Source organism: Vipera ursinii (genome assembly GCF_947247035.1).
Source record: "Vipera ursinii genome assembly, chromosome: 1".
NCBI classification, from domain to species: Eukaryota; Metazoa; Chordata; class Lepidosauria; order Squamata; family Viperidae; genus Vipera; species Vipera ursinii.
In genome coordinates, this window is record NC_139512.1 from 169,402,971 (window position 1) to 169,547,149 (window position 144,179).

Consider the following 144,179-nt stretch of genomic DNA (forward strand, 5'->3'; position numbering starts at 1 on the left):
TGTTTACTTTGAAACCCTTCTTTGCTCATCTTTGAAAATATGCTGATAGACAGAAGAGTTTCTAATGGGTCTACACTTGTTGAGGACCTACAGTATTTACAGTAAATCTGAATCCTACAGAAGAGACCATGAATCACATTAAAACACACCGGGTGTCTTCTAAAGGGGTTACTTGATAGACATTCTTTTTTTAGTGCATTAGTGTAATAATATTTAATAATGTTTTTATTTAAATTGATTAGCTCTGCTCCTTGGTTTTTATTAGTTAATCCTATTTTAATAGTGTAGGATTGATTTTTTTTAAAAAAATATTGCAAGCTGATTTAAAAAGGCTTTTTGTCTGATTAGCACAGTTTGCCCACATTGTAAAATAAAAAGTAAATAAGCTTTATATTTTGAAGTTGGGAATAGACATCTCCCTTTGGATTGCGTGGGTTTTTCTTTTTTTTTCTTTTGCTGCACCAATCTTCTGAGCCCCCAGTGTAATGGAATAATTATGTAGCAGTGTCAATGATTAATCAGGTCAAGCCTGACTCTTTTTCCTTGCTATAGCTTGGTCAATGTCATAAACATTCAGTCATTGACAGAAGTGCTCACGCTTAGGCACAAATTGAAAGATCAGAATCTTGTTCAAACATAAATGACCTTATAGTGTAATGGAGCAGTGGGGGATGCTGCTGGTCGCAAACTAAAAACACTAAAAAATAGCAGGTTTTTTTTTCTCTACAGAGAAGAAAGTATATTTTACAGCATCTCTTGGTTATTATTGGCTGTAGGTATAGTTTTCCAAACAAAAATAAGACACTGGAAAGAAAAACAAGATTCATACTCACAGTTTGTAAATGTTAACATTTAAAGCCTGTAGTATATTTTATTCTGATTTCCAAGGATTATCTACATATCTCACTGACTGAAATAAAGTCCCTCCCTCCCTCCCGCCCTCCCTTCCTTCCTTCCTTCCTTCCTTCCTTCCACCAGCCTTCTCATATGATTTGACTTTTTAAAATGTCCAGCAAGATGCAAAATATAGCTCCAAAATTATGCAAAAGAGATATTCAAGTCATGCAAATGTTGTATTACATTAACCGATGCAAAAATTATTGCTTAATTATTTAAACATTATATCACACATTAATTTTTTTTCTAAGGCAAAAATGCCTTTAAGGTCATAAAATCCTAGAGTTCAAAGAGACCAAAGAAGTTATCAGTTCTCTGCATGCCATAGGATTCACTACACCATCCCTGATAGATGACTATCCAACCTCTTATTAAAAACCTCCAGTAAAGGAGAAAGGAACCACTCCGTGCAGAAACCTAGTCTACTGTCAAGATGTTCTTCCTAATGTCTAATCTGTAACCACATCTTTGAAATTTCATCCCACTAGTTTTAGTATTACCCTCTGGAGCACGTGAGAATAAGCTGAACCCATCAGGAGCGAAGGAAGAGGACCACATGTTGAGTTCCACTTAAGATTTATTACTTAAGAATAAACTAAAAATCAGTACTAAATTGGCACTAGAAAAGAGTTAACAGATTTCAGGAAGGACTGATCTTGGATCACTTGTAGGAACATAATGATTCCAGATTAATTCCTCTCTTAACTCTATCTCCAGGCTAAGCCTCCTCTTCTCCTACAGAACCATCTACCATGTGACTGCCCTTCAGATATTTGAAGAGTGATGTCACATCTCCTCTCAACCTTCTTTTTTGCATGCTAAACTCGCCTTTTAACTGTTTCTCATGCAATTTGGTTTCCTGACCTTTCACTATCTTGGCATCCCTTCTCTTGATTTGCTCCAGTTTATCGATGTATTTTTAAACTGGGCTCTGCAGAACTGAGCACAATACTCCAGGGGAGGCCTGATCAATGCAGCATACAGTGGGATAATTACTTCTTCCCACTCCTCTGGCTCAGGAATTCTGGGAGTTGAAGTCCACGAGTCATAAAAGAGCCAAGGTTGCCTACCCCTGCTTTAGGCTGTAACTGTTGAGTCATACCTTGGACATAACTATTCATGTACTTATTTTTGTATTAGGACACAGGCAGTGGCTGATCTCAGAGATATGTAAACACAATGTTCTTATCAGACAACTTATTAAAACAAAACAAAATATTTGAATCTGAAAGTATCATTATTATGGAACAGGCAGTCAATCAAAACATTCTTCCAAAGAAATGTTATAATGGGAAGGGCTTTTAAGCCCTAGGAATATCAGTATTGCAATTTCAAGTGGAATTATATTTTTAATATATCTGTCCACATTACAGGTGAACGCTTCCTGTATGCATACGTATATCTGACTGCACGGATTCCATCATGATCTCCCCAGTGATATGAACATGACACAATCAATTTTCATGTACTAAAATATGTAATAAGCAAAATTATCATTGAACTATGCTGCTGTTTCTCAACTACAATACATATGCGCACCTAAGCAATGGCAGCCTGTCAGGTGTGGAAATAGTTGTAGAAATAGCTACTTGCCCATAATTAATTGCCTTTCCTGCACTATTCATGCCCCTTGCTTCCAACCTGATTTTAATAGAAGGGATTTTTTTCTTTTCAGTTTGGAGGCAATTGTGAAAACCTCACTGCCCAATAACTAAAATTGTTTTATCCTTTTGCTAACCGCTCATATTTTTTTCTGGCTAGGAAATAGCTGCAAGCTAGCACAATTGGCTGGTGGAAACTGTTACAATAATATATTTTTCCCGTAAGCTTGTTGTACTTCCTTTGTAGCAAGCAAATACATCCGTAGCGCTATTGTAATTTGCTGGAACATTGCCACACCTGAGTATTAATAAGAGAGAGAGAGAGATGGAGAGAAAATAAGAACCAAATACAGTTTGGATGGGAAACCAAGTCTGCCAAACAGCCTATAAAATTCAATAAGTTGAATAAAGGCATCAGTGCCAAGCATCTATCTAAAAACAGTACTTTTTCATCAGCTTTCTAAAGAGGCCAAGAAACTGTATTGCCATTATTATTGAAATATTTTGGCAGAGACTTGAAATTGCTTGAAACATTTTGACTAAGGGATGAATATATTTTAGACACAAAGATTATTGCTATATTTGTGTAAACAGCCACAGCAGTTAGGAAAAGTTTACCAGCTTAGCAATAGTGGATATTGGTGTCACTAACATGACAATTCTTCCTACAAATCTTTACTTAGCCATGAAAATCCTTCAATAACCTTGGGTCAACTCTTCATTTTCAATCCTACATAGTAGTGGGGAAGGAGAACCATACATGTTCTTAAAACCTCTGGGGGGGAAACATCTGGATATATATGCAATTAAAAAATACCTACTTAAAGAATATATTTTGCATTGGAGTAAAGGATAGCTTGCTTTTCTGGTGAATCAGAGGTCAACCCAAATTCCATGATGCTGCCCTGTGCTGAATGGTATCCTACTAAGCTTTGGAGAAAATGATGCCCAATGAACCACAAATTCTCTGATTGTCTAAAAAGTACAAAATTGAAATGCAATATAAAACAACATAATGTTTTTATTTTAGGTATAGGAAACTTGAGACCTTCAGATGTCTTTCAACTATAATGAGCTCATCGTGGCCAAGGATGAGGATCACCAGTTTATGGAAGGCAACAGGTTTAGTACCTTTGTCTTAAAATGGGCTTTCTGCCCTATAATTCTAAGTTTCATTTGATTTACGTCAGGGCTTTTTTTGTCATAGAACGCTCAGAATGGAGTTCCGGCACCATTTTTGGATGGAACCTTGTAGGGTAGGCAAGGCGGGTTGTATGACATGTGTGAGTTCCGGCACCTTTTTCTTTTACAAAAATAGCACTGATTTACGTTATTCTGAAATGAAGCAATGCACCAGTAATTTTCCCGATGGCTGTAAGCAGAGTATTTATTTACCATTAAATATTATAGCTACATAGTCACATCAGCAAATTTTGAGGCAAAATGAGAGCTTTGAAAGGAGCGTCAAAAGATTACATTGCACGCTTAGTCTACACAGAGCCGCATTTTGCAGGCCAATTCATCTAGAATCAATGTTTGCTTACCAGATGTAATCTACTTTTATATACACATTTAAATCAGTCTAGGAGTACAGGGTATCAGGGAAGGTCAAGTCGATAAGATAAATTTATCAATGTTAAACGAGAACTTTCCCAATGAATGGACTGTGTGACTGTCTCGTGTGCGGAAGTGTTGCTACAAGTGTTCCCTGCCATCGTTGTTTAATACTTTCTCAAAGAGATTTCATTGGATAGGATGTACTTGGGATGATGATTAGGGTTTGTTTGTTTTTACTCATATCGGTTAATATTTCTAGAGTTTTGCAATGTTGGAACTAATAGGATAAGCTATTAAGTTAAAGTATTCTTCCAAGGATTGGACCTTCCTTATAGGTAAGATGGCCTCTCAGATTTTAACTCCTTGTTAGCTGGTTATGTCATCAAGATTCTGAATGCAGGAGAAAAAAAACCAGCATAATTTTAGCTTGTCAGATGAAATTAGACAGCTAACTTAGCACCATTAGCTAATGCAAAGTATTCATGTTTTTTGTCCCTCGTGCACTTGACGCTATTTTTATTTATTAGCCTAGGCAGGACCAAAGCAATTCCCTTGCTTAAAAATGTAAAACAAATCTTTCACTGCTTTGTCCCCAACTAAAATGGCATGATCTTACCCTGAATAGCTACATAATTCATGGTGACCACTAGCAGACATCTGACAAGGATTGTTCAATTAAAATTATAGTTGAAGAAAAGGTAAACAAGATGTTTCCAGAGAAGTTCTTTATTATGAAAATGTTATGGCTCCTTTATGGAACTTGGGGCTGGGGTGTGTGTGTGTAAAAAGAGATCATGACCTTCTACCAATTTCTCTGTTCCTTTTCTTGCCATAAAAATGGATTAAGGAGAGAAGATCAGCATATCCAATCATGGTTTGATTGGTGGGGTTCCAGTTGAAAACACCCTAAGCCAAGCCAGCAGAACTATCTGTACCAAAGCCAGAAACAGAAAATCAATCACTGATTTTTCTCCTTCTCTTTGCCCAGCTTATAACAGTGTGATAAATGCAGAAAGCTATCTTTTTCTAAGACATTTATATGTTTACAGGAAATCTGTTATTATAGTTACAATTTAGAAAGTTCTGTTAAAGTTTAATGACTTACACTGTGATCCTCCTAAGATACTGTTTAATCTCTGCTATACTATGCATGCCCTCACTTGAGAACCACTGATTTGACTTAGAATATGGCTGTTTGACCACCCAGTCAAACTCCAACAAAGTTTTCACAGACAAGTTAATATGGCAATTATTAATGTGTCCACAAATATTATCCAAGAGTGATTTTTTTCACTGAAGTAACTGTCTTGGAAGCAACAAGTTTTTAACAATAAGATTGCTGGAAAGCCAAAGAACGGAATATGAGTATGGACATGAAGAAAATTCTTAAGTGTAATTGAAGTAATGACACAAAATATTATATCTGCAGAAAGGGTAATTTAGAAAAAGTTCATGACTCAGGATTGAAGAAATAAATAATGGCATAAGGAACAAGGATTGTACTTCTAAGTTCTTATTAATTAATTAATAAACATAAAAATAATATAGTTTGTTGAATAGTCAACCATATGTTTATACTGGATTTGGCATTTTTATCTTCCTATTGAGTCCTTCCCAAGGACCTGGGATAGGCAGGTGTTGATGTTTGATTTGTTTTAGAAATATCCTTGTAGGATTTAAGCTGTTCTGAATATTGCCTTTTGCAATTGACTGATGGTGTGCAAAACTGTATGAAATATTGATGAAAAATTATCAAATGAATCAAAGTTAAATATTGCAAAGAAGCAGAAGAAACAATAGATCATATATTCAGCTTATGCAAGAAGTTCACACAAATTGATTATAAACAATAGTGTAACACAGTTGCCAAAATTATTCACTGGACCATCTGTAAAAATGATCATGTATCAGTAATGAAAAATTGGTGGAAGCATAGAATAGAAAAACTAGTAAAAAATGAGGAGGTGAAAATATTTGGGTATTTTTGAATGCAGACTGCTAATGTCTTGACTCACAACACACTGAAAGATATATTTCGGAAGAACTCTAAAATTAAATAATGGACTCAGGGATTTTTAGTTTGTAATCAATAATTACATTTTTAGAAAGCAGTTCTATAGATTCTTTTATAGTCTTAACTCTTACATTTTACTGGAAAATCAGTATGTATGTCAATAAGACAGAAAATGATACCTGCATTATCATTATAATTAGCACATTATCTAAATTATAACACAAGAAAGAAATCTAGATGGCTATGGATTGTCTAGTACAGGGGTGTCAAACTCAATTTCCTTGAGGGCCGCATCAGCACTGCGGTTGCCCTCAAGGGGCCGGGTGGGTATGGCCAGGGTGGGCGTGGCCTACTGGGTGGGCATGGCTAGAGTGTGTATGGCCTACTGGGTGGGCGTGGCCAGCTCTACATCGTTCGCATCAAGGGTGCCTATGGGGGCCTGGGCAGGAGTGGGACAGATCTGAGGGTCTCTGGCAGAAGGAGGGTCTCTGGGCCAGGGCCAAGGCAGTGGGGGCCGTTCCCTCACTGTTTCCAGGATGGTTTTGCGGGCCACATGAAACCACTTTGCAGGCCGCATCCGGCCCTTGTGTTTGACATGTCTGGTCTAGTATCACATACAATTATCTAATCAGATATTTGTATTTGATACTAGACAATCCATGTCCCTTGGTTCTCCACCTAAACAGAGAAAGAGAATGACCAAGGGCAAGGAAAAAAGAAGCAGGAGCAACTTCTGACTTCCTGTCAGTTTTCCCATTGAGTTTCCTTCTGGGAATCTGGCAGACATCATCGGAAACCTTCTTCATGCCTTTCATACCTCCATCCCTCCCTCCACCCTTCCCTTTCCAGCAGGCACATACGTGGGTCTGCTGGGTAGGGAAAGGAGCAAGGGATTACAAGACCGGCTGGGAAACTGTCACAGAACATTGAAAATGAAGATTATGTGACTCCAACAGCAACAGCAATAGTGTAGTAGAAACCAATGTCACTGAAGCAGCCACAACTAGCCTAAATCTTGTTCCCTTGGAAATCATACGGCCGGGATTTTGGATGCATTCTCTAAGTTAGCACATTTGAGATACCTTGGTTCAAAAAACGTTGCCTTATGATGCCCTGTTTCACACAGTTAAAGGTCATGACAATAGAATTTTAGTAATACATAGATAACAAGATGGAGAACCTTTGGCTGTCTAGATGGGACCACAAATCCTATCATGCTTAAAAATTGGTTATGCTGTCGGAAGCTGATGACAGTTGGAATCAAACAATATCTAATTCCCTATTCCTGCTGGAAATGATTTCTAGAAATCCTTACTTCTGTGCTATAGGGAATTAACTACCAAACTAAATTTTAAACCAATCGGTCAAAACGTAGAACTAAGGAGAATTTTCCTGACAGTTAGAACAATTAAACAATTAACTTGCCTCCAGAAGTTGTAAATGCTCCAACACTGGAAGTTTTTATAAAGAGACTGGACAACAATTTGTCTTAAATGGTATAGGCAGGGTTTCCTGCCTGAGCAGGGGGTTGGACTAGAAGACCTCCAAGAACCCTTCCAACTTTATTATTATTATTATTATTATTATTATTATTATTATTATTATTATTATTATTATTATTATTGTTGTTGTTATTATTGTTATTGTTATTTTATTATTATTATTGTTGTTGTTGTTGTTGTTGTTGTTGTTGTTACTGTTGTTGTTGTTGTTAAAGATACACCAGAAAGAACATTTTTCTGCAGACACTGCAGTTTTCTTGCCTGCAATCCTACTTAATCAGAATTATGCCATAAGTTGGGCATTTCAACATCTGGGGGCTGGTGGATGCACTGGATTTATAAATCATGTTGTACTCTAGTAGGCATAATCAGTGACTCAATATCTATTCACTTGAAGACAACTGATACATTTGCTCCCTGTCACCATAGCCAAATTCCTACTAGACTATTATTTTGGAATAATGTTATTGTCTATACAATCCCAATAAACCTTTGGACATCAGGGTGCCTGGGGGGGGGGGCACCAGGTTGGTTATAGAGGCAATAGGGCTGATTTGTATTCCATGGGGCTGGCTTCTCAAAAATAATCATGCATGGAATAAGCAACTTTGCTCTGTGTGGTTGTATCTGAATTGAAGGCAATGTTAAATGATACAAATATTTTTCTTCTTTGTCAAAATATTTTTTAATGTAAGCTTTTAACAAAATTTAAAGCTAACCACCCCAGAATAAAGATATCAAAAAAGAAGAAACAATGTCTAAAACACACAAGTTAAAACATCATAGAAAAAGTTTTAGGGCACATTATCCCCTTTCCTTCCATTTGTTTTCCTGACTATTAACCACAATCTAAATATGTGTACTTTACATTCAACATTGAAGGCTATTGCTAATATCTGCTTAAGTCATTTCATCACTTATTTTTGTTGTGTCTCTTGGCTATTTTCCAAGAAAACATCTTCCAAGCTGTGTGATTGATGGTATATACCAGAGCTATTCTTGCTGAAATTTCATTAGACTTTTATTGTGGATATATACTGTTCTTGCACTTTTATGTGTTGTGGAAGGACTCCTCATTCTTTCCTTCCTATATCCTGTTTCATTCTAATTAACAGATTACCTTTCAAAATGTTTGCTTCTGATATGTTTTTGAGGTTAAAATTGCCATGGTTACTGTTGAGACTTCTGTTCTCTTTTCTCTGAGGAATCTGTTGAAAGGCACTATTCCCAGAAGAACTGGAATAATCCTGTCAGATAATTGTAATTAGTACCAGTACTGTGTGTAAGTGTCTCTCTCTCTCTCTCTCTATGGCTGTATGTTTTTCACCATGCGGAGTTAAAAGTAACTTCGAATATTATTTGAATATACCCAATTGTTTACTGTTGAAATCCACCTTGATAAATTGGATTTGACTGATGGATTCACGTTTTGAAAGCTACCCTGAATATGAGGCAGACTACTTAAAATAGTAAAACCAAATGTGTATGCCCTTTTCAAGTTAGTTACTAGTTTCTGTAACTTTCTGAAGATTCATCAAGTACATCTGATGAGAAGATTTCTATTTTTTTTCTATTTACTATTATTGACTATGCTAGAACAACCTCTTTCATTTTTCTTCCAGATACATTTTCTACTAATGGATTAACTTTTTTCTTGCACTGCAAAAGTAAAATGAAACTCAACAAAGGATAATTTGGATTGCGTGGGTCACTCTATGGATTGGATCTGTAAAATCTTTCCCGGTCAGAAAAACTCCTTTCATTGTTCAGAAGTTTTGATCAAGTGGAATTCCATTATTGGATCAGAGGATATTCCTTATTTTTTATGGCAGGTTCTTTAGTTGCTGGCTGATGGACTCTCTTAAATATTATTGGATGCTAGTATGGTGATGCTGACCATGCAAAAGGAAGACAGACCTTGTCTTGCAAATTTTATGCAAACTCCATTCAGGATCTGCTTCTGACGGGAGAAAAAAAATATAGGACCAACTTAGAGTGAAGGATAAATGTACAATTCATAGTTTATAGGCGATGTGGAATTGTCCTATTGATATTAAAGCTTGTGACTCTTATTAACATATAGGGGAATCCACACAAAGTAGAATCATGACAAGCTGAATAAACAGAGACCAAGGTAGTGCAACAGATAGAAAGTCATGGATTTTATACATTTGCCTCATAGAACAGAGGATATTAAATCATACCTCAGAAATAGTTGAGCCACTTCCATACTACCCAGAGTGGAAATCTGCTGTACATTTAAGGTGAGCTGTCAGTTGACCAATGGCTGAATCCTCTGGGGGCACCTCTTTTCTTTCTGTTCTGCTTATTTGTCAGTTGGCACATCCAAGTCCAGATGCAGCATCTAGAATCTCGCTATCTATGAAGAAATGTCAAAGTTGCCAGTGAAGGGGTGAAGGGACAAATGGAACACTATCAGGAGCTCCGCCTCCTTCTCCTGCCCCTGGTTGTCTTCCATATTTAAAGATAAACACATACATTGTCATTGTTTTTCATGCTCCACTTCTTAAGGTAATAATCATTTTCCTGACTAGATTTCCCTGCTTGTTTGACCTACCCTGGCTTACTAGATTGGAACTTTGGCAAACTTTGAGAAACTTCAGTATTCGAAGAAATATGCACTCTGGTCTTCTGCCTAGTGGCACCTTCTATTTCCCCCTGATATTTCTGTTTCATACCATTTAATTTGCATTCAGGGGGGCATTTTTTGTCATTATTCTTCTGTCTTGACCATGCATTGGAGATTATGGCTGCCCATCTGGCGCAGTGGCAATGTGTTTTAATTCTTGGGACAATATTATAGGATAGCTAAATAAAGTACTGTAGCTATCACAACTACTGTTTCAGTTTACATAAAAGTGCTCAATATCTTTCTAGCAAAAAGGAAGTTCAATAGGGACAAACATGACAACATTTAGTTAAACATTAACCTATCTGATGTAGCACATTATATTTGTATTAAAGTTTCAATTGCCGTAGGTGCATAAAGCTAATGTAAACTATGCTCAAGGGACTGGAACATGTGTTTATTCTTCCATGACTATGTGGTCTGCCCATGCGGTGAGTATAAAGTACAAATGGTTTCCTCTTAACAAACAATAATCTGTGGTAAAGAGCACTGTTTATTTCACATATGTTATATTATTCAGTATTTCTCAATAATATTCTCCTAATATTAATTAAATGATGATTATATTTTCCTAATAGCATTGCCTGTTTTGTAACAGACAAGATAAATTTGCTGGATTAGAATTCTACAAGGTCAATACATTTCCTGTCATATTCTTACTGCTGTATTATAAGGCCAAGCCTATGTAAGGAAAATGTTTATCCCACAACCACAAATAATACATATAATAACATTTGTATGTGTGTAGGGGTATTATGAAGTAATGCTGACAAATTATTTTACAGAAGATTACCGGTGTGAGGATTTTAAAAAGTAATACTCAAAAATAAAAAGTTTTCAGGTAACTTTAAAAGCATTACCACGTAGCACCTTGCATTGAAGCAATTAAAAGATAAAGTTTTATCTGAATTTTGCAGTCTAATTTTTAGGATCCATTCTTGACTTTTTCCTGATTAAGGAAATACCTTCATTGCATCTTTTATGATTCATATACACATCTTTTACAATATGAACCTGTTAACAATCTGCTGATAAACTATGACTTTGTAACTGTTGGTTTTTAATCTTTGTATGCCACCCACAAGGGACGTGGTGGCTCAGTGGGTTAGGACGCTGAGCTTGTCAATCAGAAGGTCAGCAGTTTGGCGGGTCGAATCCCGAGTGCCGCGTAACAGAGTGAGCGCCTGTTACTTGTCCCAGCTTCTGCCAACCTAGCAGTTCGAAAGCACGTAAAAATGCAAGTAGAAAAATAGGGACCATTACGGTGGGAAGGTAACAGCGTTCCGTGTGCCTTTGGTGTCTAGTCATGCCGGCCACATGACCACGGAGACATCCTCGGACAAGCACTGGCTCTTCGGCTTTGAAACGGAGATGAGCACCAGCTCCTAGAGTTGGAAACGACTTTACCTTTACCTTTATGCCACCCACAGTTACTGTTGTGAAATGGGTGACCATAGCAATTACTTAAATCAATCAATCAATGGTACTTAGCATCTGGAATCCCTGCAGATTTTAATCCACTAGTCATTGCCGACTATAGGGGGCAATGCTCATCTCTATTTCAAAGCCAATGAGCCAGTGCTGTCCAAAGACATTTCCATGGTCACGTGGCCAACATGAGGTCATGGAGTCCTATTACCTTCCTACCATAGTGATACCTATTTATCTATTCGCATTTGCATGCTTTCAAACTGCTAGGTTGGCAGGACCCATGGCGAGGACGGGAGCTTACCGGTAACTTGGTGCTTGGGTCTCGAACCTGGGCTGCCGGCTTTCTACTTAGCATAGGATACACTCAGAATTTATAATAGGTCCTTCCTATAGAAATACCAATGTAAACCTCTCCCAGACTTTCCCTGGTAAGTAGCGCTGGGTTTTGTAAAAATGTTTAACTGGTAGAACCACTTTATTCAGAATTCTATATTATTGAGCTCAAAAAGGGAAATGGTAGATCTGAGTATTTGACTCTGAAGATCAGATAGCAATTTCTATTAAGTTAATTCTTGCTCTGACACTGTGATCTTTAAAAAGATTCTCCCCTTTTCAACCTAATTTGAGAAATTTTCAATAAATACAAGTTGGTATTAAGCACTGGATATTTATTTGATCAATTTCTCAGTCTAAAGAACAGTCCTGGAATTTCTCAGTAGTCCATTATCCAAATTCTGACCATGTGTAGCTTCTAAGATCAGCCAACATTGTTCAGATGTCTCAGTTGCATATCATAATTATTTTGTGTTTCGATTGAAAAACAAGTCTTATATATAAACATGGGTGAATATCTCATACATTCCTTGACCTATAACCACAACTGGGACTGGAATTTCCATCATAAGTAATTGTGGTCATAAGTTGGGTCAGAGCAAATTTTATGACAACTTTGATGGCAGCCATTAAGTGACCACAGTCATTAAGCAAATCATGCTGTCATTAAGCAAATCACACAGTTGTTAAACAAACCCAGTTTACCCAAAGGGTTTTTTTCTTATCAAAATCAGCTAAAGAGGTTGCAAATTGCAATCACATAACTGCAAGATGCTGCAACCAGTCAATATGAATTGGTTGCCAAGAGCCCAAATTGTCATCATGTAATCTCAAGGTGGTGCAATGGTCGTAAGTGTAAAAACAAGTTGTAACTCATTTTTTCCAAGGCCGTCATAACTTGAACCATTGTTAAATAAATAAGTTAATACTACTTGTAATCGTTCCCACTGTTTTTGTCTGAGCAAGCTAGAGAATAGATTTTATTACATGGTTTTGTTAATTATTGAACGACATCAATTACTGTTGTCAATTATGAATCTACAGTGTTATTTCAAATATAGCTCAACTTATCAAAAGTTTCTCCTTATCCCCAGAAGGTGGCAGCATATTGAAAGTCAAACTGTAACCATGGTAACTGTAGGGTGACATTACAGCTGTTCTTTCGATAACACATTTGAAATCAGAAATAGAAAGTGCTATATATGCAATATGTGTTCAGATTAACACCTGCAGAAAAAACATTAACTGTTTCAAGATGTCACTTCCACTCAGTAGACCAGATCAGAAAATCAACTCTGGTGGAAGATTCAAATCATACCTTATTGAGATAAGTATAATAACAGAATACAGTCTACTGCAAATCTGCTTGTGTTTTACTTTCTCTTATATCCTGGTCAGTCAAGGAGGTACCTGCCTAAGTGTCTTTGAATACTAACTTTCCAAAAATGTTTCAGCCCTCCTGATTTATATAATATTTCTTGCCAATTTCCCTCAAGGTCATCTCCCTGACTTTCTACACCAGGTGACAAATCATCATGTGATTATGGTCATGCTTATTTTCAGTTTGTCTCAACCTTTTTGCTGAGTCTTCTTCTCCATTTGTGCAACAGAATATTTTAACATACCTTATGACTGCAAATTTAATAAACTTTGCCCCAAAATTATATTTTTTAAAAAAAGGTGAAATCCAACACCTGCATCCTGCTTCTAAATGACTTTTCCAACTTTTTTTCCATTCCAGCCCAAATCTCATCATCAAAAAGGGGAAGATGGAGTTTTAGCTAAAAAGAGAGAGAATAAAGTGTTGCATTACCTTTTTCCACTCAGTAACTCATAATATGGAATATTACACTTTTGAGCAATATTGACTAATATGCCCCAATTTTGCTTTTATCCTTTATAGGATTTAGGGTCTTTATAAGGACTTAGAATCTGTAAAGACTATAATCAGGACACATTAATCAATTACTATAACAGTAATTTGACTTTGCAGTTGCAAGTGCCTCCAACCTTTTGGGCACCAAAGACTAGTTTTTTCACAGACTGGAGGTGGCATGGTTTCTTGTGCTGCCTGCATCCCGCAAGTAGGAATTTGGTTGTTTGTGTGGCCCAGTTTCTGGCATGCTGCGGCACGGGGGGACCCCTGTTCTAGTGTGTCTGTTTGCCTGCAGTTCTCTAGCTGGTCTAGTCTGCTGGTCTGACTGACTTTCTTGATATATTTCTTTCTAGCAAACGTGGGAGTCTTCTCGAGTGCTGGTCAGGACTTTGACCATCACTCTGATCTGTCACAATTTTCCCCCAAGCTGATGCTCTCCAGGCATTTTGCAGTACAATTCCATTATCCCCCATCAGCTCAGTTTTATGGCTCGATAGCACGCGTGGAGATCTTTTACCTGCAGCCGAAAATTTAAGTTTACGGAAGGCAGTCTGCAGGGAGAAAGTCTCAAGTGGCCTCTTGATGACTAATTTATTAGGGCATCAGCTTTCGTGGATTGTAGAAAAGCTGATGTCATAATAAATCAGTCTTGGAGGCGCCACAAGATTTTTCCTAGCTTTAACAGCAATAGGCATAATTACTTATCATGGTAATCAAGAAAGGAAAGGAATGCACATCAGGGACAGCAGGGGCCAGGTATTTTCCTCCAGAGTCCAGACTCTGAAGCTATTGCCAGCCCTTCTCTTAACTATTTCAGCATATAATACTATACATACGACCGACAATCTTTGCTGGCATGGCGAGTTTCTAGTTGTTTTGGAACTGCTGGTGAGACCGTTAAAAGTCGTTGGCACTGTTTGAATTTGTTCTACCACCAGCAAGATCTGACTGCTGGCCTAGTGATGGATTGTATTGCAAATCAGGGCTGTTTCCAGAGGAGGCAGAGGAGGAGAGGACCTGGAGCTTATGGAGCAAAGGAACTGGATGAGGCTGTCGGCAGGCCCAAAGGAAGAGAGAGACGCTTTTGGAGGAGTTGGTGGCGGTGGCAGCAGCGTGCTCCAGGGGCGAAAGGAAGCAAGGCCTCTTTAAGGAAAGGGTGGAAGAGTCAGGATCAGAAAAAGGAAAGAAGGCGAGGTTGTCAGAATACAAGCTAACTTGAGGACTAATCCACATGAAGCCCCATTTCCATCTGTCCTGTTTGCCATCGTTCACTCCCTAGAGCAGGGATCTTCAAACTTGGCCCTTTTATGACCTGTGGACTTCAACTCCCAGAATTCCTCAGCCAGCAAAGCTGGCTGAGGAATTCTGGGAGTTGAAGTCCACAAATCATAAAAGGGCCAAGTTTGAAGACCCCTGCCCTAGAGACTAAAATGGACAATGTGAAATTTGAGCGGGCCCCAAACAAGGAGTATATATCGGAGGTGGTGACCCTTTGAGAGCTGTATGCAACGAAATTTCATTTTGATGTTTGCCGACTGGTGTACATTCAAAGTGACAATAAAGTTATCATCACTTTCCCCCGCTTTCTCCTATCCCAGAGACTTATTTTGTACATCCCAAAGGTGCTTTTTCAAGAGGCAACCGGACTTCCGTTTTTTCTTTGAAGCCGTTTGGCTTCTCATCCCAGACGCTTCTCCGGCACTTGTACACCTTCTCGTGGACGTAGTAGTATTCCTGGTTTTAGACTGCACGTAACTTGACCAGGTATTCACCGCCACCTCTTCAGAGTACGATATTAAAACAACGATTCCCTGCACTATATATCCCCGCCGCAGGGCTGAGCAGGAGCGAAGAGCAGCCCCGCCCCCCCAATTCGCTGGACGAGTCCCTCGGCTCCCCCCTCCCCTCCCGCTAGCTCAGCAGGCCCAACTCCAAGTGCGCCACATCTTCCAGTCTCTGGGATGGGCGGGGGGAGGGGAGGGGAGGGGAGGGGAAAAAAAACCGCTTCTCTTAAACGGACGTGCCGACTAGCCAATCGCCTCGGAAAGCGCCCGACGATTCCAGGAGCCGCCGCCCAATGGGGGTGGGCTCTGAGGCGGAGTCCGCGGGGCGTGAGAGCAAAGCGCGGTCGGCTGGCGGCGGCCGAGCCATTTCCCTTCTTCCTCGCCGAGCGGCCGGACTCCGCTCCAGGGAAAGGCGGAGAAAGCGAAAGGCTATCATGATGCGGCTCCGCAGCCCTGCGCTGCTGAGGGATCTGCTGGGGCTCAGCCAGGGCGGCGGCGGCGGCGGCCGGCTCAGCTGTTGCCGTCGCTCGGCGCTGAGGTGGCTCCGTCCCGCTTGGACCGGCGTGGCCGGTGGCCGCTTGCCTCCGCGGCTCACGCCCGCCGCCGCCGCCGCCGCCGCCTCCTCCCGCTCCTTGTGCACCAGCTCCGAAGGCATCCTGGAGCAGCCCGGCAAGGGCCCTCCGGCCCAGAAGCCGGCGGCCACGACGTCCGCCGAGGTGCCCGTTTCGGCCGCCGGCCAGAATAGCCACAACGCGGTGGCCGGCAAGGAAGCAGACGGCTCGGGGGAAAAGTGAGTGGCGGCAGCGAGGGGGCGGGCCCGGGTGGTTGGCGCCAGCCAGCGCCAGCCTTCGCTGACGGCAGGAAAGATGCTCCGGCTGCCGGCTGGTAGCGGGCGCGTGCCTGCTGGCGCTGGCTTCTTCCTTCCCTCGCCAGACATGTGACAGGATGCTGCTCGGTCAATGTCAGGACGGGACAGGGTTACCCCGCACGTGCGAGGGGATTTCGAGGGAGGCAGAGCCGAAGATGGGACTGGGAGGTTGCCACGGCAACCGTCCCTGGCCAAGAGGAGCGGTGGGAGGGGGGGGAGTTTCTTGGCCATTTCCCCCCCCCTTTCTTTCAATGCGTTTATTTTCCTGGAGATTAAAGTCGCTTTCAACTCTCTATTCAAAGTAACTTGTTAGGGCAGGGGTAGGCAACCTCGGCTCTTTTATGACTCATGGACTTCAACTCCCAGAATTCCCGAGTCAGCATAGCTGACTCGGGAATTCTGGGAGTTGAAGTCCATGAGTCATAAAAGAGCCGAGGTTGCCTACCCCTGTGTTAGGGGGAGGTGCGGGGGGGAGGGGAGTGTTTTGGGCCTCATGGCAGAAAAATGACCATTGGAAAGAGACCCTCTGGGCCTCGATTTGGGTGGGTTTCGCTTCTCGCTGGGGTTGGGTTTTTATTACTTTTAATGTGTTTTAACCTATTGTAAGAGTTGTGGGCATTTTGTTTAATCTCTTTTAATTTTTGTATTTTGTCTTTTAACATGTATTGCCCTGTTCACCGCCCTGAGTCCTTCTGGAGAAGGGCGGTATACGAATATTTATTTTTATTTTATTTTTATTTTAATTCCATTTATATCCCGCCCTTCTCCAAAGACTCAGGGCGGCTTACAAGCTTAGCAGTAGCCTTCATTCTATTTATCTGCCTGCTTATTAGGGCTTTCACCGCCCCCCCCAGCAGCATTATTACAAAGTCAGCTTAATTGCCCCCAACAATCTGGGTCCTCATTTTACCTACCTGGGAAGGATGGACGGCTGAGTCAACCTTGAGCCTGGTGGGATGCGAACCTGCACTAATTGCAGGCAGCTGGTGTTACTTAAGGAGGCATTAGCCCACTGCTCCACCAAGGCTCTATAAAATTATTATTATTATTATTATTAATAATAATAATAATAATTAATAATAATAATTCAAATTAATTTATCTCTTGAAGTTAGCGGGCGATGAAATTGGGAGTTTGGGAAACTGGCAACCATGCTTTTAGTCTTGCTAGTTTTCGTTTTTAAAATTCAGTGCTACTACTTAAGGAAGAATTAAATGCTACTGCTTATGTAAGAATTTATATTCGAAATGTGACTTTTATGTGGGATTTTACGTTTTTCAGCTAAGGGTCGTAAGCTGATCCACAAAATGGGCCTGTACGAGGCGTTCTTATTGTTTTCCGTTGCCCTTATTTCACTAGAAGTAGAGATAGAAATTCCTCACTTTATTAAATGATGTACAATCTCCTTTTTTTTTTTGATACATATTTATGAAATGAGATCTGGGAAGGGGAAAACCATTTCCACCGTGCAATGTGTAAAAAGCAATTCAGGAAACTTTCACCTAAAATACTGTGTCGTTGAGGTTTTTTTTTAGAATTTTCCTGCCCAGCATTTATATCTAAGAATTAAAATCTAGAGCACAATTGTATCTGAAATATTGAATGTAGCTTCAGAAACATTTTTAGTTGAATTACTCATTTATTAACCATCTCATTTACAAAAGAGATAAGTAGTGGAATAGACTTAGGTGAATAGAGTCATGTTAAAAGTGCTCAGATTTTCTATTTTTCTTCCCAGGAAAGCATTTTATTTCAGTCAATGTTTCTGAACAGAGGAATGTGCATTTTAATTATTCATCCCTTCAAATAAAACCACTGACAATTGATAACATAAGTACTTGTGTATTAATCAGAATTTGCTAGGTAGTACAGTTTTAAATTTAAAAGCAGAATTGCTTTTAGTAAACTACTGAATTATGATTGCAGCTGTCTATAGGTATTTCTACGATTCATCTTTAAAATGGTTTTCAGGCCAACCAATGAACAATGTTATATCTGAGGGTGGTGGGGAGGAAGCTATAGTCTGTTTCTTCAGTGAAATTAATGATAGAAAATGGCTTGCCTGCTTAAGGAATTATGGTCTTTGATTTGATTTGGTAATTGGATATAAAATCCTGGCAGGGAAACTTAGAATTACAGAGTTGGAAGAGGCCATTTAGGCTATTGAGTCCAATTGTGTGCTTGGTATGGGAATCCAAGTTACCATATATACTTGGGGATAAACCTATCCTTAAAAAATTTTGTGCTTTAATTTTCATAGTTGGTTTATCTGTGGGTAATTCATGAATTATTCATTTTTCATGGTATTTTGGTCAAAGTCCACAGATGGGCTTATCCATGAGTATATACGGATATTTTTTTTAAAAAACATTATAGTATTTACGTTTTTGCAGATAAGCCCATAGGAATAAACTCAATCCATTTATTGTATGTACTGTGGCACCTAACATTCTTAGCTGATTTGCAAGTATATATGGTAAAAGGCCTGTCTATCCTTCTCTGAACACATAAAATAAAAGAGAGCATCACATCTCTGTTTTTATTATTTTACTTTAATAGAGAATGTGTGTGTGTGTGTGTGTGTGTGTGTATACACATATATATGTACATATGTATACCTGTTAATAATATTTCAGAGGCTTCAGTTTGCCACTTATATTATGGATTGTGACTTTGTTCAGTTATCTGCCATTTAGAGTGAAGCTCACCCTTATGTGCCTTCAAATCAGTGTTGACCTGTTTTACTAATCTAGATGAAATGTTAATATATATTACTGGTCCATGTATGATATTTGTTGTTGTTAGTTGAGAAGTCGTGTCCGACCCATTGGGACCCCATGGACAACGTTCCTCCAGGCTTTCCTGTCCTCTACCATCTTCTGGAGTCCATTTAGGCTCACGCCTACTGCTTCAGTGACTCCATCCATCCACCTCATTCTCTGTCCTCCCCTTCTTCTCTTGCCCTCAACCTTTCCCAGCATTCGGCTCTTCTCCAGTGAGTCCTTCCTTCTCATTAGGTGGCCAAAGTATTTGAGTTTCATCTTCAGGATCTGGCCTTCTAAAGAGCAGTCAGGGTTGATTTCCTCTAGGACTGCAGTCCAAGGGACTCGCCGGAGTCTTCTCTAGCACCATAGTTCAAAGGCTTCAATTCTTTGGCGCTCAGCCTTTCTTATGGTCCAACTTTCACTGCCATACATTGCAACTGGGAAGACCATTGCCTTGACTATAAGCACTTTTGTTGGCAGTGTGATGTCTCTGCTTTTTAGTGTGCTGTCTAGATTTGCCATGGCTTTCCTCCCCAGGAGCAAGCGTCTTTTAATTTCTTGGCTGCAGTCCCCGTCTGCGGTGATCTTGGAGCCCAGGAAAATAAAATCTGTCACTACCTCCATTTCTTCCCCATCTATTTGCCAGGAATTGAGAGGGCCGGATGCCATGATCTTGGTTTTCTTAATGTTTAGTTTCAACCCAACTTTTGCACTCTCCTTCACTTGCAACAAGAGGCTCTTTAGTTCCTCTTCACTTTCTATGTATGATATGCCATATGCAAAATAGGTGTTGACACCTAGCAATTGCCTGGATTACTCCAGCACTTTTCTTGGCAAGATGATTTGGAAGTAATTTGCTATTGTTTCATTCCTAGGGCTGAGAGAGAGTGAGTGGCTCAAGGTTACCTAGTAGGCTTTGTGCCTAAGGCAGGGTTAAAACTCACTAGAACCCCAAAACCCTAGGCAAAATAATAAAGAAAGATCACAGAAAAAAAGAAAAAATATCTATATATATTAATAAAATTAATTCAGACACTAAGCTGATAAAATCTGGACCATATTGAAACATTTTGCTTCATCTTATTTTTAGAATCCAGTGACACTTCAAAAGCAGATTTTATATTTATTTAAACTTATATGCCGCCCTTCTCCCTGAGGACTCAGGGCGGCTCACAACAATAAAAATTAAAAAACATAGGATGAAAAGTTTTAAAAAAGAATTAAACAATAAATACAGTAATTACGTGACAATTTTAAAAACCCGATTAAAAACCGTAGTCAGTCCAGACCCACTTGTTGGAACAACCAAGTCTTCAGGTCATGGCGGAAGGACTGAAGGTCAGGGGTCATCCGCAGCTCCGGGGGTAATTCGTTCCAGAGGGTCGGCGCACCCACAGAGAAGGCTCTCCCCCTGGGGGTCGCCAGCCGGCATTGCCTGGCCGACGGCACCCTGAGGAGGCTGACTCTGTGGGAGCAAACCGGGCGATGGGATGTTGACAATGACAGCAGGTGGTCTTGCAAGTACCCCAGGCCTAAGCCATGCAGGGCTTTAAAGGTTATTACCAGCACCTTGAATTGCACCCGGAGGGCAACCGGAAGCCAATGCAGCTCGTGCAGGAATGCTGTAACATTGGAGTACCGAGCTACTCCCATGAGCACCCGCGCGGCCGCATTTTGCACCAGTTGAAGCCTCCGGGTGCTCTTCAAGGGCAGCCCCATGTAAAGATAATAAGCTCTTATCCAGAATCCATTCCTTAAAATCAGGAGGACAGATTTCATTTATGTTAATTTATCCTTTTTGCCCATGCTCCAGACTGGATAAGCCAAACCTCTTTGTGAAACAATAAAGTTCAGCATTGCATTAAGGTGCTTAACTATAATCTTTCTTTCCAAAATTATGCTGATATATGTAATAATTTGAAACCAAAGTTTCAAATTATAGACCAAGTTATATGACTTAAAGAGCTTTCAAATTTCATACAACAGACACCACATATAATGTCCAAATTTTTAAAAACATTTTTGAAGGGCTTAATAAAAATATTTTCTGATAAATTGAGTTCTTTTTAAATCATGCAGTTTCTTTTCTCCTGGACCTATTTATCCTCCAAAGTTGGATATTCTAATTCTTTATTCCATAATTCAGATGTAAAACTGATACAATCATTACTTTTACTTTTTAATTCCTTATAAAATTAGATTGTTAGTTTCTGATCATGTCTTGCATCTCTTGAACATTTTAAAATTGTTAGTACCTAGCAGCTGCGTTCTGTTTAATACATTTCAGTTATATATATTGCTCAGCAAATCTTGTAAAGAAGTTATATGCAAAATACAACTCATTAGTAATCAATTGATTGAGAGTACTGATGTATATTATTTGGCCCAAGCATTCCAATAAAAATTTTCCCTCCTATTTTCAGATTTGGGTTATTCCACAATGTTAGTTTCTCATGGTATTTGGGATCAAAATGTACCCAGTAAGCAATTAATGACCAGATGAGTTTGATAGTTTTCAAGGCTGGAAATGAAGGTACTTGTTTGATAACCTTAGATCTAAAATTTCAAAAGTGCTTTGCCACTCTAATCATAAGGCAATCTCATATTGTCCAAGGATATTAGCATACCAGTAGAGGAGAATATTTGTAGCTCAGCATTGAAGTGAGGGGTCCTTAATGCTCTTTGAGCTTCGTTATTTTTTTGCAGACATTTCATTACCCAACAGTCAACACCCAGATGACCAGAGATTAACATCAAGATTATCGCTAGATCAACAGTCAAGAAGCAAACAATACCCCAATCAAGAAATTATCAAACAAGCTAACAGCAAAGAGCCTAACCAAAGAACCTTCAAGACCACTCCCACCAACACTGATAGGGTTAGCCACTAGAATATAAAATGAGAGTAAACTCCACCACCTACTAGGGACAAATTTCATGGATATTTTTTTTTGGCTTGAACGAAAACAAAACACAAACACTGCACTCCAGCATAAGAACTTGATGCCATCTGTGCAACATGGCGGTGGTACAGTGGTATCATGGTTTGGGCCTACTTTGCTGCCTCCGTCCCAGGATGGCTTTGCCATCCTCAGTGGAACTATGAATTCTAAACTGTCCCAGCAAATTCTACAAGAAAATGTTAGGGTATTTCTTTGTGAACATATGGATCATGTAGCACAATGACAACAACAAAATACACAAGTCTTTCAACCAAAGAGTGATCAGCGGTTAAGAAGAAAGTTAATGTTTTGGATTGGCCAAGTCAAACCTCTAACTTTTATCCTATTAAAATATATTAGTACCTGAAGTAGGCAGTTCATGTGAAGAAGCCCAACCAACATCCCTGAGTTAAAGCTGTTTATTAAGGAGAAACAGGCTTAATTTCTTCCCAAGTTTATGTGCAGGGCCTGATCAACCATTATCAGAAGATTTAGTTGCAATTATTGCTGCCCAAGGGGAGCCGGAGCACACCAGCAAAGATTACTTTTGTAACCTTTAGATGTAACTTTAGATCATTTCCCTCAATGAATAAATGAACAAGTATAATGTTTTTGACTCGTTCGTTGAATAGGGTTCTCTTTATCTAGTCTCAGAGGTTGTACAGAAAAGAGATAACGTTTTAGATTACATTTATGCAGAAATATTGAAAATTCAAAAGGGCTCACAATTTTTTAAGCACTACTGTATCTGTCTAAACTAATCTCGGTATCTAATAGGTAATGCTTCCTAAAACAATCTGAATGTAATACTCATTTTGATAATTTTATACTTTCCCCAGAGTCTTAATGGAAGCTTTAAACATTGACTTATATCTATTGAAATTGCTTCTATAAATTTAAGCATTTTTTGTTCAAACTATTAAGGTATTTTTGAGAAAGTATAAATCCAATTAATTTATACAATTTCTAAAAAAAACATAAATGCCAATCTCTTGCAGTTGTTTAAAAATATACTGTGAGCTAAAGAGAGTTGTTTCCCCAGTTAATAGTATAATCGGTATAAATCATGTTGCTGTATAACATAAATAAGTTTTGGTAATGGCATGAAAAATATCCAAAATAACCCTAATACCAAATAATAATTTATATCCACTGCATGTGTCACTCACCCTTAATAACTTTAGAGTCACTAATAGAAGAAAATCAGGGAGGCAAGGGGTATAATTGGCAGGTCCCAATATAAGTTGATAGATTAAGAGATAAATCTACTGAGTGAAGATAAAAATTTGAAATCCAGTGAACAAAAGATGCCCATATTTCTTGAATGGCTGTAGTATAAGCCTCATAAAATGATAAAGGAAATATGAAAAGAAAATGATTGATTGTTGACCTGTAACAAGTCCTAGAAAGTTTATGAAAATTCTGTAGTATTCAACTGGAAATTTGTACCAGCTTTTTAACATTGCTGTTAAATATAATACTGAGTATCTCTAATGTAGTTTTCAGCAATTCAGTTCTTCGGTCACACAAAAAGCTGTTTATTTGAGTACAACAGGTTTCTTACAACATGATACCAGGCTGCAATTTTTACAACTTTTTGCACATTTGTCTCTTTTTAAAAATCTTGAGTCAATTTACATACTATCTTATTACAAGTACTGTGCCTCCTTGCAGGCAAAATATTTTTTCAAGGATAGTTTCCCAGGGTTAGAGATGTCTGGCACCATAATAAGCTTACTAAATAGGAAATGCACAAAGAGAAAACCTCTAAAGCAGGGGTGTTAAACTGCTGGCCTACGGGCCGGATGCGTCACGCCGAAACTGCACCTACCCCATTGCCGGCAATGAGGGAAAAGTCGTGATACATCGCGACACATCATGTGACATTGTGAGTTTGATACCCCTGCTCTATGAAGAGTGAATATAGATCTAAACTGAAATAAGCTAAATGTCCAAAAAGGGAACTACTCAACCCAATTGTGCTAAGGTCAAAATACAAGTATAACTGTTTTGAATGTCCAGTTAGGCTTGGGTGACTGCCCTCTACTTTTCCCCTTCCAAGCCTGGGAAGAATTAGATAAAATAGAAATGCCCCTATACTAGGATTCATTATTAGAGGAAAAAGTTAAGATCCCGAAAAATCATTATTTTGAATCTGTAGTATTTTCAACTTGATAGCTTTCCTAAAAGTTGTAAAAATGGTCTATGATACTGAACTTCAATAATTTAACACACCCACCCACACAGAAACATCCTTGGGAAGAACTGCCTCTTGATTTTAATCTGCAAGTAGCCATTATCTCAAGTTTAAAATCAAGAATGCAGCCGCACGGGTTGTGATGGGGGTTTCCCGATACTCCCATGTAACACCTCTATTCCGCGAGCTGCATTGGCTTCCGGTTGCCCTCCGGGTGAGATTCAAGGTGCTGGTGATGACCTATAAAGCCCTAAATGGCAAGGGTCTGGGATATCTGAGGGAACACCTGCTGCCGGCATCAAGCTCCCTTCGTCCTGTGCGCTCCCACAGGGAGGGTCTCCTCAGGGTACTGCCGGTAAAAGATTGCCGGCGGACAATACCCAGGGGGAGGGCCTTCTCTGTGGGTGCGCCGGCCCTTTGGAACCAGCTGCCTGCAGAGCTTAGGACTGCCCCTGACCTTCGCTCATTCCACCGGGACCTGAAGACCTGGCTCTTCGAGCTTTCTGGCCTAGACTGAGAGTATTAACTGGGGTTTTAATTGTATTTTTAATTGTAATTGGGTTATATTTCAAGGTTAGTGTAATTATTTTAATTGTTTTTAATTTTTGTAACTTGTTGCATTGTTTTAAAAAACCTTGTGAACTGCCCTGAGTCCTACGGGAGAAGGGCGGTATGTAAGTTTAATAGAATAAATAAATAAATAAACTTGCAATAAGAAGACTTCCTGAATGCATTATTCCTTATAGTTGTAACAAAACCTTCTGCCACTCAGCAATCTGAAAGTAAGCTAATTTTTAAATTATTTCTGATCAGTTGCTCATGTATTTTAAGTAGCTCAGATTGTAGAGTAAAATAAATTTATCTTCTAAGATCTTAATTCTGGTTTCATGAAAAATAACAAGGAGTCTCTTAAGTGTTTTCAGATCTTTATCAAATGTAAGGCCTGGAGCTTATCATGGATTCCAGATATGCCAGTTTTTAAAATTTCAAATTTACTGTTCTTTAGAAATAAGACTTGTAGTTTCAATATTAATTCAATGTTAGTTAATTGTTGTTACTCGGAAAGTAATACATTGGAGTTAATACAGTTTTATCCAATCCATTGGATGCTGGAGCAGTTGCAGAAGGAGTCTTTAGCTCTTCTTGTTCGTGTGGAATTATCCAGTTTTTTCCCCTCTCCATTTTATCTGGAGGGAATCTCTTGCCTTGAGGTGATTTAGAGAGAGCCATTCTCTTCATTTTAAGAGACACATTGCTAAAATATTATATCAAAAGTTATTTAAAGCAACCTGAAAGTGTTTGAGCATAAACAATTTACTATTCAGCTATTTATACGAGTAACTCCAGCCACAGGATCAGAGTGGGATAAAGAAAATAACTAACTAGATTGCCATGAAAGCTGGAAGTCCCCTGTTTCTCTGGGTAGTTAGTTCCATTGCCAAAATCCTCTGGTTAGGGTCCCCCCCCCCATAATGGTTGCAATCTGGCTTCTTGTATGTAGCATCCTTTTTTCTATGCTGTGCAACAAGAGAGAATCCTGTTGGTTTTGACCTTCTATATGACAGTTCTCATCCTCCTACACCCAGTTGCCTTTTGCCGAAGCTAAATATTCCCAGCTCCTTTAATCTGTCTTCATAGGACTTCGTTTCTAGCCCCTAATCCTTAAAGTGTTGTGCCCATGTTATATTGTTGTTATTGCCTGTTGTCCCCATGAATACAACTGCCATGTTATATTCCGTTTACATAAAAATATTAATCTGAGTATTTTTTTACAAGTACTGTGACTATCCCATATTTCCCATCCTCTACCTATGCTTTTTTTTACTAAATGAAAAAAAATGGGATTCATATTCATTAAATTTAATTCAGTTATTTTTAGCAGGTTTATCTAACTTGTCAAGATTATTTTGAATATTGTTTCTCCCCTCTAATACATTCAGTTTCCAATCTAATTTTGTGGTACATGGCAAATTTAATAAGCATTCTCCATCTGTTCATTTGTGACAGTAAGAAAATATTAAAGTGTGTTGATATGTTCCCCAATGCAAAGAAAAAACGACTGATGAGCATTTTTTGAGTATAATTTGAGCCAGCTAGAATTGTCATGCTATTAAACCTAAATGGCATTTTTGCTGAAGTCAAGATATATTATTTCTGTACAGGGGTGTCAAACTCAATTTCACTGAGGGCCGCATCAGCATTGCGGTTGCCCTCAAGGGGCCGGGTGGGTATGGCCAGGGTGGGCGTGGCTAGAGTGCATATGGCTTACTGGGTGGGTGTGGCCAGTTCTACATCGTTCGCAACAAGGGTGCCTATGGGGGCCTGGGCAGGAGTGGGGCAGATCTGAGGGTCTCTGGCAGAAGGAGGGTCTCTGGGCCAGGGCCAAGGCAGTGGGGGCCGTTCCCTCACTGTTTCCAGGATGGCTTTGCGGGCCACATGAAACTACTTCGCGGGCCGGATCCGGCCCCCGGGCCTTGTGTTTGACATGTCTGCTGTAGTACATTATTCCCACATTTGTTAAGGAAATTAACTAATCAAACATTGAAATACGATTTAGACAAGATTCGTTCTTCATGATGACTCCTTTTATTATTATCTAATTGATTAGGATCTGCTCTAGAATCTTTCCAAATACTGCTTAGATGACAGACTGGCTGACTGATGAGTAGTTTGCTGTTTCCTATTTTTAAAGATTCGTTCTTCAGTCAGTTAATGGCACTCATCAATTCTCTGGGATTAAATTCTCAAGGATTAAATTGCATAAGAATTTGGCCACACCATTAGTTAGTTTCTTTACTACTCTACCCTGAGGTTCAATATTGACTCTCAGTTAGGTTTAATTATCTATACATCTGTATACATTGAGAATTCTTAAGATCAGTTAATAAATATAGTATGCATATACTATATCAATAAATATAGATATGTAAAGGCCTGACATCTTGCCCCTAAAGTGTTTTGGAAAGTAATTGATGATGCCCAAATAACGTGAACATTGATGTTCTAATATCTCAGGGTGGAATAGTTTATTGTTATACATCAAACTAGGTTATACTTCAGCTTAACTTTGTTTCCTTATCAACTTGAGAGCCTATTAAAATATCTTTATCTTTAAATCTATCTTGCTGCCCTCTCATTTTATGGTATTTTTTTCTGTTTATATTTTTCATGGAGTTGAATTTAGTATACTCTCTGTGTAGGGGTTATTCTCTAGGGCACAGGTCTGCCACCCGTGGCTCCGGAGCCGCATGCGGCTCTTTCAGCCGTCTCCTGCGGCTCCCTGTCCTCTGCCATGTGCAGTCCTCCCAAAAAAAGTGGGAGTAAAAAAGTTCAACCAATCAATTCAAATATGCAGGGTAGGTGCATATCTCGCCTTGGCTCCACTCTTCAGTCAAACCCTGTTTTGCGCATGTGCACACATTTTTTGCGGCTCCCAGTTTTTCCTTTTGTGAGGGAACCGGTTCCGAGTGGCTCTTTTACTGTTTCAGGTTGCTGACCCCTGGGCTAGGGAATATAACACTTGCTTTAAAAATAATCTTTTTATGTAGCTTTAATTGCATAGCATGCAACCTAGTTCTAATCCTGGAAGAATGCTGCTGGATAGCTCTTTGAATGTTACATTGATGCATTTTATTACCGCCACATGCATAGAATATTTTGAAGTGTGTAACTTTCTTATAAGGTTTCTTTTCTACAGATTTCTTATATTTGACAACGATATGTAGTTCTAAATCTAAATCTTACTAAAGGCAAGTATTGTAAATTATAGGGTTGTAGTTCCTTCACTGTGATACTGTATATGGTGAAGTGGTACCTGCCCTGGATTGGTATAATGTTGCTTTATTCTTGTTGCTTTGGCTCTGTTTTCTTCTAAATATCTTGGAGCTAGCAGCCCCATTAGTTTCACTTATTTTTCGTGTATTGAAATAGAAGCAATACTATCATAATCCTGATTCACAATGCTTAATTTACATTCCGAATGTTATTCAAATGAAAGAATCATATGTTTACAAAAATATTTCTATATTAGATATTTCTAGCTTTTTAAATTCATTAAGATTTGATGTTTAAAAATGCATTTTGATTACATATTTCTAAGAGGTTTTTGCTGAAATACAGTATTAAGAAAATAATTCAAAATAATATATTCTAATTTTAAATTGGAGTCAGTTTCACTGGATTGACTTCCAACGATTAAAAACAGGATTCCACAGAGAGCATCTAATTTGCATTTTAAAAGCATTAGTAAAAAAATTGTGTTTTAGATGCACAGATACTTTCAAAAATTGAATTTTTGAATTTTTCCAGTTTAAAATTGTATCCATATATTGTTAACTAATTTTTTTTGAATAAGTGCACTTTTGGAAATGGACAGATCTCAATAGAATTTAATAGTAGAACCTTTTCAATGTCTGTCAGTTCCCTAATTTCCTTTTCCATATGGATGTAGATGTAACTGTGCCTACATTCCATTGTATCTTTTGCAAGTTTATATTATGTAACCCAGTGGCAGCATGTAAGTGTGAATAATCTTTGCTGAGGTTTGTGGAAATCTCATTCACAAGTTCTCTAGAAAAGATCCTTTACACTTCTATTTTGCTTTATCAGGCTCTTACATGTGCATGGGCCCAATTTAATGGATTTTATGTAGAATGGATCAAATTTGCAATGCATGATTCTGTCTGTGGATTAGTGTTTTTTCTTCTATGTAATCCCGTGCTACTGATCATCTTCCTCTTGAAGACAGATTGAGAGAAGGGACCCTGAATTGTCTTCTAGTGTTTCCTTTGTTCACATGCTGTGCTACCTCCATGTCATTTTCCAAAGGCAAAAGTCTGATTCCTTCCATTCATTTCGTTTGACTCAAGTAAGAATGAAAAAAAGAAAAGAAAACCCACTATCTTCCTTCTTCCTCATCCCACATATTTTTCCTGTTATTTTTCCATCTCTCGATTTAATGGACTTATTGCTTCAACAGCTGTCCCATTTCTTCCAGATAATCTGTTGGATTGTGGTTTCACTATAGCAAGTTTCAGAATTAGCCTGGATTGATATTTGCATTAGACTTAGAAGGTTGTATAATAAATTTTGTAATGTAGCAGGTGTTTATGATGCCAGATGTTTATTTAGCATGTTTACTGCAAATATTTTGCATGAAATTGTACATAGATTAAAAAATATTCCAGTACAAATTATTCTAAAGCTTAAATGTGATTCCACCACCAGCAGCCCTACTTGGTTACCTGACTATTAGGTGGCATTAGGAAGGGAAATTTTATTAAAAAAATGCTAAATTAATCCAAGTAAAAAGTTGGTGTCAATATTTGAAAGAATATGTTCCCTCGTATTGAATATGATTCAGGATTCTTTAATTTTTTTCACCTATTCTCTGCTTCCCTCAGCACATCGCCAATAGTTACTAATCTGGGAATATATCTGAGCTGCATGTGCTTTGAAAGTGGTAGGTAAGGTTGTTGTAGATCGCACATAAGAACAGTGTCTCTCTTATCTATTATTTAGTATTTAGTATTTATTATATTTGTATACTGCCCTTCTCCCGAAGGACTCAGGGCGGTGAACAGGGCACATATAAAAATACAGAATACAAAAATTAAAAAAGAATTAAATAGGAGCCCGAGCTAAAACAATAGATGGTAATAAAAAATCCCCAACACATCCCCCATCAGGCCTGGCCGGCTTGTTCAAATAGATAGGTCTTCAGACCGCGTCGGAAGGAGCGAAGGTCAGGTGCCATCCGGAGCTCAACCGGCAGCTGATTCCATAAAGCCGCCCACAGAGAAGGCCCTCCCCCTGGGGGCCACCAGCCAACATTCTCTGACCGGTGGCACCCTGAGGAGGCCCTCTCTGTGGGAACGCACAGGGCGGAGGGAAGTTGACGCCGGCAGCAGATTATTATTAAACCAGTCTGCTTTTTTTTTTCAGATTCTGTGTGAAACTTAAAATGACATAACTTCTGTAACAAGTTGATTCGGATTTTTTCTCAGAAAAAAAAGACTGGCAGCTTTAATGAATCTTATCAGTCTATGCCCTAAGATTGGATAGGGTTGGCCTGTGTGAGGGACATCGATAGAGCATTGCCCTCTTATGGGACCCAGCAGTTATGTTTTCTCAGTAGCTTAAGCTGTTTTTGGAACAGTATCTTCCACGAGGCCTATATGGCCTCTGTTGAGACCTACCAGAGTTGTTGGGTTAAAGATGAAATACAAACCTGCTAATTGTAACAAAACTGTAAGGTGGTGGAGTTTGTTCTGGTCCTTTGCTGCATTGCTTTTATTGTTATTCTGTTTTTTTTCCTTGCACTTTTTTCCCCCAAACCTCAGTAAGTCAGCCAAGAAAGAACGAGTCCCATATTGGACACAAAGCCAGTTGGGTATCTTTGGGCCAGTCACTTTCTTTCAGCTCTAGGAAAGAGGCAATAGCAAATCACTTCAAAAAAACAACAACACCCTTGCCAAGAAAACTGCAGGGACTTTTAATGGCTGTATGGTGGTTTCAAAACCAGAGGCAGCATGTTTTAAATATTAGTTGCTAGGGTGAATCATTGGAAGTACGCAGTTTTCATGTTCTGCTTGTGAGCTTTCTTGCTGCATCTCACTACCGTACCAACGGTTTGGCTCAGAATGATCAACTGATCCTGCAGGATTGTTGTGAGGCATAACCTTTCTCTGTTTCTCAGCTAGGGCCTTTGTCTGATGATTCTGCTTTGCCACTCTTAAAAGGAAAGCTGATTAAGATATGCGTTTTAAAAAATAGGACTCTGAGTGACAGTTGTTGCAGAAAATTTAGTAAATGCATTATTTATTTAGCAAATGGCAATGTTATACTAGCCAGAAGACTATAGTGTTAATAGAGAATAGTTGTTTGGCTACCTGTCTGGCACCAGTTGAAATCATACTACCTTTTGAAGCTCCACCAAAGTGGTACTATTTATCTACTCACATGTAACACGCTTTCAAACTCCTAGGTTGGCAGAAGCTGAGGCAAGTGACGGGAGCTCACCCGTCACCCGTTGCTAAGACTCAAACCCCTTCTCCAGTATTATTAAGCCACTGAGCCACCGCATCTCACTAAAGTAAAGGCACAATTTATTTCTTTGAGAGGGAGAAAAAAGAAACTACGATTTTTAATTTGGATTAAATGATGTGCATATAAGGTTCTGTATCTTAACAGAGATACAAGCATAGTTTCAGTTCTCAGAAATTATCCTAAAAGGGAATCAGGGTGTTAAACAATTCCATTTACATTATTAGTATTAATCCTTCTTAATTCTTTGCCAAAAAACAATGGGAAGAGAATATACATCTTTAAAGATACTTTTCTTACATTCTTGGTGTATAGTTATAGTTATATTTTTAAGTTACAAAATATAGCCATAATTTTATGGGACTATAGTGAAGTGTGCTGAATTTCTAAAACATGTGTGTGTGTGTGTGTGTGTGTGTGTGTGTGTGTGTGTGTGTGTGTAATTAGTGAATTACAGCAATAGGTTATATATATATAACCTATTGCTGTAATTCACTAATTCTTTCAGTTTTTCATCATAAACAGTCTTTCTTTCTTTCTTTCTTTCTTTCTTTCTTTCTTTCTTTCTTTCTTTCTTTCTTTCTTTCTTTTTTATTACATTTCTACACCTCCCATCACCTCACTATAGGTGGTTTACAACAGCACAATAAAAACAGTGTAAAAGCATAACTTAAAACAGAATTAAAACTTACAGGTAAAATTAAATTGGGTTAAAAATTCAAAAGCAAAGATGTTAACAAGGCAATGGGAATATCCTCAACCATCCCTTGGGCTGTTGCAATATATTTTATACCCCCATGCAAATAATAATAGGGTGTCACCAAATGGCTCTGTTGAGCTGTTATTCATTTCATCCTTTTGTCTCCTCCAACCCATCCATTTATGTCACCTAACATCATTTTTTTTCTCCAACTTGCATACATTCTGAATGTTGCATATTTTTTCTAAAACTTGACTGTGGCTGTTTCATTATCATCACTCAACTATTACATATGTGTAGATATGTTATTTTATATGCATTCACTGCAGCATTCTTTCTCTATTTCCTATAATGTTACATTTGGTTTTTAATTTTCTTACTTTGTCCAATAGAAAACAGGAAGTGAGTAACAGCTGTTGTCATCAGTAAAATTGGAGAAGATGGGAGGGTAGAAGGATATAAATTGAGAAAAGACATTTGTCTTTAATTACATTAATTGCAGTGTATATGCTGGTGAATAACTGTAATAAAGATTTGACTTGATATGTATTTTATTAAAACATTAATAAGGTTGCTATCCTATGTAGCCTTTTGAGATTGTAGCCAGATGTCTCCTTAGAATCCCCAATTATTTATAAGCCAGTGCAACTGTGTAAAAGCACTCAATGTGCATTTTGTTCAATTGCTAAGTCGTGTTTGACTCTTCTTCGCCCTATGGACCATAGCATGACAGACCTCTGTCCTTCACTGTCTCTTGGAATTTGTCCAAACTCATGTTCATTGTGTCAATGACACTATCTAACCATCTCATCCTCTGCTTCTCTTTCTCCTTTTGCCTTTCCCAACGTTGGGTTTTTTTCAATTCAGTGTGCATATTGTTTTCAAAATACAAGACAATATAAGTTCCTGAATTTTGTAGTCTTTGCTTTTGGCTAACACTGCCAGCTTACTTACAGATCTTGCTGTCTCGGTATTAGTTTAATCAGTCTTCTGATGCAACCTTTTGTCATAGGGCACAAAAGTGTTACTTCTTTTTCTAGCTAATGCCATACTTCAAATGCTCTCAACTTTTAGGAAAAAAGGTGTAAGCTTTTTTATTTCTTTCAAGTCAAATTTGATATTTTGGAACTTGGTTTTAATATGACATGTTAGGTCACAAACCTCATTCTGTAAATTAAGAACTGAGATTCAGAACTTAAAATTCACTTTATGGCCTTGTAATGGATGTTTGAAGGCCAATATTATCTTTGTTGTACCAAAGTAACTTGCCATGTCTTATGGTTTCAAATGAGCTTCTCTTTATTTTTTCAGTATAGACTTTGCAGTGAATAAACACTCACTTCCATATAGTAAAGATAATGGTAACAACTCCATGTCCACTTTCTGTCTTAGTTCTTTTTACTTATGCTGAATATGTATTTTTCTAAGTATTTAATGATGCTAAAACGCTGCTCTTAGGCTAAACAAATATTACATAACATTATTGAGCAATGAAATAGAGGGAGAAAAAGCTTATACTGCAGTTTAAACTGATAAGCTTTATCCAAGAATAGTCCATTTGAAGTATTTTCTGAAAGTAAATTGAATGTTTGCCATGCTTTCTGTATCAGCCTGTTCGGGTGCCATAGCTAAATACTGGGCTAATGTGGTTGATTTAACTGCAACAGATGTCAGTGATACATAATCTATAAAGTTAGTTAAAAAGTACTTTAAGAAGTTAAACTAAACCTCAGTGTTTGAATACTGGAGATTTTAAACTTACACATTTCTTAAAGTATATGATTTATATCTATATTAAATGTTCCATGGAATTTAAAGTTTGTAAATTAATCTTACATTTTTCTGATTTTAATTACAAATTACCTTTTGAATTATTTTTTCATATATATATGAAAATACATATGAATCTCTCTTTCTCTCTCTCTCTCTCTCTCTCTCTCTGTCACTCACACACACACACACACACACACACACACACACACACACACTGGAAAAGTAGTCAGACTTCAGAAACATTTTCCAACTTCAGAAAACATAAGGCTAAAACTAGACTAAGCTAAAAATTTAACAAACTTTCCCCAAAAAAGTTTATATATGTATTTAAATTAAGAAATATTAACATCAAAAAAAGCTTTGCATAATGTTTAGTTGTATTTTTTAATTATCTGGTAAGGAGGCACTGATTGAAAGGTTGAACTCGTGTATTAATTGGAAATTTATGATATAGCAAAATGTTGCATTCGCATATATAGTTACTTGTGTCCTAATTTGATAGCAAGAATAAATAATGTCCATGGAAGAACAAATACAGTGCTTAAATAACAATAAATGACATTCTGTGTGTATGTGAAACTCACTATAGGATTTATATTTCATTGTGTGTGTATATATGAAACTTATGTTTCACTGTAAGATTTAATTAAGAATAGCTTTTCATAGGAGTATATTTCAAAGAATTGCATTGATTTAAGAGCGTGACCAGCTAATACTTGGTTTCTTCCCATATTTGTGTTTTCTTCTTAGTAAAACAAAACAAGGTCTGTTGCCTAGTTTGGAAGATTTGCTCTTCTATACTATTGCAGAAGGACAAGAAAAAATACCAGTTCATAAGTTCATCACAGTAAGTTTTTTAATATGTTTCTAATAAATCATATACTAAGTAAATTAAATGTCATGGTTCCGATAGATGAAACCAATTAAAAAAACTTCAAGGCAAGAACATTTTATTCAGGAAACAAAGTATCGGCACTTACATAGTCGAACCCAAGACTAAAGTTCCCTCCCTCTGATACAGAGTAACAAGTTGCAATTACCACTCCAGAAAGGCCATCATAAATCACATTCACCAATTAATCTAAAATCCTCCCCACTTTGCTGTCCCGCAAACTTTATCTAGAATTGACCTTGAAGCTTACCCAGCTGCAATTGTTTAGGGCTAACTTAAAAAGCTCAAGCATTCCTCCCTCCCCCTCTTCTACATCTGAGAACCCAAGCAACAGAAAAAGCACAAGTAAAGCAAAATGTAAAATGGCTGCAATTTCTTAATTGTCACAGCGTTGACATTAGCCATATTTTTTATTTTTGAAAAAACAGTATATATCATATAGGTTTGGTAATGATCAAGTAATGGGAAGGTTACTAAAACTGAGCGTCACATAAGTTTTACATTTTACATTTACATTTTACTCACGTCAAATTTAGGGAGTGTGAATATATGCATTTTAAAACAAATTCACTGAAAACAAATGTCTGTGAACTCTCTATTGCAGTCTAATGGAAAAGAAGACCAGATGGGAATAAGAATATTATGTGAATTAGTGTTCTGAATAAGAAATATCTGTGATGCTTTTTTATTTTATTTTACAGGCTTTAAAATCTACAGGTTTACGAACATCTGATCCAAGACTGAAAGAATGCATGGATATGTTAAGATTGACGCTTCAGACAACATCAGATGGTGTCATGCTAGATAAAGATCTCTTTAAAAAGTAAGTACATTAATTGATTTGCTACAGCTTGTCTTTAGCATGTAATAAGGAGGGCAGTAGGAAATGATTACAAATGAGCACAAATATTTTTCAGTATGCAATTCCTCCACATCTGATTTCAGGGAAGGAGGAAGAGCATTGAGGAGAACAAAAGTATGTATTATATCAGTAGTGGATACCTTACCTTCAGTAAATTATATCTTGGGATACAAATATAGTCTTTAGATTTTAGAAGCACTTTTAGTATCTCTGTAATGAGAGACAGTATATGGTATTATGATATGGTTATTTTCACTCATGTAATAATAATTTTTCATATTTCACAGATGTGTCCAAAGCAACATTGTGTTACTAACACAGGCTTTTAGGCGAAAATTTGTCATTCCTGATTTTATGTCTTTTGCCTCTCATATTGATGAGTTATATGAAAATGCTAAAAAACACTCCGGAGGGAAGGTAAGTGTCTTATTAAAAAATAATTGGTGGCAATTACAGATGGGTAAGCTGCAGTTTAAAGTTATTTGTGCCCTTCAAAACATCCTGAGATCATGCCATCAGTCTTTGTGGAAAGGTACAGAATATTCTTCATGTGATTTTCATTGATCTGTGGACATAAGGAAAAGGCAACAAAATGATTTGGGGAGGGGGAATAATACCCCTGTGCTCCATTAAAATAATGACATAGAACTTGATTTCTTTTTTTTTTCCTTTGTCCTTTCTCACAAGATTCCTCAAAACTTTAACAAATCTCTTTTGTCAATGCAATACAGGAAAGTTATCCCGGTCACTTTGCAATTTTTATATCATTTTTAATTATTAGGACATCAGCTGGTTTCTTTTGTATGGCTAGTGTAACATCTTTTTTATGTCATTCTTGTAGCCTATATTTTAAAATATACTTTCAAATCAATTGCAATTGTGTCAGATAATATGTCCACAGCATGTTTAAATACAATCTGTTTACAGAGGCAGACACTCTTAGGATTAACTTTTGGGTCCATTGTTCAAAAATATTGTTCAATATGTCCATAGTTAAAATATTTTGCTTCATTCTATATTAGTCAAGTTTGATCATTGATCAATTCTTTGATTAATTAATTAGGGGTTTTTAATTCTTTAATTAAACCCTTCCAGTTACCTCTGCTATCCAAGTTTTAAAGTCTTATCTTACTATTTTTTTTAAAGAATTCAAAATAAAAGCAGTATCTCAAGAAAAGGATTCTTTATAATTAATTTCAAAATCTTATTTCAAATTTATCTGGACCCTTAGTCCATTTTTAAATTTCAAAATCAAAGTTTTAATCACCCTTTTGCTGTTTATTCCAGGAAAAAAATTAAGTCCTTAAACTTGTATTTAAAATTTATTTTACTAAGGATTGAAAGAAATTCACCCATGATATAAAACTTGATGATCCAAAAGTACCTGATAGCTAGCAATTTCCAAAAGTGATTAGGAAAGAAAGTATGCAAACGTCTGCTTGTCACTATAGTCTTGTTTTGCCTGGATTGTCTGCATGATACCTGTGCAGCTGATATGCGTGCTTAGTGTGGTTTGGAATTAACAAGCTACATTTTGTACTATGCTTTTAGGAAGCCATTTTGGTTCTATTCACATACAGTTAAACTATAAATCATGCTGTAAAAAACATACTAGTTGGGATCAAATATTGACAGTGCCAGTATCAAAAAACATTATGGCTTACTGTGATGTGTAGGGTAAAACTAGCCCTAGAGTGGCACACCTAGTTGGGCTGATAATAGAGACACCAGAGATTTGACCATTTGCAAATTATTCATTTATATACTTATGAAGGGACGCGGTGGCTCAGTGGGTTAGGACGCTGAGCTTGTTGATCAGAAGGTCCGCAGTTTGGCAGGTCGAATCCCAAGTGCCGCATAACAGAGTGAGCGCCTGTTACTCATCCCAGCTTCTGCCAACCTAGCAGTTCGAAAGCACGTAAAAATGCAAGTAGAAAAATAGGACCACTATGGTGGGAAGGTAACAGCATTCCGTGCGCCTTTGGTGTCTAGTCATGCTGGCCACATGACCACGGAGACGTCCTCGGACAAGCGCTGGCTCTTTGGCTTTGAAACGGAGATGAGCACCGGCCCCTAGAGTTGGAAACGACTAGCACGCATGTGCGGGGGAACCTTTACCTTTACCTTTTATACTTATGAAAGAAAAAGTGCAGGTAACCTTGAGTGAATTCTTAAAATTAGTTTCTATAAGGTTTACCATTTTTCATATAAAGTGGACAAGAACTATAGCGAACCTGTTTTTTTGCTTTTGTTCATTTGTTAGATCTTGCTTTATAAAATTGGGATAGTTTGGGGGAGAGGTTAGGTGTTTGTGCCTTTTATTATTTTAATAGTTTTTTTAATAGCTGAATTTCATGTATTCATTATTTGTAGCCATATAATCTAATTATTTTATATTGGACTTGTTTTGTGTAGGTTGCAGACTATATCCCACAACTGGCTAAATTCAGTCCTGACTTATGGGCAGTATCTGTTTGCACAGTCGATGGGCAGAGGTATTGTAGCTTAAATATCTGAACTGATGAAATAATTTCAGTTGTAGAAACAGAACCAGAGACATCCTTTGAGGGGTTAAATTACAAATATAAGGTAGTTCTGCATAATTCATGATGTATGTTTCTTATGGTACTAGAGAAAAGATAGGATTTTTAGTTCTGCTTAAGGCATTCTAATTTTTAGTAGAAAATAGAATGATGCTTCAGAAGTTGAGAGTTCCTTTTTTGAAACAATGGTTTTACATCTGTTCCTCAAAACAACATCACTGCTGATAACTTGATTGTATGCTTTTTGTGCATTGAATAATCCTAATTTAATTACTCATTCTATGTTACAATATTAATATAAATTACCGTTTTATAATCCATTCCTGGTTACACAAAACATTCCAGTTTTTTCACACATCCATATATATGGATTGCCATGATTCCTTGGTCCCCTTTTTGATTTAGTGATATTCTAGATACTGCCGGATTTTTTTGACGTGCCCTGCTTTTCCAGGGCTAGCAAGTGTAAAGTTACACTTTCACAAGGTAAAATCCAGTTTTGGATAAGAAATGGATTGTTGCAAATAATAATCTTTGGAAAATGTAATTCTAAAAAATACAAGATGCATAGTATTAGAAAGTACTCGTTAATGAAGAGTTATGGCAGGCTTCTGAGAGTTATGAGAAATTAAAATTTATCTTGTCCTTTTAATATTTCTAGATATGACCTGATTCACAGGTTCTAAGCCATGTTATCTTGGCTCATCAGAACAGGTCTTGAAAATGAAATGGGCATCAAATATATAAGAATGTTTAAAGGAGAAATTAAAGTAGGAATTAACATGAATCTATATAAATTGTAATATTCTGCAACTGAAACTATTCAGCATATATTATGCAATTATGAAATAGCACAAGCTAAATATGTTCTTTTTAGTTTGAGCAGATAATTTGTACAATTGGGAGAAAAGAATTCATTTTTTCTATAGTTTTTAATTATACAAACTGTCATTTGCTTATATTTTATCTTATTTACACAATCTATTTTAAATGTTGATGTATGCTGCTCTATATAATATTAACATGCATGCTTAGCAAATATAAACAAAAGCCAATTTCCTCTATGGATATCAAAAAATTCAGTGCCATCAGAATTAAATAGGATATAGCTAAAATTTGTAAAGTGTTATTCAAATAGCTTTTGAAGTAAGTCAGTTTTGGAAAGTTTAAATCTGTTGTAGATTTATTTAAAAAAATAGCTCATTTGCATTTATACATAGGATTAGATACATGCATGGGAAAAATTAAATAACAGATTTGAGAATTATAATTTCACTGATGGATGCTTACACATCACGCTTCTTGAACAATAATTTAGGAGTCTTATTTCCAAAAGTGGCATTGACAAAAAAAATGAAATTTATTTAATTTTAAAGTAATATTAATGCAATTAGCTAAAATATTACATTAACATTATGCTATTATATTATAATATAGTTAACTCCTGATATATTTAATAAATACTACTATCACAGGGAAATGACAATTTGACTGCAACTTATAGGGGAGGTCTGGGAACCTATTTTGAAGACTAGACTGAAAATGGTATAATCCTGCCTTATATACATAAAAGCATATTTGTATTTTATCCGACCAAATAACTGTCTAATCTAGCAGGATGTAATCATCATAACGTTTCCCATGGTTCAAGTTAGAGTGGTTGATGCTCCTTGTAAGGGGTATGCATGTTGCTATAACCAGATTTACCATCTTTTATTATTCATTTTATCTGGGTTTGCATATTATTTTGTGTTTTTATGCTGTGAGTTGCCCAGAGTTAACTGGAGTCCAATATGGTGCAAGTTGAATTAAATAAATAAATAACTGGTGTATGTGTGTGTGTGTATGTATATATGTATATATATATATACAGTCATAGTTTCTGATAATATGATAAAGAACAAGGACAATAATGTTTCTTTCTCTACATTATGCACGCTTCCATTGAGTGATACAAATTCCTTATTCTTTTTACTAACATTTTATTTTTTGTTTTATTTTATTACTGGATGTATACCCTGCCTTTCTGTTTATAGCATCCAAATACTTTGGATGTTGAAATAGTTCCATATCAATTCCTTGATCAATTAGTTTTTGTAGCTATTTCATATTAAGAAGATAAATTATTTATTTCTAAACTTGTTTGCTTATGTTTACTCTGAGTATTGCAAGTCTCTCAAATAATTGTTCAGAATTTGCTAAGGAGTTTCGCTTTTATTTTTAATACAGTAGAATGTATTTTCTACCATGTTAAAGATGAAATAGACTCTCTTAGATGATCTTTTGTATAGTAGTGGTTCATTATAGAATCTTCCCAAAGCCTGTGCCTTAAGATGTACATTTTTTATTTCTCAGGAAAAATGTGAGTGAATGTAATAAATCATGTAGTATTTATTTTACAGGCATTCTATCGGAGATACCAAAGTCCCATTTTGTCTTCAGTCCTGTGTAAAGCCTTTGAAGTATGCTATTGCTGTTAATGATCTTGGCACTGAGTATGTACACAGATATGTTGGTAAAGAACCTAGTGGATTAAGATTCAACAAACTGTTCCTCAATGAAGATGGTAAGTTATATGTACAATTATCATTTCTTAATATGGTATCTATGAAATAGATTTGCATGACAGAGAAGGTTAGTAGGTCTGGACATCACATGTTGAGCTGTTATTTTGTGCCTTACAAGTCAATATTGACTCTTGGTCATTACCAGGACAAGTCTCTGCAGTTTTCTTGGTGAGATTTCAGAAGTAGTTTGCCGTTGCCTGCTGTCTAGGACTGAAACAGATTGATCAGTCCAAGATCACCTAATTGGCTTTGCCTAAGGTGGGACTAGACTTCACAGTCTCTTGGTTTCTAGTCTGGTATCTTATCCAAATTCGCTCTCTACACCTTAAGAAGAATTTAGCAAATTGAAACAAGTTCAGGAAGGACCTGATTAAAAATATAGTCCTATAAGGAGAGATGGAAGCAATGGGGAATGCTTAATATTTACCAGAGAAGACTTGAGGGAGTGACAACATTTTTAAGTTGCTGAAGGATGCTGCGCAAAAGAAGGTGAAGGCACATTGGATCCTGAACATGACTACAGGTTATAGGAGGGCAGATTCTGATTGAACGCTAGAAAAAAATCTTGAACAGTAAGAGCACTTACTGAGCAGGTACTAGTGGAATTTAGTACCCAGAGAAGTAGTCAGTTCTCCTTTGCTGGATGTGTTCAGCTAGAAGCTAAATGGACTTCTGTCAGAAATGTTTAATATAGATTTCAGCACCGACCAAGGTTTTGGACTCGGTGGTCTAAATGGCTCATTTCAGTTCTCATTCATATTTATTGATTATGACAACACAGTATTTCAAACAAAGGATGGGGAGTCTGTGGGTGGTCATATGTTCCTAACTACCTCCCTTAGAAACCCAGGCCAGAAGGGCAAATGGTCGGTTTTGCTAGGTTATTTTGTTTATAACATGTGGGGGGGCAGACATTAATTATTCCAAATAAGATACAAACATAGATTTATGCTAATGAGAAATAGCACCTGAGAATGTATTGCCACGTAGCAGGTTATGTTGCTGTTCTAAAATCAATAGTTATTGTGTATGGTATACCTTATGGTGCTGACTTATATGGTCAGTACAAGATATATATTTTTTCCTTTTTATGAGGGTCCATTTTCTCTATTGTAAGACGTGATTAATTGTAATGCATAAACCAAGAATTAAAGCTAGTAAGGAACTGTTTAGATTAGTAAGAAAATAAACCAGGAAGTAAAATTTTGGTAAATAGAACTGTATCTAACCATACCTGTGATGGATCAGTCACAAATTTTTATATATGTATGTATGTATGTATGTATGTATGTATGTATGTTTGTTCTTAAAAAGAGTATTAGAGATGGTGTGAAGAAAATCTCATTTCTTTTGAATTCTATTGTCATCACTTTTTCCCACTAATTCATCCACTGCAGATAACAGTACCAAATTAAAGCATTGTAAGTGTTTCTGCAGTTGTTTGGAAACTGGTTCTGCTGTTCTGTGATTATTTCATAAAGTTAATTTGTGATCTCATTTGGTTCTGTCCAGTATAGTTCTGAACAGTATATTGAATATATGGTGAAAAAGTGTGCATATTTCCAATAATTTTAATAGGATAAAATTAAGAGATTTCATTGGAAAACACAGTGTTCCACTGTGCAGTGATTTTTTTTGTATATTTAACAGGAAATACTGCTGATTCGGAACATGAAAACGACTCTTATATTACGTATTTTATCTAATAACATAATTAAATGAGCTGCTATCTGCATTTTACATCAATTTTATTTATGCACTATAAATACTGTAAAGGCTCAAGCAATGTTTTTGGGTTTTAATGGATGTGTAGTATTAGAAATATTTTCTTCCTTTTCTGATTATTTGTGCTGTTTCTGTGTGTTTCTTTTACTTTTAAATATATATCCATCTATATATGGATATAAAGATTTAACAGAACACAGGAATACAATATCTCTGTATTGGCTTTCAGAGATATCCCCATAATTCTGAAATGAATCTGACACTTCTTTTTTTTTGTAACACTATATATATTCCTGGCACATATTTGCTATTCTATATATTTTTTTCTTTTCCTTTACCCCATGCCTCCTCTAAGGGTATATTAGCTGTTGAATATAAACAATTGTTCTAAGCCTTGAGTTCCAAGTCATTAGCTTCATATAACTAACTCAGCTTTTGAAAGCTAGGATACAGTGACACCCTTGGCAAGATTCCATGTGTGCAAAGGTTTGCAGTCTGTTCCAAAAGACATATGCCTCAAATGTTATGTCTAAAAATTACTGTCACATGCTAGCTCATAATTTCATTTGGACTAGTGTGCATACACCTTTATTGACCAATGCTAAATAAAATATACTGGTATTTCTATATCTATATTAGTTTTCAAAATGCAATCTTGAAAGCAGCTGAAATTCAATTTCCCTGCATTTGAAACCCTTTTGAATATTTTTGAACCCTTTGGTATTTTTTCAAAGATCCTTGAACCCATTTTGTACATGCTCTCATCTTAACCATTTATTACTAATGTTTTTATGGGAAACTAGATGGCAGTACGTTTTGTTCTTGATATTGTGTTCTATGTCAGTAGGACCTTCTTTTTGCATACAGAATAATGTCTAATTGATAATTAAAGCCCCTTCACATTGTACCTTAACTGATCCTTAGCAGACATTCCCTAGTTGACTGGGTAGGGACAGGCAGAAACTGTTGGGAAAACTATTGATTCCCGAGATACATATAAATAGTGAAACCACTTTGGATTACATTTGGAAATCTACTCATAGCCAGTGCAGTTCCTGCAGCAGAGTTCTGACATGGCAGTTCTATGATTAATCAGTGAGCATTCATGTCACTGCATTATGGATAAACTACCATTTCCAGGTGGTCTTCAAGGGTAGAGTCATGAAATGCAAATTGTACTAATCGTATCGAAAGTTAGCAGAGGTATTTTGTACCACGAAAGCCTATAGTTTGCACACCGGCCAAAAGTATGCACAACTTTTGAGGGACTTGTGACTGAACAGCCATTCCACCTTATTTGGGCTGAGTTTGTGTAAAAGATAAGCCAGGAAATCTATTTAGTTTTCTGAAATCTGATTTCATTTTTTAAATGAGCCTATAGAATCCTGAGCTTATGTATTTGCAGATGACATGGAGGTGCCTAAGACTGCAGATAATTGCAGATAAGTGAAGCATTATTAAATTGAAGTGTATCTGCAAGAAAATGTACATCTGGGAAGGGGATGAACTGTTTCCTCTTCACCATTTGTGATTCCAATTTCTTTTTAAATGAAAACCTTATAAAATACAGGACAGTATGTAATGTTGGTTTAGGGTACCTTTACCATGACCTGAGTTTGGTAAGATATCTCCAATTTTAACCAAATGATAAAATTAAAAGGATAATAACGTACAAATTTGAAACACTGAGTTGGGTTGAAGTAGTCCAAGCAATAGTTATTGAAAAATCATAGTTGCTATTTCATGTTGGGATTGGATATGCAGTCGTGTGTGTGTGTGTGTGTGTGTGTGTGTGTGTAGATAGAGATAGAGATAGATATAGATAGATATAGATATGAGAGAGAATAAAACTGGAAGATGATATAAAGAATGGGCACAAGTTCATGTGATACTGGAAATCAGATTAGTATTAAAAAGCAAAGAAAGAAAACATCAGGATTCATCCTCCTAATTAGATGGAATACATGGCTCACCATAAGAAAGATAGCTATGAATACTTTGACTAATTTGTGCTGAAGTTTTTTGTTCATTTCATTTTTTTGGAAGGTACATTTCTGTGATTGCATCCTTTTTATTATTTTACAGACAAACCTCATAATCCTATGGTGAATGCTGGAGCAATTGTGATCACCTCTTTGATCAAGGTAAAATATGTACGGTGAATATTTCTGACAGCTGCACTCTAAATAGTTTGTAAGAAATTATAAGCAGAATTAGATTCCATATAGACATGGAAATTTTCCTATACTGCTTCTTTCAGACCATAGAAGCATGTAGTCATTATCACTTGTGTGCCTCTGAAATTCTTTTCAGTGCTTGTTTTTCAGCTGCCTGTTGCTCCCCAAATTCAAAAAGGAGTTTTGGGATACGGAGCAAGATAATGTTTAAGGGGGAATGTTGCTGGTATGTTTCTATTTCTCTTTCCCCACCTCCCTCCCTTTTACGTTACAGTTTAAAAGACTTTCATAAAATCCTCAGCTGCTTTTGAAACTGGGTTTGATAAAATTTTCTTTCTTTGAACAAATTAATATAAATATACCTTTTTAGATTGTGGAATGAAATACTTTGATGTACAAATATTGTATTAGACAAACTTGGGGAATTTTTCTATAAAGAAAGCCACTCATAAAGTTACAAATTAAACCTTTTAGCAGTTTTAATATGGAGTTTCATGTTTTTGTAAATTTATTTTATGAATGAGTTAGAGAGTTATGCTTCCATTGAGAGAACTACATTTTCATTAAATAATTCATTTTATATTTAAATTTATACATTCACCAGATATAAAGTTAAATCCCCTGGCACTTTCTTAATATTAAATATTGGTACTTTTGGAAGTAATATCATTTTTAAAATGTTTGGCTTAATAATTAACAGTTTTGGGACAGATTTCCACAATTAAAGTATACATACTTTGAATTGCAGGTTATTGTTAATCTTTAAAAGTATATATATATATATTTATCTATCACTAAGATATCTCAAAAAGAGTTTTAAAGAACATTGTCCCTTCTCTTTAATTTTGTAGCAGAGTAATTAAAATGGAGATTTTAAATATTTGATTACATGATATCCTTATAGCTTTAATTTTGAAAGGCTATTTTAGTTTTGGCTCATGGTTTTCTGCTTCTGTGTAAAACAATTCCTGCTTTAAACATTTATCTTTAATAGCTGTAGGTGAAGGAAAATGGCCTTAAATTCGACAGGTAAATTTATTCATGATTTTTTTTTCTGGAGGTTTAAATAACTTAAAATTCATCTTGACAATGAGATTTTAAAATAAGTGGTAGACAGTTCATCAGACAGCTCAGTGCATTTCTTGTTCACACAATAGTCTTTTATACAGTAATCCAATATATCCTCTGAAATGCATATATGTTTGGAAGTTAATTTTATTAAAATTAATGAATTGCCAATCAAATTCATATTTTATTGGCAAGCAAAAACCCACTTTAGGTTTCAGGCCATTACAGTATATTGCAGTTTTCTTTTTTACTGCATGCAGTTGTAATATAAAAACACAGCAACAATGTTATAAGTCAGTATTGAGTGCATTGAAACTTTGCATGTAGTATCTGCATGTCTAGCAGACATAAACCACCATATTGCATTGTTATTTGTTTATAGTGATTGTAAGACATTTATGTGTTCCATCTTCTGGGAAGTTATTTTATAAAAGTAGTCTACGAATTGGGAAATTCAAGGGATTAAATTAAAATTAACCTTTCTCATCTTCCCCCAAAGTTGATTTAAATCTTACTCTCACAAACTAGATCTATTTTGATGTGCTGTAATGATGTGTGACATTTCAACAGTCTCACAAATAAAGTTATAGAACCTAGTAGTCCATTTTCACAGGAAACACCTTTGTAAATCTTCTCCTTTTAATTAATTAGCTGAAAGTATTTCTGTCGTGTTCAAGTATTGGACAAATAAATATTTTTGTGCATTTTGCATCTTCAGTTGAAGATTAAATCCTAGAAATCCAGTAATTTACCTAGAAGAAAGGCAATCCCGAATTTATAACAAACCTTCCCAAAAGAAAGACTAGACTGTGTATGTGCACACATATACATACACATACATAAATTCTGTGCAATACCCTGTTTTCCCATTGTATCAACCTAAGGTTCATTTTGTGTGCCCCTCCCTCCCTAAAGCCTTTTTTCCAAAAAAGGGCCTACATCAGGAGAAAACAAAATGAAACTCCCCTACCAATTAAAATTAATTATTTGTAAAAATATTGGTCATGTATAAAATTGACTTACTGCCATCTGTATATACAATTTCCTCTCACACACTGAAATTGATATTATACATGCAGACATAGGTGAGGTGAATCTGTGCCAGAAAGCAAAGAGAGAAGCCCTATTTATTTGTTAAGGTTAAATCCAAGCCCTCCCTCTCCCCCCCAGCAAGCAGTGGGACAAACTTTAGGCTAATCTTTCCAAAGGCATTAATGTTTTTCAGCAGGAATTTCTGCTATCATTTATATCTTCTGCTTTTCATATTTTATTCTATTCTTATCACTAGAAAGTGGGAAAATCCCCTCACTTTACAAATTTGCAAGTCTAATAAGAAATCTGCGAGTTAGCTACAGATGAAATTCCTAGGTGTGCACAAATATTTGATAATAATTCTTACCATATTAGTGCAACTTCTTATTTTTATTTCATGTTACCTTGTTCAAGCAACTGATATTTGAAAATAGGCAAAACAAGATCCTGTTTATTTCCACTCATTTTGAATCGCAATCCAAGTAGTTATGCAAAGACTTTGAATGTGAAGAGCTAAATCATACCCACCTATCTCTGGCTCTTTTATTTGTGGTCCATAGCATCAATAAAGACAAAAATAAAAGTTGAGTTATTTTTTAGAGCATAAGTGAGGAATCTTGTGGTTTCTCACTTTGGGATTATGCTGTCATCAACTTCCATGGCAACCAACACTAATAAGAGATGGAGAACCCCAGGTTAACCCCACTGTTCTATAACATTTTTCTTAAAGTGGGGTTTACATGCAGAGACACATCTTCTCCCTTACGTGTTTCTTGCTACTATTCTGGAAAAGGGAGTTTAAGATTTCTTCCTGGAAGCTTGCCAACCAGCTGTTTGGTGGTCTTTTCATGAATGAATTAAATGGGGAATGATATCACCAGGATAGTGGTACTACTCGTTAAGGGTGCAGCAGAAACATTCTTTCCCAATGCAATTTAATCCAAATACCAATTGCAGTTGGCATGTGGAGGAGGTCTCATTGGTGCCAATAGCATTGCTTCTGTTTAGGATTGTAGTTGAGAAAGGCATTAAAGTCCCTCTTTTCCTATGTGCGATAGTATGAGTGAGATTTGTGTTCCCTGCCTTGCAGTCAATAGTAAATAAAAAATTAACAAAGCTCTGTAGTGTGAGATCTAGGGTGATTTATAGATGCATCTATATTCAGATTATAGGATAGAAGGTGGGATAAAATAATAATATGCCAAATCTAGTTTAATCATCTGGCTGACTATGCAACCAATCATAATAATACCATTGGCATTGGCATTGGCAAAATCACCATCACTCAGTTTGCAAAAATCAGCTTTACTTGGAATAACATACATCCTATGATGATAACTTTAATATTATCAAACAACATTTGCCTATCCCTGAGTCCTTGGGCAAAAATGCCATTACCAGTCTAAATATCCGGATGAGTGTGCAATAATGGCATGACTAGGAGGCTTGTTTGTAAATACTGTAGAGATTACACAAATGGCCCTTTGATTTTAATTTGGAAAGATGTTCTTATTCTTTTAGTGTGGTGCATGCTCTATATCGTTTGTTTGTTAGTTTATGGTAGCACATTGTGTCAGTCAGTTAAGAATTCTGAATAATAAAAGAGCTCAAAAACAGAACATAGCTTTTATATTGGCATTTGAATTCCATAGTTTAATATATAAGCAGCCTCACATTCCTTGTGACAGCTGTTAACCAGAAGATGGTATCCTTTATACACTCTGGGCCCCAGACGTGGGCATAAAACCAGGCCTTTAGGGCCTTGCAGATGGCCAGCAGAATTGGGGCCATTGTAATCTCTGCAGGGAGACTGTTCCATAGTGCAGATGCTATGGCAGAAAAGGCTCGTTAATTGTTATTTCCTGGCCAGTGGTGCCCACAACATGCCCATTCTGCTGGAAAGAAACACCTGGGGGGAAAATGGTCCCACAGATAATGAGTGACTTTAAAGGTGACAACCAGCACTGATATATTTGGCATATCATTGTTTTCTTTATCTGTGTTAGTAGATAAAGTTGAGAGTATTTAATATTTTTATTTTTGGCTTCTTAGCTTTATGGCCACATTGCTATCATCTTAGAATATAATTTCCTATATTTTAGAACAGGGCTTTTTAGATTTTTTTTGTTCTCAGTCTGTGAAATATCTTTCTTGTGGTCAAAGATTAGTACAAAATAAAATTCAATAGTTAAAGCAGATTGCATATAAAAAAGAATAAGTTGTAAAATTAACTGAGCTTATCAGCTGGTCATCTGTACATTTTACGTACGAGATAGCAGAATTTAGCTACATTTAGGGTAACAGTCACAGGTATCCGAAAGGAAAATTTGTAATAAAATTTCTGGAATGACCATTTAAGTAGGAAATATGCTTAAATATGGGGTTATCAACTCTGGCTACGTGCCAGGATAAAACATAATATTTTATAGTTTAACCATTTCAATAACCCCTTTGCCACATGAGCAAAACCTTACAATACAATACTTTATTTATTTTAAAAGAAAAATCCCAGAACCTCTGATCAAGAGGCAAAGCTCTATTGATAAAAGATTGGCTGTGCTCAAGTCAACTTCTTTTGCCGTTAGTCTCTCAAAGAATCCCATCAAGTTCTCATAGTATTGTTCCATTCAATACTATGTAACAGAGTTTGAAAAAACATTTTTGTAAGATGTTCACCTCTTAATTCATATGTGGAATCCCAAGCTGTATACTGCATATATGTGCCCTAATCAACTCTTGTGTTCTCGGTGAATTCACTGTGTTATCTCTAGATCAGGGGAGTTAAAATGCCAGCCCACAGGCCAGTTCCATCATGCAGAGACCACGCCCTCTCCAGCAATGTGAAAAAAGTCATGATACGGCACGACATGTCATGTGATGCAGCGAGTTTGACACCCGTACTCTAGATTTACAGCTTAAATGAATGTAAAATAATCATTAGCTTTAAACACAAATGCTGTAATTAAAAACAGCAGTTGGAGGTAAAACCACTTTTATTAAACATAACACTTTCTAAGTGGGGCTGTGGAAGAACTTGATGGCTAAATCAAAATGTCTGAAATATGGTAGCAGAAAACAATTTCTTGCAATGTTCTGCAATGGTATTCAACTATTATATGACATAGTACAGTATAAAAAAATCACAGGATATATGATGCTATTAGACAAGAAAATTTCAGCACTTTCCATAAAGTCTTAAAATACGGTTGACTTCATATAGCTGTCTATATAGCTTTCTTGCAATAATAAGGAAGTGGGTTTGCCATTTTTAGAATTTTTATCTCAAAATTATGTCAATAGTAATCTTTGATATAGTAAGTTAGTATATAGCCTCCCTTTAAGATATATTACTTTTTCATCTCATTTGGAACCAATAAAGGGATTGTTGCTTTCCTCTACAGCATAGCCCTTTATTTTCTTAGATAGATGTAAATACATCTATATAGAATTGAATGAAATAAATTACATAATAAGACACAGGGTTTTAAAGCAGTGCTTCATTGAACAAATCATTGTTGTTCAAATAGAACAAGCCATAAATAATAGAAACCATAGGGAATAGATCCATAGCTGAAGTGATATTCAGTCTAAATTCAGACACACAAAATTTAAACACATGTACAAAAAATGTTTACAGTGTTAAAGGTGAAATACAGTACAAAAATGAGACAGTGTAATCCTGTGTTATTGAAACGTTCTAGCCCATAGCTACAAAACCATTTTTATTGGCCTTGAGGCTTATTTCTATGCTTTAAATGTTCCAGCCAAATCCTGAACATAGGTCACCTTATAAAGTATATGATAAAATGTTGTTGTCATTTTTGCAGAAAGCTCCAATACATACACTGTCTTTGTGACAAGCTTCTGATACTGAAATACTACCATATAACTTCAATATGCCTTTGTATTAGAGTGGTGATTTAAAATACTGATAGGGTGGAATATATCCTATTTGTTGAATAAGTAATTCTTCAGAAATAAGTTGACAATTTAGAAAATCCACACAATTAAATCATATGAACAGTTTAAATCAGCAGTACTAGGCAACAGATCTTAATATAATTTGATGTTTGGTATTTCTCTTTTCTAGTGACCTAGTATTTTAGAACTGAAACATAATTATTTTATGATTTTTAAGTTCTGATTGCATGCTAGTAGAATTTTGGCATACATAAAAAATGATCCCTACTTCTTATTTAATATTGACATGTGTATAATTATGTAAAATATGCATGTGTGATGTGTCATTGGATTGTTACAGTCTTAAAATATTTTGTGTTCTGAGGCTTATAATTTATGTATACACAATAGGGTGCATATACACATAAATATACATGAAAGCATGCACACTGTAAGTGAATATATGTATATATTATGTTTGTGAAGTTAAATATTGCATGGAACATTTGTAGATAGATTAATTGCTTGTAATTTTACAAGTAGCTCTACACAGATTGGAAAAGTAGCCCTTCCAAAATACAAGTTGCTTTTGCTGTTTCTCATATTCCATCCTCAAACTGAAGACATGCTTTCCATGTTGTTAAGGTGGGGGCATGGAAAAACAACTATTGCAATATTTGGTATCTTGTTTTAATGCTGATTTTACTTTTTTTTGTTTTCCTTAAAGAAAAATGTGTCATGACCAAATGAAACAACATTGTTATGAACATGGATTTTAGGCGCTATTGGGGAAAAATCCAGTATTTAAATATGCTTATTCATACTTTTATTTTTGGAATTGTAAAAAAATTCTGTTTTCTTGGGTATCAAAATACTCTGGAGCTTAAAGCCAAGAAAATTCTGAATATGATAAATGCTGAAATAAGTTTGCTTTGCTTATATGTTCAGACTTTTGCTTGATTTACTGATTCTGCTAATAGTGTCAAAATAGTGAAGGCTTTGGGTTTTATTATTCTGGGTTGGGGTTTTTTTGAGGGGTGGGAGGAGAATGAGATATTATTATTCTCTTGCATTAAGCATCCTTCTCCTTTTGTCAGATGTAGGGGGAGAAATGCAAAACTTGTTTCAGTTTAACTGTTTTAACCATGCAACAATGATCAGTTAGAGCATCCCATAACTAATGCCGACCCCTCCCACTTTCCCAAGCAACATTCGCTGTGCATTTGAAAGGTTTTTGTGGTTTAAATGTTGTTACATATTTTACAGCATTAGGATCTATGGAATATTTTGACAACTGCAACAGTTCAATGAAGTTGGTAATTTCTTCTTTTAATTATTTTTCATTGAACAGTTTTGGAGTTACACTTTTTTTAAAAAAAGAAAAGTTTGTTTTTCTAATGCTTTTCAACACATTGCATAATCTTTTAGTATATTAAATAGCCTTTGACTCTATGGGTAGCAGCATTTTAATTTGATTGATGTTGACACAATAGTATGGTATTCTTTCAGCTGGTGATCATACGTGAATGACTGTACATCACTAGATGAGCTGGTGCTTGTGGCTTCACGGATTGTCTGCAAGGTCCTAATCCACAGTAGAATGGGAAATGAGGCTGGCTTTATACATTTCATTGAGTAGAATGCTGGTACATACAGGCTTCAAGGTTTTTCCCCCCTTAAACTAACATTGTAAAAGTAATGTTTCATGGCTCATTTAGCCGAGGCCTTTACATTTGAATTTGTCTGCTTTAAAGAATGGTAACTCCAGTAAATACTTGTTTAAATGTCTAGCAACTTAAACATTAGGGATACAGATAAAACTGCCAGAATATTCTTATAATAATCAGTGAAGTTTGTTTGCTGTGTCCCCGTAATCTTATTTTTAAAAAAGCCCATATCTGCCTTGTTCAGTCCCATGTTTATAGAACCTTTTAGCTATGATTTCATATTACTTATTTTTGAAATTTTGGATCTGGAAATGTAAATGTTTCTGAAATTAAATACCAAATGTAGGGAAAAAAATGCACATGCTCTTTGGGGTATATTTTTACTTGAAGAAGTATCCTTTTCAGCATCCAGATGCAAATGTAACCAGATTTCGATCCTCTGACCTCAACGTAGTAGGCATTTAAGCCCTTTCCTATTTTGTATTTAAAGAGTTTCTCCCTTCCAACATATATTTTATGCAAACTCTTTGTTTCAGTCAAGGTTCATTAATACACAAGCATGCTTATGTGCACACAATTTTAAACTTTACACATTTACTATAGCAATAATCAGTTTGTAATGTTTTCTAAACACAACCCCTTGAATTTAAGAGCAGCATTACGTTTAGCGGTCCATCAGTCTCTGGTACCAAACTGGGAGTCAGTAAATATTCATAGCTTTGTGATATTCTTTCTACCCTTATGGGTTCAGTTTAGCTAACTATAAAAAAACCAGCATTTTTGTTATCCCAGTTTGTTAACACTGATGGCTGAAATATAAAGATAATAATGGGACGTTTTTTTAAAATGTGAGAAGCATACACATGCAGAAGCTCAGCACATTCAGACATAACCAATCTTTATTTTAATGCAGTTGTCTTTTTATTAGTTCTACCTAGCATTTAAAATTGTTCTACCTGGCATTTAAAAGCTACCTCCACAAAACCGTGTTAACAGTATTAATTATAAATTAATTCAGCAAAAATTTTAAAAAATCATGGAAAATTAATGGATTCACTGATTAAATTTCAAATAAAACTAGGTTCAGCTCTATTGTTTTATATTGGTAACATTTTTAACAGGCAATGTTAAATATTGTAATGCTTTGTATAACAATTGAGTAATCTAACTCTAGGTATATAGACTAACAAATAAAACTCTAGTCTAGTAATACATAATCGCATTTAAGTAGCAATAGAACAAATTAATCTATAATTAAAGTTCCCTTGTATTAATAAATTTTGTAACTGTGTCTTCTTTCCTTTCAGCAAGGAGCAAATAATGCAGAGAAGTTTGACTATGTAAGCAAACTTTTTAATTGTTACAATTTATTTTCTGTAATTTTAAATGTTACAAAATAGAGTGTTGCTGTGTCCCATATTTTCACTTCATATCTGTTTATTAACTGAACTCAAAATCACTTGAATTGGAATTGGACTCTACTACTAATTGTAACGAACAATTTAATTATTTTATATTTAAAACATATATTAAATATACTTTATATTTATAAACTATGATGTAGCAACACTGGAGGCAAGCCTCACTCATTTTTTACAAGTGTTTTCTCTTCTGTAAAATTTAGAAGCATTTGCTTTCCAGTTTTAAATTAACTGCAGAATGTCATTGAATTTAAAACTAGACTAAACTTTATATAGCATTTTAAGTGAAGTTAAGATAAAAATATTACTTTTTCATTTAAACTACGGTAACTATAATTTTAATTTAGACATAGCAGTAAATAGTAATTTATATTAAAGCAAAAACTCTTCATTCTTTCTCATGAAATAGATTTGTTCTTACAGAATGACAGCATTGCTTAATATCTAAACCTAACTTGGTTATTTGCACTGAATACTTACTGTGAAATGCTTTTTGGTACATTTTGAAAAAATAATCACGCTTTCCTTAGGTGATGCACTTCATGAATAAAATGGCTGGAAACGAATATGTCGCTTTCAGTAATGCCACGTAAGTATGTTTCCTAGATTGCTTTCAATACTATGAACAATAGTTAATATTAATGCTGTACATATTTTTAATGGATCCTGATAGGTTCCAGGCAGCGCTTGGGTCCCCACCTGCCTCCGTTGCTCACAGCTCGGTGGATGCCTTAGCGGAAGCCTGGGAAAGGGCAGCCACGGAGGCACTTGACCGAGTTGTACCCTTGCGGCCCCTGACCCAGTGCAGATCCCAGCGAGCTCCATGCTTCTCCGCGGAGCTTCGGGAGATGAAGCGTCGGAGACGGGGCCTAGAGAGCTGTTGGAGGTCCAGCCGATCCGAATCCGACCGATTGCGACTAAGAACCCACATTAGGTCTTATCTCGCAGCGATAAGGGCGGCGAGGTCTAATTACTTCTCCGCCCTTATCGCGTCCACAGATAACCGCCCGGCCGCCCTGTTTAGGGTGACCTGCTCCCTCCTTAATCAGGAGGTGAGGGAGGAACCCTTGCTGGGTCGTGCCGAGGAGTTTGGTCAACATCTGTCGGATAAAATCGCTCGGATTCGGACCGGTCTGGACTCCAGCTGGGCGGAGTCTGACAATCAGGACACGGGCGGTCTTGTCAATGTTATCTGGGAGGAGTTTGATTCTGTGACCCCTGAGGAAGTGGACAGGATTATGGGGAGATTGAGCTCCACCACATGTTTATTGGACCCATGCCCTTTCTGGCTGGTTTATGCAGCTCGGGAGGGGACACGAGGCTGGTTCCAGGCGGTTATATCTGCCTCTTTGAGTGAGGGTAGTTTCCCCGCCGTCTTGAAGGAGGCAGTGGTGAGACCTCTCCTCAAGAAGCCTGCCTTGGACCCAGCTGTGTTAAATAACTTTCATCCGGTCTCCAACCTTCGCTTTCTTGCGAAGGTTGTTGAGAGTGTGGTGGCGCATCAGCTCCCTCTGGTCCTGGATGAAGCGGATTATCTAGACCCGTGCCAATCGGGTTTCAGGCCCGGGTACAGCACGGAGACGGTATTGGTCGCTCTGGTGAATGATCTCTGGAGGGCCCGGGACAGGGGATATTCCTCTGTCCTAGTCCTATTAGATCTCTCAGCGGCTTTCGATACCATCGACCATGGTATCCTGCTGCGGCGTCTCAGGGGATTGGGAGTGGGAGGCACAGTTCTTCAGTGGTTCTCCTCCTATCTCCTGGGACGTTCGCAGTCGGTGTTGGCAGGGGGGCAGAGGTCGACCCCGAGGTCTCGTTTGTGGAGTCCCTCAGGGGTCGGTCCTCTCGCCTCTCCTGTTCAACATCTATATGAAACCGCTGGGTGAGATCATTCGTGGTTTTGGAGTTGGGTATCATTAGTATGCTGATGATACCCAGCTTTTCATTTTGACCCCAAACCACCCCAGTGATGCCCTCGACGTGATGTCCCGTTGCCTGGAGGCGGTTCGGGTCTGGATGGGGAGGAACAGACTTCAACTCAACCCCGACAAGACTGAGTGGCTGTGCATACCGGCATCCCGGGATATTCAGAATATTCCACCTCTTTCCATGGGGGGGTGAGTTTTTACCCTCCGTAGATAGGGCTCGCAACTTGGGAGTTCTCCTATATTCGCGGCTTACTCTGGAAGATCATATAGTGGCTGTGACTAAGGGGGCTTTCGCCCAGGTTCGCCTGATGCGCCAGTTGCGGCCCTATCTAGACCGGGATGCCCTGTGTACGGTCACTCATGCGCTCGTGACCTCGTGTCTGGACTACTGCAACGCTCTCTATATGGGGCTTCCCTTGAAGACCACTCGGAGGCTCCAACTGGTACAGAATGCAGCCGTGAGAGTTGTCTTGGGAGTTTCCCGGTACTCCCATGTTACACCTTTGCTCCGCGAGCTGCATTGGCTACCAGTTGTCTTCCGGGTGAGGTTCAAGGTTTTGGTAATGGTTTTTAAGGCCCTACATGGCATGGGTCCGGAGTACCTCGGGGATCACCTGCTGCCGGCGTCAACTTCCCTCCGCCCTGTGCGTTCCCACAGAGAGGGCCTCCTCAGGGTGCCACCGGTCAGAGAATGTCGGCTGGTGGCCCCCAGGGGGAGGTCCTTCTCTGTGGGCGCCCCGGCTTTATGGAATCAGCTGCCGGTTGAGCTCCGGATGGCACCTGACCTTCGCTCCTTCCGACACGGTCTGAAGACCTACCTATTTGAGCAAGCCGGCCTGGCCTGATGGGGGATGTGCTGGGGTTTTTATTGGGGATTTTTATATTATTCTACTGTTTTTAGCTCGGGCTCTTATTTAATTCTTTTTTAATTTTTGTATTCTGTATTTTTTATGTGCCCTGTTCACCGCCCTGAGTCCTTCGGGAGAAGGGCGGTATACAAATATAATAAATGAAATGAATGAATATTTTATTTTATTAGTCAAGTCTTTCCTTCGGCTAAGACTTTGGGTCTAGGACAGGGGTAGGCAACCTCGGCTCTTTTATGACTCGTGGACTTCAACTCCCAGAATTCCTGAGCCAGCTATGCTGGCTCAGGAATTCTGGGAGTTGAAGTCCACGAGTCATAAAAGAGCCGAGGTTGCCGACCCCTGGTCTAGGAGAAATGTTTCTGTAGAAGTACTGTACCGTATGGCACTGTCTCTTCCAAAAAACAAGGGAAAAGGGAAGAATAAATCTTGTTTCTTTCCTTAAGAGTTGAGGATATTGGAGGAAGAGAAGTTATTTCCTTTCTCTTCTACTGGTTTGGTTTTGGTAAAAACATCAATTTTGCCTCATCATTGTTGCCCCTTTCAAACAACGCGTGGCTTCCTGTAGAGCAGGGGTGTGAAAATGCTGGCCCGCAGTCCGGAAGCCGTGCAAACCCCATTGCCGGCAATGGCAAAACCATCCCGATACGTTGCGCGACGTCACGTGATGTCGCGAGTTTGACATGTCTGCTGTAAAGAGAAAAGTAGTAAGTTCTTTGTTCCCCTCAAAGGGATTTTCAAGAAGCGGAGCAAGGCATGCTTTTCTGTAACAGTTCAGCTTGTAACACAGCAGCATGAATTTGCTGTAGTTCCTGTCTGTTGGAGTGATGATGGCACCAATGGTGATGATGTTTTAAAAGAAGTAGTAAAGTGCTTTTCATGCATCAGATTTGTGCACACAAAAATAAATTTTCTTCCCACTGAAGGATGGAGGAGAGGAAAATAGTTGTATCCCAGGAATGGTTTGCGATGGAAAAAAAGAGCAGAACATGTTGACATTAGCAAAGGAATCGATAGAATTCTGACTAAAACATGGCAAAATATTCCTTAAGAAATTCAGAAATCCCTCTGTTTCATTGACTTTGATGCATCCGCAAATCAGTGCAAATAAAACCACTTTATTTGACTACTTTTTTAAAAGGCATTTTAATTTTTTTAAATTTATTTATCCCATTTATATGCCCATCAATCTCATAAGAAGCAACTCCGGGCATTGTGCAACACCAGTAAAACAACAATGTAAAAAGCAATCATTATAAAAATAATTTATTAATCACATTTATGTGGCTCCCTATTTCACAAGAACCCTTCTCGGCCTCTTTCTCTGCCCATTATGCAGCTGCAGGACATGCTGTCTTATATCTGACCATTTCCTTTGCCCCGTTTCTCAATATTTTCTTACGCATTAGATTTGCCCAATGCAGAACCCAAAATGGAATTTACAGAAAGGCCAGGAATTCAGAGTTAAAGAATATTGTTGAAAATTAAGAGAGGCAATGCAAGATGTTGCATTGCTTTAAAAAGCATATAATCAGTTGATGCTTCTAGATATTTTAAGAAACCTCCCTGTATAAGGGGAAATAGATGCTAAGGAAAATAAGTGGTGGATGGTCTTCTCTTCAGTGTCATATTCCTGTATGCTTATTTGGATATGGATGCAAATAGTCAGCAGTACCACTCAACGTCTAATAAAATGATATAGTTGGAGATGAGTTTCACCGCATCATTTATAAATGAAGCATTCTATCTCAAAATCACTCCTACAGAAAAGGAAGTTTATTGTGACTTGGCAGCTTATAACAGACTGTATCTGTGTCGTTTGCAGGCATGATGTTATTTTGTCTGGTTCAAGTAACTGACTATTGGGTTTGTGGTTCAAAATCATAGGTAAAGGTAAAGGTTCCCCCGCACATGCGTGCTAGTCATTTCTGACTCTAGGGGCCGGTGCTCATCTCCATTTCAAAGCCGAAGAGCCAGCGCTTGTCTGAGGACGTCTCCGTGGTCATGTGGCCGGCATGACTAGACGCCAAAGGCGCACAGAACGCTGTTACCTTCCCACCGTAGTGGTCCCTATTTTTCTATTTGCATTTTTACGTGCTTTCGAACTGCTAGGTTGGCAGAAGCTGGGACGGGTAACAGGCGCTCACTCTGTTACGTGGCACTCGGGATTCGACCCGCCAAACTGACGACCTTCTGATCGACAACAAGCTCAGCGTCCTAACCCACTGAGCCACCACGTCCCTCTCAAAATCATACTGGTTTTGAATAAAAAAAGCTTTCTTGAATGATGTTTCAAATGCAGTATGGCAGGGGTCCCCAATCCCTGGTCCAGGACCCAATGCCAGGCCAGAACTGGGCCGTAGTGGGTGAGTGCGTGTGCACACACAACTGCATTTGTGAAAGCAGCGTATGCACACAAAACCACACACACTCCTGCCACCTCCGTGACCACCAGATTGCTGAGCCGGAAAGGTTGGAGACTGCTGCAATATGGGATGAAAAAACTAAAACGTTATTGCAGTTAATCTTAAGTAGTTAGCTTCTCTGGTAATCTCTGCTGTGTCCTCTGCCAAATAAAGCCCTTTCTAATGTTGAAGTTGTCTGACAATTACAGTTTGCTGCTATCTTGTATACCCACTGCCTGCAATGTATACAGTTTAGAAAAGGTGAAATTTGCATTGTGTTCTTGATTTGCATTAGTAAAGATCTAGAGCAGGGGTGTCAAACTGCCAGCCCGCGGGCCGGATGTGTCACATGGAAGCCGCACCCATCCCAGCTCCAGCAAGGAGAAAAAAGTCGTGACACATCGCGACACGTCACAGGATGAGTTTGACACCCCTGATCTAGAGTAACAATGGAGTTACTTTTCTGACTTACATTGCATTCCTATATTTCACTTAACATCTAAATAAATTCTCTTGTATTCTCAAGTAGTTATGACAGCTACATGATCAATATTTTAGTTCCATTTCTGAGATGTTATCTTATTTACAAAAAATTGTTTAGTTTAATTCTTTGTAGTAAATAGACATGTCCTTTGCATTGAGCGTTATAATATGCTGCAGCATTAATTTGTTCTTTTTAATGTAAAGTCCACACAGTGATAGTCCATGTCTTCCCAAACTAAATAGGTTACTAGAGTTTTAAATAAAGATCCACCAATACTATTGTTAATAAGTATTTAGTGTTCGATATCCATTTCTGCCCCTTTTCTGCCTTAGATTCCAGTCTGAAAGGGAGAGTGGAGACAGAAACTTTGCAATAGGCTATTATCTCAAAGAGAAAAAGGTATGCATTTGGTTATATTTACTCCACTTCCTTAAATGTACGTAATGTCAAATGAAGAAACTACAAATAACATTTTATTTCTTCATAGTGACAGTAAAGGTAAATACAATATTAATATAAATGTAGTGACAGTGTTATTCTTCCATTCTGTAATCCTTCTGTGGCCAAAAGCATTTAATAATCTTTTGCTAAACTACCTGACAGAAGTACACATTATTTGATGTTTTGTAATAGAGCTAAAATATTTTCCTTCAAATTTTCACAGAAAGGTAGACTTAAATGTCTGGAAGTCCTATTTCTAGATAATTATTATTTTAAATCTTATTTTAATTCTAAATAATTCTTTGTTTCTTAGATAATCCTCAATTGAATTTTCAGAACTAAGATTTTCTCCTCTTTTTGTTTTAGTTTATATATGCTAATTTTTATCACAGTATCATGATGTACTAAAATATTCTATTATTTTCAAGTGTTTTCCAGAGGGCACAGATATGGTTGGCATATTGGACTTCTATTTCCAGGTAGCTAATTAATCTCTAGAATATTTGTTATTCTTTGTTATGTAGAATTACAGGTTAAAATTTTATTTATATAAATATTTTCATAGCAGAGGATCTAATCCTTTGTTGGGGCAAGTATGTTAACTAAACGATATTCCCATTGAATATATTTTAATAAATCAGCATTTCTCATTCTCTGATCTTAATGTAAATTAATAGTTGATTGCAATCCTTGACCTTAGAATTATATATTTTTGTAGTGATAATGTAATATGTTTTGCAGCCAGTTTTGTAGTACTATATGGAGAAGAAATAGTTAATCCTATCCTTGGTGCTCTCATACTGGTTAGGTTAACTAAAACATATTTTCTTATCACTAATCCTTTTACTGATTAAAATTTTTAAAAATTAAAAGCTTTCCCCCCCACTCCTTAGATTTAACATAAGACAGCTTTGAATTTTACACACTAGTAAATAATATAAATTGTCCTGGATCTCTCACATGATTGTTCATACCGTTCATCTCTGCAGTAACCGGATCATGTAGTTTTTAAATGTTTCTTTTAAAAATGTCAGTCTTTCATCAGAACAAGCTTCACTATTGCACTGATTAGAGAACAAGTTTTTTTTTAAAAAAAATCTCACCCAGTTGTTTTATGAGTTAATCTTGTACCATGATAATCACTTTCATTAAAAAACACTGCTACCATCAGATGCTCATTTCATGCTTACTCGAATAGGCCTTTATTCCCTAATCTGGAAACAGTCTATCTTCATCTGCTGTGTTGTTCATAGGGTAATAGACTCTTTTATGGGTTGAGGCTCCTTTTTGTAAGATAGTCCTGTCATCCATTTACTTACGTAGCCTCCTGTTTGCATAGGTTGATCAATGTTTTCTTTGTTTTCCCTAAGCTGTGCTCCATAGAAGTGACTTGTGAATCTGCTAGTGTCATGGCAGCCACCCTTGCCAATGGCGGGTTTTGCCCCATCACTGGTGAGAGAGTCCTGAGTCCTGAAGCAGTTCGGAATACTCTAAGTTTGATGCATTCGTGTGGCATGTATGACTTCTCGGGACAGTTTGCCTTCCACGTAAGTGTTTGTTTAGAGGGATCTGTTATAAAAAAATGTTTAGTTATTCTTTTTTTTTAAAAAAGAATTAAATTTTTAATTAGCAAATTTACCATGGGTGGTAAAAAAAAACATTCCATGTCATATAGACTAGTTAGAACATATAGAACTAGTCAGGACAGAAATGAATCCAGAAAAACAAGGCATTTTGAGGTATCAACCAAATAATCCCTGGGATGTAAATTTACACTAATGGATAACATTTTGGAAAAATATTGTTACTTTGACAGATGATATGGATAGTCAGTGAATGCTATCTAAGTATCAATAAGCATATATTAACAGTTTAAATGATGCCTTCATTTAGGTGGGTCTTCCTGCCAAATCTGGAGTTGCTGGTGGCATTCTCTTGGTTGTTCCTAACGTTATGGGGATGATGTGCTGGTCACCTCCGCTAGACAAGATGGGCAACAGCGTTAAAGGGATACACTTTTGTCACGTAAGCAAGTCTTCTTACTTGAATTGTTAGTAGTCTGTAGCAGAAGTACTTATGAGTTACAGTATGTGTGATCAATAATATTAGCTGAATGAAACATAGTCAACTGTAAACTGTGGTAGTATACATGAGTATAAATATAACACAATGATGTCTTCACTATTGCAGGAACTGGTTTCTTTGTGCAACTTTCATAATTATGATAACCTGAGGCATTTTGCAAAGAAGCTTGATCCTCGGAGGGAAGGTGGTGATCAACGAGTAAGTTGGAAGTATTTTATAAAATTAATGTGTAACACGTATATTGTGCATAGCAACTTCCAAATAGGATTGGTCAATGACATGTATTACATCAATATCTGAGTTGTGAGTGTCCAGATACAATTCAGACAACATCTGTCACATCTAGAATTTACTACCAAATGCTATGTTACATTAATCACTGGCTTTTACTGGTTACAGGTAGTCCTCAACTTACTAACCATAATTGAGCCCAGAATTATAGTTGTAACTCATACTAGTCGTTAAGTGGGTTACTGTGTGACTGCACCCAGTTTTACAACCTGTTTTTGTGGCAGTTGTTAAGTAAAAGCCAAAATCATTAAACAGATGCTATGGCTGTTCAGTGAATCCATTGTACCCATTGGGCATTTTTTTGCTGGAAACTGTAAATGTTGGTTTCTGACAAAAACAAAAATTGTGGCCATATGACTGCAGAACACTACAAAGGGCTGGGAATGTGGGCCAGTTGCCAAATGCCCAAAATGCAGTCATGTATCTTCGGGGGAAGCAGTCGTTGCAACTTTGAAACATGGTCATAAGTATGTTTTGGGGAGATCTGCTATAGCTTCAAATGTAAGTTAAGGGCTACCTAGTAATAACTGACTGAAAGTTAGTTGAGTTTGGTTAGATAATTGGTATTATATAACATATCTGAGCCTAGTATATTTAGATTACCTCAAACAAATTTGAGAACTGTTCATGTATTCTTTCTAGATGGTCTTAAAACCATCCTAGATAAAATGCCATGACAAAAAGCTAGCATATTCAGTGGTATATTTTCACTTCATAAAAATTATGGGACAAAGTTCTTTGTTACAGATTTTGATCTTACAAGAAAAATAAATTGTATATAATACAGATTACTTTTATTTTGGTAACACGTTTGATCCAAATATTAGTGAGGAAATATCTCCAGTACTGTTCTTGGCTCTCAGAGTAGCAGTGGGTAATCTCTTGCTTGTTGCTGAAAGACATAATAGGGGGGGGGGGGAAGGGATGCGTCCTAGCCAATGTTTTTTAAAATTGTACTGCCTGAGAGACAGAGCTTTGTATTAATTTCCAAACATGTCAGTCATCGTACTGTTCTGACCATGGCTCTGATCTTACTGGGAAGAAGTCTGTGTTTGAATGGCATTAATGCCATTCAAAAGGAACGCGGTGGCTCAGTGGGTTAGGACGCTGAGCTTGTCGATCAGAAGGTCGGCAGTTTGGCGGGTCGAATCCCGAGTGCCGCGTAGCAAAGTGAGCGCCTGTTACTCGTCCCAGCTTCTGCCAACCTAGCAGTTCGAAAGCACGTAAAAATGCAAGTAGAAAAATAGGGACCACTACGGTAGGAAGGTAACAGCGTTCCGTGCGCCTTTGGCGTCTAGTCATGCCAGCCACATGACCACGGAGACATCCTCGGACAAGCGCTGGCTCTTTGGCTTTGAAACGGAGATGAGCACCGGCCCCTAGAGTCGGAAACGACTAGCATGCATGTGCGGGGGAACCTTTACCTTTAATGCCATTCAAAATACAGCAATAGTCATTACTTTGAGTTTGGAATTCCATTTGCATTGTAGCTTGTGTAAGTTCACAGGCAATTTTTAGGTTTTGGCCCTTGGTTTGAGGTTGGGCTGGGAAAAAGATTGGCCCTGTACAGTTAAAATGTTTAGTCCATTACTCATTTTTCTAACACTTACAGCAAAGCTTGGACCTAAGTAATTATTGCCATAGCAGTTTGGAAACCATCCTGCCTAAGATAGAAAGAAGGTTGGATTGCCAGAGTTGAACTAAACCAGGAGAAGCTGGATTGTAGAAATGCTGCTGTAGTAACTCAGTAACTAATAGAACCTCAGGAATTCTAGATTAATATGAAAGTTCCTGTATGGCTAATTAACACAATCGGCATCCTGTTATGAATGACTTGGGGGGTCTTTCTTCCCTTCCACCAAATTAAATAAATTATTCACTGTGGTTTGAAATTGAAAAGTATGTGGCATGATAATGTCAGGCTGAGAGAGATCTCTGAAAACCAGCAAGTGCTAATTGATAAATAAAAATAATGCTAGAATGTTTTATTTCATTGGTAATTTAATACATACTATATGTTGCTTAAACAATTAGCATTCCTTTGGACCACTGGACTATGAGAGTCTTCAGCACGAACTTGCATTAAAAGAGACTGTGTGGAAAAAAGTGTCACCCGAATCAAACGAGGACATCTCCACAACTGTAGTGTATAGAATGGAAGGTCGGGGAGAACAAAACTAGTGCATTGATTGGGCTTTGGTTTCAGAGAGTTTGGTTTCATTTTTAAACACACTCCAATTTACACAGTTCCAAATATTTTAGGTTTATTATTTTGATTTCAGTGGGTTGTAAATATGCTTGAGATACCCAAAATTGGTATACCAATAATTTTATACTAATTGCTTTAATAATTGTTTTTCAGAAAGCAATCTGAAACAAAACTTAAATATGTGCTATTTAAACTTGTATCATGCTTAAAGAATGAATTGCAAAATGGGAATTTTAAAGTGTGCCGTACAAGTGAGAAATATTGCAGTACAATCAAGATGCAGATAGCATAATTGTTAACCAAGAACATGAGAGCCAAAGATATCGGAAAATTTAAGTCCTGGGTCATAAATAGTTATTTCTTTTATTGTTAATATATTCTAAAGATTACCCTTTGCTTTTTTCATGAATAGTGTAAAAACCTGATCCCATTTATTCCAATTAAGTGCAGTTAATTTCAGTGTAACCAAATGTAAATGAAATTAACTGTTCATGTACTGTTTTGCAACACTGACAAAACAATTCACAATTTTTATATAGAGCATATTGGTAGACAGAAACTTATTTAAGCTTGTGTAAAAATATTAGTATGTTACTGTATAAGGTAAAAAGGTCATGTTGGATTAGCCTGGCTGAGGAATTCTGGTAATTGAAATCCACAAGTCATAAAAAGGCCACGTTTGAAGACCCCTGGGTAAGGGTATGCTCAGGATCCACTGCAAAAAAAAACCCCAATTTGCTTATGTTAAATTTATATGCCACCCATCTCTCCATGAGACAGAATTTTAATACATTTGCTTCTGTGTTAGAAACCTATTGTGCTGCTGAAGGATAGATTTCCTCTGTCAGCCAAGCAAAATATGAATTACTGTGTCAAACCTTAATTCCAGACAATTTGAGAGAAGAATCATAAATTTAGTAGACTAGAAAAGAGATTTTTTCCCCCACTTCCTAGCATTTTCTTGCAAATGCAGGGATTGCATCCCCCCCCCTTTCCCGGTTTTTGCACCAGCCGAGTATTGATACATTTGGTCATGACAGAGTTGACCAGCTGGCTTGTCACTTGATCCTGATGTGGGCTGAGAGAGAGTGAATGGCTCAAAGTCATACAGCCTTATGTTTTCATGCCCAAGCCAGGACTAGCACTCATAGTGCTGGTGATGACCTATAAAGCCCTAAATGGCTAGGGTCCAGGATATCTGAGGGAACACCTGCTGCTGGCATCAAGCTCCCTTCGTCCAGTGCGCTCCAACAGGGAGGGTCTTCTCAGGGTGCCACCGGTAAGAGATTGCCGGCGGACGACACCCAGGGTGTCAGTGGTGTCAGTGTCAGTGGGTGCGCCTGCCCTTTGGAACCAGCTGCCAGTGGAGCTGAGGACTGCCCCCGACCTCCGTTCATTCCGCCGGGACCTGAAGACCTGGCTCTTCGAGCTCTCTGGCCCAGGCTGAGAATTCTAATTTTAGCTTTAATCTTAATTTTAACTGGGGTTTTATTTATGCAGGGACGAATATAATTTTTTTAAATCTGTTTTTAACTTTTGTATCTTTGTTTTTTAATCACCCTGTAAACCGCCCTGAGTCCTTCGGGAAAGGGCGGTATATAAATGTAATAAAATTAAATAAATAAATAAATAAATAGTCTCCTGGTTTCCAGTCTGGTGCCTTAACCTCTAGACCAAACTGGATCTCAGTTGGCTGGAAAACAAGTAATAGATAATACTGTGTTATATACATAATGCTGTGTTATATGAGTAAATATTCAATATACTTATATAAGTTGTATCTATTCTCATGTCAGGTTCTTTCTATATTTCCTGATAAGGCTTTATTCAACAACATTTTTCTTCTACAAATGAAAACCACCTGTACTCAAGCTCAGTATATTTACTGGCTTTTTTAAAAAAATCAACATTGAAGGACCAAAATATTAGAATGTTCTAGGCCAGAAGAGGGGAATCTGTGAATCCTTTAGCTGTTGCTGAATTGTAACTTCTCCATCCCTTACAGTGGGTAAATGCTGCCCCTGTACATCAGTAACTTGGAGGTAGCAAATTTTCCCAGTTAATAGCATGATAGATTTGGAAGAGATTGAGAAGGATCCTGCAGTGTGCAGTTCCAAGATCCTTGAGAGAAGGCTGTCTGACTTAAGAACTCAGCCTCCATAGGCAGACCATTCCGTTATTGTACAAATCTTATTTTCAGGAATTTTCCCCTTACACTTAAATAGGAGTTGGAAGTGCAACTTCTACCTAGTCTTGATTTTTGTGGCAGTGGACCATCTTCCCTAAAGCAATCTAGAGTCCATTTCTTGCATTGTTACTTTTATCGTTCTCCTCTTAACATGATTGAATGTCTCAGTATCTTGGAAATGTGATGCCCAGATTTGTGCACAGTAGTTGGATTGGGTTCCTACCACTGCAGAGTAGATGAGAATAAGGATGCCATGTGCCTTGGGTGCAATGATTCTTCTAACGTACCCAGACCTATCTTGGTGTATGTAACAGCTTTCTCATGTTCATCCTGTTTTCAATTACCATGCCTAAGCCCTTTTTGATGGGGTTCTTCCAAGCCATGAATCTCCCATTGTGTATGTGTGCTCTGCGTTTTTATTCCCCGAATATAATGGCCTACATTTTTCACTATTGAAGAGTATTTTGTTCATTTCAGCCCAGTACTCCAGCCTGTCCAGATTTTGCAATCTCCTTCTGTCATCCTGGGTGGTGGCCAATTTATGGCATCTGCAAATTTGATCTACAAGAGGAAAATTTGGGTCAATACCAGCACTAGAATGTGCTCTTGAAGCACTGAGGAATATAGGAAACATAACCGCAGTGCCAAGTTATGTTTAAAGAAGTTATGATTTATCAATCTCTACAACTCATGCTCTTAGAAAAGTGTCTATATTACAATGATTGCAATGTTCAGATTATCATGTTATTGGATTGGAAGTGATTCACACAGATTGATAAAGGTGAAACTGATCTGATTGGTTGATTTTGAATGGTGTCTTCATACTAGTGTAATTTTTGCAGAAAACTGCTTTTAAACAGAATCAAGCTTATACTGACATATTGCTGCCCCCATAAGATTTTTAATTTGTCACTTTTGTACTTTGGCTATGGTAAAATAATTTGTGAGTTCTTGTTTTAAAAGGCGTGGTAATTGGGGGGTGGGGGTGTTTTTAGTATCAAATCATCAGAATGTTATTTCCTGGCCAAAACCAGGAAAAAATAGTAATATAATATGAGGGAGTTTTAAAAAGTGAGAAAATACGAAAACAGTCAAGAATTAATAAAATGTGGACATTACATTGGACTAAGGTGGGCAAATGATTGGGCCATCTGATATTACTAAAATTCTGCTCTCCTACCACTTAGATGACCTGGCTAAAAGTGACCAATGATGGGAATGGTAATAAAAAATAAGGTTGTTCTATTTTTTTGAAATCAAAAAACCTGTCTGAGTTTAAAGTTAAAGTACTCCATTTTAAGCTTGACAGACTTCCTAAGCCAGTGATGGTGAACCTTCTAGAGACCGAGTGCCCAAAACCTGCCCCTGCCCCCTCGCCCCCACTCTTCCCCCTGCCCCCTGTTCCACCCTGCCTGCCCGCAGGGCCACCCACCGCCTCCATGCCCCACCGCAGATCGCCCAGGCGGCCCAGCAGTGCCATGGCGGCTATGCCCTCCACCCACACCCCACAGTATCATTTGCACACGATGGGGCGTGAGGGCGGAGTCTTGTCCCCACTGCCCGGTTGCCATGTCCTTGGCTGCACTGCTCTGCTCTGCGCAGGCCGTGCCCAGGGGCAACTCTCTTCCATGGGGCTGCTGGTGAGGAGGGGGCCACAGAGGGAGGCGGGGCTGGGGCAACGGCGTGCATGCCCACAGAGAGGGCTCTGAGTGCTGTCCCTGGCACGTGTGCCATAGGTTCATCACCACTGTTCTAAGCTATTAAAGCAGTCTTTTTCAGACTTGACATTGGGTGTTTTTGAACTCTGAGGAGTTCAGATTTGAAACATTTTACGTATTTCAGTTTAGATTCTTCTAAATTATATCCATCAGAGAAATGGCTACATTCAACATTAAGGGCAAGGCCTCAAAAGTTGACAGAATATTATTGTGTTTAATCTGTAATTAGTACAGCTTAGTGCATTTATGTTCATAGCAGTATCAGTTCTTATTCAAGCATTTATCTTGTTGTATTCTCCATTCTGCCCTTTGACATAATGTTTCATTAAAAAATACAATGTATTTAAAATTTGTTTCATCATCTTTCTATGATTTTTTTCTCCTCAGTTTAAATGATTTGTTATGTGTTCCCATTTTTCATTTGTTGAATGTTATTTATGTACTTTGAGCCCATTTAACTTTGTATTATAATAAATTTTTATTTTAAGCAGATTATTTTGCATTTTTGCATTCTTTTTCATATGCAATTTAAGCCATGATTTGATTCTGAGCAGTGCTTTTTTTGTAAAAGAAAAAGGTGCCGGAACTCACACATGTCATACAACCCGCCTTGCCTACGCTACAAGGTTCCATCCAAAAAAGGTGCCGGAACTCCGTTCTGAGCATTCTATGAGAAAAAAAGCCCTGGTTCTGATAATAAAAAGCAGTCTTCTAATGTTTTGAATAAAAACGAGTGAAGATGAAGGCCCACTTAGTTTGAATAAATTATAGGTTTGGGATGTTTTATATAACTTGAACTGGTTTTTGTTTTGGCAATGCCCGCTGCCTTCCTTCTCTTGCCACCTTCCATCAGCTTTGGAGGATGGCTTGAGAACACATTTATTTGGGCCTATAGCACAGCATGTTCTTGCTAGGTGCACAACTCTTCCCCATCCCCGCTACTGCTGCTCTTCCCCAGACATGGGCAGAATGTTTGAAGCATACCTTGTCCAGGCAGAGAAAAATATCCTTGCAGAGGATTAGAGAAGCATAGATTTATACACACACACAGACACACACACACTCACACTCACAATGCTTAAGTAAAAATATCTTGCATACAGGTATCTATTCAATTGAACACTTTATACCAGGGGTCGGCAACCGGAAAAAGGAAAAGAGCCACTCAGAACCGGTTCCGTTGCACAAACAAAAAAGTGGGAACCGCAAAAAGTGCGCATGCGTGCATCCACTCACGCGCATGCGCAAAAACATGTTGCACATGCGCAAAATGGGAGGCACCTGCGTGGCAACGGGTCTCCCCTTTGGAGAGGTGTGCGCCGTCCCGTCTGGAGACCTGCCGCGTTCGTCAAACGGGGCCAGGCTGGCGCGCGCAGGGGGGGAGGGGGCGACGGGGGCTTTTCTCCTAAGAACAGCGGCTTTTAAAAGTGGGAGGGTCGGAGCGCCGTGGGCTTGCCTGGAGGGGGGGCAGAGAAGCGAGTTGCTGCAGCCCACCTTGGGCGGCTCCCGCCCTTTGTTCAGGCGCCAGCATCCCAAAGAAGCGCGGCCAGGAAGCCTGCCCCCCGCCCGCTTTTTCGGAGGGGGGCAGAAGGAGGGAGCACGTCCCTCCCTTCTTTGTCTGCTCCGCGGCTGCCCTGCGGGAGGGGAACAACGCCTCGCGTGTCCAGCCTGGCCCCTGGCCCCAGCGCAGGGGGCGAGAGAGGCGGCGTTTGGGCCGGGCCAGAGGACGAAGCCGGAACGTGCGAGCTGCGCTCCCCCTCCCTCCGAGCAGAAACCCGGTCCTTGCCGCTCCCGAGGATCTGTGAGGCAGGGGGAGCCACCCTTCCCCTCATTTGCCCCGGCGGACGCTCCTGGCGCTGCTGCTAACGGGTGCGATTCCAGCCGGAGGCGTCAGAAAGCCGCCGCCGTCCTTGGGAGAGGTGCGCGTGCACTCTCCAAACCGCCGCCATTCCGTTTGCACAGCTGCCATGTTTGTCAACGCGGCAGGTCTCCTTGCTTCCTTCGGGGGGCCTTTCATTCCTGTACAAGGGGGAAGGGGAACTCTCTGTGCTTTTGTGTGTGCGTGTGTGTGTGTGTATGTAAAGCACGAGAGAGGGAGGAAGAGGGGGGGAAGCGAGATCTCAAGCCCCAATGTTTCCTGCCTTCCACTGCTGGCGGCCGCCCCGCATTCTTAGCATTCCTAGGCTGTGACTCCGAGGTCGTCGTCGCCGTCTCCGCTGAACAGCGCCACTTGGAAGAGAAAGGGAGCAGGACAGGCACGCTCGCCCCAGCAGAGTGGACGGCCCTCGTTTTAGTAGCGAGACAGTAATCGCTCCCCTCTTTCCCCCCAATGCTCCCGGTTCTCCCGCCCACCTTTCGGGCTGAGTCTGGTGGCCGGGGACTCTGCTTCCCCTATTTGGCGGAGCGGACTCGCTCGCTCACTCGCTCCATACCGGAGTCTAGCCGAGGCAAAGGGGCGTCAGAGCCAGGCTTCAGCAACCTGCGCGGCAAGGAATACCCTGTGTGGCCACGGCTCTCGGGGAAGCCCTGGCTGTCCGCTTCCTCACTCCACGCTGCCATTTGGGGCCCGCGCGTTCCCCGGGCAAATCGCAGCGCCCAGCAGGCGAGGAAACACGCCCGCTCCAGTTGCCCCCCCTCCCTCAGGAGACGCGAAGCAAGTGACTGCCCGGAGCGCGGGCTCTCCGGGAGCCGCCTCTGCTGCCCCAGTCCTTGCGGTTCCCGCTTGCTCGGTAGGGATCTTTCCCAGGACTGGCTCGCTGGCTTTTCCCTCTTAGCCAGACATTGTGGAACCGCTTTCCTCAACCTCCCCCCCCCTCGGTTCTGCTCTCTCCATGCCTTCTCTGGAGAAAGTGAGGGGAGGGGAGCATCTAACCTTAAATCCTTAACCCTCCCCATTGAATCCACCCAATAAGACCCCCGATCGGGGGAGGGAGGCAGCCGGCCAGAAACCAGGAGCTCATAAAATAATTCCAAAATTTTTTTTTAAAAAAGGGGGAGAAACACCCTTTATAGCACAAGCGAGTCAGTCAGCCAGTCCTCCTGCCGTCCCTCCCCGAGTGAAGGACAATAGCTCTCTCCTTCACCACCACCACTACCCGCAGCCCCTTGACACCAGAGCCCTGGGAAGGAGGGGGGGAGTCCATTGTGTATGCCCGGGCTCGACAATTTACGAAACAAAAACAAAACCACACACGCACACACACAAAAAAAAAAATACAAGAGAGGGAAACGAGAGAGTGGCTCCTCCTCCTCCTCCTCTTCTCCAAAAAGACCTGTTGGAAAACTGCACAGAGCAGAAGCGGCAGCCAGGAGCCCACCATCTCTCCTCTCCCGCTCGCTCTCGCTGCTCCAGCCCTGGCGAGCCAAAGAGACGAAAGGCCCCGAGCGATAGGAAGGGGATCTCTGCCCTAGAGCGGGGGGGAGGGAAAGGGGGGGAGGAAAGGCCCGATCGCTTTGTGTTACCTGCCGTGAAACCAGTCCTTGCAGGCGTCGCACTCGATCATGAAGCGGGTTATGTAGGGCAGCCTACAGATGCAATAGACGGGCACCGTCGCCATGTTAGCTCCCTTCAAAACAACACTGGATCCCAAGGCAAGCGAGCTGTGGGGGAGAGTCAGCCAGCCCAGCCAGGCAGCGGAAAGAAGCAGGCAGGCAGGGCGTGGAGGTATGGAGACCTGCCGACGTTTGGGGAGGTTTGGGGAGGTGCGCGCGCACCTCTTGGAATGGGTAGCGGCCCCGCTTCTTGGGAAAGCTGCCGCAGCCCGTCTGCAAAGCTGCCGCTTTCGGCAGCTTTGCAGACGGGCCGCGGGAGCTTTCCCAAGAAGCGGGGCCGCTGCCCGTTTGCGCGGAGGTACAGAGACCTGCCGACGTTTGGGGAGGTGCGCGCGCACCTCCCCAAACTTCGGCAGGTCTCTGGACGGCGGCGGCTTGGGAGAGCTGCGCGCGCACCTCTCAGAACGGGCGGTGCCACTCTCCATTTGGAGAGGTGCGCGCGCACCACTGCCCGTTCGAAGAGGTGCGTGCGCACCGGGTGGCTGGGAGCCGCAGGAGACGGCTCAAAGAGCAGCATGCGGCTCCGGAACCGCGGGTTGCCGACCCGTGCTTTGTACCTAAACCTATATATTGATCTTAGTTCGTATATTTCTGAGACCAAATACACAAGCATTAGGCCATCTTTGTAAGGTATGATTTATCAAAGGCATTTGCATGAGTAGGTAAGAGCTAATCTCACATGGATAAGTTTCTTTTGTTATTAATCAGGTGGTTTCTGACAGCTGAATTTCTCTTTTTGGCAGTGAGTGTCCCTTTGTAAAACCTTTTTTTTTAAAGATCTTGTCTGTCTATGTATTATGATTCCTTGACTCAGAACCTTAATATCAAATAGAGTGTTGTTAATGCTTACATTCCTTCGAACTACTCTAATAGGTTGATGTAATTGCAGTTAAATTTTAATATGACATATTTTCTGAATGAAATAATCTACTCTTGATTCGTACATGTCATTGAGATTACAATCCTGTACCTCCTTATCTAGCAACTTCTATGCAGTTTATAACTAAGAAGGAGGTTATTACTTTAATTATTTGTGCTGTGCCAAGTGCAATAGGATTCATTGAGTACTAATTGTATGCCAAGGGACTGGGGTAAAGAAGCAGGGTATAATCAACTAGATCAGCAGCACTGATTTGCAGTGCAGAATTCCATAGATAGAAATACATATTGCTTCCATATGCTGGATTTCTCCCTTTGTACAAATAGTATGAATAGCTGCTTCTTGGAAAATGTTGGGTGTGTATCGCAGAGGTTTTGTAGGCATTTTCTTTCCTTCCGATGGTTTTCCTTTTTTGCTACTTTATTTAAAAGACAACTCGTGGATCACAATATTTATTTTTCACAACAATATTCTTACTGAAGACACAGTAGGAAAAATTAGCCCAAACCAGCTTCAAATCATATAACATTCAAGAATATTGGTTTAATTACTGGACACAGATTTATGGCCATAATACTAGATAATGCTTGCAGCTTATTTTTTATGTTGACATTTACCCCTGGAGATGACCTCTGTAAAAGTCCAAAGAATTTTCAACTATTTTTTTAGAAATGTTAAAATATGTTGATTTACTTTCTGTTTCTTTGTGCTTGTTGGTACTATGAAATTTATTTTTATGCCATGCAGTCCAAGTATACTATCATTTTACAATCGTTTCTTTCTTGAATATTTTTTTCAAGTTTTCTTTAATACACTTCAATTTACACTTGTATGTTGCATATATTTTCCAATTATAAATACTATTTTTGCTTTCAAAAACACCCTTCAAAGTAGTCAGCAAATTGCAAAGTCAAAGTGGTATGTAAAGCCCTGCTTAGGACATTTAAGCAGCATCATAGATACTTGTGTGAATTAGGCATCTTTTTAAATACAAAGAATTTGCATATTAGTACCATAGTCATTGCCTTAAGCTCTCAAGAAAAAAAGGGATGTGAATAATTCTAAATAATTAGAGCATCATAACAACAGTTTTCTTTCAATACAAACTACAAAATCATTTTTGAATAAGAAATTAATAGAATTATATTTGGAGTTAATTTATCATATCTTTAGTGCCTATAAAATGTGTTTGTTAACTTGAACAATTCTGCCATATTATAAGACAACTAAAGGAGTTCATTCGTTTTTCTTTTCTTGGGGAATAATAGATTCTTGCAACACAGAATAAATTGTTAAATCTAATATTTCATATTCAGTTAGACATTTCACCTGTTTTAGTAGAGATATGTGGATGGTCATGTCTGGATATTGCTTGCCCAATTTATCTCTTAAGTGTTTAAGGTACATGCTGGTACATTAATTTGATTCTTGCTTAAATTGCCAACAGCAATATATATATCTAGATATCTTTCTTTATTAAAAGTTTTAAGAGAAAAGATAAAAATTAACAAGAGTTAGTGTTTAGAATAAAGAAAGGAGAAAAAGACCAAGACAAGAGTGCAGAGAAAGAAAGAAAATATAAAAAATGATTTTCTGATTTTCTTTTACAGCAGTTATAAATGTAAATTAACACATTACATTTTTCTTTATATTATTTCTAATCATGAAAAACGTAATTTCATTTTTTTGTTTCACACAAAAAGTAAGGAGTTTCCAGTCAACTTATTAAAATTAGACAGTGTTTTGTTTCAAATCAAAGCTGTCAATTTGGCCACCTCATAATCATGGAGAGAAGCAACCTAGAACTAAGGAGAAACTTCCTGACAGAACAGTTAACCAGTGGAACAACCTGCCTCCAGAAGCTGTGAATGCTCCAACACTGGAAGTTTTTAAGAACAGATTGGACAGCCATTTGTCTGAAATAGTATAGGGTTTCCTACCTGAGCACGGGGTTGGACTAGTTGACCTCCAAGGTCCCTTCCAACTTTACTATTATGATTATGATTTTCACCATCCATTCCTCCACTGTGGGTAAAGTTGAATTTTTGTGAATATAATAATCTGCATTACTACCTGTCCAGGGCCACATGTAGGCCACAGGTTGAACATACCTGGTTTAGTCCATTTTATCATACATTCTTTCATTTGTTCTTTTTCTGTTTCAAAGTTCAATAGAAGTTTATACATTTTATTACCGTATTTTCCGGCGTATAAGACGACTGGGCGTATAAGACGACCCCCTATATTTCCTGTTAAATTATAGGGTTTGGGCTATACTCGCCTTATAAGACTACCCCTCTTCCAACGCACACCAAATAAAAATTAAAAAACATCAGATTTGATTTTAATATGGTAATTTTAATTCAAATGCTTATGACATGCAGGTACTTAGTAGGAAAACTGTCACTTATAAACATAAGGCTGTTTGTCATCAAACATGTAAACATAAAACAGTGAAAGTGGATTAAACATAATAATAATAATAATAATAATAATAATAATAATAATAATAATAATAATAATAATAAGTAGTAGTAGTTGGAAGGGACCTTGGAGGTCATCTAGTCCAACCCCCTGCTAAGGCAGGAAACCCTATACCATTTCAGACAAATGGCTGTCCAGTCTCTTCTTAAAAACTTCCAGTGTTGGAGCATTCACCACTTCTGGAGGCAGGTTGTTCCACTGGTTAATTGTTCTAACTGTCAGGAAGTTTCTCCTTAGTTCTAGGTTGCTTCTCTCCTTCACTAGTTTCCATCCATTGCTTCTTGTCCTGCTTTCAGGTGCTTTGGAGAATAGCTTGGCTCCCTCTTCTTTGTGGCAGCCCCTGAGATATTGGATCACTGCTATCATGTCACCCCTCACCCTTCTCTTCGTTAAACTACACAGACCCAATTCCAGCAACCGTTTCCTATTTTCCTAATTCACTTTTTCACTTTTCCTAATTCACTCTAAAGCTTTCCCTGCGCAGAGCCTTAAGTAACACCAGCTGCCTGCAATTAGTGCAGGTTCGCATCCCACCAGGCTCAAGGTTGACTCAGCCTTCCATCCTTCCGAGGTAGGTAAAATGAGGACTCAGATTGTTGGGAGCAATAAGCTGACTTTGTAATAATGCTGCTTGTTGGGGGGGGGTGAAAGCTCTAATAAGCAGGCATATACATAGAATGAAGGCTATTGCTAAGCACATTGATTTGTGCTTTAAATTGTAAGCCGCCCTGAGTCTTCGGAGAAGGGCGGGATATAAATGGGATTTTTTAAAAAAAAGACCAAATGGGAGATCCGCTCCAGGTTTTCCAGTCAGCCCGCCCAGTTCCTGAGTCAAATGTGTCCTTAGAGCTAAGCAGCTGCTCTGGCTGCGGCATTCCCCACCTGCCTTTCAAGTTGGGATAGACTATAGCTGCTCTTCAACTTTAGAAGGAAAGACACCCAGACCCCAGCCTGTAAAAAATCACAGACTGCAGCTTCTACTCCAATTGGTCCCACTTTCCCTGCGCAGACTAAATGGGAGATCCGCTCCAGGTTTTCCAGCCAGCCCTGTCCCTAAAGTTTAAGCACCCGGCGTATAAGACGACCCCTGACTTTTGAGAAGACTTTCATGGGTTAAAAAGTCATCTTATACGCCGGAAAATACGGTAATAACATGTTCATTGTTTGTACACATTTCTGTTTCAAATTCAGTCTTACTATATCCAAAACCAAGTTCTTTTATCTACTTTAAATCTTTCTAATTACTGTACATAACAAAACAGTTGACATATATATTCTTCTACCATGTTTCCCTGAAAGTAAGGTCTTCTTCCCCAAAAATAAGCGGTAGCTTGAATTTTGGGGGTGGCCCTAATATAAGCCCTACCCCAAAAATAAGCTCTAGTTTTGGGGTGAGGCACACACCTAAAAATCAAGCTGGAGTGGGGGTGTGGAGCTACCCCGCACAACCTGCACCCACTTACCTTGCAGCCAGGCCTCTCCTCGCTGGCCCACTTCTTCTGAGGCGTCTTCTGCAGCCAGGCCTGCATTTCTCCGTCACAGGCCTTTCAACCGAGCTAGGGATTGACTCCTTAACTCAGTTCTTGGCTGCAGCGGTCTTCTAGAAAGTTCTGACTGCAAAATGCAGGCTGGAATGCAGCTGCAGAATGAAGCTGCTCCTTTGGTCAGAAGAGGTGAGTATAAAAGACACCGCCCGAAAATAAGATTTGGTGCCTCTTTTGGAGGCAAAACAACAACAATAATACCGGGTCTTATTTTTGGGGAAATGCAGGTATCTCTATCTGTTTTTTTATTTTATTTTACATTATCCTTGTCAAAATTCTAGTATAGCGGCTTTTGATACCATCGACCATGGTATCTTACTGCGTCGTCTTGAGGGGCTGGGAGTGGGAGGCACCGTTCTGCGTTGGTTCTCCTCCTACCTCTCGGACCGTTCACAGACGGTGTTGGCAGGAGGGCAGAGGTCAAGCCCTAGGCCTCTTAATTGTGGAGTGCCTCAGGGTTCGGTGCTCTCGCCCCTCCTGTTCAACATCTATATGAAGCCGCTGGGAGAGATCATCCGTAGCTTCGGGGTGAAATATCATCAATATGCTGATGATACCCAGCTATTCATCTCCACCCCGAACCAACCCAGTGATGCCCTTGATGTGATGTCCCGTTGTCTGGAAGCGGTACAGATTTGGATGGGAGAAAACAGGCTTCGACTCAACCCGGCCAAGACTGAGTGGCTGTACATACCGTCATCTCGTTTAGTCCAAGAGGTTCCATCTCTGACTATAGGAGGAGAGATGTTACCTCCCATTGATAAAGCACGCAATCTGGGCGTCCTCCTAGATTCACGACTCAGTTTTGAAGATCACATTGGAACCGTGGCTAGGGGGGCATTTGCCCAGATTCGTCTTATATACCAATTGCGCCCCTTTTTGGACCGAGATGCCCTACGTACAGTCACCCACGCACTCGTTACCTCCCGTATTGATTACTGTAATGCTCTCTACATGGGGCTGCCCTTGAAGACCACCCGGAGGCTTCAGCTGGTGCAGAATGCAGCTGCACGGGTTGTGATGGGAGCTTCCCGATACTCCCATATTACACCCCTCCTGCGTGAGCTGCATTGGCTACCAGTTGCCCTCCGGGTGAGATTTAAGGTGCTGGTACTTACCTTTAAAGCCCTACATGGCTTAGGTCCGGGATACTTGCAGGACCATCTGCTGCCGGGAACAAATTCCCATCGTCCAGTACGCTCACACAGAGAAGGCCTCCTCAGGGTACCGTCAGCCAGGCAATGTCGGCTGGCGACCCCCAGGGGGAGGGCCTTCTCTGTGGGAGCACCAACCCTATGGAATCAGCTCCCCCCTGAGCTTCGGATAGCCCAAAACCTCCAATCCTTTCGCCGCGGCCTCAAAACACACCTGTTCCACCAAGCTGACCTAGACTGACAGGCATTTTAATTAATTTAATTAATTTATATTTAGTATTTTTAATTCATTTTAAAATTCTCTAATTTTTTATTGCACTGATGTTCTCAATTTTCATTTTATCTTGATTTATGTACTTACTATATGTTTTATTGTGAGCCGCCCTGAGTCCTTCAGGAGATAGGGCGGGATATAAATCCCATCAATAAATAAATAAATAAATAAATAGCCAGCAGTAAATAACTTCAGGCTAATGAAATTGTATTCCTTTATGTGGACTCAAAAATTGAATTAACCTTTTATATTCACCTCATTGGTTTCACATTGATTAATGCTATCACTTGCCACTAGGCATTTATGTTTACCAAACAATTCATTTGTTTACTTTTTAGAATTAGGTGGGACTTTGAACATAGAGGCAAGCACAGTACACAAATTCAGCAGCTGAAGAAATGAATCAACATTAATTGAAAACACAAAAACATTTAAATAATTTCAGGAAACCCAAAGGTGCTTTTCAAAAGCCAACTGGGCTTTCTTTGAAACATCATGCAAGAAGCTTCTTCTGTTGGGGAAATTTACTGTGAATTGGAGTCACAATTATGACATTTCTTAGAAAGTGCTTTCGTAAGAGAACATTTTGCTCCCCAATAATTCTCATGTACCTTGTTATATCTGTGCTAATAATATATATGCTTATTTATTGTATTTTCATTTAATTGCTTTGAACTACAAGTAGGTAGATATTCTGTTAGGAAAGTCATTCTCTCCTTCCCCAAACCATCACACGTATAAAACAAACATTCCTGGAGTCATGAGAGGATCTCTGATCTTGGTATGAGATGACAGGTATAAAAATATTTGTAAGCTAAATTGAGACAATGGACCAAACTTGCTGATCACAACAATAAATAACATAGGTCATTATGTTAGGAATGAACTGGGTTTGATCTATCTCCTGATGAATCCTCATTACATATGCAGACTTGTAAATAATCTTTTTAGGTTCCAAGCTAGAGAATAATTATTTCAGGAAATGGCACTTGATTTATAACATCTGGCCATTACAATTTGGATCAAACTTGTTTTCCAGAATAACAGCAAATTTCTGCAGTGTCTCCTGAACTATCTTTGACCTTAATTTATTTACATAATTTCTTAAATTCAAGATTTTGGTCTAAGAAGTTTGATAGATTTTTTATATGTCTTTCTATATGAAGTATTTTAAATCACAGCTATCCTTCCAGATTTCCATAAAATTTAATGCCAAAACTATGTAAAGTAATGGCTTTGCCTTTGTTAGTATGTTAGTATGTTCAGCAACTTTGTTACTTAGTCACCCACTAATATGAAAAAACTGGTTGCCCTATTTGGTACCACAAAATAATTATACATCTTCCCTTCAGCTAAAGCAGGAGTACCCAACCAAGAGTCCTTGCACCCCCTGGAGGTGCAAGACGATATTCCAGGGGATGTGAAAACTTGAGTTTTCAAAATTACAGTGTATATGCATCATTCATTGCTGTTATTTGGAACTTTTGTAAGGGGTGCGAGAATATATCAGAAGCATTCTAGGTATAGAAAATGTTGGGAGCCGCTGAGCTAAAGGGACACTTTTTCTTATGCTGCAGACCTATATAAAAGCATAGCATATATTGCTCATTTACATACATTATTTTCAGGATATTCTTGCATATTTACATGGAGTAATTCTTCAGAGCACTCTTTAGGCATACAAAAATTGGAATTGATCAACACTTGAGTGCTCTGGAGAGACCCTGCTGAGCTATTCAGGGGATAAGCTCTTCCTGAAGATGTTCACAAAGGAAATACAAATGTCGGGAAGAAAAATCTTTGAACAACTATGCATGCATTAGGACTGTTGGCAACACAATAACAGTCATTTAAATGGTGTTATATACAAATGTCTGGGGAAGAAAAATCTTTGAACAACTATGCATGCATTAGGACTGTTTGCAACACAATAACAGTCATTTGAATGGTGTTATTTGAACTATGGCATAAGCCATAGTTAATTGTGCATTGTTGTTAGTTGCGAAGTTGTGTCCAACCCATCACCCGACCCCATGGACAACGTTCCTCTAGACCTTCCTGTCCTCTACCATCTTCTGGAGTCCATTTAGGCTCACGTCTACTGCTTCAGTGACTCCATCCATCCACCTCGTTCTCTTTCGTCCCCTTCTTCTCTTGCCCTCAACCTTTCCCAGCATTAGGCTCTTCTCCAGTGAGTCCTTTTGTGCATATATAATATAATTGTGCATACACACACATAAACACTCACTGAACATTTATGAAGTTTATTAAAACACTGGAATCTCTACAATATACAGTAAGGTGAAAAAAAAGGTAAAAGCAAACTTATTAAACTAAAGGAAACAAATTAAGAATTTGTTTTTAAAAAGTCTGTTCTTGCCTTTTTAAAAGACAAGTTATAATCTCAACCAGAGAGTATGGTCAACTAATCAAGATGGTGGCCACCATAGTGCAATTGAAGCTCCAGCCATTTTTTTTAAAACATGCACTGTAGCTTTCCTCTTGACATATTTAGTACACTCCGTGGACACCCACACCCTCACCTTGGTAAAGCATATGTTCCAAAAAATTCAAGCTAAAAAAGGAATCTCATCCCTAAGTTGGGAGATGAATTAATACAGGAGAACCTCCTCAGATAACCTCAAACAGCAGGGAGTGTGACGGGGGGGAGGGGGGACTCTAACTGATAGACAATATTTGTAAGACAAATACATGTAATCTTAGCATTTATTCACCTACTCTATGTGAAATAGAGAAAAGATTTTGGCAGCTATGAGAGAGAAAACATCCTATATTTGTTTTGCTCACATCTAATATTATTACGCTAGCAAAATTAAGAGGGATGATAAATATAAATGATTTCCAGATTTTATTGTTATTCATTCCCAGACTTAGAGGCCATCAAGAAGACTCTGGGTGGGTTGCAAATAAAAAGGACATTCAGAGGTACAATAAGAAAAGAATCTGGCTGACCAGAAAAATAGTCCACTGGTCTGTTCAACAGATATAATAAACAATGAAAAAGACCCCACACTCCCACAACCCACCCTAACAAGGCCTGGGACAAGAACATCGCAAGGATGTCAGTTATCAAATGTATTTCCAGGCAGATCTGCAGAAACTAATGGCTGTAAAAAAAAGGCCATGCTTAGAGGTCTCAGTTGTTGGGAGGCTGATTTTACCAATATTGACTTGAAAATACCTTGATAAAAAATATAGACAAAAATATTGACATGCTTTGTCATTTTTGCTCATCAAGAGATAATATCTCTTCCTGACCATCTGACAAATGTGAAACAGATAACTTTAAGTGAATAATGGGATTAAGGAAAAGGAAGTTACACACAGCTATTTCAGGACTCTGAAAAGGAAAGCTCATTCTTCTTGTCACGCACTTGTTCTGATGGTCCTTCATATTAAATTAGTTAATTGTGTGAGGGCTACGCTATGGTAATCTACTGCTTAAATCTTTTGAAATTATTTTAGCATCTTTCAACCTGTAATAAACTTGTGTTTAGTAAAAGAGAGAAAGGCGTTACAAATAGTCCTTGCTTAACAACCACATTTGTGACAGGCAACTCCATTGCTAAGCAATATGGTCATCAAGCAACACATGACATGACCGTGACTTGCCATATTACTGCCAGCTTTTCCACTGACTCCTTGTTGGGAAGCTGGCTGTGAAGAATGCAAATGGTAATCGTGCTCATAGGACACTGTGAGAATCATAAATGTCCGCTGGTTGCAAAGCACGCAAATCTCGATAATGTGACTGGGGGGTGAGGGAACTACAATGCCCATAAGTGTGATGACCAACTGTAAAATTAGTTCTTCAATGCCATTATAAATCTTAATGAGGCAGTTGTTAGTTGATATTACCTATATTTATCTTGGGTAATAAACTAAAGATTTTCTTTCTAAAAATTGCATCCAAGATCCCTGTCCTAGAGAAGTTTGATGATGGACTACATTTGTCTTATCCTTTATAAGTTAACAGCTTGATTTAAAGAGTCACAACATAATACATACTTGGATAAAGAGCAATAATTTCCAAGGAGGAGGAGAAGCCTTGAAGTAGCCTGGGTCCAAGCTTTATAGGGTTTTAAAGGTAATCTACATTTTATTTCATCCAAACAGCAACACAGTACTTTTAAGATTATTAAAATATCTTGAGTTCTTCAAGAGATCATTCTATAGCAACCGGGTTTTTAGAAAAGGAATAAATTATATCTTTCTGGAACTGTAGCTTCCCAGCGAGCACCTCTGAATCTTATTTCAATTTTATCCCCTCCATTATTGACTCAAAATAAGTGGGTATTCAGGGAGGCACATGACAGAGAAATAAATTGGGTTCTCTTCCACATATTGACAACACCTTGCTCTAATCTCCTGATTTTCTTGTAGAAACCTAAGTACCATTTGAGAGAAAATGAAAATGACAACATCTTAATGCCTGTTTAAAAGCAAACTCCACCCTGAAAGATAGAAATGGAATCACTCTAAGCAATACTTCTTATTTTGAAATCTTGGTCAATGACATTGAAAGCTGTTGAGAAAATCAGAGTTACCACCTCCTCTGTTGATACCCAGACAATCCACCAGGTCAGCCAAGGATACTTCAGTCCTGAAACCCACAGAGTCATTTTGAAATAGATCAAGATAATCTGCCTTTTTCAGTCCTGCTCACAAGACTAACTAACCCTCTTGTCGCTTTACTTAGCCATGGATATTTAGATGTTAGGCATTAGGTTATTATGTCCTGGCTCTGAAATATCCAGTGTAACTGCTATAGAAGAGAACTAATTATTGCCTCCTTAAGTGTGTCTTCTCTTGCTTTCTGTTAGGGAGGTGTTTATAATATTATCCAATACATCTGTAGTAATTCCCTAGTAAGCTACAAGTCAGGTTAGAATCCTACAGGACAAGTAATCAAAAGTGCTGTTCTGTCCTTACCTCACTGTATTTGAATCCAATGCAACTATAAAAGACTTGTGAGGTAGCCCTTGAATTAATCGTTCATTGGTGGCATCCAGACAGACTCAAGATAGTGAGGGTACCAGTCAATCAGATCACAATCGGCACCAACTCACAGACCATAAGGCTGTGGAAGCAAAATACAGGGAAAAAAGCTTGGTGCACATTCTAATGTGAGATTCCCCAAAATGGTCAATTTTGGGACTACAAGGGTTAATGGGACTATCCAAGTGGTCAATTATTATTGTCGTTGTTGGTGGCACTACTGGTTAAACTAGTATTTATTAAATTATTTTCATATAAATGGGGGTTGATGAACAATCTGAAACTTCATGAAGGGATTGATAAACTGAAAAAAATGGGAATCCCTGTTCTAATAGCATATACCTTCAGAAATCTTTTTGTAAGCCTTGCTGTTCCATCTCCTGAAGCTCATGGGGCCATCTTTAACTCAGGTCAGAGAAGGTGCTTAGAAACAATAAAGTAGCAAATCCTTTAAAAATCCTCCACTTTCATTTATCAACCAGGGCAACTTTACCATAGCTGTCCTGCCTGCTTTTCTACCTGGTAATTCACTGGTAAAGAGCCTTGGTGGAGCAGTGGGCTAATGCCTCCTTAAGTAACACCAGCTGCCTGCAATTAGTGCAGGTTCGCATCCCACCAGGCTCAAGGTTGACTCAGCCTTCCATCCTTCCGAGGTAGGTAAAATGAGGACCCAGACTGTTGGGGGCAATAAGCTGACTTTGTAATAATGCCGCTTGGGGGAGGGCGAAAGCCCTAATAAGCAGGCATATACATAGAATGAAGGCTATTGCTAAGCACATTTGATTTGTGCTTTAGATTGTAAGCCGCCCCGAGTCTTCGGAGAAGGGCGGGATATAAATGGGATTTTTTAAAAAAATATTTAAATGCTTTTGTCTAAACGTCTACAACAGCAAGATTTGTATTTCTAATACATTGAGAAGACAGCTGACATAAATATTATTTTTAACATGCTGTTTAAATAGTGGATCCTTTGAAATCTGCAGTTATTGTTGGAGATACAATATTGTTTGCAGTAGCTTTTGCTTTTTTTCAGAGCAAGGGCAAGCGATGGTTTGGCTGACAAGCTATTTGTATTCTTTTCTATTTGCTGTTTCTGCGGCTGCCAATCATGTAAGATTTTATGTGCCAAAAAGAATTAATGCCAGCAACATGGATCGTTAAAGCAGTGCAAGATCGGAAGATGTGGAGAGATCTGGCCCATAGAATCACCAAGAGCCAGACACAATTGAATAGATAACATCATCATCATCATGTTCATCTCCCAATATGGACATCAATAAGGATGGCCATATTGGAAGATAAAATCTCAAGAATACATGAGAAACCATTCAAATTGAATAGTGGGCTCACTTGTGTCAAGGGAATGTTTTCCTGAAAGACAAATGCAGCAGCCATGGCAGCTTGCAAAATGTGTACAATATGTGACCCCCCCCTTTTGTTGGGACTAGATATTTTAGATTGTAAAACATAATTTCTTAAGTCCAAAAGTGTAACTATTGATGCAATGTGTTGAAGAATATGTGAAGCTAAAGGCATTCACTGCAATCCAATAACGATATAATATTTAATAGTTGCAATTAGCCATTTGCAAGACAGCATAATCCAAGGTCTAACCATAGAGATCTTCGACTTCCATAGTCAACGCTCTAGATCAGGTCTGTCCAAATAACAGTCCATGGCCTGATTGTGGCCTGCCAAAAAGCCTTGTGTGGCATGCTAATCCTCTTTAAAAAAATAAATCCACTGCTGCCAATCATCGGCACTACCAAGAAGTGTCTACTGCCTTGAAAAACTGCCAATTCCTCCAGGCCTCATCGCAACACTGCCAGCTCCATTACTGCTTTAGCACTACTACCTTCTAAACAGCTGATCCATATTCCATTCTTTGTCACCCACAGTTATGTTTAATGTGTCATGGAATCTCTTTTTTTCTTTACCTGTTGTGCAGGCCTGTTTAAATGGACAAGAGAAACTGGACAAGGTAGACAGAGCGAGTTAAGTGAAAAATGAGAGCTTTTTGCAGAAGACAAATTCATTAGGAAAACTTAAGAAAATGACATTCAGAGAAGATCTTAGCTTCTGCTTCAATCCGCTTCAGCTTCTTTTGAATTATGAAAGAGTGTGTACATTCCTTGTTAAATTGAATTTGGTAAATCAGTAAGATGTCAGCCAATAAAAGGGGGAGGGAGAAAGTCTTCCTGGACTAGGGGACATTCACACCTGATTGAGAGAGTATGATCCCTTGTTGGATATTAAAATCAATATTTTTCCCACAATCCCACGTGGACATGACCATAGTTATTCCTAGGTAAATGATACATTCTGTATCAAGAGTGGCAATTGTTGGTGATACCCTTGAAATTCAACCTGACTTTTGAATCATCCCCTTGATGATTCTGAGTATATGTAATGAGGATCATATTAACAATTAACAAAGCAGAACTGTGTCACTATTAATGACCCAGATTTTACTCTAGCTGCTTAAACTCTAAACGCCCTCTGGAAAAGCCAGACTTGGGAGATATGCCATTCCAAAGAAGGGAAACGGCCACCAAAAATTGTCACCTATCTGGATAAGGCAGAAACTTCTCTAGTCATTTGGATCAAACAAAGTTTTAAGAGTGACCTGGGCAGAAGTCTCAGGTACTATAGGCTATTAATTCCTATGATGTGATTTCTGAAGTATGTAATAGTAACAGCTTTCATTCTACCTGTGATGAGGCAGACGTATATGAGGATTGAGCTTCTTCACATGAATAAATAGGGGCTTGTCCATCTAAAGCAGACATGTCAAACTTGCGCAACGTATCGGGTGAGTTTTACTATTGCCGGCAATGGGGTGGACACGGCTTCCGTATGATGCGTCCGGCCTGCAGGCTGGCTGTTTGACACCCCTGATCTACAGTAAAGCATACCATCTTTATCCTTTAATCAGTTCTCAGAAGAAGTTTGGAATGAGCAAGAAAAAATTTACTAGCTTCTGGCCTTAATAACTAACCGGACATGCAAGAGATTTAGAAATTAAAAGTGTTGCAATCTCATCTTCCTGCTCTACTTTCATTAATCTTGTTGGACTGAAGGCCAGAAATAGCTCTATAATCTACTGTGACTGGTTTTATTGCATCCCTTCAACTGGATTTCCATTTTCAAAATTGTATTAAAACCACATTGAGCTAAATAACTTTTTCTCATTTTCTGACTTGACTGTACAGTGAATGCAAAGATAAATGCTAGACAAATCAATTTCCAACACCACCCCCCCAAAAAAAACAAAAAACCCTAGACATTTCCAACAAATTCTGAATGTTTGCTTCCAAGAATATTTCCTTCCTGAGTAGTGCAACCAGCACTTTAAAGTAATAGCTAGCATATTTGTAGGGAAGCTGAGGGGGAGAATCAGACTCATAGCCCTACTGAGAGTTTCTGAATAGATGTCCCCAGGCCAGTGGAATGTCAGAATCCCACCAGACCACTTGAAAGGGCTCTGGAGCCATTCATGGTTTAGCATTCGTTCAGCTTCACCAACTAAACGGTCCAGGAATGAAGAGATAGTGTGTGCAAATCCCTGCATTAGACAGCCCATTGAAACAATGGAGGGGGAAAAAAATAAACCCCAAAAGCCTTTTGGATGAAGTCATTGGTTTTCAATGAACAGGCGGCAAAGGTTTTCCTGTTTTGTTGCTCCAGTCTTTGCAACATTGCAAACAGTCCACGACGCGTGAAGAAGCTGAATGTTAGGCTAGCAAGTTTTTTTTTAGCTACTCTGACTCCAAGCATGGATGAAATTTAATCCAGGTTATTAAATGCACAGGAAGATAAATTCTTTTCTTTTCATTCCCTCCTTTTTAAAAGAAACCCAAAGTAAGTATGGTATTGCTCATTAATATCCTGGAATTCTTGGGGATTGCCTTTATTCACCATAGGATGGAGAGACTTCAATTACAAATGTGGAATATTCATAGCCCAACTCCACAGGAAACACATTCATCTCCGAAAGGATAGGATCTATTCTTTGCATATCTGAGTTAATCCCACTTTGAGCTGGATTATGGAAGGCATCTCCTGTTAATAATAGGTGCAAAGTCCTTGAGTGGGCATCAGCTGTTGAAGCATTTTCTACTTTGGGTTGCTTGCTTCTCTTTGTAGCCCAAAGAGAAAGTTAAGGGTGAGCAGCACATAGCAAGTAGGTGTGCAAAATGAGGCTAGAGCCAGCTCTTTTGATGCAAATAAGCTCCTTGACCTGCTTGGTCTTAGTTTCCAATTGAGACTTGATAGTTTTTTTAAAGGAAATTGGAATCTGCAAAACAATGTAGTAACTCCACACTGTGTTGATGTACAAAGAATGCTTCTGGAACCCAGAACGTGGCTCATAAGCATCTGTGAAGGGGTCAACAAAGTCAAGAAGGCAGCAGAAACCCCGCAATTGAAATCGTGCCTCTTTTTTTTTACATGTGTTGTGCGTGCAACATACATTAAACAGGGTCAGAGCTTTGACTGCATGGCCATGGCCATCATCTTCATTGTTTGACCATTCTTCCCTGCAAAAGCTTCTTCCCACTTGTGTGGCTGAGTGCTCCTGAGGACTAGTTTGCTTTCTGATAAATGGCGTAGTAATTCACTATGCTTACATCCCAATCATTTTGTGAATAGATAAGCCGCTCACAGCAGCCATTTTTGGATCGCAGCCACCAGGTCCTATCAGAATTCCCAAAGGTGCCTCAGCCCAAAACAACAGAATGTGCTTGCTCAATGAATTTATTTAATTGGGACAAATTATACATGTTTAAAGAATGAAATGGTTACTGTTCAGGAACAACACACTTTCTTATTAATAAGTATTAAAGTTTTGGCATGGATTAGGATTCCTTTGTGTCAAGAAAATTCTGGCGAACGCTACACCAGTCCATGAGATAAGTATAAATTCCTCTAATCAGACATTTACTTGTTCTGCTTCCCTTCATTTGACAGCGTGATGAAATGGAAAATCGAGTTTCTGTGTTTAATCTGAAATCTAAAGGATTGGAACATTTTCTAGGAGCCAAAGGTGGAGTTGGCAAGAAAGCAAAGCAAAGGTTAAATGGCTGAGATGGCAGCCATTAAATTTTTAGAAAATTAATTCAGCTTTAAGCAAGACAAATTTATTCTTGGGATTTCTTTTTATTTGCGTAGAGCTTCAGGTTTGAGGCAGAGAAAGGGATAATTCAGTTTTGAACCCCACAGGGAACTTTGTGTTCTAAGGACATTATGGAGACTAGCTGACCACATTAGAAATTACAGTCATACCTTGATACTCGACTGCTTTAAAACTCATCAAATTTGGTACTCAACTCATTTTCATGTAAAAATTTTGACCCAGTACGTGACATTTGTTTGGTACTTGTCGTGCAAGGTAGAACTTGTCAGTTTGGGCTACTTCGTGACTTGCTACCCTTTTCAGCTGAAATAAAGGATCATGTATCAAGTCATGTGGTTTGTTTGGCACTTGTCATTTTTAGTACTTGTCATCCCCCCCCCCGGAACCAATTAACAATGAGTACCAAGGTACCACTGTATTCATTTGAGAATTTCTGAGCAGCTTCTTGAAAGAAAGTAATAGGAAAAGCTAGTACTTTCTTGGCTCAGTGTAGTCTGCTTTATTTATTTTAATCCGTGTTATCTAAAATATTTATATAGCCGCCTATCTTCTAACCTCCATCACTTAATATACATCCATTTTTCAAAAAAAAAAATCTGTGTCGCGCCCCACGGGCTCGACACTCACCGGCACCGCGGGCCCGACTCTCACCGGCACCTCGTCTCCGCGCCCACGCCTGCCCTGCACCGTGCCGCGACGTCCTCGACCGGAGGCGAGCCGCTTCTGCACCACAACGGCAGCGGCGGTGGCGGGCTGCCGGGTCAGCTGGAGCCTCGGCGGCGCATGCATGCGCACACCAGCCCGACTACTTTCTGCCAGTTACGGTGGCCTCAAGGAGCCCTAGGCCTGGGCCAGCACACGGATACCACGCATACCGGTCTGGCTGCTTCCTGCCATTGACGGCGGCCTCGAGGAGCCCTGGGCCCGAACCGGCTGCGGGACTGACTGTCGGGGCGCCGGCGGGTCCGTTACACCGACCTGGTCCCCGAAACCAGCTGGCACAGGGGAGCGCAGCCCGTGCCCGGGTCAGCACGGCCAGAGCTTCAGCGGCTCCACGAAGTAGGGACCAGCGGCAGGGCGGAGCAGAACCAGAGGAGCTGGGGCGGGAGACGCCGGCCTTGGGGACGGGTGTGGGGGTGGCATCTGGTGGTGATGGGGTGGAACTATGCGAGGGGACTCACCTGGGGGGTGGAGGGTGCCGGGTGTCGGGACGGGACACAAAAGGAGGTGTTTGGGAGGGACACTCCTTAAGTAGGGGATGGGCGGATGTGGGTGCAGTCGGGTGGGCCGTGGGCGTGTACGTGCAACATGTATTTAACAGCGTTGGGTGTGGGTAGCAGCCAACGCTGGCTTTCTTTCCTTGGGATTTTGTTTGCTTGTCTTCATTAAACGCTTGTCCTGAGAACTCAGCACTCGTCTCGGTCGCTTTGTTTTCCTGCTCTCCGGGCGAGGCTTGAGACTGTGCAGTAACTATCATCATGATGTTAAGAAGAAATAAATAGAAAAAAGCAAGAAAAAAAATTTGCAGAGTATTATTTATTTATTTATTTTATTTATTAGTTTTTATAAACCGCCCTTCTCCCGAGGGACTCGGGGCGGTGTACAGAGGAAGGAAGGTATACAGACCGAACAATAAAATAATAAGAAACACTAATGAACACAAACTGGGACCCCAATTAACGCTATCATGCCAGGCCAGCCTGCTGGAACAAAAAAGTTTTTAAGTCGCGACGGAAGGTACGGAGGTCAGGGGCCATCCGGATTTCGGTAGGTAAGGTGTTCCAGAGGGCTGGCGCACCCACTGAGAATGCCCTCCCCCTGGGGGCCACCAGCCGACATTCCTTGAGCGGTGGCACCCTGAGGAGGCCCTCTCTGTGGGAGCGCACAGGACGGTGGGGTGCTGAGTAAGAATTGGGTTTTGTATACCATGCTTCAGTAATTAAATTTTTCTCAACTTCTTGTTTGACATGTTTCCATATCTTTTTGTAGCTTTTTTTTTCTGTTTTTCCCTTGCAAATTTAAGTAATCTGCCAGTCAATTGTTTTGGTTGTTCTGCGCATGTACAAATTCTAATTTTGAGAGGTAAATGCATTTCTGAGTACCATTTTAGTTGAACTAATTAATTTTAATTCTGGGACAAATTTAATCCAAAGTTTTCAAATAATGATATTCAAAACCCAATTCTTTTATAGCTTACACTCTTATAGCACTTTTAGTATTGCAGGTTGGTTTTAATTTCTTCATTATGGGTTTGTTCAACATTATTTTATAAATGTTATTGATGAGATGATTCCTGCAAGATTTGTGTTTCATTGAAACTTCAACTTTTCATAGCTTCTGCTCTCTGAGCAAAGTAAGTAAAGAAGCTACTAGGTTGTTATTCCAGAAGGTTGAAATATTGAGCCAAAATTGTTTTAATTAACTTGCTTTCTGGGAACACTAAACCTTTGTGAATGTATTGTTATCTCATATGCCTCTACTAATTTCTCATTGACTTTGGGTATCTAAGGAAAAAGGGTCAAGGACTGTTTTATCTCTTATCTGCCCGTGCAAATAAATAAGTCACATTTTGAATCATATTTACAAATATATCTGACTTGGGCAACGGCTGTAATTTCCCACATCCTTGGATCTCATTTGTGGTTGCAAATTCTTCAGTATAGGAGGTATAAGACAAAGAACTGAGTTATTCAGGAGCTACAAATTGTTTATGATAGGAGCTGAATGGAGGCCATAACAATGGGCAATTTAACAGCAATACATGTAGCATTTTGTAGAAATGCCAGAGAAAACAACAACAACCCCGCTCCAAATCCAACTCATCAGAAGGAAGTCTGGGATAGAATTTCTTCCAGCCTCTCTTGTCTCCACCTTGGGGGAGATCAGCAAATAGATGTTGTTTATTTGCACAGTCATGATTTTCATGGAAACTATTGGAGTTTCTTTGACAACCATAGTAGACTCTATGAAATATATAATAATGGAGGTGAGATCAATCACGGAAAGTTTGGCCTTTTTCATTCTCACAGTCCTCCACTCATTCTAGATGCCTTCATATCCCTTTGTGTATGGAGAAGGGGACTCTCTTTGTCTGTAGAAAGAAAAGCTGAGACTGATCTGGCATTAAGGACAAAACTTCACAAAAGGGAAGGAAAGCAACCAGGAGACCACAAGTTCTAGTCCCACCTTAGACATGAGGGCCAACTGGGTGACTTTGGGCCAGTCACTCTCTGTCAACCCAATCCAGCTCACAGAATTGTTGTGAGGAAAATGGAAGGAGGAGAATTAGGTATGTTCACTGCCTTGAGTTAGTTTTAAAAGTAATACAAGGTGTGATACAGAATAAATAAATAAGATGTTTCTGACCTTGCAAAGAAGTTCCACAATCTTTTTTCCCAACCTGGATACTGCATAAGGCTTTTAAATCTCTCACCTGGAGCAAAGGACTCAGCTGATTTTCATAAGCTTACGCAAGCTCTCAGACAAGTTAATGAACACTCACAAGATCATTCAAAGATATCTGATGATTCTGCATGTGATTTTCTTTTCTTTTAATGCCCAGGCCATTGCGGGATATTTTCTAGGAATGGGAATAACTATTGATACCTATGAGGGTGGTGGAGCTCTCCTTGCATAAAATATTTCATTTTGTGGAAGGAAAAATATTGTCATAATTTAGACCATAAAATTGTTCTGAAGCACAAAAATGTTCAAAGTTAAGTAGATCAGATTTCATCATAAAAAAAAACTAGACCTAAACCTAAACACGGAAACAATTTGCATTTGAAGAGTGAATAATCTTTTGGCTTTTGTTTTTTCACGTTTATGGGACGGTAGAAGAAGTGAACAAAGGATGACTACTTTGTATAATTATACATAGCTCTGTATCTAAAATGCTCTTTACCTAATCAGATGGAATTATTGTAAAGTGTGTGTGTGTGTGTGTGTGTGTGTGTGTGTGTATCATATCAGTTGTTTCCAACCCGCAGCCTGCGGGCCGCATGAAGCAATGGACGGCTAGTAATGTGGCCCCAATATTATTACGTGATTTATATACATTAATGATAGTATATATTTTATATGTGGCCCGAGACAATTCCTCTTCACTCAGTGAGGCCCAGGCAAGCCAAAAGGATGGACACCCATGATCTATGTATATGCAAATAGCTCTTTTAAGATGTATCACTCTTTAAATGCAATTTGAGGACAGCTCAGTTCAGTGGCTTTGACGTTGTCCAGTCTTTCTGAAATAGTAGAATATGTATAACCCTAAATTGGCCTTAAGGCCCAATCAGGTTGACAGATTTAGATATTTCTCACAATGGTTATACTCCCATCTCCTTTCATATACACACACCCCAAAAAAAGAAGCCTGCCCCATCACCAGAGGTCTCCACAACAAACAAAATTACAGCAAAATAAGACAACTTTTACTATAAGTATGGGGATGTCATCTTTTGGGGATGTCATCATCACCCACACATTTTCCCTCTATGCCAGGGGTGTCAAACTCAATTTCATTGAGGGCCGCATCAGCATTGCAGTTGCCTTCAGTGGGCCGGGTGGGTGTGGCCTGGGTGGGCGTGGCCTACTGGGTGGGCGTAACTAGAGTGCGTATGGCCTACTGGGTGGGCGTGGCCAGCTCTACATCGATCGCATCAAGGGTGCCTATGGGGGCCTGGGCAGGAGTGGGACAGATCTGGGGGTCTCTGGCAGAAGGAGGGTCTCTGGGCCAGGGCCAAGGCAGTGGGGGCCGTTCCCTCACTGTTTCCAGGATGGCTTCACGGGCCACATGAAACCACTTTGCGGGCCGGATCTGGCCCCCGGGCCTTGTGTTTGACACGTCTGCTCTATGCCAACAACTTCATAAATAATTTTTCTTTCCTTTCTTTCAGGTGAAATCTGTAATAAATCTTTTGTTTGCTGCATATACAGGAGATGTGTCTGCACTCAGAAGGTAAAGTCAATCCTAGAAGGCAGTGTTTGCTTAAGACGGTTACACTTAAATAAAATGTGTGTCTGCTATAATTCTGTGTGTCAGCCATTCTCGATTCATACATGCACGTGCACTTGTCAAAATAAACACGGGATCACGGGGGGCTTCCCCCCCCAGAATTAAAGCAACCCCTCTTCCTTCCTCCTCCCGTCCCACAATAGAAAATTCCGATGCACTGAAGTAGAGAATCCTCTCTTCCCATAGAGACGGTTAACCCAATCAATTGGTCAGAGCAAATAGGACAAATTTTATTTTATCCCAGTTCCCTTGCAGAAGAGAGTTACAATTTCTTAACATGCCCATCCATTATCCCTGCTCCCCCAAAACTTTCCTCTGTGAAATGAGAAAGACTCCCCAAGTCAAGCTTAACTACTGTTAACAGCAGACAAACACACACACACACACACGCTCTGCTGATTTTCTTGGCAGCAGTACAGAAGCCTTTTGAGGCCACTTTCATTTCCTTCCCAATCTACTACCCTGCTCAAATTGCCTGGGGCTCTCCCATTCAAGCACGGTCTGGATTTGATCTGCCTTGCTGTGGAGGAATCCTGTCAGCTTTGCAAGATAATCTAGATCAGGGATAGGCAACCTTGGCTCTTTTATGACTCGTGGACTTCAACTCCCAGAATTCCTGAGCCAGAATTCTGGGAGTTGAAGTCCACGAGTCATAAAAGAGCCAAGGTTGCCCACCCCTGGTCTAGATAGAAAACACAACCAGATGGACTAATTTTACTTTATTGTAAGGTTACATTAACAGAATCCTGCAAGTCTCAAAATGCATCTCTCTGTCTCCCACCCCTATCCCATCTTTACAGCCCAAGAAATTAGGTGTGTCTGCGCGTTTGTGTGTGTGTGTGTGTGTGTGTGTGTGTGTGTGTGTGTGAGTGATCTGCCATGCCCACATTCCTTTGGCAGGATAAGCTGCCTCTTGTCTGACCATACTCTGGCTGTGGCTCTTCCCCTGGCTCCTAAGCTCATTTCCACCTATTATTATAAATCTGCCAAGGTAATACCACACACCATCCATTGACTGCTTGTCCAGTGGGGAAATCAGTTCAAAGCCCAGCTTGGAAGGCTATATATCAAGTGCGCTGGAAGCTGGAGGTGTGAAGTGGGACGTTTGAGGAGGAGTAGAGTCAGATCAGACAAAAATCTAAGGAAATATGCAGTGGTAAAAACGATGTGGTGGCTCTGCCTTTATTTTAGCACCTTAGTTGGTCAGGCTGCCTCTGTCTTATCCCGGTGGTTGAAAGAAATAAAAGTTGATTAATCGGTTGCTCTGGAATGCTTGGAAACTTATTGGGGACTCAGTCAGCCCAAAGGCCTCAGATTTTGCTGAGTTCCAAATAGAGTAAATGCCTTTAAGCTGTCTTTCTACGTGTGGCTGTCTGATGGCTGGATAAGCCATTATTAGTTAAAAGAGGATTTGATAGCAAAAGCAGACTTTGCAAAAAAGAATTTGTGGATAGATGATAGACGCAGTGGGACGGGGAAAGAAAGCATAAAAAAGCATAAGGGAGAATTACACCAAAGAGGTAAAATTAATTCAGTGCTTGATGCAGTTCTTCCAATTTCCAGGCTTCCAGTTTTAATCATTATTGAACAATAGTCCAAGTATTGTGTTCGAGGACGATGCTACAGTTCCCAACATGGGACCAGTGGAAACAGAGATTCCCTTGGCACCCTGTGGGCTCCACGCCCCCCCCCCCCCGACATTTTGGTTTGATTGCTGTCCCTCCCAGTGTGGGAATTCTTTTCCTAATAGGCAAGTGCTTCGCCCCATGGCAACCAGCTTTAAACAATCCTGATGGACCAAATGTTTAGGAGCAGCTGCTAATTTAACTCTTGTTATTTGTGATCAGATTCTTCTTCTTCCATTTTTCAGGTTTGCCTTGTCGGGTATGGATATGGAACAGAGAGACTATGATTCTCGAACAGCTTTGCACGTAGCAGCTGCAGAAGGTTCGGCCCGTGAATAATATCTAAACTATCGTGTTATATTTGGGTATGGGGAATATAATGAATCTATGCACTTATGTCTTTTTTTGTATTTTAGGTCATGTAGAGGTAGTTAAATTTTTGCTGGAAGCTTGCAAAGTGAATCCTTTCCCCAAAGACAGGTGAGCATCTGCATGAAAAGTATAATTAAGAGAATTAATTAATTTTGTTAAAAGTGACGCATGCTAGCACTGGCTTCATAAGCAGTAGGCTGCAAGGAATTCATACCCTAAAAATCTGATACTTTACACAAAGTGTAATAAAACTTCTGCCTCTTTAAGTTAGCCATCAATTACATCTTTGGGTACAGTATTGGGGTTGAAATGTGGAAATGGAATAAGCCTTGGCCTTATTTACAGAGCAAAACGTAGAATCCTTTGGGTGGGAGATGTCAAGGGATCAAGGCAACAGTATAATAACGCGTGTATGTTGGCTTTCGAGTCAGTGTTAACTCCTGTCGGCTGCCTAGACAAGTCCTTACAGTTTTGTTGGCAAGATCTCAGAAGTGGCTTACCATTGCCCTCTTGCTAGGGCTGAGTGTGAATGACTGGTCCAAAGTCACCCAGATAATACAGTGGTAGATCTTAAATAAACATGCTCCAGATTATTATTTTTTGTCAGCATACATGCCTCTTCTTGCAAGTTATCACAGTTACCCCATTTTGATTGAGTACAGGAGGCAAGTCTCAACCGCCTGAGTTCACTGGATTTAAGTTCATCTAAGTGAAACGCTGAGTTGGAATGCCCCACAGTTAACATTCCTGAGATGTGTATGTGTACTTACACCATTCTTGGTTTACAAAAATTAATCATTAACTTTAATTTGAATTTCTCCTTTAGTTTTATGGCTTTTCAACATTGCTGCAGACAAAACAGTCTCGTCTAGCATCAATTGATTTAGCAAGTAAAGTTAAAATAAACGAACTTGGAGACCTTAGGATTGGGTCAGTTATATTAAGACTTCTGTTGTTGATAGAACATCACTTTGGATGGAACAAAAAATAATCATTAGTATGAATTGTTTTAGCCATGAACATGAGCTGTTTCTTAAATGCCTGCTTCCAAATTATATACCATAATTTTCCTAGAAAGACAAGGTATTTTAAGAAGCTTCCATTGTAAGCTCAATTGCCACTTGCAATTTAAGAATAGTCTTCCCTGTCCCTATTCTGAACAAAAAATACAAAATATGGAATGAGACACACAGTGTGTGTGTGTGTGTGTGTGTGTGTGTGTGTGTGAACAAATCTAGTAATTATGGGCAATTGTAGTCTTCATCCTGAGTGAAGCCAACCAGCCCAAAATAACAAAGACCTGAAAATAGAAATAGAACAACTGTGGCAAAAGAAAGCAAAGATAGTACTAACAGGCACCTTGGGTGCAATTCCACACCATCTGAAGCACCACTTGAACACCATTGGCACTGACAAAATCCCCATCAGTTCATTGCAAAATCAGCTTTACTTGGAACAGCCCACATCCTTGCGATTATACCTTTATCCCAGGTTTGGGGGAAAGATGTAATAGGTGGATAAAAATGCCAAATCCAATCTCGACCTCTGGCTGACTATGCAGCCAACCATAGTTAATATCTGGCCTTGTCCAATGACAAGCCACATTGCTGGTTTACTTCATTACCCAGGATAGGAAGACAATGATCAAGGTATAGAAAGGCAGTATGGGGGTTGGGTAGTGAATCTTATTAGAAAAGGCTGCCCTGAAAATCAAAATTGGATAGTTTTCTTGGCTGCTGTGGGGCCTTTTCAGTCACAGTCAGTGATATCACTGAAACCCTGATAGATATGTGGGGTAGAGAAATGATTTGTTTAATTGCTCCTGCTTGCTAAATCAAATGGCTTCTTTGGTTTTCCAAGGGATCAGGACCATAAAACAGCAAGACCATAAATAATAGACAGTAGAACAAAATTCAGAGGAATTCAGTCAAGCATCAGGCAAAACTCATGTTTTGTCTGATGCGCAGAAAAAACAGTTGTTCTTTGCTACCACCATTTTAATCCATGTAATCATCTCATCGTAAGAAGTTAATTGCATCAAGGACCTAGTAAAGCTTAGGAAGACATTGCAGCTGCCTTCAAAGTTGCATTTGCTAGAGCCTCAGATGAAATTGCTCCAGTTGGCTTCAACCTGGACTATTTAGTGATAGCGGGTCCTATAGCACGCCTGTGGTGTTTCCTTGTCCTTCCATCACATTAAAATAGGACCTGACGTGCATTCATTCAGATTGAAGATGAAGACAGGATACTTGGTACACCAAACAAATTATGCTTTACCCTGATTAAGCTGTCCGAGACTGGTTTGGCCAAGTCAGTACAGAATGCTTCACTGAAGGAAGGAGCTGAGGTTTTAGATTTTAGATTTAGATTTTATTAGATTTATATACCGCCCTTTCCCGAAGGACTCAGGGCGGTTTACAGGGCATTTTAAAATCACACCAATACAAAATACAAAGTTAAAAGACAAATAAAAGATTAAATTATCCCTGAAAATAAAACCCCAGTTAAAATTCTCAGCCTGGGTCAGAGAGCTCAAAGAGCCAAGTCTTCAGGTCCCGGCGGAATGAGCGTAGGTCAGGGGCAGTCCTGAGCTCCATGGGCAGCTGGTTCCAGAGGGCAGGCGCACCCACAGAAAAGGCCCTCTCCCTGGGTGTTATCCGCCGGCAATCTTTTACCGGCGGCACCCTGAGAAGACCCTCTCTCTGCGAGCGCACTGGACAAAGGGAGCTTGATGCTGGCAGCAGGTGTTCCCTCAAATATCCCTCAAAAATATTCCCTCAAATATTTTAGGAGGTCTGTGCTAAAGAAGCCCATCAAACAGCTTAACTTCCAGTCAGTCTCCAATATGCAAGAAGACAGGCTCAGCTGAGATGCCGTTTTTGGGAAGCCAGGTGGGCACCCACTTTTCAGGAAGGGATTCATTTTAGAAGCTAAACAGAGATGTGTGTCCATTAGAACGGGAGGATGGAAATCTTTGTGTAAATCCATCAACATGTTAACTTGGAGCAGGCATGTCAAACTCGCGAGGTCATGTGACCGCGCAATGTATCGGGGCTTTTCCCCCATGGCCGGCCATGGGGGGTGGGGGCGGTTTCGGCATGACCCATCTGGCCTGCGGGGCCGGCAGTTTGACATGCTCGTTAGACCTTGAGATACCTTGAACATACCTACCACCTCTCCTTGAAATTGCCTTCCAGATGGAACAATACACCTATGGATGAAGCTTTGCACTTTGGACATCATGATGTATTCAAAATTCTTCAAGAATATCAAGTTCAGTACACCCCTCCTGACGACTCTAGTAATGGAAAAGAAAACCATACTGTGGAGAAAAACCTGGATGGCTTACTATAACACTCTCCTGACCGATTCGAAGCCAACAAATCTATTTAATTGTGGGAAATGATTATGAAGAGTGTGTTTCTGTTGGATAGTGATGTATGTTTTCCAGAGTACTGCTTTGCTCCAATGTTACAGCAGCTTTGTTTGTTGCGCACAAAAAACAACTTTCTTTTTTCAGGAAAAAAAACAAACCCCCAACTATTCATAATGTGAGCAATATTACCTTGTGCTACGTGCAAGTGATAGAAATTATTGTTGGCTATATGCACAGGGGTTTTTTTTGGGGGGTGGGGTGGGGGTGGGGAGGGAAGGGAGAACTTCATGAAGCTTTACTCCAGGGTCATACTCATGAAGCTTTTGTGTCCCGCTTGCTGTGTATACACGGATACTTCTAAGAAAGCTATAGGCAAGTATACTTGAGCCAACGTAGTTGTCGTCTTGCTAGATTTGTTGCTGTTGTGGATTCAATCTGGCATCTTGGAACATAAAAGCACTCAGATGTTTTCCCACAGTACCTGCTTACATCATGTAATTTCTTACATATGAACTGACGGATGCTATCTGGGCTTAACTCTTTGTCCCAAGTGTTTTTTATCAGGGAATCTTATTTGACCAAACAATGTAGGAGAACGTAAGTAGAGAATACCGCACCTGTAGGCTCTTTTTCTTACACCCCTCCCCCCTCATTCATCTGGCTGAAAGTTGGTTCCCCACGGTGAATTACGACCTATGGCAAAATAATGGTGATCCCATTTGTTTTTTGGTCATAAAACTGTATGTATACTGCTAAACTGGCTGTTGCTCAGTGAAAATGTCAAAACTCCTTTATGCTGATGATTTTTCAACTGGGAATTCATCTTTTTAAGTAGACGGCATCGCAAGGTCAGGGGTTTTTTTGTATTGTTTTTGCCCCTTTTGCCCTGCCATTTCATTCACAGTGCCACCCCTCCCGTCACATTTGTCCTTTCAGTTAAAAGTTTGGCCATATTGACCATTATTTGCTTTAAAACCAAATAAAAATGTTTGACGAAAATAACCAACACATAAAAAAAAAACAACGGCCATTTTACCCAACAGCTTATTTTTCCCTCAGCCATTACAAAACAAACAAACCCCAAATTACTTGGCACCTACCAATCTCTTTCAACTATACTATAGCTTTTTTCTTATGAGTTGTATTTCATAATCTTTGTAGCTCCTGGAGTTAGTTTAGTTATGTGTGGATTTATATTATCTTCAGTTCGGTTCTGCTGTTGCCTTTCATGGTTTCATTCCAAAAAAATAATGCAACAGTGAATTTTAAACATTTTATTTATTACCTCTAAAAGTGAGCTTTATTTATACCTTAGTACTACAGTCATCTTACTCTCGTGTGTGTGTATGTGTGTGTGTGTTGCAGTGGACTGGCACCATTTTTAGCTTCAGGGCAGGATTATCAGTGACATTACTGACCTGATGAGCAATTGTGACTGATTTGGCTTGACATTTGGCTTTATTATAGGGAATAAACCATGATGAATGTATTCTTTGCTTGTCACCACTTTCCCATGACTTAAATTTGAGTGTAACCATTCTGAAGGTAAGATTTATTTTCAGGATTACAGATCCAAATGCATTGCATTTTAAAATAAGAAACAGGCCAAATAAAATCAAAGTTAAATAAATAAAGGTAGTAAGCTTGGATTTTTTCCCCCCACATCTAGTCTGCATTCTCTGGAAGCGTATACTGTGTTGTAAGGTTGTCCTTTGTGGTGCCATTGCCCTAAAACATAGTTAAGTCTACCTTTTTGTCAATATATAAGTGGGCAATGTTTGGTTTTCTAAAGAAGCATTTGGTAAATATGGAAGGGAACAATGTTGCTGTTAAGCGGGGCCAGCATAAAAAAAGCCCATAGAAAACTGCAATAAGTGCATTTTATTAATTATTTGACAATAGCTACAATCATTACAGGCAACACGACAAAACACACCCTGCTCTGAAGCACTGCCAATTTCTTAGCACTCTTCCCTCAGTAAGAAAGACCACGTTACACGTGGTTTAACACTATAGAAACACCAGCCATGTTTACTTGGATTTCCTTTGCCAATTTCTGGAAAACTAAGAAGATGGGAAGCAGTTGCTAGGGTGCTTACGCTTGGAAAAATAAGTTAAGCCTACCATCTGATGAGTTTGGTATGTCACTAAAATTATCTGAAGAGGCCAAAAGGATTCAGGGATAAAGCAAAGGACTTTGCTTCAGGATTCAGGTTACCTCTAAGGAACAGGTACTCGCTCTAATTTGACTTTGTCTTAAAATCATGATTATTTCCGTGCATGAGGGACCCCTTATTCTCTTATCCCTGTTCTGCACATGTAGAACTTCCTGTGCAATTTCAGAGATTTCAAGTTTTACTTTTCCCTTTAATATTTATTGGGGAGCTAGTAACTTGATCCCAGTCTTTCTCCTGAGATCACTGATTACAGTGAGCCAGCACCTTCGTATGATCTGCCAAGAGAACTGCACACGTTTTTGTAAACGAAGTAATTGCAGTGTTTGAGTTACTTCTGAAAGGAATGTTAACTCAGCACTAGCACTAGCCCTTAGACTTATATACCGCTTCAGGGATTTATAGCCTTCTCTAAGCTGTTTACAGAGTCAACATATGCCCCCCCCCAACAATCTGGGTCCTTATTTTACTGACTTTGGAAGGATGGGAGGCTGAGTCAACCTTGCACACGTGATCGAACCGCTGGCAATCAGCAGAATTAGCCTGCAATACTGCATTCTAACTACTGTGCCACCACGGCTCTTCTAAGCTATTTTTTTCTAAACAAAAAATCCTTAAGATTTTATTGCTTGAGAGGAATGGGGGCAGAAGACGATTTTGAAATCATTACCAGTCTCACAAGGAAACTGTTATAGAGGTTCATTTTTACCTTTTATTCATCTGGAGGGCAGCAGAGGTTACTGGACCTTACTGACCAACTAGTGTTAGGAGGAGGGCCCAGCAACCTGAGAGTTGAGTGGTATGGCAGCAATAACTACCAGCATCTACTCAAGATAAAAAGATAATTGTTCAGACCCAGAGGCTCTGCAGAGGAGTTAGAGACTTCTACCTTTTCACAACAGGTCCAACTGAACCTAAACAACCTCATATATAAAGCTGTAAATATTGAACACGACACCATGAAAACAGCTACGTACAGGATTGCTAGATAAATATTTTTAGTAGCAAGTAAGCATTTCTGTAGTTTCAAGCTGCTCTTGCAGTAAACCAGTAAATCACAACACAACACTGAGCTATAAAGCCTCTTACATTACGAGATAGAAAGCCTCTTAAAAGAGATTAAGTGATGAAACTCCTACGGGTTCTAAGGACACCTGCAGGTGAAGTCACTAAAACTTTATGCCAGCTGGCCTTGCCAGGGTTCACGGCGTACATTCTGTACACATCTGTAAGAGAGAAAACATATATGAGCTACCAGGTTAAAAAAAAATCTCACCACTCTTATGTTTTGCTCCAATGAGCTTTGTTGCAGCTAAGATAAGATAAAAAGACTTTAAGGATAAGTTAGATCACAAGTGCACTTAACATAGAAACAGGGCTGTAATTTTGACTTCAGGTGGAAGGCCCAAACTGGCAGGAAGGGACAACTGAAACTTAAGTACCTGCAGAATTCATCAATTGCCTTGTGGAAAGGACGACACACCTTTTATCATGGACTACTATTTTTCAAGGATAGCCACAGTGCTTCTTAACACAATTCTTTCTTGGAGACGGCAGGCTTGTTACAAAAAGCAGCTTAATGCATTGTTAAGACCACAAAACAGCCCGGTTGTTATTTACTCACCATAATTTCTGCAGGAGTTACTGCTTGCACTACCTCATCGAATTCTTCCGGGGACATGGGCAGAAGGGCCTCGGGGCCAGGCAGTCTGGAAGGGTGGCTGAAGTAGGGCAGAGAACAAAAACCAATTATTTTCCTGATGAATTGGGACACGATCATTAGTCCTAACACGAAAAACTGTCTCAGTATCACTATTTCTAGGCTTAGCCTGCTAATAACCCATCAAATATTGCCTAGAGACAATTCTCAGTTCAATAACCTGAGCCTTCTTGCCACACTGAAACACAACTGGCTTGCTTTTGAGCCAGCACGCCTAGCCAGCCTGCTAGTCTACATCAGCCCCGAGTTCATGCTGAAATCTATTAAACTTCTATTCGAGGAGGAGGGCAGGCACACATTCATTTCCTGCTGGAGGCAACACAGGACTTGCGTTTTAGGACTTTCACAAATAAATTCAGCAAGGAGGCAGCAAGGATAACGAAGTACCTTCATCCCAGAGGTATCGCTACTATTTTGGCCAATTCAATATTTATTTATTTATAAAAAATTTTTAAAAAAGAGATGTTGATGTTATGTTTGTGAATATTTTATCCCCAAAGCCGTCATGGACAAAACGTGCAGGTGAAGACACCTGGATTCTAAGGTTGGTGCATTTGGTATAGAACAGGGGTAGGCAACCTCGGCTCTTTTATGACTCATGGAGTTCAACTCCCAGAATTCCTGAGTCAGCTATGCTGACTCAGGAATTCTGGGAGTTGAAGTCCATGAGCCATAAAAGAGCCGAGGTTGCCTACCCCTGGTATAGAAGCTCCACTCCCTGCTAGCTGAAAAAGACCCAGCAACACTAAACCTGGCCGTGATTCGCGGGATTGCCTTATGATTAACCCAAAGGAGCTGCAAAATAAAACATATTAAGTTTAAGATTCAATGCACTCTACAGGCACCTGTTTAGGGCTTTCTTCCTTCACTGTCACACAGCAAAAGGTTCCTTTCCCCCTCCCCCCTCTAAAACATTGCATACTGTAGATTATTCATACAACCCCCTCCCAAATTGGAAAACTAACCTTTTCTCTCTAAACCAGTTTAAACCATATGCGAATTTGATTTAAGATTAAATGTCCTTTTGGTTTCCTGGCAGATTTAGAGGAGGTGGGGGGATTTAAGGAACATTCTTAACTGAAATCTCTTTACAACCAGCCAAGATCCTCCAAGGAGACCTTGTAAAGAGCTACACCTTTTTTTTTTCTTTCACTCCCCAAATCCAGATGTCGCACATGACGCTGAAAGAAATAATTTCTCGTAGAGTAGTCGGAATTATTTGCAAGCCAATTGCTTTGAGGACCTTTACGATGGAAAAGCAACTTAAAACAATATTAAGATCATTACATAAAAACTGGAAAAGGTACAAATGCACTGTACACACGGCTTTTTTTGTACATATCAATAAGCTTAAGGCCTATTTTAGGGAAACGTCTTAAAAGAATATTTGCAGGAAAGGAAGAGTTTTATTTGGTTGCTTGTAAATCGGGCATTGCTAAAAGAAGCCAGGGATGATACAACAGATAAGAAACAGACAGCCAACAATTGAATTGGGGGGAAGCAGAACAGACTTGACCTGGGAGACTAGCATGCAGCAGTCAAGCAGGAATGGAAAATAGAAAGGAAAGCTATCTGAAAGCAACCAGCCAGTCTTTTTACCATGAATGCTCTGCTCACCATCCTCCTCCCCTTTAAGGACCCTGACCTGGGAAAAACCATTTGCCATTCCAATTCCTTTTCCTCATCCTCCCCCCCCCCCACAACACACCTCTTCTCCAGCCAATAAATTATAATACTGCCACCAACCTGATCGCACACTCAAGACACCCCCCCCAATAAACTGAGGAAGTCTGCTGATTTTTTCCAATAAAAAACTCTTGATTAAAAACCAAAGAGGCACATTATATCATTATCCAAAATCCAAAACTTTATTTGGACATGTTACGCAAGAACAGAGAGTGGGCCAAGCGGTGGTAGTGTGCTGCAAACTTGATTATTGGTGCTGGTGGGTAGGGAAAGGGGAGGGTGGTCCAAATCTTAGCTTCCAGAATCAGCACAGGCATAAACCAAGACCACCGTTCGGTATGCTGGTTCTCAGAGGTCACGCTGAAAGTACACAACCACAGCACCTGAGCAGTCTTGGGAAGAATGCTTCTTCCCAATGCTCTGACATTGGCCAGAGCTAAAGGTGACACCCCAGTACTTTCAAAGTGCACTCTGTTCTCTTCTTGGCAAACTCACACTTCAGATACAGAGATTAGTTCAGTTTTGATGTATCCTTTGGCTCTACCATCCACATCCATGGGTTCCGAAGCTAAAAAAAAAAGCACACAAAAAGTTTATTTTTGCATCTGGAAAACAGAAAACATCCAGACTTAGCTAATGTCTAGACCAGAACTTCTCAACTGGGAGCCCTATGAATCCTTCGGTATTTCAAGGGGCCACTGGTGAAAAACATGTAACATTTATTACGGGCATTGCTGTTTAATTACTTTTTAATTTTTGTATCTTGTTTTTATTATGTATTGCCCTGTTCACCGCCCTGAGTCCTTCGGCAGAAGGGCAGTATACAAATTAACTTAATAAATAAATAAATAAATAAATAAATAAATAAATAAATAAATAAATAAATAAATAAATAAATAAATCTCTCTTGTGTATATCACATGCCAAGGGATCCTCAGATAGTCAACGTGTATTATACTGCAAACAGTGTCTTGTTGACACCAGAAAATGCATCACTTACTGTCCCATATCTGTTATCAGACATGGAACCATAGGTCATTGGCAGCCTACTTACCTGGCAGATGGAGGATGACCCCAGCAAATTGTTGACTGACAAGGGACTGTGCTGAACACTGAGAAGTCACATTACAGTACCTCATAATAATATAACTGATAATTGAGCTGTCTTTTGGTTTCTTCTTATGTGACATTCTGGAAAACCTGTATGACTTAAGCAAACCATCGGTTACCCAATACTTACCTGTGAATGTCACTTGTTAAGAAGCTGCCCCTTGCTACTTAATACTAGCAAGGTTATCAAAGGGCAATTGCCTTAACTGTTTAGTTGCTTTGTGGGGCACCTGTGGGGCATTTTTCAATAGTAAACAAAAACATCACCTCCACTAAATGCGATATATTTTTCCTTTATAGTATTTTCAAAAAGCTTAATTTATTAAACAAGCAACTTGCAGGGAAGAAACCATGACCTTTCGTTATGCAAAAAGATTATTAAAGGATTTCTTGAAAAATTGAAACTGCATGCAAACAATCTTGACTGACCATCCAGGAATTTGCCCAGTTTTTTATTGGGCGGTAGTTAGTCTTGGGTTGAAAGATGATATATTTGTGTGCGAATCATAAGAAGCTACTGCATAAGGATATGGAAAGTTGTTTCCATAAGCTGCAGGATGGAGATTTTCCAACCTGGATAGTGAATCCATTCACCTCAAATGCTACTGATGTTGATGTTGCATTGGAAAAATCATTCATCAAACTACAGAGCAATACAGAACCTCAAGAAAGTTTTAAACGGGACAAACATTGTGATCAACAGTGCAAGCCAAGTGTGTAAGTAGCAATATTTTTCACCAGTAATGGAACCCAGACAGGAGATGTGTGTGTACATGAGGGGACGGCAACAGTGCAAAATGATTGAGAAGCACTGGTCTAGACATCCAACCTCTATATTTATATCAATTTAGGTTAAGTGTAACAACGGTGGGGGGGGGAGGGGAGGAAGCTTAATAGATCAAATTCTGGTCATGAGGTAAACATCTTTCAATTGATTCTCAAGGTAGACATAAGCCAAGGCCACTTTTTAAAAGCAAAAACTAGCAGCAGCTTGTGTGCAATGCAATATTTGCATATTTCATATGGCACCTATCTTACTCCTTGCCCATCCCCGTGTCTAGATTCCAAAGAAGTGTTGTCAGATTCGGGGGTAGAAGCAAGGAAAGCTGAGATTCCTAAGTAGTCAACGAGGGTATGCAAAAATGGGAGCCACACAGGCACGCGCATCTGTACACGAGACTGTTATCCTTGTGAAAAGGCAGGTTGGATAGACAACTACTCACGCTCTTTGTGCCTGGAATAGTATTTTCCGAATGCAACGTCTTTGAGAGTGCATGGATACAGGTACTGCAGTGGGTTCTCGGGAAAATTCTCTGCTGCCATCACTTTGTAACTGCGAATGATATCTGGCAGGCTGACTGCAGAGAGTTCCTTTTTTGTGTAGGGCTCTACAGAGTGGAAGGATGGATCTGGGGAAGATAAATGTTACATGTTTTTTCAATATATAGTACAATATATAGTACAACCATCATAGTTTTATTGGAGGCTGCCTTTAACAGAAGCTTGACAATGTAGGAATTTATTTAAAACTTTTCCCGGAACTGGAGCAATGGAGGGTTTTTTTCTCTCTCCCTCTACTGTATTTATATACTATAACCCCCCCCCCCCCAGTATAGAAGCTGCTAGAAAGTCTGTGGATGGAGGCTGGGAAAATTATGGGATTACCACAGTTCACTCTAGCTCCTGATTTATACTTTATAACAGGGGTCTTCAAACTCAGCCCTTTTATGACTCATGGACTTCAACTCCCAAAATTCCTCAGCCAGCATGCCTGGCTGAGAAATTCTGGGAGTTGAAGTCCATGAGTCATAAAAGGGCTGAGTTTGAAGACCCATGCTTTATAATCTCTCTTAAAATTTCTTGCAATCTATAGTAATTTGAATCCTCTCCAGCATCTTTTCTGAAATTCTGTCAGAGAGCACTTCATCTGTAGCAGACCACTGCCATCTTGTGGCCTGTCCAGAACATTGTATTTTCTCTTTAATTTGCTCTCTGTTGTACTACTGTGATCTGAGCAGCATTATAATTATAACCTTGTGCACTGAATTGTTTGCATGTTAATATTTAAATAGAGTTGCATTTTTATTTTTTAAAAAGTTGTATTTAATTTGTATGTTCTGAGAGATGGTCAACTTCCTGGGGGAAAAGGTAGAGAAAGTGCTGAAACTTAGTGTGTTGTTGTTGTTAGTTGCGAAGTCGTGTCCGACCCACCGCGACCCTATGGACAATGTTCCTCCAGGCCTTCCTGTCCTCTACCATCTTCTGGAGTCCATTTAAGCTCATGCCTACTGCTTCAGTGAGACTCCATCCAGCCACCTCATTCTCTGTCGTCCCCTTCTTCTATTGCCCTCAGTCTTTCCCAGCATTAGGCTCTTCTCCAGTGAGTCCTTCCTTCTCATTAGGTGGCCAAAGTATTTGAGTTTTAGCTTCAGGATCTGGCCTTCTAAAGAGCAGTCAGGGTTGATCTCCTCTAGGACTGACCGGTTTGATCGCCTTGCAGTCCAAGGGACTCGCAGGAGTCTTCTCCAGCACCATAGTTCAAACTTACTGTAACTCGGTGCTATAGAACTAGTTGGGGGATAACTCTATATACATTATTTCAACTTCTGCACCTTGATTTTTTAATGGCCAGAAAGGCACCACAGGATATCAGTCTCATCTCTTTTCTTACAACTGGGGTTCTCAATCTCCTAAATAAGGTGCATCTAGAAGATAAGTGGCAGTACCAGGAACAACGAAGCTGGGACTTCAATGCAGGAGGTCAGGCCAGTGTGAAGACCATGAGGACATCTGACAAAGAAGCTCCGAGATCTCCAACCCTCCACCCTCTAGGCCTCAGCATTTTACTGCAATCTCAAACATTTGCTTGAACATATATTTGTGTCATTCAGGCAACCACGAATTGAAAATAATTTTGAATGTATGCAGTTTTACGTGCACAAGCCTACATTAAGGACTGCATTTGGGATTGTTACAGATTTCCCTCCTGTACAATATTCTATCAGGGAAGTCTCAGGGCCTAATAGTATTTTCGTTCAAATGACATGATTAATTAAATCGCTCTGTGGATTTTAATTTGCTGTTTCCCTTTAGTAGTTTTACTTCTATTCTTCCTTCAGTAAAGGTGGTCCTTGCTACTTTTTTTTAAAAAAAAAACCTGAATCCACCATCTTCTGTTGAAGGGGGCCTGGAACTCAAACTGTCATGGCGACATGTGAAATGCATCTGTTTATCTGAAAGCCGCTTTTGAATGCCCACCTGGCACTATCCCACCAGAAAGGGGCGCAGCAGGACTGGAAAAACAAGGCTGGGCTCTCCCAGTGCTCCTGCCCTTCTTGTTGGCACAAAGAAGGGCAGGGACAGCTTGCCTGCCTGAATTGTTGGAAGAAAGTTGAGCTCCTGACATGGCTTCTGCCAGTCACACTAGAGCAGACATGTCAAACACAAGGCCCGGGGGCCAGATCCGGCCCGCAAAGTGGTTTCATGTGGCCCGCGAAGCCATCCTGCAACGAGTGAGGGAACGGCCCCCCCTGCCTTGGCCCTGGCCCAGAGACCCTCCTCCTGCCAGAGACCCTCAGATCTGTCCCACTCCTGCCCAGGCCCCCATAGGCACCCTTGATGCCAACGATGTAGAGCTGGCCACGCCCACCCAGTGGGCCATACACACTCTAGCCACGCCCACCCAGTAGACCACGCCCACCCTGGCCATACCCACCCGGCCCCCTGAGGGCAACCGCCATGCTGATGCGGCCCTCAGTGAAATTGAGTTTGACACCCCTGCACTAGAGAATGCTCACAGGCCCTGGCCTGACTCAATACTTGATTGATTTTTATCTCTGATTAAATACGTAAGAGAGAGATGAAGGGAGAGGGAGAGAGAAAGATACAATACACCAAATTTTGTTAGCTCTAATTTTATAGAAAGAAAAATGATATTCATCAACCTTGAGTAAAGGGAATGCTACTGCATTACTCCCATATACTGTCGAACAGGGGTAGGCAACCTTGGAGCTGGCTCAGGAATTCTGGGAGTTGAAGTCCACGAGTCATAAAAGAGCCAAGGTTGCCTACCCCTGCTGTAGAACATGAGATTTTAATAAACGAGGGCAACTGGGTTCTTGTTCCATAGAGTTGTGGAAATGAACAGGGATTTAACATACTGGGAGAAACCAGGCCTGAGCTTGTTAAACTGTGATGTTTTTCCAAGCCGGAGACAAAGATTCCCTTTCTAAAGCACAAAAGCTCCCAGCATAAAGGGAACAGGAGGCTCCTCACAACACAAAGCCTTTTCTCCAAGTTTTGCTTACCATTTGGTGGTCCTTCCACCCAGGTGAAAGTGATCGCTCCTTCTCGACTACTTTCACTGAACCTCAAAAGAAATGTCCCAGTCTCCATTTCCTTCAGCAGGAGACGCTCTTGCTCCTTGCTGACAAAGCCCATGATGTGCCTGTAACACGGGGAAGATTATTCACCTTAAGCAAGGCCCCCTGTTTTTAAGCGCAGAACTAGGATCTTCCAGAGTCTTTCTGCTGAAAGGAAGCGGGTGCTTAAATATTCAAATATTCAAATATTCAAAATGACCCCAGTGGCAGAAAGAGCATTGTTCCCTATTGCCAGTCCTTGTCCCTGAAGGGAAAAAACCAGCCCCCTCCCCGCACCATAAGGCTATGAGAAAGCCCCTCCCATTCCCCCCCTCCCCCATGGACAGAAAAGATTTTGATTCTGGAGGGAAAACAGAAGTACTCCAGCAAGGGAACTACAAATAGTCCTTGACTTACAGCAGATCGCTTAGTGACTATTTAAAGTTACAATGGTACTGAAAAAAGTGACTTAGGACCATTTTTCACCCTTATGACAGTTGCAGCAATCCCCAGGGGCATGTGATTTACATTCATATGCTTGACAACTGAGTCGCCTTTATGACGGCTGCACCATCCTGGGGTCAACGTGATCCCCTTTTGCAATCTTCTGACAAGTAAAGGCAATGGGGAAGCCATATTCATTTGACAGCCGTGTTACTAATTTAACAACCGTTGTGACTCACTTAACTACCAGGGCAAGAAAAGTCGTAAAATGGGGCCAAACTCACTTAACAAATGTCTCACTTAGCAACATAGGTTTGGGGCTCAATTGTGGTCACAAGTTGAGGACTTCCCTGTAACAGTTCTACTTTCATTCTAACTGAACTTGCTACTGGGAATTCTGGAAGATTAATGCTCGGTAATATAATTTACTTTTCCCTCAGGCAGCTGCCTACATCCTGACAATTTTATGCTCCACCATTAAAAAAGCATTTGGCCCCATTTGTGGGTTTCGTAATAGAGAAAGATTGGCTGTTCACTTCATTAGAAAATGGCCTTTTAGCCTTTGCAGAGATCTACAAGCAGTCTTTAAAAAAAAGAGTGGAAAAACAATGCAATGGTGACTGTTGTGACTCAGGGCCAGCCTGTGGGTCCGGCAGCCGGCCCAGATGTATCGGATGACTCAGATGAGGGGGAGGAGGGAGACGAACTGGATGATGATGGCTTGGAGGCTTGGCAGAGCTCCCAGCCGGGGCCCTCTTCTCAGCTGCGTGAGCCCGATAGTGCGGAGGATGATGACCCACAGCTGGCCCTGTTCAAGGACGCCCGACGCAGGAGGCAGTCGAGCAGGACCAAGCAGAGAAAGGCTGCGGGTCTCCTCGGGAGGAGGCAGAGGGAGGCCACGCCCTGAACTCTAAATAAAAGGAGTGTTTGGGGAAGGGCTGGTTGCTGAAAGCAACCCTTCCGTTTGAGGATTCAAGTTCCAGTGTTTTGTTTCTTGTTCTGTTGTTCGTGTAATAAATCTTGGCAGACGCTTTTCAGCCTCAGACGCTCTCCAGTCTCTACTGTTTGAACAGGGGTTTGCCTTATTACAAGGCCGGTAGTTGGCTGGTTCAGAACAGGTGACAATAACTTTATAAATCCATCCCAGATTAGTCTGAAACTCCCATATTGTTTTTTCTATTTCTTCTTAAGCCTTTTTACATGCAGCAGGGATAGGGAACAATGCTCCCTTCTTTATCAGAGCATATAACACATTGAAACTGAATCAAACTCATATGGAAGAACCGGGTTAAAGTTGCCCTAAGCAAGGAAGTTTCTTTTAGGGCAAAGAAAGCAGAAAGAACATTTATTCCTTTTTCCTTGCAACAGCATTGTATACACTCTCCAAATCTGCTATGCAGCCTCAAGTCAAAATCAAGGGATTTTCAAAGCTAAGGGGTGTGTGGTGAAGGTAAAAAAAAAAAAGTTAAGGAAATCACACCGAGCAAGCAGAAAAAGAATTCCATTCATACAGTACTACAGGATTCTTCCTTTCAGGGTTTTTAAAATGAGTAGGGCCCAAGTGGCTCACTTTGTCTGCATAAAGTTAAAGTAAAGGTAAAGTTTCCCCCGCACATGCGTGCTAGTCGTTTTCGACTCTAGGGGCCGGTGCTCATCTCCGTTTCAAAGCCGAAGAGCCAGCGCTTGTCCGAGGACGTCTCCGTGGTCATGTGGCCGGCACGACTAGACGCCAAAGGCACACGGAACGCTGTTACCTTCCCACCGTAGTGGTCCCTATTTTTCTACTTGCATTTTTACGTGCTTTCGAACTGCTAGGTTGGCAGAAGCTGGGACGAGTAACAGGCGCTCACTCTGTTACGCGGCACTCGGGATTCGACCCGCCAAACTGCCGACCTTCCGATCGACAAGCTCAGCGTCCTAACCCACTGAGCCACTGCGTCCCTTTGTCCCTTGTCTGCATTGCTGACTGTAAATATTGCTAGACTTCAATTTGCCCTGAAGCCCAACTGAAATCATTCCAGGCTCGTCTGCCTTTCTATTTGCCCCCCCCCCAGCAAAAGATGCTTACCCGTCATTCCAGAGGAAGAGCAAGTGTTTCCTAATCAGTTCAAGGATCCCTTCAATCCACAGCCAGAAGGGAAAGTTTTTATCGTTCACGTTTTCCTGAAATCAAGAGAGACAAAAGCTCAGGATGGTAAAAGTTACCCACCGATCTAGCACATCTCGTTTTTAATATTTCCACTTCTTGTCCCTTGCTTGGTGTTTTCACATTTGTCTGCTGCACTTATTTTCTTCAATATTTGAAATTGGGGGAGGGGGGGGTGTTTGTCCTAAACTATTAGAATGGATAAATTACAGCTTCAAGGCCTCCGTTACCCCATAGTTCATTTCCTTCCAGCTTTCAAACCCTGTTCCCTGTTCCCACCAGACCGTGGACCTCTTGGTGCTCTCTGAGTTTGGTTGGGGTTTGGTTGTTTGTTTTTCTTCAGACTTTTTGTTACTCGCATAGATAATTCATTTTCAGTGAATTAACTCCCCCAAAACACTGAGTGCATCTAAGAACTAAAAGCTTTCCTACCCTTTGTTTACAGTTTGTAAGAGACACCTCCTATGCAAGCTTTCTTTCTCCTGAGAACGTCCCCAAACATTAAGGCTTTATTGACATGTCATGGGAAGCATCTACAGTATTTGCCACATTGGAGGTCAAGTGGGACACCAACTTCTCTACCAGGTATAGTCTTCCATGACAAGCAACCACTAGTGTGGAAGACAATTTAGTAGTCCCCATGGAAGGGCTGGGAAACAGGTGCTCCTCCAGATAGTGTTGGCATGGATGCTTAAGGACTGTTAGTTGTGGTAGGAGTTCCCCCAATTCCAGCTCTGTTCTTTTGCCATCCATTAATTTGTTCCAAAGTCAGGGTCCCAATTCTTGCCGCAACACTTAAACCATAATGGATGGGTCTCTAGATCACATGAAACCTAAAGGAAAGTACATTGTACAGACTACTGCTCCATACATAAATTAGAGCAGTCTATGACCATGTCTCTGCATTGATGGAATATAACTGTTCCAAACTATCCAAGACCAACATTTTTGTTCTTACCCCAGGTATGATTCAGCCAGAACAAAGAATAACTCAGAGGCATTCTTTTAGAGTAGGAAGAAAACCAATGAGCAGTACTTTATATTAAGTTACATTAAACTCCATAACGTTAGCTGAAGAACAGCAACTCATACCTTGCAGAATCTTGCCCATGAAATAAGGCCATCTGGAGTACATCCATTTGCTAAAACAAACAAAAAACAAAACAAAAACCCAAGACATTTCCATCAGGTTACTGACATTTACGCATTTACACTATACCAACGTAGAATGCAATGCTGCGATTAAATCACATGCAAAAATTGTTTTCTGAATTTTAAGTATCACCATCTAGAAAAGGTTTGAGGAACGTGCGGTTTAAGGACTGGTTTCCTCAACTTGCCCCCACCCAAATGTGCTGGATGACAAATACCCAAATACCCTGTTCAATTATTAATGCAATATTCACTATTGACTCTGAAGGATGTATGGAAATGAATTGGAAATTTAGGTTTCGTAAACGTGGAATCTTCACTTCAGCATTTCCTGGGCTGGTGTGCTTTGTTCTGTTATTATCCTGAGAGGAGGTCTACACATTCTCCATCCGAAAAAAATAAAATAAAAATTAAAACCACACGGTTAAGAAGCAGGGGAGAGCTAAAACCTCTCATCACCGTATGCCTCTTTGCTATATAGCCAAGAGGTTCTACTACTGAAATTATTTTCATCTTTTTTCATTTTGATCGTTTAATCACTCAAACGTCTGTGCAGAATGCAAGAACCTTGTTTCCTACACATTAGAAAATGGGCAAAAGATGAGAGGCTAATTGAAAGGTAGGTGGTGGCAGCAGGAACAACCAAGGACTAACTCTAAAACCAGAGGGCAGAATGAAGATTCAGAGGGCTTCTGGAAGTGATGGTTTGAGGCCTACACAGTTTTTCACCCTACAGAGGATTAATTATGCCACTTACGAAGCAACTTTTCCCCGATCATGTTCAGCTGATCTGTACTGAGTCCCCTTTTTGTGACAGAAGAAAACTGCCAGCTCAGCACTTCAGAAAGTTGTGACCATCTTGCACATGGCGGATTAAGGAAGAAGGACAAATTCTAAAATGGAAGCAGATTAGGATACGTATAGTAAATACCCCCCACACCTTTCTTTCAAGCAGTTCAGGTAGCATCTCCACTTTCCTGCACTTCTGTGAGGTGGCACAGTTGACTGATTATCTACTGACTTTATGCTCCATAAGTAAACTTTTTTGGCAGCTGTGTATGGGCGCAAGAAAGACTTGTCCTACCTCCTTACCCATAAACCCTCCAGAGGCAACTTTTTAGAAATGTCTTCTGGAAAGACTATTATTACTCACTTAAATATGGCACCTTTAGCAGCTGCTGTTAGGTTTTATGTTTTAAAACTGAACTGAACAGACCTGAGTGAAGACTAAACTGGATATAAAGACTTTAAAGGAATAACAAACAAATGGGGGCAAGCTGAAATGTCACTCAGTGAGCTTCAGGACTGAGATGGGATCTGAATCTACATCAGCACAGTCGTACTCTGAAATTCTGGGAGGCATTCCCAACTGACAATCTCCAAAGTCTCCGATTTTTAACTTTCATCATTTGAAAAGAAAACAATAGACAAGTGAAGGGCAGTCTAATTACCATACAGCGGTGCTTGCAATTGACTGAGGTACGATGCCTAAGTAGGAAGCCTTGCCACCCAAAATGCAAGCACTCAGAGGCTACAAAGAGCACTGTTAACAAAAGAAAAATCTAGGACTGCATAAAAAACCAAGGAAAATGTTGGCCACTCAATAAGTCTACACCAGGGATCCCCAACCCCAGAGCCGTGGCCTGGAACTGGGTCACACAAATGGTGGGCAAGCCGGTGAGCGCACAAACCTCCATTTATGCAAGCAGAGAGCACACTTGCCATTTGTGCAGAACCTTCCCCTCTCCCTCCACCACCAGAGCTGGAAAGGTTGGATGGGGGCCGCTGGTCTAAACCAACCCATGAGGCCAAAGCTAGCAGTATTAACAAGCCTAAAACCAGACACTAACACTCAGTAATCAGACAGTTGTGTTTTATTTGTGGAAGAAACAAAAATCACTATATTTCCTTGTACTCAATTGCAAAATCAGAAAACTCCACTCTTATTAAACAGTATCAAAGATTGGAAGGTTCCTGTATTCATTTTCATTTTTTTACCTAAAAAACAAACAAAAAACAGCCAGAATATTTTGGCTTTTCCCTCCCCAAAACTGGAATGTTTTAGAATATTCCAAATTTTGACAATATAAATGATTTGGTAGGAATAGGCATGCTATCTCCCCTCTTCCAGGAAACAACCATTTTACCTATATAATTATAAATCAAGACGTTGTATCTCCTCAAAAAGCCATATAAACATCGATTTTGTTATAATCAGATGAATGTAAATAAGCCATTTTTTTTGCTGAACAGAAAAAAGCAATAGTGCACCTATGTGACCCGATTAGAGAATATATATTTTCCTATCAAAGATGAAACCATTTTTATGATATAAAATGCTTCCAGTGCAACCTTATACACAATTTTTTTTTATTTATTTAATTGAATTTCTATACCGCCCTTCTCCCGAAGGACTCAGCTCATAAATTCCCTTATGTTCAACAAGCCTAAATTCCCTGTAAAAGCATTTATGACGGAGGCTTTAAAGGGAGCCAGTCTGAATGCAGTGATTCTTAGCAATTTCAATCTTAGAAAAGTTGCTTCTTAAATTACCTTCGGTTCATTCATCAGCATATTGTACCATAAAATAGAAGCCCATCCACTTGGTAATTGGCTGACATTTGAGATCACAACAATTGGAAGGGAAAGGGCCTGGAAAGGGAAAATTGCAGAGAGAAGTTAAGTAAATATTCATAAATGGTGAATTCCACCTAAAAGCAGGAAAAAAATGCTAGGTTCACATACTGTATCATGGCTTTTTAAATAGTTTTGAATAAGTTGAGAGTGCAAAACCACTTTATAACTCATGTATGTAAACTGTGAATTCAGCCAAAGCTTCAATCCAGCCTTCTCCAAATATTAGGCTTTTAACTCCATCCTTCACTGCCAGACAGAGAAGATATGGTTCTAAACCAACAGAACTGAATGACATAAGTTTGACATCAGACTGTTAACCACCCAACATACAACAGTGTCATTTCATCATCAGAGCAATTCGGGATTTAAACAAAACACAGAGATTTGCATCATCCAAAGATCTGAGCAGCAGCTACAAAGAATAGGGTAATGAAACAATGAAAACTAATTAGGAGGTCACAGTGAACACCTTTAGTCTAGCTCCCAAGAAGAAACAGAGATTTGGGCTTTAGCTCTAAAACATCCTACACCAATCAATCCAGTAAGCCAGGCTATCAACTTTGAAAATGAGCATGGCTGCAGCCATTTTCCCTACTCATTTTCGGTTGACACATAGACTAAACAGATTTTCTCCCGTGGGAACCAAGGTCATTGGCTGTTCCCGGGACTGCAAGCTGGGCATTCCGTGAAAAACCCGCCAAGAAGATGTATTGGGGAACGTTGTAGCTTGCATAGCTTTAGGGGTGGGATTTCTTAACTTTGTACTGGGGATTGTTATGTGTCTATTCAGACTTGGTTTCACTTTTGATATGCTGACACTTTGTAACTAATAAACATGTTCTAGGAATTCTGCTTTATTTGTCTCTGTCTGTCGGAACCAAGACACAAGCAAGAACAATCTGACTTTAGGTGTAAGACTGCTTTAACCACTAAGGACCCATTTTTCCTAAATCACCACGCCAAACTTTTCTTGATTTTACTTAAGACTTATATCACCCTCATATAATACAGCAACAAGGAATATACATTGGTGAAGCAGTGATTGCAGCCACTATTACTTCAGTTTCCATTTATTAATTCAGTGAAATGGATAACGGATGAAAACGACCAAATGAACAAAGAGTAACCATCCAATTGCTTCTGAGGTAATATGGCATCATCTCACAAACATGATTATTAAATAATTGGCACTAATTACATTAAGAAGTTTGACACAATAACTCGTTCTGTTATTTGTATGACAACACTAACATACACTCCATAATACAACAGCCTTCACAATATTGTATCCAATGGTACACTGCAGCAAACATTTTGGTGCTTTTTATACCAATGAATATACACTGTGCAGTTCCCAATATTTACAGGCAACATCAAGGGGGAAAGGAATAAACGTTTTTAGACTATCTTTATGAAGAACTGTTTGGTAATGACCTATAAAGCCCTACATGTCATGGGTCCAGGTCAGATAAGGACCACCTATCCTCAGTTACATCTATCTCTCCCATCAAGTCCCACAGAAGAGGCATGTTTATGGGTCCTGTCTGATAAGGAATGTTATTGGACAGGACCTGGGAGAATAGCCTTTCCTGACGTGGTCCTTGCCCTCTGAGGTTATGATTGGCCCCACCCTATTGGATTTTGGAAGAGTCCGATGGTGGGTTTGCTATGTGTGCCTAGGGGTTTGATAGTGAAATGCAGCCCATAAAAATGGTTATAACACTGTTTTTAAGATGCATTGCCCTCTCCAGTAGATTGTTATGTTTTAATGTTTTAGAATAGAGTTCCTGATTGGACACACAAAGAATTTGTCTCTGGGGCATAAACAGAGTGATAAGTCATAAATCATAAGTTACAAACAACAATTGATAAATCATAATATGCCAATAGGAGAAGGTAGTAGGAAAGATGAGAGGTGAGAAAGATGACAATTTTAATTAAATTTTTAAATTAAAAATTGTTTCAATTGTTTTGTTCATTTGCATTTTCACTGTATAAGCCCGCTCACAGACAAAAATGTGAGATGGGCAAATGAACAAATTAATTTGCTCACTGAACAAATCAACAAACCCCATGGCCCTAAAGCCTGCACCTTGAGTTTTGCAGTCCTTGGAAACCCTTTTGACTAAGACTGTTGAAAATTGGTAGCCCAGAGCTTCCTGGTATTTTGAGCTGAGAAACTAATAAACATTGTTAATAATCCTAGAACAGTTGTATTAGAGATGTGTCACCTACAAGTGAAACGACCAAGCTTACTTTGTGATCTTCAAGCTTCCTTCAAATGTTAAGTGTGGCCCTTGGCCATCAAAAGATTACCCACGTGCTTTTGAAATGAAGTTATTGATTTGCTACTCTTATGACTTAATTTTTTTAATCTACTTACTTCCAATTCAATTACAAGGCCGTTCTGTTCCAACGTTGTCTCAAAACAAAGGGAATGGAGTTCTTCAGTTACAATGAGAGGACCCTTAAAAATAAGAGAATAACTTTAGCTTAATGTACTTAACTAATTTTAGCTATTTGACAGCCTTATATTTTAATATTGCAGCGTTTATAAAATAGCTTATCTATAAAAAGAGGGGAAAATGCAATCCCAACTGAAATTGATTTCAGAAATTAAACAACCCCTTCTAAACTATTAAAGCAGCGCTTATCATCCGGAACCTTAGAAAGAAGAATGAAACTTATTAAGAGGGAATCTGGGCTAATAAATTGACTTTTAGGGCGTTCCGTGCGCCTTTGGCATCTATTCATGCCGGCCACATGACCACGGAGACGTCCTCGGACAAGCACTGGCTGTTCAGCTTTGAAACGGAGATGAGCACCGGCCCCTAGAGTTGGAAACGACTAGCACACATATGCGGGGGAACCTTTACCTTTAGGTGCTAGCTCTGACAGCACCAATTCAGTTTCCAATAACAAGGCATTCTACCATCTACAGTATAGGGGTCATTAATTAGTTACTTTGTTAAAATTTATTACATGTGGGGTCATTTACAGGGAAATCCCTTTCATTTGATGTATAAGCATCAAAGAAAGTGAGAAAGAACCACCGTGATCCTAAAAGTGTAAGCAGCTTGATACTAATGCAAGGTGCTCTTAAAGAAATTGGAATGACTTGCCACCTGGAAGACTAAAATTTTGCATCTTGTTCTCCTGAGATGGACCTCAGAATTCCTATGAAATCTCACCAGTGATCTCTCCTGCTCTAACCTATTTGCATGTTCAAAACCAAAAGATTACCGTATTTTTCGGACCATAAGACCTGACCATAAGACGCACCCAGTTTTTAGAGCAGGAAAACAAGGAAAAAAATATTCTGAACCAAATAGTACCGGTATACTAAAACAGGGCTTTTCAACCTTTTCATCCATTGTACCACTTTTAGGACAAGGCAATGTCCGAGTACCACCAGTCGCCCAGCAAAGTGTCAAAAACTTGACACCCCCCAAAAAAGGAAAAAAATGATAAAGTACAGGTAGTCCTCGACTTACAACGATTCACTTAGTGACTGTTCAAAGTTACGATGGCACTGAAAAAAGTGACATGACCATTTTTCACACTTATGACTGTTGCAGCATCCCCAGGATAATGTGATTTACATTTGGATGCTTGGCAATCGATTCATATTTATGATGGTCACATTGTTCCAGGGTCATGTGATCGCCTTTTGCAACCTTCTGACAAGCAAAGTTAGTGGGGAAACCAGATTCACTTACTGTAACAATCATGTTACTAATTTAATTTCTCTCCCTCTCTCTCCCTTTCTCTCTCTCTCCATTTCTCTCTCTCTATCTCCATTTCCCTCCCTTTCTTCCTCCTTCTCTCCTTCCCTTTCTCTCCCTCCCTATTTCTTTCTCTCCCCCTCTCTATTTCTCTCTCCCTCCCTCTCCCATTGTCCCTTCCTTCTTTCCTTTCTTCCTTCCCTCCCTCTTTGTCCTTTCCTCATTCCCTCCCTCCCATTGTCATTTCTTTCCTTCCTTCCTTCCAAATCCATTTTTACCAAGAAACCTGACACTCACTTAACTCTTCATGAAGCACCGGGGGAAAGTTGAGGAAGATCTATCAATGATACTTGGGGACTGGCCTCTCCCTCTCCGCGTTAGAGCAGTACCCGCAGAGGCGGCCCTGCTTTCTCTTGCAGAAAGCAAGCTGAAACGGAGCAAGGGAGATTGCCAGGAACGCAAATCGGCTGATCACGCGCTCCTGCAATCTCCCTCGCTCGGTTTCAGCTTCCCTTGCTACAAGAGAAAGCAGGCTGAAATGGAGCGAGGGAGATTGCAGCAGCGCGAGATCAACCGATTCGCGTTCCTGGCAATCTCCCTCGCTCTGTTTCAGCTTGCTCTCTCTTGTAGCAAGGGAAGCTGAAACTGAGCGAGGGAGATTGCAGGAGCGCAAGATCGGTATTTCTCAGGACGTGTCGATTCGTGCTCCTGGCAATCTCCCTTGCTTTCCACTTGCAGAGGTTGGGACTGGCCATACAGATCACCTTCGGACCATAAGACGCACCCTCGTTTTCCCCCCCTTTTGGGGGGGGGAAGTGCGTCTTATGATCCAAAAAATACGGTAAATCCTTATTCTGCATTGGGGTCTCCAAATTTGGCAACTTTTAAGACTTGTGGACTTCAACTCTCAGAATTCTCCAGCCAGTATGGCTGGCTGAGAAATTGGGAGTTGAAGTCCACAAGTCTTAAAAGTTGCCAATTGTTGTACGTGAAAGGTTGAAAAGCAAGAACCTGTGAATCTGTTGCTATTACACAATTAGTGATGTGGTTATTGGTTCTGCAGTGTGGAAATCTAAAACACAGAATTCTGATTTAGGATTTTTTAAATAAGCTATACACATTCACTGAAGTGCTAAGACATATTTTCCTTACCTCATTAGTTCTTGAAACGTTCTTTTGCTCTTTTAATTGCTACAAAAGAAGAGAATTTGGTTAAACCACATACCACTCGAGCTTTCGATGTATGGTTCAAAAGCTTCCTACTCAGTGTAGCTAAACTACAGATGATCTGATTGATTATTGGTATTATAAAAGTGTATTGTGGAGATTTTGGTTTTCAAATCATTTAAACTGCAGAGAGAAGAATGTGAAGTATCCTGACAGTAACTCACATTCTCACTATTTGAACTGGCAAATAATATTAGTGAAGCAGATTCTTTTCAAAAAGATTGCACTTCATCTCAAAGGATAAATATGTTCAACCCTGGTGGTGGTGCTGGATCTGGGTTAAAGACCATCTCCTGAAAGTTTAGATCATGCCTGCCTGTGCATTATATATATATATATATATATATATATATATATATATATATATATATATATATATATATATATATATATATATATATATATATATATATGCAGGAGGAACACTCCGGCCTGATGATGACGGATGGGATTTCGTCGAAACGTCGCCACAACTTTCCGAAGATGAAAGGAACGCGGGAAGAAACCCGAGACTCTAGATCTACATATATAGATAGATATATAGATATATAGATATATAGATATATAGATATATAGATATATAGATATAGATATGTAGATCTAGAGTCTCGGGTTTCTTCCCGCGTTCCTTTCATCTTCAGAAAGTTGTGGCCACAACTTTCTGAAGATGAAAGGAACGCGGGAAGAAACCCGAGACTCTAGATCTACACATACAGACACCCGCGAGAATCTACGAAAACAAATATATAGATAGATAGATAGATAGATAGATATAGATATATATATATAGATATATATATATAGATAGATAGATAGATAGATAGATAGATAGATAGATAGATAGATAGATAGATAGATATACATATATATATACATATACATATACATATATATGGTTTTCGCGGGTGTTCGTATGTGGATCTTTGGTTATTCGGGTTTTTTCCCCGCGTAGAACTAAAGGTGTAGGAGCGACGTTTCGACGGAATCCCATCCGTCATCATCACGCAGGAAAAAACCCGAATAACCAAAGATCCATATATATATATATATATATATACACACACACACACACACATATGCATATATACATATACACATACACATATATATATATTTATTTATGTTGTTTTTTACTGTAAGCTGCCTCAAGTCACATAAAAGTAAGATGGGCAGCTATATAAATTAAATAAATGGGCTGTCACACACGAGACATGAATTATGCACAACAGCTAAAAAGACTACAGGAGCATTTAACTAGAATTTATTATCTCAGCTATCCCTTTTGCTTGTAAATGTTAGACCAGCTAAGTATTTTTAAAGTCATGATATAGAAAATGTGAGTGATTTGATTATCTGTGCATAGACTCCAATAATATACCTTTATAACCTTTCGGTTTTACTTCAACCTATCTCTAAACTACAACAGATTTGTAAATTATCAAAAAGAATGAAAGACACTTTCATTTAGAGAATGATTTAAAGATAAATAGTATGCATTTCAGACCCCAGGCAATACATGTTCCCAAAGGTTTGACAGACTACTGGAAAAAATCTGTGAACGTGTCCAATAACTAATAAATTGCTAAGAGAATCACGTTATGACATTTTTAATCTAATGCAGTAGTTTACAACTGATTACTTTAAAAAGTAAAACATCTACTATAATGATACTAGTACTACTACAGATTATAATACAAGAGTGGATGTGATTCAACAAACAACGAATGTTGAACCAAATTAATCCCCGTTATTAGATCACTATTCAAGGAAGCAGGATTCAATTGTAAAATGTTCACTCTGGATCTAATTCTACAAAATGGTAAAAAGTACAAAGACTAAAGCAGGACGAACGGAAGAATGACAAAAGTGCAGAGAGAACTTGAATCTTTGAGTCCATTCAAAGAAGGATGAACTGTTATCTCTATTCAAAGTTGTATGAGACAGAGCAAAACCCAAATCTTAATAACAATGGCACTCACTTATATACCGCTTCACAGCGGTTTACTGCCCTCTCTAAGTGGTTTACAGAGTCAGCATCTTGCCCCCCAACAATCTAGGCCCTCATTTTACCGACCTTGGAAGGATGGAAGTCTGAGTCAACCTTGAGCCAATGAGAATAGAACTGCTGGCAGTCAGCAGAATTAGCCTGCAATGCTCCATTCTAACCACTGCGCCACCACGGCTCTTAATCACGAACGTCTCACCCATGTCCTCATGAGTGGAAATCATGATCAGAGAACCATCTGTACTATAAATTGACATCCTTGTCTCAATCAGGAATCACTAGAATAAAGTGCTCTTTCAACTGGAGTTGGCTGTTTTAGTGGAGAACATGGTGGGGGTATTCTTTTTCTTATTACGTTTTTTTATTTCTTGTTGCCATTTCTCTCTAGATTTGTATTACTACTCTGCTCAGTGCTACCCAGAGTCTACAGATTGGGATAGGCTTCAAAAAGTTTAAATAGCTTTACAACTTCAGCATTATCAAATCACACACAGATGCCACAGACACCTCACCAGATGTCTAAATTCTGCTGATAGGCTCCCATTTGACTCTTCCATATTCATTACTTTGGTATTTGTTCCCAAGATGTTAAATTTTCTAAATCTGTAAAGAAGAACAATAAAAACAAATGACACAACCTTCTTTGATATTTAACAAAAAATGCAAGAACAGGCACAAACCGACTGAACATACCCTTTCACCGTGACTTTCTCACCCACATCTCTGCAAAAGAAAAGAAAAAAGGTCAGTTTACCAGTGACAATCTTTCTATTGGGGATTTCACAATTATACCACTACATTCTCCCAAAATTTGTTCCATTAAACTGTTTATCAAGTTATCTCTATGTAATCTGGAAAAAAAATTTCGTTTTACACTCAGCTGCTCAGATTAAGGACACTGGGAAATCTGCAATTTTACAGTTTTCTGTAAGCCTGTTCATGCATCATTTTCACTTAAAAGCCTGTTGTGAAGTTGGAGCCTCTTTCACTTCTACAAGGGTCATTTCTGAAGCATTTGACGACCAATACCGAGTGTGGTTACTTTTGAATAAATTAACGAATTGCTATTAATGCAAGTAACTGACTGGCCCATTATGTATTTATATATTCTCCAAACAGGAATGGGCTTATTCCAAATTATTCTGCCCATCCTGAAGATGGAATGGGACAACTCACTGCAGGATAACTCACCACAGTCGCCACAGGACAACTCGTTATGGAACAATTCAATTGTAAAATTATTTCATCTTTTTTCATTCACATTTCATTTTCTCCCTTCTTTGGCAGCCTTTCTTTAATGATTCTATTCCACTATTTCTTCAATATTAGTGTAACTCTTGTCCTGTGGCAAGTTGGCCATGGCGAATTGTTCCATGGCGAATTGGCCGTGCGGCGAGTTGGCTACAGATTGACTGTGGTGAATTGGTCGCTGCGAGTTGGCCAGAGTGAGTTGTTGTAGACCCCTTGAAGAAGCTTGAGATCTTCCTTAAGATCCTAGCATTGCAAGGTGAAACAGGGATGGGTCAGAGAACAGGGTGCTCTGTGGGTTCAACATGATGGCACTTGTTGCCCCGAGTACAGTCTTGATAGCCCAGAAAACCTGAAGATTGTTTTTCAAGACGGCTTTAAATTTGAGATGAGGGACTGGGTAGCCATTTTTCACTATGATATGCTGGTTTGGGAGAGTATTTTCATTCAGAGATTGCCCATCACTTCATTGTTAAGCACCCAAAGTCAACTGATTGTTATTTCTTTCACCAAATAAATAATCACAGCAAAACTTACACATGAAGCACAAGTAGTCCCGCTTACCAATGGTCATTGGGATCAGGAACTCTGCCGTTAGGCAACACATTAAGGTGCAACCTCATATGACTGGGTCAACTTGCAACAGCAGTCCCAGTTGCTGTAGTTAGGCAATTTCTGCACAGCTGCAGGATCCCTTGTCATGGGATCACCACTTGTGACCTCCTCCCTCCTTCCCCATGGACTTTGCTTGTCAGACGTCGACAAGGAAGATTGCAAATGGTCATTATGGATTCGCAAGACACTGCCTTGGCTGCAAGTACGAGGACTGGCCATTATGTACCCCTCATTTAATGTCCTTATAACTTTGACCAAGTGCTGAATGAGTGGATGTTAACAAGAATTTCTTGTAGTTTGTGAATAAGTATATTTTGACAGGTGAAATAGAAGTGAGAGGTAGGACCTCTGTTTCAACCCTCTTCACTTATTCTGGGTTGCCTTTTTTGCTCCTTAGCTCACTGCAATCAGAATGAAAGCAGCAGGGTCTGTAATTATGACTTACATCAATGAGTGAAATACTATTTCCATTTGGTTTCCAAGCATATGTAAATGCATGTTTCTTCAAAGTAATGGGCTCGTGACGCCATAGCTGTCAGAAATGTTTTGTTTTCATTTTAAGCAATGGGGAATCACATTTTGAAAGGACATCAGGAAAAATGTTAAGAGCTGTTCAGCAACGCCTTGAGAGTTAATAAGACTAATAGTTCCTTCCTAAATGTGTTTAAACAGAGGCTGGAGGACCATCTCTCAAGGATGCCGTAGTACTGGATTCCTTAACTGAGCGCAGAGCGCACTAGATGATCTCAAAGCTCATTACTAATCCTCATACTGTATTCAAGACTTTCTCTCCAATTCTCTTGTGTAAAAAAATAAATTAATAGTATTTACCCTTTGTGAGCAACCAAAGAAAGCAGGTAACTAGAAGTTTAGTTACAGTAACAGAATAAATAAAAACTCTACAACTGTAAGAAATGGAAATCATGAGAGTTATCTAACTGCCAGACAGATGTTGCAATAGAGCATAGAAGAGGACTAAAGTAAAAGTCATCTACTGTAAGTGTGGAAGTCAAGATCGGTGACCATTCATCTGAAGAGTGATAACACATCACTTACTTATCAAACTGAACTTGCACTTTCAATTTGTAATTCAGCTCTTGAAGTTTCACCAGCAATCTGGAAATTCAAGCAACACAGGTTAAGAATAAAGAAAAAATACTTTTTTTGTCTTGATGATCTTCACATTCCTTAAGCGCTTCAAGAAAAGCATTTTCCTTGCGTATCCCTCCCACACTGCTCAAATTCCTACAAGATTAAAAGAAGCATCTGTCATCAGAGGAGGCACCACTTAATTGAAAAATCACAATGTACACACCAACCTAAAATTTTGAAAGGGTTCCACTTATAAGACAATTGCAGGAGCCAATCCTAGTTTGAGCTAGCATGGCTAAGGGCTCTGCACATTCATTAAATGCAATCCTACATGCAACTAGTACATAATAATAAAGTGTTGTTCCCATGTAAATAGTTGCAGAATTGTATCCCATGACATGGATAAGGGTTCACATATCATACTAAGCCATAATATGTTTCATCTGGGTTTCATGTGTTTTGTAAAATCCAGCCTTTGTGATTCCAAGTTAAAATCTATGACATATCTCTTCTTGAGATATGGAGCCAATCATGAAATTAACCTAAGAATCAGAACTTGGGACATTTAATAGCTTCAATAGCAGAAACAGCAGAATACAGCAAAATCTACATCTAAGTAAATGTAGGTAATTTAAGGATATTAATATGTTTTAAAATATTGGCAATTCAATTTAAAATGATATTCTATTGAGAAACACTTTTTCTTCAGTGTGTTAAGATGTGGCATATTTTTCTTCCTAACTGGCTAAACCAGGAAATCATAAAAATATTCTGAAAGAAAGCAGTGGCAAATCATTTTTGTAAACCTGCATGGATCAAACTTGACTTCAGGGAGGTTTCCCCCCCCCCCTTTCCTTTAGTTTGGAATTAATCACCTCCTTTAAAGTTCTTAGAAAACCACCATACATTAATCATATCAGGTATAAAACAAATTACCTCAACTTTACTGTAAATTGCACTCCAGTCTTCAGAACTAATGGTCTCTGAGGATGAGTAGGCATGCAAGGCTGCCTTTCTACAACAAAGGAGCTGGATATAAAAAAAATGGACAGTTGAATTGTTTCAAAAGGGGAACAGAACATTATGCCAAAAATGAACAAATCCTCAATCTTCCATAATGCAAATATGATCATTTTTTTTTTAAAAAAAAGAGGCAAAAGGTTTTATTTTCAAATTATTTGAAACAGACACCTAGCATGCTATGGACAAAATTTATAAACAATAATATCTAAATAGTTAAAAATAAAAAATATAATTTAAAATCGAGTTGTATTAATACAGTTCCATAGTTCTCTAAACCAACCTTTTCTCAATACACAAATTTTTATCTAGGTTGGGGAAGCCTGGTCCGTCCCATCACAATTCTTTGGCATTTTTTTTCTAGCCTTTTGAGATTTTGAAGGCTCTCTGTAGTTTGCAAGGAAACCACTGACAGTAGTAGATATCCTTTTAAATTGAAATTTAAAACTAAAAATTTAAACTAATTTAAACAAAACTGCATGATTTCAAACAAAACTTATTTCACTAGAGTTCCACACAGACTTTCTGGGAATCACGCGACTGCTCACATTTCAACCAAATAATTTAATCAGCAAGATGAGAGAAAAGGGATAGATTCTTCAGCTGGGATGGAAAGATGAAATACAACGTATATACTTTTCTAAATGAGGAACACGAGAGAAAAAAACACCTTTGAATGAGTTGCTTGAAGAGACTTAATGTCCGATCATACAGCCCTTTCTTCTGTTGGGTAATAGGATCAGCTTCATAGGTGAATTTCTGCTCCAGCTCCTCGAGTTTTTTAAGCTGTTGAAGAATCTGCTGAAGACTCTCAGCCACTGTAGTAAACCTATCATTACAATGATTGTATGTGAAGATTGTTACATTTCTCCTTGGGGTACCGAGCAAAGAAACCAGCAGTCTTAACTGTTTAGGGGCAAAATTTCACAAGGCTCTTGAGGCCTGTGCCTCAGAACATTCATGGCATGTTAGAATCAAACATATAACTGTTTGGACCTTGGAATCCTTGGGTAGTTTTATATAAAAATGTTCAGGTACTTTCCCCCTTCTGGTTGAATTCATTCTGAAAATTCCTGATTGCGCTTGCTGTGCTTCAGAGACCTACCAGCTTTGAAGCTGATCTAGACAAGCGTTGGGTGGGCCGCCGATACAAGCAATCTGCTGTCGACGCTTCCATTCAACCAGCTCTTCTGTTATCAGAGCATTTTGGGTATTTTCAATCACAGGCAACGAAGAGGATATCAAGTGCAGAACATCCTAGAGAGAATCCAATAAGAAGCATATTCAAGCTATTACTCGACATTTTAGATCAATTTGAAATGTCAAGAAATGTATCTCTTCAGTTAAAAAAAATGAAGAGCTCTAACATTCACATGTGGGAATTTGCTAGAATACAGGGGGGATGTTGAGGTTTTGAGCCAAAGAACATACTTGTGCTGTAATAAATGCATCCAAAAGGCAGGTTGCAGATTCAATCCTACTTGATAGGACTGTTATGTGGAAATAACACAAGAAGCACTATGTATACCTTCTAAGTTCTTGACTGAATTGTGGAATACTAACAAACAAACAAGAGGAACTAAAGGTCTACCTGCAAAGTAAGGAGCCTTTTATTTTTTTTAAGATGTGGCAGCTAAAAGTCACAGAGCAGTGACATCAATAAGGCAGGAATGGAAGTCAGGGGGAAGCCTAAATGAGTGACTGTTAAATTTCTACTTGTCAGCCCCACTAAGTAAAGCAAGAAATCAACTCCACAGGAAGGCTATACTATTTTTTTAAAATACTAGCTATCGTTAATAGAATACTGTAAGTTTGATTGAGCTTTATTGCCCCACCCCTATTTTCAAGTGAAATAAGGTACTGACCGCCTGAACTGCTTTCACATTATCTTCTGCTTGTTTTTGACTTAAGCCATGTTTTTCCACTTGTTGCTTTGGTAATGGATCTGGCTTATCTCTGTCAAGGGCAACTTACCCTCTACACTGAACTGGAGAACAGCAAGGGTGGCATATAGATTTTAATGGCCTGATATGGCTGCTGATTTGTTGGCCTGAGAGAGTACAAGGGGAGAAGCTACTTAGTGCTGGCCTTGAACAGCAGCTGTTCTCTCACAAGGGCTGATCAACCAATCTTGCTGCTAGCGATTTTGCTTCCTTCCCCCTTTGGTGAGGTGCTAAGTCCCAGCGGTCAAGCCTGGTATATAGGTGTTGGGGACTAGATCTCTAGAACAGCCACCTTTCTCAGACGCTGGGGAACATGTTGCTGGCTAAAAATTGGAGTGAGACGACAGGACTGCATGGAGTGAAGCAAGTGGCTAGAAGGAAGTTAAGACTGAGAAGTAGTTGCTATTTCCTGGTTGGGAAGGGGGAACAAAGATCCACAGATGGCTTCAAAAAGTGAAGACCTAGACGAGGGACAAAAGCCCCACTCCAAAAGGGAAGGAAGGATTAGGCAGAAGACCCCGAGAGAAGTTCTTTCCTCAATGGAGAAGCAGATGTTCTGCTGAGCAGAAGGTCAAGCCATGCCAAGCACATGACAGTACAATTCCAGCCCATCCCTTTTACTTTCTTTCTTGTTAAACTCAGAAGAGGGGGAGAGCTGGAATAAGAGGGGGAAGGAAGCAAAATCGCTAGCAGGAGAACTAGAGGGAGACCTAGGAGGGAGACCTAGGATGAAAAAACTCATACCGGGTGACCAACGGTTATCACCAAAACTTTTAATAACAACATCAAAACTATGTTAATACTTGTGATAAAAGCCCTCATTGTAAATAGTAAAGAAAGGCCTCCAGTGGTTTGTGCCAATTGCCACCCTTGTAAAAACAAGGTTGACTTCAGTTCAAAAAGAACCCTGTTACTCCGTGGCATTCACCTCCAAATGAATTTCATTGGGTGTATATGGCCTCTTTTTCCTATAGCTGAAGGTGACAATCATAATACTATATATCCTCTCCCAAAGCTGCTTAGGTTGAACCGAGACGCAACGGATGCTTTAGAGGCACCCAGTGACTTCCAAAGCTCATGATAGATTGACATCTATCACAAAGTGCCTACTAATTTAGACAGTCACAGCTCTCCAAAAAAGCTAGCTGAATCACCTGTCTTTTATTGTGAAGCTGCAAATACATGGTGTGGAGCTGTACTTTTTCTTTTTTATAGTCATCCTGGGTCATGTTGTTGGGTTCACAATCTGCAAAAGAGATCATGCCAAAACTCTTGTCAAGTGTCTTTTGTATTTAAAATTACAGAAAGTAAATCATCCGAAAAACAATATCAAAGTCTTCTCCGGGATAAAAAGATGATATCTGGATTCTTATCCTGCATATTTCATTCATCCCTAAAAGAAAAATACTAGATAACTAGGAATGTCCCCCCTCTTGCCTTTGCTAACCAGGAGTATGAAGAAAGCTTCTACAGGTAGTCAAGACAACTGGAACCAGAAGATACGTCAAACATATGATCATTAAGTGAGGCATTACATGACCAGATACAATTTTACCTTTTTTGCCAGTGTTTACATGAGACATCATGAAACTGCAATTTGTAACCTTTCTTGCCAGCTTTGTCATTGACTTTGCTTGTCGGAAGCTGGCTGGGAAGGTTGCAAATGACGATCATGTGACTGCAGGATACTCCCAATTGTCATATGAGCTAGGACTGCCATGCACCCAGATCACAATTGTGCGACCGCAGGGATGCTGTGATGGTTTAAGTGTAAGGGCTGATTGCAGCATCATTATCAACTTTTAACGTGCACTAAACGAATGGCCGAAAGTCAAGGACTACCTACAAGGCTTACCCGGTCAAAGGACAAGACACTAGGAATGTCTGCGTACAAAAGCAAAGCATTAGGGGGAAAATATACTTGAATCTAGGCCAAGGAAAAGTCAACTTGCATCACTTCAGATATTGATGATCTGCAAAATCATCAGACGTGTGATCTTCTTCAGAAGAGGATCTGACTGAAGAATATTGTATTCCGAACACTGAAGATCCAAGGCCTAAAATGAGCAACAAAAGGCCAGGTCCCATGGATTCTGACAGCTGAAACCAGGATGGAGATGCAATGTCTCCCATCCTGGGAGCCCAGGAGGCAAAGAACCTTTTCACCTGGTAATGATGGGAGCTAATCAACAGATCCCAGCAAAATCCCAAGCTGCAGAAACTAGAGGGAGATGGAACACCAGGAACTGCTGAATTCAATACTATTCAAAAGGCTTAGGCCCTGCTGGATCAACTTTTGGTAGCTCATTCTTTGTGCGGGGATTCTTTTGCCTGTTTTATATTAACAAAAACCTGGTTATCCTGCATGAAAACCTCTGGGGCTTTGATGAGAGAACGGATGCCGTAACTTTGAATGGTACTTTGGCTTGGCTCGGGTAGCACCAGTGAAGCTGTTTGGACTGATTTCTGATTTTACAACCAGGATTGACAGCTAGTATGTAAACTGCTTTACAGCAACTCTAACTGCTTGCTGGGATCTATTTAAAGAATGAAAACATTCAACAAAAGGAGCTTAGCTCCTGCTTCCATTGTTTGCTTTGAGCTTAGGATGAAAAATAAATGAAAAGCTGGTTTGAAATTCTCCATCAAAGAGCATTAAGAACAATTCAAGTTTCATTCTACTTGAACAGAGAACACTCAAAACATTCCATTTTTGAGTTGTTTCGTTCTAAGCTCAAAGCAAAATGTTGGGAATTTGTTTCGTCTTCTTCAGCCAATCTATCCCCAGGTAACATAGGCTGGGAAAAGGATGGGAGTTGCAATCCAACACAAGTGAATATAGAGGGGAACCAAGTGAGGGTAGGATGATCTGGAGTGAGATGAGCACCAGCAGATCTTAATATTTGTACTGAACATTCACAAAATGGAAATCTAGTCTCTAACCAATTTTTTAACAGACTAAGACTTCAACTGAGCCTCAACTGGCCACGTTTTCATCATCAGGGAACAATGTCTAAATAGAAAACAATAGATTTCATTAAAAATAGCTAGAAACTGAATTCTCACCTCTGGCTTGAAAGGTTTTACATTTGAAATCATATTCATCTTGAAGATCCTCAAGATTTTTTATCATTTGCTCTATTTCCTAGAAAACAAATAACCTCATCATTCAAAACTGCTTAATGCAAATGGTATTTATGAAAAGAAGCAAATGTAATTATTTCAGTGATTCATTTCATTACATTACTGTTTTATCTTTACGATTAAGTCTAAGATAGGTTGAGCCAAAAATATGACCAAAGGTTGACCAGTGAATTTTCAGGCTTAACATAGTAGTAGATATGAACAAAAATGTCCTTTGTCCCAATTAAGCCAGAATATTCACTGGAATAGTCAGGAATAGAAACCTGCTGTCTAAATATCAACAACTATTTGCAGTGAGATTTTGATAGATTTAGTTCAAGACCTTGCAACAGGCATCAACTAAGTTTACCAGGCTGGAGAAAGCTATGTTATATATATAAAACCCTTTCCTACCTCTATGAGTGTCCCACAATCAACTGGTGCTAAAAACAAAAAATAACGATGACTATTCAACGTTTTGTCATGTGACAATAGCAAGATTTTGATAACAGCATTGGGAGACCACAACCTGTCCATTGCTCCCACTCAACCACCCAATCCTTCTTCAAATGTAGCTTATCTTTGCACATTCCCCAATCTGTGCATCTGAACCAACAATGTGTTGTTCCCTTTTGGGTTATGATGTAGCTAACAATAAAACATTTCCAAGTGCCAACTCTTTTAACTTACTATGACACGATCCTTCACATTTGTGACTTTTGCATCCATCTCTTTCACTTTGCCCAGCCCCGCAGTATTTTGCACATTGTCCGTTTGCATCTAGAATTTGAAATGAAGGAAAAGAATCAAGAAAGAAATGTATCACAATGTAGCATTCCCCCCCCCCCAAAAAAAAGGAAAACCACCACAGCAGGAATATTTCATGACCTTTCTTAGGTTAATTCTTTGCTTTCCATTCTGAGAAAATGCTAACTTGGGTAGACACGTTAAAATTTGAAACTGAAGTCCATGATCTATGCAGAGGCTGAACAATGTTCAACACAAGATGCTGTTTTCCCAGCTTACAGAGGATAACTGACCTGATCTGTGGACTCTGCAGATTTCAGGATTTTCCTTTCTTCCTGGAGACATTTGGAGATCATCATGGCCATATACATCGGGTCTTCCACAAAAGTATTCTGGATCATCGCATAAAATATAAGTGAGGGACTTCCAATATTTTTCCAATATGCTCACTACCCCAGACTACCATCTCTCTATCCTACACTTTCCATTATTTATTTCCATTAAAGAAATGGGAGTCAGAATTCTATTACAAATCACATATCTGTAAACCCTAGTGCCACCTTTTTTACTTCTAAGCTAAGACATCCTTCAACCTCCGAAGTGGTATGTGATATTCAACTGCTGCATACCAAGAAATGCACGTGTGCGCTTTGAATTGCTTTCTGTTACTGCGTTTATTAAATAAATAAATAAATAAAGGAGCTCCTCACGTTTAAAGCTGAAAAAGGAGTGTGTCCGCCATACCAGAAAAAATTAATACAGACAAAAGCCCTGTGTAAGATCTAGCCTCCCACCGTCCAGCCACTCCAGCTGGAATTATAATAATAATAATAATAATAATAATAATAATAATAATAATAATAGATGTGTGTGTATCACACATGGAGATACGGTTATTAGAAGCCTCCAGAAGCTGTGAATGCTCCAACACTGGAAGGTTTTAAGAAGAGACTGGACAGCCAATTGTTCAAAATGGTATAGGGTTTCCTGCCTGAGCAGGGGGTTGGAATAGATGACCTCTAAGGTCCCTTCCAACTTTATTATATTATTATTATTATTATTATTATTATTATTATTATTATTATTATTAAGCCACACTCCAAAAGATGTCAGACAAAAATGACATAAAAGGATTAAACACGAAAGACGAGAAGCTAACAACTATAATGAACACACACGTTCCCTTTCTTCTTCCAGGAAAAATGATAGAAAAGGTAGTAGCTACAATAGGAACAAAACTAACAAGAATTGGGTGGAGATGAAATGAGTGTGGGAAGGGAAGGTCTCATTTGAGGGGGTCATTAAAGTTTGCTTAGGATGGCACAGCAAGAGTTTTTTTTAAAAAAAGGTTCCTTTCATTAAAGGTAAAGGTAAAGTTTTCCCCGCACATGCATGCTAGTCGTTTCCAACTCTAGGGGCTGGTGCTCATCTCAGTTTCAAAGCCGAAGAGCCAGCGCTTGTCCGAGGACAACTTCGTGGTCATGTGGCTGGCATGACTAGACGCCAAAGGCTCACGGAACGTTGTTACCTTCCCACTGTAGTGGTCCCTATTTTTCTACTTGCATTTTTACGTGCTTTCGAACTGCTAGGTTGGCAGAAGCTGGGACAAGTAACAGGTGCTCACTCTGTTACACGGCACTCAGGGATTCGACCTGCCGAACTGTCGACCTTCTGATCGACAAGCTCAGCGTCCTAACCCACTGAGCCACCGCGTCCAATAATCAATAAGATCATCTGTAGTTTAGCTTCCTGTTAGAAGCCTCTTGGTGCATCTCAGGCTGGTGGGATTGAAGGGGAATTGCTAAAAAATCGCCTATATAGTTGGAATGGTTTTGTGTGTGGGATGCTCCTGTATGAAGAAATGGAGCCATAATATATGAAAGATAGTGACGGGCTACACTTAGCCACCGCGTCCCTTTCCTTTCATTACATTGTAGAAACAATCCACACGCTACCAGACAGAAGTATTCTAAGATACTTTCACAAAGGCAAATTAGAAAGTGCTCTTGTACACTGACCTGGAGGTTTCGTTTACTCTTTCTGATGTTGTGCTGCAATAAAAAATTGTTTTCCTGGGTAAAACGGCTATATTGATCATCCAGTTGTGACAGGAGATTCTGGAAGAGCAACGTAGCCATTGAAAAATCTTCAGCAGCATGGTCCCTGGAAGAGGAAGCAGGCAAAACAATAGCATTCGCATGTCTTCCATCTCTTTATATTGCACAAGCCCCAACATGCTTCAAAAACCCAATTTATTTTTCTTTGCCATTCCGCTTTGCTTAGCAGTCACAAACTGACCCAACTTTCCAATAGTCCCCAAAGTACTCTACACCTGGCAGGGGAACCCATAATGAATACACCTGAACAATATGGGCTGCTGTGCCAATAACAGACCAGCTGGTTGAGCCGCAACGGAGGAGAAGTATCACGATGGACATTCCAATTCAGTTGCACGTACATTTTTCGCTTTGATTATGGCTGTATTTTTATGCATTGTTAAGATAAGAATTTGGAGTTTTGCCTATGAATAGGAATTGCATGCGCAAACTGTAACTCAAGACAAATTCTAAAATACCGGATAAGCCACAAAGAAGTCCAAGGGTTAAGGTGGAATTGCAGTGTAACTGAATAAGATTTATTTTAAATATGCTGCTCTGCACATTAAGACTTCTCAAGTAAAACAAAATGCTGATTTATACCAGCTGCTCATGCTGAGCACTTTCCTCAACATGTGCGTGGTTCAGAATTTTTGTTACGTGCTGTTATGAGATTAAGGAGGTAGCTTCCCATTTCATTTACAATATTTTGTTTAAGAATATAAAATACGAGACTGCATAATCCAATGGAATTTACTTCCTCAGCCAACGATTCAGCCAAAGTTCCATTAGATTTGAGAGAAATAATTCTCATGATTGCTGACTGCACTCTGCTCCTGCTTAGAATCATAGCCTTACAGTATTTTTGGATATCTTCCACAAATTGAGACTCTTACCAATCTTGGCTTTCTAGCCACTGTGCCAAGTATTGCCTGATCTCCATAGGAAAACTATCATCGTAGAGCTGATGCACAAGTTCCAAGAATTTAGAATCCAGCTGTTGCAGTTTACACCACTGACTCATCCTGCGGAATCAAATGTCCAATTATGTAATTAAATATAGGTCTTATTTATTCTTCAATGCAATCAGTAAAAAATTCAGTTAGTTAATAAAATGCATTATCTGAAAGCACATTTCCTCTTTTCTTATTTACCCAATGCCATACCAACACACAAATTCTCTTTCTCTTTCATTAATGTTAACCACTGGTGTGTGTGTGTGTGTGTGTGTGTGTGTACAGGGGGGGGAGATGTCAGTGGACATTACTACTAGCACCATTTGTTTCCAGAAGTGGCCTATTTGGAAATAAAGACTTGAGGACTCAGGATACCAAATTAGCTCTAAAAGTTCTTATTAATACAAGAGAAGTATCAGATACAGGAAAAATAACTATTAAATATCCAATCAATCTAATGTTATTCTCAGTGGACCAAGTGCAAACCTTACTCAAACTTGAAAAGATGTGACCAAGTCAAAGTTACAAGAATAGGGTTGCAAACCACATGCAGTGTAATAAAAGTAGAATAAATGATAAAACATGCCGTGAGTTTCAGGTTTATATGCAATTTCCTGTGTACCCCAAGAACACAGACTGCAGCCCAGACTATGATTGATTCAGGGTTTATATAAACTATAGTGCATCAAATATAAAAAAAATGTCTGGCTTTACATATCAGTACCAGAAGAAAGGGTTCTAGAAGGCTGGTTCTCAAAATTCTTACAGAAGCAAAACTGTGGTATATTTGTCATATCAGGTTGATCCATCCAGGAAGTTTGCTTTATGTACTATACAAACCTTATCAATTTTAGTTTAATATATTACACATTTAAACAATGGCATGCATTGTTGCTTATATACAGATAAGGTCTGTTCCTGTAATGAAAACCACATTATATTAGTCTCTGCCATAAGAACCAAGTTACAGGCTGTCCTCAACTTATGCCCGCAATTGGGACAATTGCTAAGCAAGGCAGTGGAGCTCAATTTTATGAACTTTTCTGTCATGGTTAAGTGTATCATGCAGTCTTTAAGCCAATCTGGCTTCTTCCACTGACATTGCTGGCCAGAAGCCGACTGTGAAGGTTACAAATGATGATCAATCATCCCAGGATCCTGCAACCCTCCTAAATACATGCTGTTTGCCAAGCGCTCAAATTTCGATCATGTGATGGTGGGGATGCTGTATGGGTTATAGGTATAAGGACCAGTCATAAGTCACTTTTTTTCAATGCCATTGTAACATCAAATGGTTGAGAAGTACCTGTATTCGGGAATTAAAGATATGGATATCAATGTAAACTATAATCATCTGCCAGGCTTCAAGTATCGATGTTTCCCCCTACAACAAGAAACCCATTTATACTCCAACAAGCTGCAAGCCATCATTACAGCTGCCAAAGGGGAACCAGTTGGTCCAACAGTCATTAAGTGCAAAGGCTGTAGTCAAATACCAGGTTTTGGATTCCTCCTAGTAGCTACTCCTAAAGATCACCAAATGCCACAATGCTTTCTCCCAAATTATTCTAAATGGCTGGGTTGTGTTTGGTTTTTTTCTTTCAAAATGCCACTTTCAAAAATAATCTGCAAAATTCAGCTGCAGGATAGCCTGATGAAAATCTCTCGACTAAGCTTGGGACTAAACAGTTCACCAGAAGTGACCCAATATTTCAGGTAGGGGAAATAAAAAAACATTTTATTTTCTTGGGCTCTAAGATCACTCAGAGGACGACTGCCACCATGGAATTAAAAGATACTTGCTTCTTGGGAGAAAAACTATGGCAAACCTAGAGCGCATAAGCAAAGATGTCACCTTGCTGACAAAAGTCCGTATAGTGACCAAGCTATGGTTTTCTCAGTAGTAATAATGCATGGCTGTCTATTTCTGGCCAAGGAAGGATAGTCAATATAAAGTTTTCTCTAATCATTATATTAGGGATGTATTGATAAACTCTTGGCGTATGGTGAGAGGGTGGATCTATACAAAGATACCTGGCTGGTTTACTCCTTTGGAAGCTGTAACTTATTCAACGTTACACAATCCAGACAGAAACTATAGGTATAAAGATCTCATAGATCTGAGAGGCAATCTTAAATCCAGGGAGGAGTTACATTCTGGGGGTATAGAGTTGGATTGGTGGTCGTATTCTCAAATAAGCTCAAGGTTTAATAGGGATAAGCAGGAATTTGGAATCAATATAATCCCACAAGAATTAGACAAGATTTTATGGGGAAGTGATGCTAAATTTTTATCTAAGACATATCTAAGACATACTTTTGTTCCATGGGATGGAAAGGGGAACAATAAATGACGTAATGATTGCCTGGGGGAGAAATATTGGTCGCACTATAGAATTAGAAGAGTGGGAACAAATTTGGAAGAAAAATATAAAATTAACGTTAGCAACGGCATTTAAAGAAAATATGTACAAAATGTTGTATAGATGGTACTTAGCTCCCGCACGAATTTCAAAAATGTTTCCCAATGCAAATGACAAATGTTGGAAATGTGATTCTGCCAGGGGCACTTTCTACCATCAATGGTGGACTTGTCCAAAGGTTAGGCGTTACTGGACCAATATAAAAAATTGGCTATTTCAAATAACAGGATATGATCTTCAATTGGACCGAGCTATTTTCCTCTTGGGGGGTGAAGCCACAAGAAGTACCCAAAAATGTTTGGTATCTAGTAATACATATTACAACAGCGGCACGTATGATTTAGACGATGGAAATCCCTCGAATGACATATATTCTCAAAGGGAAAAGTGAATCACTTTTCAATAAAAGTTGGGACTCCTGGTATTCATGGTTACAAAATAGAATATTTAATCTCAACGGGGGAAATACCAGGTGATTGTGTATTTTTATTTGAGGTATAGAATTTGGAGATATATACAATTATAGATTTCTAATATTTGGTAATTAAAGGTTACTTATTTTTTATTTTTATTTTTAATCCCATTTATATCCCGCCCTTCTCCGAAGACTCAGGGCGGCTTACAATTTAAGCACAAACCAATGTGCTTAGCAATAGCCTTCATTCTTATGTATATGCCTGCTTATTAGGGCTTTCACACAAACCCCCAAGCGGCATTATTACAAAGTTAGCTTAATTGCCCCCAACAATCTGGGTCCTCATTTTACCTACCTCGGAAGGATGGAAGGCTGAGTCAACCTTGAGCCTGGTGGGATGCGAACCTGCACTAATTGCAGGCAGCTGGTGTTACTTAAGGAGGCACGAGAAAAAGAAATTTGGGGTAGTATTACACTCCCCGGTCCTGTCTAATGTTGTTGTTTTTGTTTTTTTGGTATCTAGGATGTCTTGGTGTTTTTCTATTTGATGCACTTTTCAGTACTTTGTAATAATGTTCTTGTTTTTTTATTTAAAATTTGTTTAATAAAAATTTATAAAAATTAAAAAAATAATAATGCATGGCTGTGAGAGTTGGACCAAAAGGAAGGCTGGGTGCCAAAAAAACTGAATTATGGGTTTGGAGAAGACTGCAAGGAGATCTAATCAGTCAATCCTATAGGAAATCAAACCTGACTGTTCTTTGGAAGGACAGGTGCTAAAACTGAAGCTCAAATACTTTGACCACTTAATGACAGGAGGGGCTCATTGGGAAAGACCCTGATGTTGGGAAAGATTTGAGGGCAAACAGAAAAAGGGGTCCACCGTAGAGGATGAGATGGTTTAGATCAGGGGTCTTCAAACTTGGCTCTTTTATGACTTGTGGACTTCAACTCCCAGAATTCCTCAGCCAGGCATGCTGGCTGAGGAATTCTGGGAGTTGAAGTCCACAAGTCATAAAAAGGCCAAGTTTGAAGACCCCTGGTTTAGATAAGTGTCATCAACGCAACGAACATACATTTGGGCAAATTCCAGGAGATAGGGGAGGGCAGGGGAGCCTGGCGTGCTAGGGTCACGGCATCACAGCCGGACACGACTTAACAACAAAGAGCAAAAAAAAAAAATCCCGGGGAACCGAAGGCAAAGGGATCCATTCTTCTGCCCTGTTTGGCAGGGAGGCGTCTCAACTCGGGCGTGTAAAAACGGACTTCTCCACCGCCGGCATTCAAGCACCAGGCTGCACCCCTGCCCTACCCTGCAACAGCACACCTGACAAATAACAAGTTTAGCAATCCTAAGCGAAAAAGACACCATCCCCTGGAGACCGACAATGGGATTCTGAAGGCTTGAGGAAATTTAAAACAACAACAACAACAATTCCAGTCCTTCAATGCAACCCGTGAAGATCTCGGAGGGAGGCATGCAAAGTCTCCCGCACAAATGCCGCCTGAGGACACCGACTTAAGGCAGACTCCCTACCTGTTGCTTTCAGAACCTTCGAAAGAGCCGGAGATCCCGCACCGTCCCCCAACCTCCTTGCTTTCTCTTTAAAACGAAAGTACCTTTAAACGGGAAGTAGCAAAGCACGACAGGAGGCGCGCACCAATCCGCGGCAAGCTAGTTAAGGGAATAGCCAATCGGAAGCTTGGCTGAAGGAAAATGGCTGTTACGAGGAGGTGTCCTCCTCCCTGTTTTCTATAAAGAGGCGGCAGGAGGAGGAGGAGGGGGAGGTTTTTGAGTCCAGGGAAGAGTTCTCGCTCAATTTGAAAAGCTGCTCGGCCAGCACTGTAATCAATAATTAGCTGGGTGTCAATCCTATTGAATTCTGTGGCATTATTAGGTACGATTGACTGCGTGAACGTTTGCTTTAGAAAGACGCGCGCAGGAAACGGGCACAGATGCGAGACAATTCCGAGCAGGCAGGCAGGCACGAACTTGGATGGTAAAAAGCATTCAAAATATTTTCAGAGGCATCGAGGCTTCCGAAATGAATGCCACTATATCAACATATTGGTTCCTCTAAGGAATTATTATAATCAGTTAGGTCTTCAAATGCTTGGTTTCAATTCTGAACAGAGCGGAGCTCCTTTCGTCTGAAGCCGAATGTTATACTATGTTACGCTTAACTTGGAAGCCTTTTTTATTTAAATATTTTTTATTAAATTTTAAAGTAAACACTTTCTCTTTACTCTTTTCCCATTTTCTTAATTGTTTTGTATCTGCCCCCTAGAGAATTTTAATAAAATTATTTTAAAAAGCTTTGTTTTCACCTTAAGTTTCAGCCTTTGGAGAATACATCACTAGGCAATTTTTAAGCCTGACGCTCAGTTGAGGGAGATGTCATCTAGGTTAGCGTTTTCCAACCTTAGGAACTTGAAGATGCGTGGACTTCAACTCCCAGAATTCCCCAGCCAGCTATGCTGGCTGGGGAATTCTGGGACTTGAAGTCCACGCATCTTCAAGTTCCTAAGGTTGGGAAACGCTGATCTAGGTCACAGGCATGAAATTGCTGCCAGAAGAAAACCTCTTCAGCCACAAGCAGTCACGTTATCCTGTAGTTTCTTTAACCAACCGAAATCGGCCTCCTACTAAACTAAAACCAAGCCAAAGCCCTTGCAGAAAATCATAATTCACACTTTGACCAGGAATTGGCTGAAGTTCTCCCACAACCTTAACGGCAAAACGTGCATAAGAATCAAACTGAAAACGCTGAATTTAATTGCAGCGCAGCAACGGGAAAGATGATCCGTGTAGATTTTCTTGGTGCAATTTGCTTTAGGTAGAATTGATCCAAGGACTTCCAATGCCATCTACACCCGCCTGGCGCCTTGGGACTACAACTCCCATGGCCAAGCTGACGAAAGGTTGCTTTAGTCCCCTAGCCCAGCGTTTCCCAACCTTAGGAACTTGAAGATGCGTGGACTTCAACTCCCAGAATTCCCCAGCCAGCTATGCTGGCTGGGGAATTCTGGGAGTTGAAGTCCACGCATCTTCAAGTTCCTAAGGTTGGAAAACGCTGCCCTAGCCTGCTTGGCGGGGGCGGAAGGTTACCAGCATCTACCGGTACTGCAAGTGTGATCGGTTCGGTTTTATTTCTTCCCTGGATCGGATTTCTCCGAACAAAAACAAAATACGCCGAGGCCAGGCACACGATAAACGATACCGAGATAAACATATTTTTTTTGTTTATCTTTTATTTTTCCAACTTTGATTCTTTTCCCCGTATGAAGAAGGCGGATCTAAGGCTCTTTCATCGCGTTGGCGGGAGGGGAGAGCTATAACTAGAACAGCCTAGGCACGTGTTTTCTAGGAAACAGCGCCGGGTCTGGGAAATCCGTCTGGTGGAACGAAACTGAAAGTTAAAAAGGATCCGGAGGGAAGGAAGGGGGGGGTGAGTTGGCTTTCCCCCCCCCTTTTTTTTTTCTTTTTGCTTTTGATGGAAGAAAAAGACGGTGCTTTGCAAATGTGTCCAATCTTGACCAAAACTCTCCTCTCTACATGGGCGTGTTAAAAGAGTCCCATAACGGTATTTGTAAGTCGGCGAATAAGGAAATTTTATTTATTTATTTTATTTATTTTATTTAGATTTATATACCGCCCTTTCCCGAAGGACTCAGGGCGGTTTACAGGGCATTTAAAAAACAGTCAATACAAACGTTAAAAGAAATTAAATAGAACCCTGAGAAAAATTAAAACCCAGTTAAAATTAAAATTAAAAATATTCTCAGCCTGGGCCAGAGAGCTGAAGAGCCAGGTCTTCAGGTCCCGGCGGAAATCCACGGAAGATTGCTAAATGAGATGACACATTTTCATTTGCCTTGTCTGCTCGGCCATAAACGGGGCGTCAGGCTTTCTTTTTTTTTTCTTTTTCTTTTTATTAAAAAGTTTTACAAAAACAAAGTTTTACAATATATCCCCAAATCCCCCCCACCCCAAACCCGCCCACTTCCCCCCCCCCATTTCCCAGAGCTAAATACAGGATTATAATTACAATAATCATATTCTAAATAAAAATTATGCATAATATACAATTAACCAAATTCATAATGTGCTTTAACTCCCCTTTAACATAACTACAAACAACGTGCCAATAACAGTATCCCACTAAAATCTACTCATAAACTAAATGGAACTTTTTAGTCCCATATCTGTTCTGAATATAATTTATCCATCTCCTCCAAACTGAAATATATCTTTCCTGTGAATGATCTTTCAAATAAGCAGAAATCTTAGACATTTCTGCAAGATTCAAAACTTTAAACACCCATTCTTCTATAGTAGGCAAAACTATCCTTCTTCCAATATTGTCCCACCAGTAACCGTGCTGCTGTTATCATATTCAACATCAAATTAGTTTCTTTAACATCACAATCTACAAGAATACCCAATAAAAACAATTGCGGAGAAAACTTTATCTTTCTCTTAAAAATCTTTTGAATGTTCCACCAAATTTTGATCCAAAAAGCTTTTATATTTCTACAAGTCCACCACATGTGGGGGGCGTCAGGCTTTTGAAGGGACGCACTCTGACTTATTTGTACTGTACAGAAGTCCCTCTCCAGCATATATGAAGTGTGTGTGATGTACGGAAACGAGAAAGAAATGTGAAAGCCTGTGCGTGTGAGTGCTTTTTGCTCACCAATTTGGACAAATAAAAAGTTCCCCACCCTTAAAATATCAGCATCATATATTCCACAAATCACTTGTTTAGGCCTGCATAATATACACCTTGTATTTCCTCTTATCAAAAAAAAAAGAAAGATTCAATCTAGAACTAAGAAATTTCCTGGTAGTGAGAACAATTAACCAGTGAAACGGTTTGCCTCCTCCTTAATGGTTCTAGGATCTCCTGCTTGGGCAGTGAGCTGGACTAGAAGACCTCCAAGGTCCCTTTCGACTCTACTGTTCTGTATTCTGTAGACCTGTTGCCAATAAGTGATTTAAAGTAAAACAGACCTACACAAAAGGGATGTTGTTTGTAAATTATTAGTTTCCTTTTGGTGCTTGATCAGGTGATAAGTTTCCATACCAGCAGGTTTGAAAGGTGTGCAAGGCTAAAGTTTAGACTTTTCCCCTTAATCGGAACCAACAGGTCAGCATTTATTTATATATACACTTTTACCCTGCTTTTCTGCCATCTCCTTGCTCAAGTGAATATAAAGGACTCACTATAACAAACATGAAGGCATTAGCAAATATCCATACAATGCAGTAATGCCAAATGT

At 39.5% G+C, this 144,179-nt stretch overlaps 2 protein-coding genes across 5 annotated transcripts; one reads left to right on the forward strand and one right to left on the reverse strand.

Annotated features, from left to right (window-relative positions):
• Positions 1-15,963: 15,963 nt before the first annotated feature.
• GLS (glutaminase) lies at positions 15,964-99,065 on the forward strand. 3 transcript variants are annotated; one of them, XM_083350513.1, is made up of 18 exons: positions 15,964-16,435; positions 34,685-34,781; positions 35,528-35,649; positions 35,976-36,105; positions 38,104-38,183; positions 40,634-40,797; positions 44,609-44,667; positions 53,675-53,707; positions 54,319-54,377; positions 59,804-59,870; positions 60,341-60,391; positions 61,283-61,459; positions 61,806-61,937; positions 62,103-62,195; positions 93,340-93,401; positions 95,329-95,405; positions 95,500-95,563; positions 98,653-99,065. In XM_083350513.1, the coding sequence occupies exons 1-18, from the start codon at positions 16,080-16,082 to the stop codon at positions 98,807-98,809; spliced, it is 1,980 nt and encodes a 659-aa protein (XP_083206639.1). In that variant the 5' UTR covers positions 15,964-16,079; the 3' UTR covers positions 98,810-99,065. The 3 variants fall into 3 exon arrangements, with proteins under 3 accessions (XP_083206639.1, XP_083206640.1, XP_083206641.1); XM_083350514.1 differs by lacking the exons at positions 93,340-93,401; positions 95,329-95,405; positions 95,500-95,563; positions 98,653-99,065 and adding an exon at positions 64,323-68,895; XM_083350515.1 differs by lacking the exons at positions 93,340-93,401; positions 95,329-95,405; positions 95,500-95,563; positions 98,653-99,065 and adding an exon at positions 67,163-68,895.
• A 1,639-nt stretch (positions 99,066-100,704) lies between these two features.
• STAT1 (signal transducer and activator of transcription 1) lies at positions 100,705-140,511 on the reverse strand. 2 transcript variants are annotated; one of them, XM_083372489.1, is made up of 24 exons: positions 140,434-140,511; positions 135,999-136,127; positions 135,025-135,169; positions 133,300-133,398; positions 132,950-133,039; positions 132,203-132,281; positions 130,291-130,382; positions 128,299-128,450; positions 127,864-128,022; positions 127,110-127,202; positions 126,138-126,197; positions 123,912-123,941; positions 123,731-123,821; positions 121,139-121,177; positions 118,645-118,728; positions 116,178-116,276; positions 114,382-114,517; positions 113,565-113,614; positions 112,395-112,489; positions 109,829-109,968; positions 106,745-106,930; positions 104,907-104,979; positions 102,630-102,726; positions 100,705-102,231 (listed from the first exon to the last, which is right to left on the reverse strand). In XM_083372489.1, the coding sequence occupies exons 2-24, from the start codon at positions 136,124-136,126 to the stop codon at positions 102,208-102,210; spliced, it is 2,241 nt and encodes a 746-aa protein (XP_083228615.1). In that variant the 5' UTR covers position 136,127; positions 140,434-140,511; the 3' UTR covers positions 100,705-102,207. The 2 variants fall into 2 exon arrangements, with proteins under 2 accessions (XP_083228615.1, XP_083228616.1); XM_083372490.1 differs by having other exon boundaries at positions 140,416-140,480.
• Positions 140,512-144,179: the final 3,668 nt, after the last annotated feature.

Coding starts and splice junctions, on each gene's coding strand:
- GLS (XM_083350513.1), top strand. CDS start 16,080: ATGATGCGGCTCCGCAGCCCTGCGCTGCTGAGGGATCTGCTGGGGCTC. Junction 16,436..34,684: donor GCAGACGGCTCGGGGGAAAA/GTGAGTGGCGGC, acceptor TTTTCTTCTTAG/TAAAACAAAACAAGGTCTGT. Junction 38,184..40,633: donor TGCACAGTCGATGGGCAGAG/GTATTGTAGCTT, acceptor TTTATTTTACAG/GCATTCTATCGGAGATACCA.
- STAT1 (XM_083372489.1), bottom strand. CDS start 136,126: ATGAGTCAGTGGTGTAAACTGCAACAGCTGGATTCTAAATTCTTGGAA. Junction 128,023..128,298: donor CTAGATCAGCTTCAAAGCTG/GTAGGTCTCTGA, acceptor TTGTAATGATAG/GTTTACTACAGTGGCTGAGA. Junction 118,729..121,138: donor ACGTTTCAAGAACTAATGAG/GTAAGGAAAATA, acceptor CTTATTTTTAAG/GGTCCTCTCATTGTAACTGA.